A 114,449-nucleotide genomic window follows, 5' to 3' on the forward strand; every position below is an offset into this window, starting at 1 on the left:
CACCATACAAATGTGATCCCCAGGGCCTAAAAGGTTTTGCACCCCTGTTCTAAATTATTCTTTCTCTTTGAACCAGGCTTGGACTGAACAGCTCTTCAAATAGAGGGCACCTTCAAACAGAAGGCTGACCTCTGTAAAATAGGGCACATGCCCACCCTCCAAAATTCCTTGGAACTGAGTCACCTTTATGCTCCTGAAGGGTCAATATGATTTACAAGCTACTGTCCTGTCAGAGTTTATCTAGACCTTTGAATGTGAAAGGTAAAACTGGGCCTTCCATGACCTTGGTCCCCTGCACCCTGGTATTTCTGTCACTCTTTCTCTCTCCACTCACCACCTGCAGAAATGTTTGACATCATTTCTTGAAAACACTGAATAAAATTCTTTTATTCTTCTATAGGTAGGCCTCTAGAAATTTAGCAGAACTCCCCTTTATACTCATGCACCCTCCGCCACATGCAAACCCACACCCACACTTGCTTCCCTTCCGCCTTCTACTATTAAATCCATGGTAAGGTTTTTTTTTAAAAAAAAAACCATCCTTCCTAATCTTGCAACTATAGAATATTCCATTTCCATCTTTATTATTATACCAGCAGTGATTTGCTTTTTATGCTTTAATGTAATTCAAACCCTTTAACATCCTTGGAAGAAGGAGACTTCTAATTTCTGTAAAGGGCTTTGCGCCCACCATTGAACTCACCCTGGAACTCACAATGAGACTGATTTAATATCAACTCAAACAATGCTTTAGTGGATCAGTATTTTTATCTGCATATTGCAGCTATGGGACTGAGGCTGAGAGAGGTTCATCTAAGGCCACCAAGTGGATTCATGCCTGAAGCAAGGTGATGAACTAGGGGTCATAGCTCAGTTCAGATGTGATGCAAAGCAGGAACCTTTCATCATGCGTCCATGTTTCAGCTGAAGCCCAGAGATGCATGGATCTCAAAATGTAGGAAGAATGAGCATCTTGACAGATACGCATGTCCAGGCTTTCGGTGACAGGACAAAGCATGCTGAGAAGAAGCATGAATCATTTTTTTCCTGCACTCCTTTTTCATGTCTGAAACTACTCCCAGTCTCTTAGGCACTACGCTACATGTGTCAGAAGTAGCTCATATTCTAGTATATGGACCAGGATGAAAATGCTTAAACCTGGGCAAAAAAGAAGTGGTGCATAGATCCAAAGACTTGGATCCAAATCTTGATAAGGCCAATGTGTCACAGGTGAATGAATGGATCTGAGCCATTTTCATTTTCTTTCAGTTCATGATACAAAGATGTACACCTGCATGGTTATTCTTTTTTGTGTCCAACAACTCATTTGCAGGCGAAAGGGGGGAAATAACGAGACAAGACAACTGTATATGGTATTAAATTCAGGCCACATTTATTGAAGATCTGCAAAGGGAAATTGGGTGGGCCCTACTCTACACCAGCCACAAGCTAGGCATTATATCGGGTGAAGCATTCTTTGTCTGACGAGTGGCGTCAAATGATCACCACACCCAGGCCATACCCCTTCTGGGGAGGGTAGGCCGACCCATGCCATTCATCCCCTGGGCCGCATGACACCAGATGGAGTGATGAGAGTCGGCCTTATCCCCCCACTGGGGCCACGTGACCCTCAGCGGAAGGCCTCAGGTATCACCTGTCACCAAACAACATTGCCACAGAAGAATCACCATCCCTTTCCTCTAAGCCTGCCTGCCCCTACCAGCCTAAGCCAAATGTGACCAAATTAACCCAAAGAATATTATAATTCCTAAGACACTCTCTCCCCACTTACAGGGTGAAGCAGGTGAAAAGAAAGACACATAGCCCAAGCCAATCAGACTATGAGCCAAAAATTCCTACTTGGCCCCCAAAAGGGCGACCAGGCAAAACTCACACTACTTGCAGGGAGAGAGGGAGGGAGCCACGCTTCCAAGAATCTGGACGGCTGGCCGCAGCTGCCCTATATAAGTGCAGCTGCCCAGCCCAGTGGTGCCAAACACGTCCCACTGGGGAGTGAGCACGTCTCTTCTCCCCCCGCCCGCAACTACATCCCTGCAGCTAGTTCCAGGACATGGTGGGAGGGCATTTTGCTTAATTACTCAAAGCAGCATCAGATAGACAGTTACGGCATCACAATCCACTCCCTGCCTCCCACAATGCAGTATTGACAATTGTTCAAAGAAATGTTCAACTCAAGGACTTGTTTCCTTTCATTTCTAGTAAGATACTTACCTTCTCTTGCCAGTCAAAACCAGCCTGGTAGCCAAAGTTCCATAGACAGAGTTGGATTCCGTGTTGGAGGTAGCCATGGGGACTGCAGGGGGAATTGGCAAAGAATCGATGCCTTCCCTTCTTCCAGCAAGACGTCTCTACTGGATCCTGGGTCCCTCTGCGAATGAAAGAAGCCCATCTGCTCACAGGAGCGCAAGTCTGGATCCAGCCCATAGAGAAATGACAAACTAAGGTGTAGTCAATGCACATATTCTTGAAGACCCAATTCAAATGTGACAATTCTGCATGGAAAGTTATTACCAGGTGAAGACCTTATTATTCTCCCAATATTTTAACAGTCTATAAATTAATTTTAACTTTGCTGTTTACAATTTGTATTTAAAATTTGTATTTTTGCATTGCTGCTGTTTTTATCTTGGTTGTGCTTTTATATTGTATTTTATATTATGGTTTTATACTAGTGTTTTGTTTTGAATTGTCTTAAATTTGTAAACTGCCCAGAGAGCTTTGGCTATCAGGTGGTATAGAAATGCAATAAATAAATAAATAAATAAATAAATAAAGTGATTCCCATGGCTGCTGCCTTTTTAAAAGGGTGCTTACTACATGCACTGACCCACACAGATTCAAGTTAGCATACCAGGGGCATGTCTGCCTGGGCCACATATCACTGGGCATACTAATATTTTTGGGCTACCCTTTTACACTCGCTCTTTTCAACCAGACTGCAGGCACAAGATCCCCCGTGTGTGCAAGTGCTTTCCATGCGGCCTCTTCACAATAAAAATCACAGCATGCTACAGGCCAGAGGTAGACGACCTTTGGGGCCCATGGGCCCACTGGGATATTTGAGAAATTGTCCTGGGCACAACCATAAAATGGCTGCCAGGGATGGGCATGGCTAGTCACAAAAGACAAGTAACCTGCCAGAGGCATTCATGGGAAATTAAAATGGCAGCAGGTAGAAGCTCCCAGTTCAGTCTGACGTAATCCCAGATTCAGGTAAGAAAATATAAATATATTTTTAAATAAAAATTGGGGGGATTGGGCTGCCTTGGTGGGAACCAAAGAAAGGGACTGAAGGCATACTGGAGCCTGCGAGCACCGTGTTGCCTAGCCTTGTTAACTGGAATTCTCTCTTTTTAAAGTCACTTAATTTCAAGGTGTCCACTATAAGAGCAAGTCCCTCTTTTTTCCTGACCTCATCTTCAACTAAGCCAAGTCCTCAATTCGGGCTGGGCCAGAGACGGAGAGATGAAAAAAGCTTCATTCTGTACCAACTGGATCCCTGACCTCTCTCATTAGCAAGGAGAAGGAAATCGTTCCTTATTTACTGAACCAGTAAGCAAGCTAGGACCTGGCAATGCATTTATCCACTTTTCCACAATGGTAGAGGGACAGGTGGCAGCATCGATGCTACCAGCGCACCCCTTGTTGGGGGTGGGGGTGGGGGTAGAAGGTACCTCGCTGGAAATGGAGACGAGAGTTAGCTCCCATTAGAGGTGCCACCTGGCCAGTTTTAAACTGCTCCGGTGTTTCGAAATCATCCTGCGTGTCAACAAATGGGCAATTTAGTATGTGCATATATGCAAATTAATCAACACAAACATGATCAAAGCCTTTTCCCCTTCTGGAAGAGCTGCCAGTTCTGCCGCCTGCGTCTCGGCGGCATTCATGTGCAGTGCCACCTTCTTACCTCTTGGCCACAAAAGCCTAGTAAGTTAGCCGTTGGAGATACAATGTGTTGGCAAACAAGAGAAATGGCACGACTGATGATAATATTAACAAGCAGCCGTCAGGAGATTCATGCATACATCTAGCCTAGTTTGCAGCTACACCACACATTTGCTGCATATAAATTTCCGACTCAGTGTTGGCAGTCTGCAATAGTCCAGATCTTTGAGAACCAAGCCCCTTATCTGTATGCAGCCTGCTTTTGTTCCAAGTCTTTCTTCATGTTCTCCCTCTCTTCTTAATTAACAGAAAACAGTTATGAATATTAAAGGAGAAATTAACAACAGTGTAAATAATTTCTGGGTGTTTGTAGATTCCATATTTAGTTTTTAATTAACCCCCACTGGTTTCAAAAGAAAGTTTGAGAGACAGATATCCGTTTAAAATTCCCCTTGTACGTGTGTGTGTGTGTGTGTGTGTGTGTGTGTGTGTGTGTGTGTGTGTGTTTCCTCTCTCTATTTTTTAAGGTAACATTGAGAAATGGTATTTTGTTATTGAAGACACAAGTATTATTTGGGGACATTAATCATTCATCGCTTTGGCTGCAATTTCGGCCAACGCTTTTGTCCACTGTACAACCCACATTCTAATGGGTCTGAAAGAGGCGGCAGTGAGACCATTCCTGAAGAAAACTTCCCTGGACCTGGAAAATCTTAATAATTATAGGCCAGTGGCAAATGTTCCATTCCTGGGCAAGGTCTGTGAGCAGGTGGTTGATGGCCAGCTCCAGACACTCTTGGATGAGACCGATTATCTGGATCCATTTTAGTCGGGTTTCAGGCCTGGTCTTGGCACAGAAACAGCCTTGGTCACCCTGTATAAAGACATGTCAGGAGAAAGACAGGGTGAGTGTGACTCTGTTAATTCTCCTTGATTTCTCAGCAGCTTTCGATACCATTGACCATGGTATCCTTCTGGGATGACTGTCTGAGTTGGGAGTGGGAAGTAATGCATTGTGGTGGTTCTGCTCCTACTTGGTGGGTCGGTTCTAGAAGGTGGTGCTTTGGGGACATTGATCAGTCCTGTGGATTCTCTAGTATGGGGTTCCACAGGGGTCAGTCTTGTCCCCCATTCTGTTCAACAGCTACATGAAACCATTGAGTGCGGCCATCCATAGTTTTGGAGTGTGATGTCATCTGTACACTGATGATACGCAGCTCTGTTTCTCCTTCTTGTCTTTATCAGGATTGGCTGTGGATGTGATGAACTGGTGGCTGGCTGCGACAATAGACTGGATGAGGGCTAATAAACTGAAACTCAATCCAGACAAGCCTGAGATGCTGCTGGTGGGTGATTCTTCTGGCCAGATGGTGGGTGTTCAACCTGTTCTGGATGGGGTTGCACTCCCCTGAAGAAGCAGGTTTGTAGCTTGGGAGTTCTCCTAGAACCATCTCTGTCAATGGAGGCTCAGGTGGCCTCAGTGGCATGGAGTGACTTTTACCAGCTTCAGTTGGTGGCCCAGCTACACCCCTATCTGGACAGGGATAACCTGGCTTCAGTTGTCTATGCTCTGGTAATCTCCAAGGTAGATTACTGCAATGCACACTATGTGGGGCTGCCTTTGAAGACGGTTCGGAAGCTGTAGCTTGTGCAAAATGCAGCAGCCAGATTGATAACAGGGACCAGAAGGTTCAAACGTATAAGACCGACTCTGGCCCGCTTGCATTGGCTGCCTGTACATTTCCGAGCCTGATTCAAGGTGCTGGCTCTAACCTATAAAGCTTTGCACGGTTCAGGACCACAATACCTGATGGAATGCCTTTTCCAACACGAACCTACACTATGTTCCAAGAGCAAGGAAAGGTGAAGTCCTTAACAAACAAACACGTAATACTAAACAAAAAGTTAAGGATATATATACAGAGACCAAATTGCCAATATCCGCTGGATAATGGAGAAAGCCAGGGAGTTCCAGAAAAACATCTATTTCTGTTTTATCAACTATTCTAAAGCCTTTTACTGTGTGGATCATAACAAACTGTGGCAAGTTCTTGGTGGTATGGGGATACCAAGTCATCTTGTCTGCCTCCTGAGGAATCTGTATAACGAACAAGTAGCAACGGTAAGAACAAACCACGGAACAACGGACTGGTTTAAGATTGGGAAAGGAGTACGGCAGGGCTGTATACTCTCACCTTACCTATTCAACTTGTATGCAGAACACATCATGCGACGTGCTGGGCTTGACGAATCCAAGGCTGGAGTTAAAATTGCAGGAAGAAACATTAACAACCTCAGATATGCAGATGACACCACTTTGATGGCTGAAAGCGAGGAGGAGCTGAGGAGCCTTATAACAAAGGTGAAAGAAGAAAGTGCAAAAGCTGGGTTGCAGTTAAACCTCAAAAAAACCAAGATTATGGCAACTAGCTTGATTGATAACTGGCAAATAGAGGGAGAAAACGTGGAGGCAGTGACAGACTTTGTATTTCCGGGCGCAAAGATTACTGCAGACGCTGACTGCAGCCAGGAAATCAGAAGACGTTTACTTCTTGGGAGGAGAGCAATGACAAATCTTGATAAAATAGTAAAGAGCAGAGACACCACACTGACAACAAAGGTCCGCATAGTTAAAGCAATGGTATTCCCCGCAGTAACCTATGGCTGCGAGAGCTGGACCATAAGGAAAGCTGAGCAAAGGAAGATAGATGCTTTTGAACTGTGGTGTTGGAGGAAAATTCTGAGAGTGCCGTGGACTGCAAGAAGATCAAACCAGTCCATACTCCAGGAAATAAAGCCAGACTGCTCACTTGAGGGAATGGTATTAAAGGCAAAACTGAAGTACTTTGGCCACATAAGGAGAAGACAGGATACCCTGGAGAAGAGGCTGATGCTCGGGAAAGTGGAAGGCAAAAGGAAGAGGGGCCGACTAAGGGCAAGATGGATGGATGATATTCTGGAGGTGACAGACTTGACCTTGGGGGAGCTGGGGGTGGTGACAGCCGACAGAAAGCTCTGGCGTGGGCTGGTCCATGAAGTCACAAAGAGTCGGAAGCAACTGAACGAATAAACAACAAGAACAGTAGTATTTAATGTACAAAAATAAAGTTAAGATTAACAATAGTGTTGCATGTTTCTGCTAGACATTTGTTTTTGTGCAATATGCTATTGCACTTTTAATGCAACACTATTGTTAATCTTAACTTTATTCTTGTACATTAAATACTATTGTTCTACTGTATATATATCCTACACTATGTTCAACATCTAAGGCCCTTCCCTGGTGCCTACTCCGATGGAAGCTTGGAGGATGGCAACAAGGGAAAGGGCCTTCTCGGTGGTGCCTCCCCCCATTATGGAATGATCTACCCAACGAGGCCTTTCTGGCGCCAACATTGCTATCTTTTCAGTGCCAGGTTAAACCTTTTCTCTTTTCCCTGGCATTTAGCAATACGTGACGGCCTTCATTGATCCAGGATCTGCTTTTATAGTTGTTTATAATTATTTTTAGATACATGTTTCTGTGTATGTTGTACGGTTTTACTATTTTAAATTTTGTATATTGTTTTGAATTGTTTTAATCTTATGTAAGCCGCCCAGAGAGCTTTTGCTATGGGGTGGAATAATAATAATAATAATAATAATAATAATAATAATAATAATATGCAATTTCACATCCCACCCACCCCAAAAGGTACCTATCATCACTTTTATTTAAATAAGTTAATTTGGATCTCTTTTCCAAAAATCTGGCTGGAAAGAAGACACATTAGAGCAAAATTTCACTTATGGCAGCAGTAAATTGCCCACTACTTTATCACATTGATAGCACTTTCTCTTAGGGCAGTAGGGTCTCTAGGCAGTTTTGTAAAGGGTCCCCAGGCAAGAGGACCCTGCAGCATTCCTCCCAAGCAAGAAATATTCTCCTCCCATAGCAAGGGCACACCATTCATTCACTGCCATCACCCTTCCTCTGTCTTTCCTGCTGATCTCCGATAGCTAGGAGAGCAGTAAGGACGATGGCTAGTTTTATGGACCCATCCAACATTCATGGGCCCTAGATACTTGCCCGATTTTTCCATATATTGACACCACTCAGTTACTAAACCTTCCTTCTGTTGAGGGCTGCACTTCCTCATTGATCACCTGTCGGGGCTGCACATTAGCAGTGGATGGGGCTGAAGCCAGGACTGGGCCAGGCCAGAGCAAAAGTAGGTGGGTCACCTCTTCTCTCTTTCTCCCAACCCCTCCCAACCTCCATCCCTCTTCCTTTCCGCCCAACAGCTTGCCAGGGAAGGAACACATCATTCTTGCCTTGATCACATGTGGAGGGCTTTTGAGATTAGGCTGAGGAGAACTACACAAAATTAGGTTGAGGGCCACAAGATGCCCACCACTGTACTAAAGAAAAGAAGGTGAACTAACACTCTGTCCAGGAAATGATGGGATGAGTCCAACTTACATGCAATGATGTGTGAGCTGCATCCTCATGGTATGGTCCCACACTGCCACAGGATGCATGTGTCAAAGGATCATATGAGTGAAACTAATAACATAGTCACGTCTTATATACATCAGCTGGTGGGAGGGTGATGTTTGTGTGGGAAGAGACCACATCATTGGCCCCATCTACATGGTTCCTCCACATACACATTATGGGGTGGGTGGGGCGGGGGGGTTGCACTACTGGGGAGTGGAACTACTTGGGAATTTACACCCAAAGACAAAAGTAACACAAGAACCCATCCTCAGGGCCAAAGTATACAAATTGCTAATCACATCACTTCAACAGCACAAACAATTTAACAAGTGTACAAGTGGTGCATGGAAAGGGAGGTTAACCCTTTCCTCCTCACTGCAGTTTGGATGATAAATCCCCCCTCCCACACATGCACACACCTGCCAAGCTCCTATTTGGAGGGAAGCTGCCATTGGACCCACACAGGATAATACGTTCCTGTATTATTTCTATTTGAGAACGTTTTTCTCCCATTTGTGAATGCAGACCAGGGCAGGATCTACACGACTGCTTTAAAATGGTTTATGTGTAGTGACAACTGTTGGGGCCCAGGACCCGCTCCATGTACAGTTTTCAACCTGTTTTCAAAGCATCTTATCCTGCTTGGTGTAGATCTGGCCCTAGTGCTTGAAATGAATTTCTCCCATTTCGTGGAATGCATGTGAGGTCCACTCAAGAAGGATCAATGGATATTATGGGTTCTGCGAACCATGTGCCCATACATCTGTGGGAATTATGTATGTAGACTAACAACAGGATGTAGAAGTTCATCAGAAGCTGGCCTCAAAATGCTTGTGGAAATGCTTTTAGATTGTTCTTTCCTAAGTGCATGAAGGGTCGTGCTGCCTCTCCCCTGTGCTTAACACCCATTAGCGTTAATTTGAGTTATCCTTGTTCACAGAGAGGAGAACATAGCCTGGAGCTGCTAGCATAGCTTCTTGCCTTCACACTAACACAAAGTATTCCCTCTGCATTCCCACACAACCATTGCAAATGCATGTTCTGGGGAAACATACTGTGTACCACAGCTGTGCTCATTCCTGTTAATGCAACACCTCTCCCCCCCCCTCTCAACCCACCCCCATTCTTTAAAAGGATTGTTTGCGGAAGGGGGGTCCCCTCACCTTCACAATTCAGGACAAGACTAATCTGTTTCAGATAAGCCTATTGATATACAAGACAACAGGGTGAAATTATCCATCATTTCTTACCACAGCTATTACAACAGAGCGTTGTATTTATTAAATGTAACACGTAAAATACAGACTAGCACCCCTATTAGGAAAGTAATTCGAGTTTATTGAAATCATTATTTTATAAATATCCTTCAGGCATTTATTTTCATAAAGATGAGGGTGAGCTCTTTCCCTTGCTCTGCCCTTTTCCTTAGCTGAAGGAGTTGGGCCGGTGTGTGTGTGTGTGTGTGTGTGTGTGTGTGTGTGTGTGTGTGTTTGATCGTAACACAATACACTGCAACATCAGCACTGAATTAAATACTGATTGATAAGAGAAAATCCATAGTCAGTCTCGTAAGGCAATCAGATGGCTGCAACTGAACTAGTGCTGGTGACCCAATCACGTGAGATGATGATGATCGCTCATATCATAGGGTGGTTTTTTTGTTTTTTTTGTTTTGAATCTCAAGGCTTTGGTTGGAAGGTAAACCTTCCTGACTCCAGAGAGATACAACAGAGGCGCTACAATAAAACCCATAAACTGTCTGTTTTAAAACCAGCCCTGAAGATCTCCTTTTCTGCTTTTAGTTAGAGCTGCTGGGTTGGACTTTAAATTCTTGCTGCTGTACTCCTAGTAGTAGTAGTAGTAGTAGTAGTAGTATTTGTTGGGCTGGACCAGAATTTGCTTTATACTCTCATCTCACACTATCGCCCCGCTCGTGCTCTCCGCTCCTCTGATGCCATGCTTCTCGCCTGCCCTAGGACCTCCACTTCCCTTACTCGGCTTCGTCCTTTTTCTTCTGCTGCCCCTTACGCCTGGAACGCTCTTCCAGAACACTTGAGAACTACAAACTCAATCACTGCTTTTAAAACTCAGCTAAAAACTTTTCTTTTCCCTATAGCCTTCAAATATTGAGTTTGTTCTGACTCTATACTGTTAGCTTCTCCCTACCCGGTGCCTGTTTACACTTCCCTGTGCCTGTTTGCATTCTCCTTCCCTCTTTATTGTTTACTACAACTTATTAGATTGTAAGCCTATGCGGCAGGGTCTTGCTATTTACTGTGTTATCTGTACAGCACCATGTACATTGATGGTGCTATATAAATTAATAATAATAATAATAATAATAATAATAATAATAATTTAATATTTTAAATTGTTTGTGTGCTGCCTTGAGGGCTTTTGTCCTGAAAGGCGGCATAGAAATGCCCTGAAAGGTGGTTCTGTTGTGCATATGAAAGGCAGTCATTCAGCAGACAGGTTAATCTAGAAAGGGATGTTGTAATTAATTTCCTACCCCGAAAGAAGGAAATTTGAAAAGCACTTTCTTAGAGATCTCACACACAGTTTATGAGTTGCTGTATAGCCCAGATAACCACCACTCCAAAGTGACTCACAATTTCCAACTGGTTGTCCGCTGTGTGACTAGAATGCCAGACTAGAAGGACCCTTGGTCTGATGCAGCATGGCTCTTCTTCGCTTCTTCTGTCCTTTGTGGCTCTGTGATTGCCATCTTCTTCTTTGCAGTGGGAGGGTTAACATCCTAGTTCTGCTGCCTCTTCCATCCAAAACTGTTTGAGGGGAGGGGCATAACTCAGTCCCTTACCTCTCCAGTTACAAAAGCAGGGCTGGTAAGAATCTCCACTAGCCCACAACAGTACACGCCTGACACCCTTATCCACTGCTAGCTCATGGGTGATGGTGTTTGTAGATGGTTTAAGATGATCTCACAGTCCTGTGTTTCAGTGTTTTCTCTCCCTGCAAGGCTAGTTAATATTTTTTATATTATTATTTATTAAATGTATATCCCACCTTTGCACCAAAATGGCGCTCAAGGCAGCTGACAACAATAAAATTGGGATTAATATACATTTTTATTAAGTCATAAGATTAAAAACAAATTACAAACACGGGCAGAATCCAACACTGACCACCCAGGCTGATTCTGTTCTGCAAGCAACGCCCAGCATTTGCAGAACTGAGGTTTAGCGTTTCTGGAGGCAACCTGAAACAACCAGAAGCACTTATTTCTGGAATGGAGCAGACCAGAAGGGGGTCGCATAATGCAGCTCCGCCCCCTGCCCTGTTCCAGAATTGAGATTTTGGGGCTTGACCCCAGAAGTGCTAAATCTCTGTTGTGCTTCTGCAACAGCAGAGGTGGAGCTGGCCATATGTGAGATCAAAGTGGCAGTGGGCCGCATGCACAGATGGGCAGCACTGCATACTATCCACAACTAAAAAAGGAAACAAACAGCACCGAAACCAATAAAATCCCTTCAGCAGCAGACTAGTTCTTTTATATGCTGTACATATTGTCCAATTTTCCATTTTTCCATGTTATTTTAAGGAAAAGCTTGAAAACATGAAGCCAAAAAGCTGCTATTCCAGCTGCTCCTCATCCTAAAATCCTGCCCGACTGCTGGCTTTAAAAATGTGATTTTGGTCGTTACGAGTGCATTATATTTTTTGCAGCAAATACATATACATTGTGAATGTCCATGCAATATGTGGGCCTTCTGCCTGAGGGAACAACTCACTTTAAATTCTACATCACTTGCTATTTTAAGCTACTTTGCATTCAGAATATTTGTAATTGCACTGAAAAAAACGTTCATTTTAACATCAGATCAATTAGTATTTTCATTAGAGGAAAATTTAAGAACTAATTAAGAATGGGAAAGTGATCTACAGCCTCTAATTCAATATTAATGCACTTGATGGGCGATGCTGACGGCATGGGAAAGAATGCAGCTGTCCATATGCTCCCATCAGTAAGAGAGGGTATTTCTGTCACTTAATATAATTTCATGGATAAGAAGTGGCTCTTTTATTGCTCTTAATGAGCAGAGATCCCATCAAATTCAAAGGCACCAACACAGAGGGCATCCCTCCATCTCAAAGGATGAAAGACATTAGATGTGATAATGGAGATAAGAGCATTCAGAGCAATAGAGGAATCTAGATCTGCCTTATTACAGTTCAGTGCAGTTTCTTCACAGGGGGAGAATTACAGGCTGGGATTTTCAAAGGAGCCTAAGGGAGCTAGGTGTTTGACCCACAAGTCAAGGGAACAGGAATGTTTGAACATCCCTTCCTGATGGGGTAAATAGGGGGGGAAACTCTCTCTCTCTCTCTCTCTCTCTCTCTCTCTCTCTCTCTCTCTCTCTCTCTCTGTGTGTGTGTGTGTGTGTGTGTGTGTGTGTGTGTGTGTGTGTGTGTTGGCAAATGTCTTCTTAATTTTGAAATGTTCCAAGTGAAAGCCCCATTGCTACAACAATTGTCACAAAATCATTTCACATATAAAGGCTAAAAAGGAACTAAGGACCACCTAGCCTATCTGCTGCACAAGAAGCAACATTTCCCATGCTCAAAATGCTTGTGCTAACTGGAGATGTTCTGTAGGACAATGGACACTCAGAAAAACCTCAGAGTCTGAGGAGGTTTCTAAAGGAGCTATTTATAGCACGCTTGTGGCTGGCCACTCATAGATTTTCCCGGGTAGAGTTCATGATGTTGTTATCAGGCAGAATTAGAATGTAAGCCTATGCAGCAGGGTCTTGCTATTTATTGTTTTACTCTGTACAGCACCATGTACATTGATGGTGCTATATAAATAAATAAATAAATAAATAAATAATAATAACATCTCCCCTCCCCCACTTATCCCGCTGTTAGAAAACATAGGTAAAATCAGCTTTAAATGAATAAATCGGGCAAATGGCAAATCACGCACTGGGGGCGTTGTGCTACAATCCCACCACTAGACAGTGCTGTTTCATTGATTTGGATGGGAGTTCAATCTCAAGGCAAAGATAGGAAGTATCCCATTCAAACCACATGGCTGCCCATGTAATGAGCTGATTGTGATCTCGGGTTGAAAATGGAAGCAGAAAGCGGGGTAGGGGTGCTTTTAAAAATGTAGAGAAGCCTACCTCTCCTGTCCCAAATAAGACAAGCAAGAGAGAATCTGACTGCAAAGGCAAGATCATTTTTCCCCACCCAGATACCTGCCTCTCCCACCTACTTAGGCTCATCTGATGTGCTTGGTAAAGCAACAATGAAGCGATGGCTATCTAAGGATAGGGGAGAGCCATGCAGGTGATCCAGTAAGATACATCTTTATAACGGGTTGGATGATACTGTAATTTGCTTGGCAATAATACAATTATGGTGGGAAGCAGAAATAAGTCTTTCAAGTCAGTATGGTAGAAAAGATTCTACTGAACCTGACAGGAGTTGGGAATAATTAAAGATGATGACCAAGAGATTAAAAAGTGGGAATGGCTAGGTCAATAGATGAAGGTGTCAGGAAAAACACATGAAAAATAATTAAACTTCTCAGTGAATTTCTGCTCTACTGCATAGCTTAAATATTTCTCATTGTATCTGCCTTTCCCTTTTCCCTTCACCTGCTAGGGACGTTGTAGAACAGTGAGGTGCCAACCTCAGCTCGTAAAAATTACATGAAACCATTTTCTTTAAGTTGTGTTTGAACTTGTCTAACCATAAAGGTATTCTCTGAGCAAAGACACCTTGGGGGAAACATCTGAAAAGAGCAGGGAAAAAACCCTAAAGTTGAATTGTTGAACTAAAGATTATCTATGCTCTCCAAAGGTTTCATTAGAGAGGCTCCTATACAATGTGCCCAGAAGCTTATTTCCAAATATAGGACTGGAGAGAGTGTGGGTGTGGGTGGGGGTGCATCTAACAATTCTATCACGTGTATTTCTATACATGGCCATATTTCATATTTTCTTATAATCATTATTTGAAGTTTAACAGTTAACAGTTCAAGTGATCATAGTTCTAAACATGGACTGGTTGCCTAAAACAATGCAGGAGGCAACTACTTTTCAGTTCCTTTTCCGGATTAGTTGATCAAATGCTACTTGATCCTGATCACCCCCCAAATGTAATTTGCACGGTCAATGGCACCAACGTTGTTATCTTTTTGGCACCAGGTAAAGACTTTTCTCTTCTCCCAGGCATTCAACAGCATATGCTGAGGTTTTAACTGATCCAAGAATAGTTCTTTTAAATGGATATTGTTTTTTAAACTTTTGGTGGTTTTAAATTTTGTATATCTATTTTTAAAGTTCATTGTTTTTCACTTTTGTAAACTGCCCAGAGAGCTTCGGCTATGGGGTGGTATATAAATGTAATAAATAAATGACACAAACTGGGACTTCATTTTTCATCATCGGTGAAATATTCATAGCACGCAGACTTTCTAACCCACTCTATACAATGGAACGGTACACCTTACATAATATCTAACCACCTCTGCAATCCATATGATTGACATGGAAATTCCTATCCTTGGCTAGACTCCAACGAATGAAACACACACATGGGGAAGGTTCAGACATTCATTATCTTCCAGTAACAGCCTATAAGCAATGGAGATACAGAGTTTTAAGGAGGGTCATCACATTTATTATTATTGCATTTATATCCCGCCTTTTTTCCTCCAAGGAACCCAAGGCGGCATACATAATCCTCCTCCTCCTCTCCATTTTATCCTCACAACAACAACCCTGTGAGGTTGGTTGGGCTGAGAGTCTGTGATTGGCCCAAAGTCACCCAGTAGGTTTCCATGGCTGAGTGGGGACTAGAACTCGGATCTCCGGACTCCCAGTCCAACACTTTAGCCACCACACCACACTGGCTTTCACATGATCAGAGTGATGAGACAAGTGAAGAAATTTAGAATTTGAGTGTTGGATAGAGGTGAGGAGACTGAAGTCAGATTATATTCTGCGGCAAGGTAGTGTAGCAAAGTGGCCAAGCAACTGAACTGTAAACCAGACAGTCGCGAGCAGCACTTCTAATTGCACCTCTGCGATGAACTTACTGGGTGGCCTTAAGTAAGCTCTTGTCTCTCAGTTGCAGCCCCTGCCCACCCACCAGCGGCAGTAAGTGGATAATAACGCTGACCTTGTATCCTGTAACACATGTCAAGAATTTTTAACGCTCTGCAGCTGCTCTACAATTTCTAAGAATTATTTATTTTTAATGGAAAAGAAAATACAAAGAGTTACCTCAGGACTGGCCCTATACATAATTTGTGCTCTGTAGTATAGCTTCATTGCCATGGTATTATTTTTTGTTTCCTGATAAGCTAGCATGGTTTTTTTTTTCAAAATAACAATTACAGTTACGAATTTTTAGAACAATCATTATGCTGAAGTTCATGAAGCACCTGACCAACATTTGTGAACAAAACATAATAAGGTCATGTGGATTCCAAACAAGCTCGGCAAACCTCATACTACTCAATCATGTGGCATTGAGGGAATGTTGTTCAGTGTACCTAAAATGTACCTTCAAGGATACTTAAGAACTTTCTGTAGCAACAAATGCAAAAACATGAATGATGTGCAGAAACCAGGAGTGAAGGTTATGTGGGGAGCTGCACATGGAAATATTTGTACTGCATAATCTATATTTAACCCTGAGGAGGTGCCATTAAAAAGCAAACCTAAATTAATGTTGCCTGAGGCAAGATTAACTTGTAATGCGTAGGCATGGCAGATTGCTAATGGACTAGTTAACATGAAAAACCACCTTATGTAGCAAGATAGAAAACAGTTCCTATCATTCCGTTGTTAGAGAAGTTCCTAGGAGTTCTAATCCTAGAATAAGTACTTTTTAAGGAAGGAATTAAAAGGACCCCTTAAAATGGGCAAGCCAAGTTCTTACTGAAGCCTACTGTGAACACAGCTTGAAATACTTATCATGGGGAAAGTAAATATATGATTAAAATGTTTGAGCACAAGTCTCTCATGTGAAAAACATGGGTTGGATCCAGGATCTATCTTCTGATGATGGAAGGACTCTGCTCATGGAAGCTGCCATGGGTCAGAGACAGGGTGTAGATGTCCGCTTCTGTCAGCCCAGTGCCTTGCCCCTAAATCTGGATCCAACCCTATGGCTATAAGATTGTAGCTATGACTGAGCCAAAAAATTTCAGAAGACATTTTGTTTTTTCCTCTCCCACCCAAGAAAAATTCTCCAGCAATTGTATGTAGAAGCTGCCCTCCTCCACCTCGGATGATGTCCTGGAATAATCCATGGCATTATGGGGGAGGATGCACATGAAAAGAAAAAGTAGGGGGGAAATGAAAGAAGCTGAGTTGCTGCCACTAATGGGAAGCTCCACCCACCCCCACAAGACACTGCTGGAAAATTTCTTCTCCCTGGAGAAATTTGGTGAAAGAATCCAGTCAATTTCTCTTCCCACAAATAAAGAATTTCAAGAAACTACTAAAGTCACAGAAAAATGTGGTGGTGCCCATTTTACAAGTGACTCAGAGATATCTCACACTTTCTCAGGATTTGGAACCATGAGCTGCACCCTCATGAGCCAGTACACAATTTTGATCACCGACAGGAGCTAATGTCCCAGGACGAAGCAGCATGCCTCACTGAGGTCTTCAAAGCAAGCTAGATTTTTCCTTGCTGGGCTGGGTAGGAAGTCATTTTTAGGTTCTTTTTTCCCCTTGGGATTAGATCAGCAATGAGCCTTAGAGGTCAGCATTTAAAATAAAGCCATGAATGCGAATTAGCAGAAGATAGAAGAACGTCTAATCCCCTGCAATAATAATAATAATAATAATAATAATAATAATAATAATAATAATAATAATAATCCATGCACGGCAGCCACTTGTGATCCAAAGCACATGGAGGCTGCACTGTATGGCAAGTCATTCAAATGGTTTTGACCATGTAATTCTGCACATAAAAGGCATGTGGTACAGTTTTACCACCAGAGCTAAAAATTGTCCTGGCCCTGAACACAGCATGGATGGGAACTGCACCTTAGGAACTGCCTGGCAGTAATTCTGAGTTCTTCAGAGGAAACTCAGGCAGGTGGATATGTATCACCAACAAGCATCAATACCCTTACATTTGTGGTGTTGTGATACAAATAATTTTACTCCAGGTATTGTTAACTCATAGATGAAGCTAACCATCACATCCACAGTTATTTAAAAAAAGAAGAAGCATAACAGCGTAATCCTAAACATGTTTACTCAGATTTACTGTAAATCCCACTATGTTCAGTGGGGCTTACTCCACTGCCCACCCGCCCCCCTCAAAGTAAGTGCATGTAGGATTGTAATGTAAATTCAACTATTTACCTGAACACTTTTCTAAATGTTGAGATTGGCCCACAACAAAGTACATAAGATACAGCAGTGCTGTAATTAAAATATAATGTGAATCGAAGTAATATCAGTATCGCAGTGCTTTGTTTTATTTTCTCTTTTATTCATTGGGAATGGCCACAGCTCCTAAGAGAGGCTGAATACAAGTTAATTAAGACTGCTGTGGAGCAGATCCCATGGGAGATGCTCACATATGGTAAGATGCAATGTGCAATTTGCTATTTTCTGTCTTTTACTCCCAAAACACTGCTTTCTATTTAGAATTTGGATGGAATGATATTCCCTGCCATGTTTTTTAATGCAAGTCAAATTTGATATCTCTGTAATTCAAGGGTCTTTGAATTCACAAATGCTAAATACACAATGCTTTTAACATTGAAATAGACAACAATCAGACTTCAAGCCATTTTAGCAATAGCATTTCCAGCTATGCATTTATGTGTCACAAATTCATTATAAGGCATATGAGACAACACTAAAAATAAGCAAGGCTTTGATTCCGTAATTGTTAAAAGCATGTCAGCCTGGAAGGGTTGGGCTGGAAGGGATGGGCCTTTGGCCACTGTGTTACAGGGGCTTCCGTCCTTCCTGGAAGGGCAGTCTCAGGTGCTGGGAGACACCTGTTCGGTGCTTTGAACTACGCTGTCCCTTTGGGTTCTGTTTTGTCCCACACATTATTTAATACGTACATGAAACCATTGGGGATGTTCACCAGTATGCAAACGACACCCAACTCTATAGCCCTGTTCAGGCATTCTGAAAGCATATTGTATAAACATGTGAGGAGACGGAGCCCTCCAGTCCCTCCCTTCTCCTTTGTCCCTCTCATTGCCCTGTATGCATAAAGGGCGACTATCTGAAGTGGCGAGCCTCCCCTATCCGTGAGGGGTCCCCACGTAATCTGAACCCTGATTAGGCAGCATTTCAGATCACGTGGGGTGCTCCCACAGATTACATTCTCAAAGTAAATGCTGTGCTCCTGGACCATCTCAAACTTCTCATCTTTCTTTGAAATGTTTCAAATCAAGACAATTCCTGAAATGCTGCAATTTTGATTGATACTGAACAATGCTTGGCATAGGTGTAATGAATATGTAGCAAAAATTCAATATGGCACCTTCCAAAGATAATGGAAATGGGAAATAAACACTACAAAATGACCATGTCAAAGAAATAAGACATAAAGATATGTCCCTATCTACTGGCAAAGGCAGCTTAAAAGTCACCAAAACAGGACACTGATGTGCAATATTCCATACAAGTCCTAAAAGATAAAATGTTGGGCTTCTTAACAAGATCCAGCCAGCCAAGCTGAATTCCCTATTAAGGCGCAAGGCAAGGCAAAGAAACTAGGGCACAAGTCATAGTCTACACCTTGAATTGCTCCTAGAAATAAATAAATTTATTTGTTCTGGGGCTAGCTTAAAGTTAGCCCAGTGTACAGCACTTTAGAGAAGTCCAATCTCAGGGTTACAGGAACAAAGGATTTCTGGAGCCAGAGACATCAATTAGGCACCTTTAAGATGTACCAACATTCACTAAAAAGGTACGAAAGGGAAAGATTAAAGTCCTTTTGACGCTTTGAAAAGGCTCATCCTGACCTTTCTTTACTCTAGTTATATGGAAGCCCATTTTTCCCCCATCGATCATATCAAAGAGAAGCAACCCTTGTGCTACTGGGTTTGCTTTCTGTCCCTCACCTGCACATCTTTTCTTGTCTTTGATTGTGCAGCGCTATGTTCCACCTTTTTTCTTCAAAACAGCTCCACTTTTAAATGCCAAGAGCCCTCAACTACATCCTGGTGCATTCCCTACGTTAGGGGGAGATGGCTATAATTTACTTTGGGACTCATTTGTTCATATTTCTTTATTATCAGTAATTAGCAAACCAGGTATATATAAACATGCAGATTTAAAAAAAATATCAATAAACTCCAAGTTTAGGAGGCCTTGAGGTTTGCACACAGTGCCTTTCTGTTCCTTTAGCAGATTACAAGCATACAAATCAGCTGTGTTGTACTGTGTTGTTTCATAGCATCAACATGCAAGATAAATGCTTTCCTAGCCAACATTTTCATTAAGCTTCTGTTCTATTATATAGGAATCTGGAATATTTATTCAAAAACATTTTGCAAGGTATATACTATTTTCTAATGGAATTTTAACAGGCAAGGGGGAGCTAGTAGGGATATATTTACAAAAGGGCATATTTATATCGCAGACCCTCAAAACAAAACCCATCATGAAGGTCAAGGTATCATTTTAAGAGGGAAGGGCTAAAACTAGTTTTCGGAGCTGGTCTATTCGCTGGGGTGTTTTGCACATGTTTTTTTGTAACTAAGTTGTCCTTATTCAGTGCACAAATCACTCTGCATGGCTAATACAAAAGAATCGTTGCTACTGATAGGCAGGCCACTCTACCTTAATTCGTAATTAGACTGAGCTTTTCCAAACCTTTTAGGAGGACTTGGACTTTTTTAAGGTGTTCTCAAAAGCTTGGAAACTCCAGATGAGCTTCTCCTCCCTAATTAGCACTTGTTTATGTCCGTCCCCTGCCCTCCAGCCATCTCCCCACTTTCCTAAACTTATCAAGTTGCACCAGGATGGGGAAGGGGAGAAATCAGAAGCTGAGAAGGCTGGCAAAACTCAAATGGTCTTCTGTATATTTCTGACTGTAGAAACCCCAATAGCTCAGTCCCCACTGCTGACATAAACTGTAGGAATGTGGCTTTAGCAAGCCCTCTTGGCTGCCATTTCCGCTCCTTGCCAGAAACATCACTTTCCCATCACAACTTAATAAATTTGGGGAAGGAGGGAACCTTGGAAATGAGGGCTGGAGATGAACACGAATTCAAAGGTAGGTTAGCTTGTAACGACTCGTGAATTTTTAAACTGTGGAAATTCGTTTCAAACCTCCCCATTCTTCTGAAATTCATTGCCATCACTGTGACCAGTGTTCGCTGCATGGAGGTATTTATGGTATTAGTGCAGGAAACTCTGAGCGCCATCACACCTGCACATTTGCCCTGGTTTAACCTCAAATCATCCACCCTTGTTTCCATAGCGTGTGAAAGCCTGATCAACTTACACCTTTGTGCTTTTACCTTTCATTCATCTTTACACCTGTCCTCTCATGCACACAAGCATATCACTGTTTTTCCATTGAGATGTACATCCACACACACACCCCAGATCTCCTTTGTACCTTCCCCTACAGTTCATTGGTTGGTGATAGTTAGACACCGCGACCTCCCTACCTACATGGTTATTCGCTGTTGCCTAGGCTACGCCTGTTCCCCTCACCCCTGCCTGGAGGCTTTGGAGATGAACATACTAAAGTCAGATCCAGGCTTACCATTGAACAGAGAGAGACTTACTTCTGAGTAAACAGAAGTAAGACCTCAGAAGTAAGCATGGGGTTGCAGAGCACTTCTTTCCAGTTTGCTGTTTTAATTCTTAAAAAAGAAAACTTCTGAATGACCACACTATTAAAAATCAGTTCTATATGTGTTTACTCAAAAGTAAGTCTCTCTCTGTTCAATGGGGTTTACTCAAAGGCAAGCCTGCATGTGATTTTAGCATGACTGGGATGTAAATACAGTTGAAATCAATGGGATTAACTTTTGAGTAAGGGAACCAGCAGATCTGTAGTTTATGAACTTGAAGATGCACAGCTTTACATAATCAGAGCCATGGAAGATCAATCCTTCGATCTTGTATACTACCTGGAAAAGGGTTTAAGGGGGGATTTTAAAAATCATAAAAAAAACAAGGAATGACCCAATCTGATTCAAATTTGGCATTCTGAAAGCTCTCCTTAAGAGCTATCACTGTGCCAATTTTGATCTCTTTATCTTTAAAAATGAGGGCGTTGCTGGCAAGGAGGGTCTTTTAAGGTGAAACTACCTATTCAGGAGTAAAAACATAGAGTTTAATGGGACCTCTTCTTGCTCCAGGGGGACTGCTTATAACCCACATGCAAATTGAATCCATAGATTAATTGATTAATCAACTAAAACTCCTATCAGCTGCCACTGGAGGTTGCATAGTGTTCCCCTTGTCATGCACTTCCAAGCACACAAAAGACCACAGGTGCATGGGTGAGCTTATTCACAGTTGCAACCTGTTCATTTCAATGGGCTCAATGCCCTCCCCCTGTCCTTTGGACACTGAGCTGAGGAAAGGCAAGGATGGCTTGCTTCATGGGAGGGGGAACCCAGCTGCAATCCTGCACATGCTTACTTGGGAGTTAGCTGCATCAGAGCCTTGGATTGAGGGTGACTTGCAGCCCCCTTTTATTGAAAAGGATTGGGGAGAAGGCACAGTGGGGGAGGCAGAGGATCCCTGGCTGGGTCATACGCAAGGCAGGCTGCCTAAAGTGGGAAGAACTTGTCTAGCAGCACCCCCCACCCCAGTAGGAATGCATCTACTCCAAAGCAAGCATGACTCAGGCTGCAGCCCAACCCGAGCCATGTTTACTTGGAAGTAAAGGGCAGTTAACTGCCAAGCCGGAGTGTATCTCTCTCTCTCACTGGAGGCTTTTGGGCTGCAAGAGGTAGAGAAAGATGGATGGGGAGAGAGGGAAAGGGGAGGGGAGAGAAGCTGCACAACCAGCCCAGTCCAGCTTAACACTACCGCCTATTGAAAACACACCCACAGAACATCAGATTGAAAACAATGGATGAAAATACACATTGAAGTTTGAGCGATGTGCTTTCGCATTACTGGAAAAACTGGACTTTCCATGCGCCAAAAAACATCGCGGGGGAGGGGGAGAACCACAATCACAACAGGACATGGATGTCATCTGGGTCCTTTGCATACAACGCATGCCAACAGCAGGCTACAACGTGGTGTGATGGAGCCCTCTATGTCACAACCACCTTCATTTCTCTAGGATGGCTTCCTACACATCTGGTTTTGCAGTGGCAGAGCCTGAATATGGAAAGCTGCTATCCAGATACTCCATTATAATGCTCAAGTATCACAACTTGACTTCAGTTTGAAGTCCTAACTCCCCAGACTCCCTACTTGTTAAGGGATGAGTCCACCCTGATGGTTGTGAAGGAAGCCCTGACCTCACATTAGATATCAATCAGTGTATTGGAGGGCTTGATCCTGTAGGAAGAGCCCTGTGATGGAGGAGTCAAGAAGACATATATGTTTATTTTCTATTCCATTTTAATATAAAGCTCCCTGAAGCTGTCTCGAGTATGGTGACTTGTCTTCAAAGTGCCTTCATGCATGGCAATGTCATCCCCTACTAGTTCAACAACGTGTCAGATATTTTCCAGGAGATGGGGTACTGGAATTCCGATGTAGCTCAACATCCACATCAATTAGAATTGTACTTTTTCTGGCACGGTAACAACAGGACCTCACACTTCCATACCAAAAAGATGTGGAAGTTGGCCCCAAGTCCTCCAAAACTAGGCCCTGTTGATATGGCTAGGATTGGGCTACACAGGGAAAACAATGTCCAAAACATTGATAAAGGAGATTGTTATGATGTACTGGCTAAAAAATGAAATAATTCACATGTATTCCTATCAGTGATGGATAAGTCAGGATTCAGTCATTTACAAAAGAAAACAAAAATGAAAACCCAGAGGCAGCAGCTGAGAGATTGGTCATGTTGAGCATACTATAGATAACTCAATTAATCAAGAATGGCTGTTCCCTGGCTAGAAAAGTTTCCATGATTGTTGCTGCAATTTCTGTTTTCCTAAATGGGGGGGGGGGAATTAAGGAAGGGGGAAAAATGAGAACCGCATGTAGTTATATGTAATGAAAGCAGATATGGGAATTTTGTGGAGTTCACAAAAGCTGCGAACCTACTGTTGGTGACAGCTTCTCAGCACTTTATACAGTGGTGGCCTGTGGAGGCAGTTTGCTGGAAGGTGGTAGGCTTCTGCTAATTAGCAGTAACAAGAGGGGAAAGGAACCCGATGCTCTTACCATAGGGTGTCAGTGGAGACATCAAGGTTGCGTTGTTCAACATCATGCTACCACAGGTATGCAGTTGCTGAATGGCTGGCAATGGCCACCATGGGACACTGACATTATGACCTAAAAGTCAATGGTTCCGAAGTAGCAACCCCCTTGCCTCCATTGCCACCTTGCAAAGCCCTCTGAGGTAAGGGTTCCCTCCCCTTCCCAAATCAATGTCCAGAAGTAAATGCCGATTATATAGGTAAGATGCCTCCCACACTTCTGCAGGTTGTGTGCTATTGTCAGCTGAGACAATGATACCCAGAGAGAGTTAAAACAAATCAAAATTCTGCAACCATGTTAACATTTTCACATATATCTTGTTGCTACTCCGGAATGATACTGCACCCAGTTCTGAATTCAAAATGTGGCTTAACAGAACACAAATTCACTAACTACTGATGTATTACAATGTTAGGAAGCTGAGTAGAATGTACCAAATTTATATTGACTTTGGGGGGAGCGGGGGAGGGGACGACATCAATCGTCAGTCTAGTTTGGCATTTTCATGCAGCTCACTTATTGCAAAAGATTTGCATTCATACAAAGGAAGCAAGAAATATTCCAGTGGCCTCTTCTATACTCACACACGGACACCTAAAAACTTTGTAAAAGCTGCAGCTATTCCTTTAACTAGACCTAATAGCCATTAGTGAAATTATGGTGTATAACAAAGCTAATGCTTGTGCAAACTACTTGCGCTGTTCGCAGGCCCCCTTTTTACATCAGTAGAAAGGTTCTCTGTTGTATCTCTACATAACATTAATATTTGAAACATTCTTCAAGGTGATTGTATCTATCAAATTTTCATGTAGATAGGCTGAACAAATGAAATAGTATTGCATTTTTAAAGGATCAGACTGCTGTTGATTAAGGACTTGTCAGATCAGGCACTTTCCTTCAGTTTTCCCTGTGGTGCCACTGACTGGTAACTTTATATAAGCATTAGCATAGGCAAGCTGACATTACAATATGAAAGCACCCTAAGATTTACATACTTTTTAGGGGACAAATGTTCTAGGATATGTGGAATTTTATACACACACACACACCCTCTCCGCCACAGTGGCAGCCTGTAACACAGGTTAGGCTAAGAGTTGTGACACGCTCAAGATCACCCCAGTAAGCTTTGTAGCTAAATGGGAATTTGACCCTGGATTTCCCAGCTTCAGAACCAAGATTCTAGATACTGTAAAGCGATACCATATTGGGTAGTTAGGATAAGGGTGTTGGAGGCAGTGCAATGAACGGGGGCATCGAAAGCTTCATGATACCAAAGCAAAAGTTATGCAATCACAGTATAAATGAGTCTTCTTCCCACTTATGAGGGAAATTTACTGCTGCATTCCTTTTATATAAAGCTGTACAAAAGAAGAGAGGGCACAGTATATGTCAGACCAGCTCATGAAAAATTCCGTTTACAATAGCCAAGGACTTATTTGAACACAAAATAGAGCCACGCTTGACACGATGTAGTCAGTTTGCAGCTAAGCAAAGCACTGTGATCAGGTACGACTGACCTGAGGTTGACTAATGATGCCTCTGCAGCTCTAATAGAGCAAGTCCTGACATACCCTTCAAGCAACTGCCTCACTAAAAGGAAAGAACTAGCGGTGAGAGTTAATAGCCAACTAGGTCTGGTCTTTTAGGACAAAGGGGACCTATTGTGCTACTGTCAGGAGAATCAGAAAGCTGGATGGACTTTCTAAGAGACTCTGTCCGTTTCATATCAAACTAGAGAGACTGTCAGATACAGTATTTGGCACAGGACTTTGCTGAAAATAGCCTAAATGTATATGGGGAGAAATCTGTAATATCGACTAACTAGACTAAATATCGACTAAAAAAAAAATCCCAACAACATCTGAACATACAATTGTTATCAAATTAGGACTCTGCCAAATTCATATTAGTATCTTTTCACTGAATGAAATACTACATTCCAGCAATAAAGTACGTAATTTAAGATTGCATGTAAAATAAACACAAATTAAGCTATTGTGTTTCACACAGAGAGACAACCCTCCCATCACCCATTTCTATTTAGAAATAGTTCAGATGGATCATATTTATCTGGACATAACAAATTATTTATCAAGACATCTAAATAAAAACCAAAATGGTATTTTGAACAGCTGAAGTACCATCACAGGCACTTAAACGGCCTCGAGCAGTCTTTGCCAAGGCCTCTGAGTGACAGGGTGCACCAGTTATATGATTAGCAGGCACCCGGGGCCTAGAAACCACTGAGGAGCCTGCAGCTTGCACAGACTGGGCCCTCAGAATTGCCTTGCAGAATCATCTCAAAAGGGAAAGTCAGGAAGGGTAATAGCTGCACCATGCAAGCTTCATGCTCCATTGTGTCACTAGATATTTCTGCATAGGCACAGTGGGACTCAGGTTTGCTTGCAATAATGAGAAAAACTATACTAAACGTTCCACAAATTTTTAAACATTGCAAAAATATTTGACAGAACTCAACGTTATGAAAGTATCTAGATTGGACCACTATAGAAATATTTAGCCTAGTAGCCTGAATTATTCGTAGTGGAAAACATGTCAAGCATATGCCTTCAAACATAATCTAATGAAAGAATGTTAAACAAAAGAGAGCATTAGTGGTGTTTTTTTTTTAAAAAAAAAGTCATATTACACAAATGTTTAATTTTTCTTTCACAGCAAAATCCATCCTTCGTTTAAAAATGAATATTAACTAATATGCGAAAATGCTTTTCTAAGATCTCTTTATTTAAACTCATAAGGGTTTTAGCAGCAAAATGAACCTCAGCAATTTTCATAATACCTAAAAATATCTAAAATAATGCTCTAAACAAACTATAGTGACATAAAGTGTCAGAAACAAATTTCATTGACTGTAGTACATGAGTTATAATGCCTCCTAAAAGTTTATAAGCAATATCCTAGCAAATACGTACAAATGCAAAATGCACAGCTATTTAAAACAACACCTCACCTAGCTATGACATATTTTGGCTTCTTGTTTCCCCCCCCCCCCCCTCACAAATCTTTGTGACAATACTAAGCAATCTTAGGCAAGTAGACTCAAATAAACTAGTTGCTTGCCTGAATGATGCATGCTAGTTTACAATAAACAAAAGACAAATTTTTACACAATTTTGTGCTCAGAAAGTAATACTATCAGTGGATGCTCTCACATAGATTAGGAATTCACACTGCTTTAGAACTTTTAACAGTACTACTGTGAAGCAAGAGCGCTCTTGTTGATTACAGGTCTCAGAACAACAACAAAAAAGGTGTAAGATACATTGGTCCTTTTTATACAGCTGCCACATTTTGGCACCGGCAATAGCTACTTTGCAAGAGCTGCATTCTGAGTAGAACAGATCCCCCCTCCCTACAGTTTCTTTTTGGTTTTCTGTAGGCCACTAAGGGCAGCTGATTTGTGTGTACTTTTGCTTGACAAGCCTTGGTTCGAAGAAAAAGAAGACTTTTCTATTTCAATTTTCTTCTCTTGATTATCCAGGCTCCGTTTTGCAACTGACCCTGGAGACACCGACCCAATTCCACCACTCTGAATCTTAAAAACAAGAAGAAGAAAGAATTAACATGTGGACGTATTAACCGGAGGTGGGGAGGGAGGGAAAGTAGTGTGGTGGCGTACGTCCAAATGGAGGGCAAACTGGGGTGTATCTGTTCCCCCAACTGTATACTGTTTTTCCTGCTACTGTAGTGGTGAGAACTATGGTAATGCAAAGACCACAGCAAGGAAGGTTATCGAGAATGTTATTTCAACATGAAAACTTCTGCCCCATGAACTCAGAGTAGAGAATGTAAGAACATAAGAAATGTCATACTGGATCAGACCAAGGGTCCATCTCGTCCAGCACTCTGGTCACACAGTGGCCAACCAGCCATCGGCCAGGGACCCACAAGGTAGGACATGTTGCAACAGCACCCTCCCACCCATGTTCCCCAGCAACTGGGCACACAGGCTTACTGCCTCAAATACTGGAGACAGCACACAAGTGGTTGCCTCAGTTTCCTCCCAGGAGATCAATAGAGGGGAAATTATTTATCCTAGGACCAGTGTTGGCAAAAATTTTCCCCATGTTCAGGGCACATTAAGGGCCTTGAAGGGCTTTGGATCCTGTTGATCCAAGGCCATCTCCAAGCAACCAAAGCCATGCTCCTAATCTACCCCCTCTTCACTGGAGCTCTAGTGTCAGGCAGGGACTTGGAGGCGGGAACCAATGTTGAAGCACTCTCTCTGATCTTGGAAGGAGAGAGTCAATATTTCCTATAGCCCCCCTAGGATGCCCTCCCAGGGGCAAAGGATTATCATATAAATGTTTCAGAATACTTTTTTTATTCAGTCTGGTAGTATAAAGTTAGTTAAAACACTAGTAGCCCATCACATGTGAGTGCCCTAGGAGTGTGTGGAACCACCACTGGGTTCCCAGCTAGGCTCAGCACCTGAAGGTGTTGTTTGTGTCTCTCGTTCATCCCTCGTTCATTCAGGCATGCTCTACACTTTTTTCATCATTGGCACCAGGACATTTACAAATAGACCTACTATACAGAGGCACTGGCTCACATAAAAAATGCCTTCACATGATCCAAGCCTGGTGCTATGGCCAATGCCAACCCATGAAGTTTCTGAAGTGGTCACGTGGGGCCCACCACATGACTGAACTGTCCCTTCGATTAAGAAAAAGTGGCTGCTTTTACACTTATACTGCAAGTTGACTTGATAGATGAACTCTTCTTTCTAAATGTCCCATTTGGTAATGCATTGCTGTGACTTTTTTTCTTGTTAGCCTGAAAAAAGAACAAAAGGCCATCTAGTTTTAAGAAGAATTCAGAGTTAAAGAAACATGGAAAGAACTCTCTGCAATGTACAAATTTTGACTTTCTCTAACACAAATCTTGATATGACCAGTGCTGCTGTATGCTATTGTCTAGTGTGCCAATTTGTTTAATCTGACAAGTATAGGGTTAACTTGTACTTGTTTTGTTGGTGTGGAGGGTTTGCTGCTCCCACTCTCTGTTTCTGTTTCTATACTGCGATCCGAGTTGCCACTGTTGCTAACAGGGCTGTCTTGTCCTTCACAAATTTCTTCCTGTTGTGTAGTGGTTGGTGCTCCATTCAGTTCATCTTCAAGAATGCCTGCTTCTCCAGTCTCTGTGCTGCTGCTGCTGCTGTTATTCCACTCCTTCATCAGTTCAAGGACATTAAATGGCCTCTGAACAGTGTCTGTTTCACCCTAAACAATAATAATCAGTTTAAGTTTTTTTTTAAAAAAAAATATGAACAACCAAACAGAAGAATAGCTTACTTTTGTGTTGCAAGACTTCAGGAAGCCTGGACATCAGGAAAACTTCCTGACTGTTAAAGCAGTACGACAATGGAACCAGTTACCTAGGGAGGTTGTGGGCTCTCCCACAATAGAGGCATTCAAGAGGCAGCCGGACAACCATCTGTCAAGTATGCTTTAGGGTGGATTCCTGCATTGAGTGGGGGGTTGGACTCGATGGCCTTATAGGCCCCTTCCAACTCTACTATTCTATTATTCTATTTCTTTAATTCTCTCAAAATAAATTGTAAATCACCACAGCAGATTGCAAGTAGTCCAAAAAGAGAAAGCCTGCTCTCCTCTTAAAAAGAAGTCTACCTCCACCCCCATTGCAAACAACTCTGAGGAAGAATTTTACAGCTGGTATCATAGTGTGTCTTTTAATAACTTTCTACAGCATGTTTAGATATATATCTTATTTTAGGCCAGAACATATCAGAAACAGCTTTTGCCTCAAGAAAATCAACACCTCATTTAAAGGGTTACTAATGTAATTTTCAATATCTGGACAGTGCGATTAGCATTGTCCTCTCTAAACCCGATTCTTGAAATGGCAAGATGGAGTACTTTCCTATGACCACTTTAATTGGCTACATGGTGTCATGATATCAGTAGCTGACTACAGGATCCACAATGACTGGCAATAATTAGTCAGGAAAAAGACAACCCAAAGAGAGGCTTCATTTATTCATTCATTTATTTAAAACGTCGTCGTTATCATCATCATCATCATCATCATCATCTATTCAATTTATACTCAGCCTATATACAGAATACTAGGGTGACCATATGAAAAGGAGGACAGGGCTCCTGTATCTTTAACAGTTGTATTGAAAAGGAAATTTCCTCTTCATCACAACAGTTAAAGCTGAAGGTGCCCTGCCCTCTTTTAAATCTGGTCACTCTCGTATAGCTCCTGCAGCGTTAACTGTGGTGATGAAGAGGGAATTTCACCAGGTTCTCCATATATACAAATGACACCTGCTGAAATTCCCTTTTCTATGCAACTGTTAAAGATACAGGAGCCCTGTATTCCTTTACATATGGTCACCCTACACAATACCCTAGGCAGCAACCCAATTCTTCAGCAAAAGAAAGGCTCTCTGGCTTACAAAGATCAATAATAAGTCAGCCCCTACCTTTAGGATTACAATCTAAGAAGACACAACACTTGTGTGACCAGATACAAATGAGGGCAGGGCTCCTGCAGCTTTAACTGTTGTGATAAAGAGGGAATTTCACCAGGTGCTGCATGCATACAAATGACACCTGCTGAAATTCTCTTTTCTATACAACTGTTAAAGATACAGGATCCCTATCCTCCTTTCCATATGGTCACCCTACACAACACAAAAGGAAACTGGAGAGAGGTGCAGGAAGAAAAAAGGAAATCTGAGCATTACAAAAATCTGATCAGCAATCAAGCAACCATGTATTGGAGATAAAAATGATGGCGGGGAAAAGGAAACTCCCCTCCCAACAAAGCTTCTATTTTATGCAATAAATGTCTCAACATAAATATTTGATTTAGTCCAATTTAGGCTTATAAAGCCTTATAAAGGTACCAGTTGTGAACCTTTATAGGGCAACCCAATATTAAATAACAAGGCACTAGGCCACTTACCGTATTTCTTTGATTCTAAGACACACTTTTTCTCCCATATAAACATCTCTAAAAACAGGGTGCGCCTTAGAATCACGGGTGCGATTATTATTCTTAGAATCAAAGCTTTTTTTCTGTTGGTGGTACTGAAATTAGTGTGCGTCTTACAATCGATGGCGTCTTACAATCGAAGAAATACGGTATGTGGTTTGAAAGGCTGGTAGCAGACTTTACAGACACGGAAAAGGGATTAATTTCCACAATTTATGACACCTTATTGTGTACAGATATGGGTTCTATGAATGGAGACTGGAATATTGACATTAAAGAGGAGGAATGGTCTTCTCTTTGGATGCAATTCTTATATAAGTCCACATCAGCCATGTTTTGAAAAACATCGATAAAAAATAGCTCTTATATGTCCAGGAATAGCTCTTCTAAATATTGGCAGAGATGTGATCTGGTAGGGTCTTTCCTGCATATGTGGTAGAATTGTAAAAAGGTGACAGAAGTTTTGGGACCAAATCTTTTTGGAAATTTCAAACATAAGGGGAATAACTATAACCAAATTTCCAGAATTGGCACTTTTATACTTATTCCATGGGCAGTATAAAGACCAACTACATAAGAAAATGGTGGGATATCTTTTAATAGCAGCACAAGTGCTTATTGCCAGTTATTGGAAAGATTTACAAGGAATTTCAATAACTGTTATATCAAGGTATGGGAAGTAGTGCTAACAGAAAAATTGACTCAAAAGTTACGGATAGCAAAAGGATGAAAGAAAACAGGTGCTTTTGCTGCTGAGTGGGGACGTTAATTGCATATATGAATAAAGAGAATAATGCACATTTAGTCCCAAAAGCCGTCAGTAATATTTGGCTTACTTAAGATATAAACCTGCTTTAAATATGTCTATGTTTATATTTGCATTTGTAATATTCCCTTAAGATTTTTATTCATCTTTCATGATTATGTTTTGTACTAAACCTCCATATATTGTTTGAATGAATGTGGATTTTTTCTTCTTCTTTCCTTCCCCTCCCCCTTTATCCTTTTTCTTTTCTTCCTTTCTCTTCCCGTTTATTAGTTTTATTCTATATGATAGATTTGTTAGTCACTTTTATTGTATTTGATGTATATTATTAAACTTTTTTTTTAAAAAAAAAAGACGTTCTTGTCTTTATGTAATGTCTATGGATACATCCAGATATATATATATATAAGTCCGATTGAAATAAATGGGCCTTAACTATATCATTTATAACTGGATTCTGACCCAATTAATTTGCTTAAATTTTTCCACTGTTGTATAATTTAGTTCTGAAAGTCCAGAGGAGAGTGAAAATAATATTCTCCAAGGTATAACACATGCCTTTTTGGACACAACAGTTATCCTCCTGACTCAACCAGGGTTAAGACTACAAACATTAAAACTGCCTCATAGCTTGGTCTTTCCAGTGGCATATATAAACTTCTTTTAGGCTAGCACAGGAAAGCCATGAACATGTGATAGGTTGAGAGAAAGATTATTTTCCATGTTTGATCTGTTGTGAGGGGGAAATATCCCCCATGGTTGTTGGACCCAATAAATAATAACTGCAATGTGCAAAGTGATTTGTTGGGTCGAATGAATGCTGTATATTTTAAAGACATATTATAAACAACATGATGTAAGCAAGAAATGCTTTGTTCTTTAAAAAAAACAGAACAGATGTGTTTTTAAAAGTTTGCATCTATATGCAGATGAATCTTTTCCATTTAAAGAATTGTAACATGAAGCTTCACTCATACCATGGCAAGAGGAATTCAGGGTGGTCTAGCTAGATTTGTGCCTTCTTGCCCAACCACTAGATTATATTTCCTCTATTAACAATATATTTCCGCCTTTGCCTTCCTATGGTTTTAGTAGTAGGTATGTGTGTGTGTGCACATATGGGCATTGATTTTGAGTAGTGATGGTTGGGATGAGACAGGCATGCACAGAGAGAATTAGTTCTACATGAATCAGGATAATGTATTCCCAAGTCCTTTTGCATTTATAGAATAATTTTCAGATGTGGACTCCAATTTTGCAGGTGCAAATTTACATCTGTAATTAACTCTAGACAAAATGATGTTGCAGACATCCAAATAACTACCTTATTTGCAAGCTCATTCAGGTAATTAAATTTCTAAGTGCACCAAATCGCACCTACAAAATAAGAGACTGAGTTGTGGCCTCAGGAAAAAAAACCCTATGTTTTAAAGAGCTACAAATACTTAAATAGCACATGAAATGGGAGGGTGGTTGTGTTCTGACAGTTTTTAAGAAAGTGGAACCACTTAAGTTAATTGTCTGTATTGCCTCATTTGAACACCTGTTGAGTTTAATTGGCTAGCATCTGGTGCTAATTGTGGAGAAAGTGGAGGATTACTAATTGGTTGCCTTTTAGATTGTTTCATTTTCTTTTGTCTTTCCTTCAATCTTTTTCAGTTCAGATTTTAAGGGAATGCATGTCAGTAAGATTCAAAGCACAGAATGAAACAGTACGCCCCTCCATCATGTGGCACCCAGCATATGTTAGAAATGCATTTTCCACTTTGTGATCTCTACTAGACTCTCCTCTGAATGGCAATACTCCCACACCACAGCACCCAGAGGGAAATAAAGGTTTGTTGAAGAAGCTGTTCAAAAACTATAGTAACGGGAAAGAATCTCTCATGGTATTTTGCGTGTGATGAAAATATGTACATAGATTGGACCTAGTGGAACAGCTAAAGTAGTAATTGGTAAACAATTTGTGATTTACAGAACACAAATAACCATGGAAATAATGGAGAATACACCTCTGTGCTCAGTAAGGGCAAAGATCTGGTCAAGGAGAAGGCAGAAGAAAAAACAAGGTAGAAAAGAAGACTCAGTAGAAAATTAGAACGAAGCACAGTCATGAATGGTGGCAATACTCAAATATTCCATCAGGTCTGGAAACAACTGGTTGAAGCAAAATGTATATTTTTATAAACTAGCAGTTTATACATTATGAAGACAGAGGCCAGATCTACAACAAGCAGGATATTTCACTATGAAAGAGGTATGAAAGCAGTATATAAGAGGCAGGAGCCATGCTACTGCATTACTGCAGTATTGAAGTGCACTGACAACTGTTGGGGCCCATTGACACATACCATATACCGCCTTCATAGTGCTATATCCTGCTTGGTGTAGATCTGGCCAGAATCTCAGATTATGCATATGCAAAGTCACAGACACTGTGCCTCTTCGAGGCACTAGTAAAATGTGCATATTAGTTTCTCCAAATGCTTTTGTACATTAACCCTTGAGAGTCGGTCATCAAACATTCTAAGGACATATCCTTATATAAATTTGGTGTGATTCTTTTATTTTAGTTACAAACTTCAAGAAATCAAGAAGTACTTCTGTCAATCTGTGAGCACAAGGATATACATAATAACTGGACAAGCTTAAATTTGGGTACACTGTACAAACAAGAAACCAACCAAACAACGCCAAATACTTCCAGAAATTCTCTACCGATGAATGAAGAAAAAACAATACTGGTAGTGAAGGTTATCTACTTCTAACTCTGTTCCAAAGGATGACTAGTCACCAACAGAACCATAGATTTTTAATCTCCAATACTTTGCATACAATAGCTACTAGCAGCTTCTGTAAAAATTCTGCCCAAATGATTAATATTTCAATAACTTTCCATTGCCAAATTCTGTAAAACTTCTGTGATTGCAAACCACAATTCTGATGCATTAGCATTTCCAAGCTAGATTGTAGAGCAGCTTGATTATTATTGTGAAAATTATTAGTGAATGTATTCACTATTAATTACTATTGATTTTCTTAGCTACTATCATATTACACCAGTGGTTTGTGACTTGCAGTGACTTTCAGTCTATTTCTAGGCTCAGAGGAAGGGGAGAGGAAATTATGTAAGACCTGGAGCATACATTTCCCCCAATTCTGGAGGCTTGTCAGAGGAATGGGAATCCACCCACAGAATGCCCCCTTTTGTCTCTACCAACGTCAGGACTCTGATTTCAGAAAGGTAAGGGCAGCAGACATCAACGGTAAAGGTGGTTGTGAGATCAGGTCTCCTCCTCTGAGTTCAGACATCTCTCTCCACACTTGGAGGGGGAGATCCAAAATACCCTATAGCCCCTTGGACAATCTCCCAGGGACCAAAGAATTACAGCCAAAAGGAAAGGGAATAAATAGAAATGTGTCAAGTATGAAAAAAATAATCCAAAATACATGAAATGTTATTGAGACCAATGATTTTTGTGAAAATTATTATTTCCATGATTATCAATGAACCTCTAGAGTTCCCAAAACTTCAGCTATAATGAAAAAAGAAATATAAATGTTGTAGGTTACTTATAATGAAATAAAGATTTATTTGGTTTAAACTGCAGTCCTATTCACACTTACTTAGGCGTAAGTCTCATTAAACTTAATGGGGCTTACTTCTGTGTAGATATGTATAGAGTTGCACTGTAAAGCAGATACTGGGTATTTTAAGTCAATTGCTTTGGGGAGCAACCCTCCATGAACTCCATTTAAATTAAGTTTGCAGGAGTTCCCAGTGGATTGTGTCCTTGATTGTTTATTTAGAACGTACTGTGCCAGATTTTTTTAATGTCACATCTTGTTATGTGGAATGATGACTTGTGCCTTATAACATTTTGGTTCAGGTAACTACAGTCTCCTGAAGGGAGAGTTCAATGCCACATGCATCAACTCTTAAAGAGCATCATATATCATTTGGCATCAAGGGGTTAATTTTCTTACCCCAGTAGAATCCTCTACATGATAAACCACTTTCAATGCGACACATCTGGACAGTGTGAAATCTCCTAGGTTGTCAAGGCAGAAGTTTGAAGCCTGAACTACTGTTGGAACACCATAATCTTACAGTAGAGCAGGAGTTTGAAAACTTTCTTCTTTTGAGCACCACATTCCCTTGGAAGCCACATGCTGCTGGTGCTGGGCAGGGGAAGGACCAAAAGTGGGCAGGGCTACTCCCTTTATTCTTCCTCTTTGTCATTCCCTTTCTCTCACCCACCCCCCTCTTGCTCTTTCTGGTACAAGCTTTTCTCTCCCCCGCCCACTTCCTTTCCACCCAGCTGCCAGGGAAGGGAGAGATAGATTGGAGAGATTTTGAATTGAGTTCAAGAGCCAAATGAAATTAGTCTAAGGACTGCAGATTCTCCACACCTGTTTTCTTGGCATCTCTGAAAGTTAGATTCCAAAGGATATCTTAATAAACACAACATTTTATATATATTATAAATGAAGCCCTAACTTGCACTCCCTCAGAAAGTTCACATGTTTCTTACTGACGTGTTTCCCAATGGGAGGGTTCACATACCCTGTAAATAAGCCACCATGGGCTGGTTGTTTGCTTGCAGTGATTGGGCTTGCAGTGGCTTGTCTCATTCCCTCATTCCGCCTCAGTCCTCCCACTGGCTCTGACATGTATCCCAGGTGCCTTTGCAGCAGAATTTATTTCCTTGAACTATATCTCAGTTTTTGCCAATCTGGCCCTCCAGCTCTGTAGCTGTTCCCAACAACCCCCAATGAAGTCGTGCCGCCAGGTTAGAACAATACAACAAGCCCACTGAATCATCTGAAAGCTAATTGGGGGGGGGGGGGGGGTAATTTTACAAATACAGCAAAAGCTAAGAAAATGTTGAAGAAAGTAAGAGGAAAAACTTACCGTGATCCACTGGTAGTCAAGCAGTTCATTAGCAGTGATTCTGTGGGCAGGGTCTACTTTCAGAAGCAGCAGCAACACATTTTTGGCTATAAAGAGAGACACTCTTGTTACAAAGGTGCTTCAGACTTGCTGGCTCTTTGACATGGATATTGCATGCTATGAATGTAATTGGCATTACCCTAACACCTGATCTCAAGGATCCGTCATATTTCCAGAAGCCATAGCCTGAAAAGCTGCCAGGAATATGGCTCTGGAACTGCTCGAGAGTCACAAGAGCCATAGAATATGCTTGCTTCCTCCTTGATTACATTCAAAAAACAGTTGTTCCCTCTGACTGGGAGAAACATACACATGCCTGCCTGACTGCCATTCCATCACCCAGCCAATTAACCCATGAAGGTACCTCTGAATTGTCTCAATCCTGAAGTACCTCCCAGACAGATCAAGAGCTAACTAAGCACCCTTGATGGCACCTTTTATTTTAATATTGTGCTATGCCAATTAGTATTATACAGCTAGATGTCAAATAAATTTAGGAGGAGGAAACTCCCTGGGTCTTCCATTCAGTTGTCAGAACCAAACTGTGGTTCCCTTTGTTTCAATCCATCATGAGTACAGCCTCTGAACCATCTTAGTTCACATTGTTTCCAACCCTTTAACTGCCTTGAGGTTTGGGCAGCCAATGTTCTCTCTTTCTGCTTGGGCATCCGTCATCCTGGTGTCCCAGCTCTGAGAGTAACCTAGGATCCAATATTGCTCCTTGTGACTCTTTCCCAGCCCATTTCTCCATTCTATTTTGCTGCCTACACCATATTTCCAGGACCACAGTCTCCCATTTTCCTGTTTCATTTGTCCCAGATGGATGTGTTGCCTTGTATTCACATACAGAGAAAATTGCCCTATTGAGTCCGGAACCTGATTCCACACATATCACAACACATACTGCCAGCTCCATCCAGCCATTTTGGTAACTTGTAGGGGACTGCAACCTAGGCATGAGTTGTCCGTTCTCAGTCCAAAGGTGGAATTGTTTCACAGGGAGCATAAACACAATTTATCATTATTTTTTACATTTCTATACTGCCCAATAGCGGAAGTTCTAGGAAGCAGCTACTAAAAAGCCTCAAGATGAACACACAATCACTGAATTTTATTGGGAATTCTAAGTAGAAGCGCTCATTAGCAAAGGTCTCCATCTAAATCTATTTTTAACAAGAAAAATTGTGGAGGCTCCAAGGTCTCTAATAATGGCTTAGCCTCTGTTTGGTCTCCCCATCATCACCCATATAAACGCCTTTCTTTTAGATGTCTGTGGACTATATGATGCAGCCTGTTGTCAAGAAGACCAGTTAGGTTTATTACCCCATTTTTGAATTCACAACTAAAGCTGAAACCCAAGGGTAGTCTGTGCTCATTTTCCTAATTTCTGCCAACCAACCAGGAAGTGCAGTCCTTTGGATTCCCTTTGCCCTGAAGTCAGTGCTCTGCTTTCTTTCTTTTCCTTTCTTCCTAAATCTATCCATTTCCAATCGAGTTGTGCATCATTTTCACTAGCACTTGAGCTTCCTTGGTGGTATAACCTAACAATCCTCGTCTCTGTTATTTTCATAACAGCATGTTCCTCTCTTTATTTGGTAGGTGCTAATTTTCCCAGACTTTTGTCTTCCTCTATCTCGTCTACTAGAGATAGAACTAATATTTTTACAACTAATAATGTGCTAGGGGGTGAGTATACGGACCAAGCCATTTTTCTCTTCTGTAATGAATGTGTATGTTTATGTTTTGAGAACACAAATCTGTAAAAATAATGTCTATATTTTTGGACTTTGAATGAGCGTTTAAGCTAATTCCCTATTTTAGAAGCAGCTATTCCTCATTTTAGTAAGAGCATAGTGTATGAATCTGCTGTTTGCACATCACACCTCAATTTAGTCCCAAATGTGTTGGCCATTACATGATGATGATGATGATGATGACTGTTTACATCTCCTCCACCTCTGCCATATGTTTATATAGATCTGCCAAATTGAGGCTGACACTTCATGCATCTGATGAAGTGGACAGTATCCAAGAAAATTTATGCCAGAATAAATTTGTTAGTCTTTAAGATGCCAACAGATTCTACCCCTCTGGAAATTAAACTTATGAGACAACCTTCTTAAAATAGACTCAGGGTGTCTTAATAACTGAGATTAAAACATACAAAAATTCAAACAATTTAAAACAGCTAAAATCAATTAAAAATAAAACACCAAGACTTGATAAAACAATTAAATTAAGAAGACCTGTCATATGCCATCCAAGGCCTGGAAATAAAACCGTGACTTAGTGCTGAAAAGATGAGAAGGTTGGTGCCAGGTGGACCTCACTGGAGATAGCATTCCACAATCAGGGAGCCACCACCCAAAAGGCTCTCCCCTTGTTGCCATTCTCCAAACCTCCCTCAAAGGAGGCACTCTGAGAAGGGCCTCAGACGTTGATCCCAGTATATGGGTAAGTTCATATCAAGCGAGGCACTCCATCGGGTATTGCAGTCCTAAGGTGTGTAAGGCTTTATAAGTCAAAACCAGAACTTTGAATAGGGCTCAGAAACATACAGGCAGCGAGTGCCAGAATCAATGTTATACGTTCAGCTCTTCTGATCTCCACTTTCAAACTGGCAGTCACATGTTGCACAAGCTGCAGTTTCCCAACAGTCTTCAAAGGCAATCCTATGTAAAGTGCATTGCAGTAATTGGAGATTACTGCAGCATAGAGTACTGAAGCTAGGTTACCTACTGTCCAAATAGGGGCATAGCTGGGCCAACAGCCAAAGCTGGTAGAAGGCACTCTGTGCCACTGAAGCCACCTGAGCTTCAAATAACAATGATGACTCCAGGAGAATCCCAAAGCTAGGAACCTGCTACTTTAGGGGGTGCAACCCCATCCAGAACAGGACACGCATGTCACATGTCCAGGTGAATGGGGACATGCAGCCTAACTCACAAGCCTCATTTCTCTTAGCTGTAACAAACACATCTCTCAGTTGTCTCTGAGTGTTTTAATCCCACAGTGTATTTTACCTCTAATGCTATGAAGCTAATTCATAGCAACCATTTTGTGAATTTTCCTTAACATCAATTTTATAGTTATGAGAAAACACATTACTTAAAGTTACTAAAAAGGCCAAAATATTGCAATAATTTGCTGAATTTCTTCCTGGTACTATTGTTACTTTTTGCTGTTGTTGTATAATTGTCTACTTACCAGCCTCACTGACTAATTCCCAGTTTGAACGTTTAAAATGAAGTTCTCCTTTCTTTATAACTTCAAAAAGTTTTTCTTCGGAGCCTGCCATAAAAGGTGGCTCACCACATAATCTATTTTAGAAGAGGAAAAAAAGGAAGTCAGCTTTATATTCTGATTCTGAAAATATATCCCTGCTTTCATACTAACATCTTCGTGTGTAAGTTCTACCTTTCCGTTTTAGGGTTGGTTTTTTCACTGTGTTAAATTATTCTGCTTTTTAAGTTTAAATTAGCTTGTGCCTATGTGTGCTTCTTACTTGCCCACCCCCTTTCTCTTCTCCCCTCGTGCACTCAGCTTCTATCGTGCCTTTATTATACCATGGTTTATACCATTAAGCTATGGTTTAATTGCTATTTGCAAATCAGGATAAGAAACCATGGCTCATTCTCGGCTTGGTAAGCCATGGTTTATTGAACCAAGATTATGATGGGTGAACCAAGCTGGAGAACGCTCATATTGAAGATAATTCTCCTAGATGTGCTGCACTAGGCCCATGGAGGGAAAGAATCATATTGGTTCAAAAACAATGGCAGCAAGGCAAAATTATCTTGGGAGCAACTACATCAAGTCTCAGCCTCCTCCAGACAAGTTCTAGAAGAGTTTAGAGAGTGGAGGAACTCCGAGGATACAGTGATGCACAAAGTGATGCACAAATTCTGTAACTTTTGTAAATCAGAGAGAAAATGAGTTTCAGAGAATGGATTTTTAAAAAATGAGGAAAGCCTACCACTTAATAGGAACATAACAACTTAAGGCCAATCTAGTCCAGCATTCAGTCCCCTCAGTGGCCAACCAAATGCCTATGAAAAGCTGTAACAGGGAACTACCCATCATGGAGTGATATTTTTATTACATATACCTATGAAAATAATGATTATGTATTTGGTATCAGACTCAGACTTATGCTTTGTTTACATCTGAGGGTATATTCAGAATAATTTTAAAATAGTATGAAACATCCAGATGTAAATGAAACTGATTAGCAGTTTCATTTCTCTATCATTCTGAAAGACTCTTCATGTCCTTAATTACTTCAAGCCCACTCGGTTGACTGCCAGAAATATAGCCCTACTAAGGTCTGATCTAACCTGAGTCAGGAACATACCATGGGTGACCATGATAGGCAGATCAGAACCATCCCACAGTCCCTGCCTAATCTCTCTTCATCGGTCCCTTCCAGCTCCTGCCCAACCTTTCCTACTCCTCATCTTACTAAAGGCTGCCTCTTGGGATTCCCACATCTGTTCCAAATTGATTTGTGAACCAGTCTTTCTCCCAAATCGGCTTCAGTAATTTCAGTGTTCCCAACAAGCAATTAGGCTCTAGATTCTAACCCTAATGGGCAGTCTCCTGACAATTAAAAATCAGAAATTATACCATATTTATTTATATTTTAACAAAGAATTAAGGGCCTAAAGCAAGAATGAAGAATCAGTGGCCCTCCAGATGTTGTTGGACTTCAACTCCCATCACCCCCAATCAGTATAGCCAATGGTCAGGGATGACAGGTTCCGTCATCTGGTAGGCCACAGGTTCCCCACAACTGGTCTAAAAAATTTCAGTTTGTAACTTGAACAGATTACATGAAAGTCTCATATGAGGGAGGGGGGAAACAATGAACTGATCGCAAACAACAATTGAATAGAAAAATGAGGTCAGATTCACCAAATAAATTATTTGTTATTAATTCTAATTTTATGTCTGTTCTCAAAGCACAGAAGTAGCTTTTGAAAATGTTGTCACCTATGTTTGATGAATGCTGTCACTTTAAATCAGAATATAGAATCATTACTGTCAGACTTACTTAACTTTGTTCTTAATGGAAGGCCACAAGTAAGTATTTTAGCAATTTATTTTCAAATCACTTTACCTTAATATACATTTCAAAGACTTTTCTGTTGTCAGATATCTTTCTCTTTTTCTCAACTGCTCAACTATAGGAAATTTAAATTCACAGCGAATGCCTTGAATACATGGCCTTGCTGAATATTCTCCCATTTTCGGGCCAAAAATAATGAGCTAAAAATATTTCCTAAAAAATACTTTTTACTATTAAAATAGTCACCTTATCTGATCCTGTTTGGTACCACTGTTTCCCTTCTATCTGCTGGTGCAATAGCACCATTTTAAAGTGCCCATTACTGCTTCTCTCCACTTTCTGGATGGGTCACGTAAGTGATTCCAACCAATTGGAGATCATGTAGTGGTGGAGAGCCCTTTTTCTGTTGAGGGCTGCACACCCTCATGGGTCATGTGTTGGTCCTGGGCACAGCCAAAACTAGCAGTGGGGAGGGCTAGAACCAAAAGTGCAGGGTCAACCCTTTTTCTCTTTCTTTTTCGGCCAACTCCCTTTTCTCTCTCTCCCTTGTCCTTCTTGTACAATGGGATAGATTGCTCTTGCCAGAGTTCTGAGTTCAGCACATGCAAAGGAGTTTTGAAATTAAGCCGACAGCCATATGAAATTAGGCTATGGGGCACATTTGGCCCTAGGGCTGCACATTTCCCACCCCCTGAATATTGTCACAATGCTCCCTAACCAATCAGATTTGGCTATATTATTATGAAACTGAAGTTAAATGAAGTCAATTGAGAATGAAGGCAATCCTTCCTGAATATGTCACATAGATGATCTCACTCAATTGGGGACCAACACAGTAATTGGGGATGACATCACTACACTATGTAACAGCCAATCAAATTTAGCTAAATGATTATATCACTTGGAGGCAAACAAGAGCAACTGACAGGACGTAAGAGAGGACAATGTAAATGAATAAGAAAGCATTTAACAGGTGTTTTAAAAAATCATAGAAAGCAGGAAGCATTATTTTAACCCTGCTGAAAATTTCCTGAAAAACAGGGAGTATCCCCCCGCCCCCCAGCCCTTTTGGAAGCATGGCTGCTTTTCAGGATTCAGTGAAAATATTGACCAGAGATGGTAGCTTAGGCCAGTAGAACTTGTGATCTGCCAAGCCAAGCACAGTCCACTATGAGCTCAATAAAAACGTAATTGCTTGTTGTTTTACTGGTCGATGTTAAAACAGAAATGGAATACAAATTGCAGCTATGTTCCACTGAAAAGCACCATAGTGTCATTATCCTATTATACAAAGGCATCACATGAAATTCAACATACATGAAAAATGAATTTCTATCCATTCTTATGGCTTGAATTTACTAGGAAGGGTCAAGATCAAGTCTTTTGTGACAGATATACACTTGTTAAAAGAAGCATGCCATCTGCACTACTGCTAGAAGGTTAATGCAGAGGCATTAACAGCTACTACAAATATCACCTAGCAATGGCAACATTAAACGTCCACTTAGAAAGAATGGCTGAAAAGTCCATCTCACAATGCTAGGGTGGGCTGCTTATGAAAACTGTATGAAAATTAAAAGAATATTGTATACATCTTTTGAATATCACTTCCAAATATAATAAAAGGGGTGTGAACTGTATTCTATTAACTCTGGTTTTTGTTTTGTTTTTACTGTCAACTGGATGAGGTGCAATATAATGTAACATTGTTACAATACTATTGTGATTATAAAATGCTAATTTAAAATATTTATATGTTAATTAAAGTATAATGTCAAGAGTCCTGAGCTGTGACTACAATCAGCACAATTCACTGCTCTCTCTTTTACAAGGCCTGTGAATTGTGCAGATTGCAGAAACAGCATGGAATTCTTATTGGCCAATCAAGTGATTCAGTTACCCCAGCCCAATTTATAATACATTCAATCCCACTATATTGTGCAAATATGACTTCTTCAGTGGCAACATTAATACTGTAAAGTATGGCCATAAAACTGGGATTGCCTCAGCATTAAAAAGTTTGCAGAACACAGCATGTTCCACAAATTTAAAAAAAGAAAAAAAAGAAAGCAATAAAACTGTGCTGTGGCATTATGGTATGCAGAAAAACTATAACGGATGAGTTGGAGGAACAATGGTTGGGGGAATAGCTCATCCCCCACCACATCAGCTTAGGTGGGAGGACGCTTGTTCGGATAATGCATGTTCTTCCTCTTTTCAGCTGTTCGCACTTGGACAGAGCAGAGATGGCCCTGCTGTTGTTGCTAATTCACCTTTTATCAGAGCTTCCTAGGAAGAACCTAGCTTCAGAGGAAGTAGAGGGTGAGGGCCATACTCCCAGGCCCCTCTGATATTTGGCTCAAGTTTGGCACTCTTTCCCAAGAATAGCTGGTGAGAGGATGAGGCTGCATTCCACTAGGCAGGTCATCACCTATTGGGATGTCATCTCTCACCTTCTCCATCCAGTTTCAACCCAGAGGAGCACCCTAAGCCAAGTACAAGCTTCGGAAAAACAAAGTTGTGTTCCACCAGATCCTTTTCTCCACGTCAAAGAAGCTCAATTTGTCACAATTTGTCCTTCTGCTTGCTGAATTGAAAAGTATCACTAACCAAAAAAATATTATAAAAAGCTGATGCAGGGTATTTTTTTAACTGATGTCTGAATCATCTGCATGCAAGATTACTGCCTTTTTCATTTGTTTAATTAAAATACTTGCTACCTCTTATACACAAACAACTGTATAAAGCAGTAAATTATTGGTAATATAAAACACAAATATTTGTCAATATACTGGACAAATCTAGATTTAGTCGTACTTAGAAATTATCCACTGAAAACAATGGGACTTTATTCCATTGGTCTTAATGGATCTACTCTAATTATGGCTAAGTGTGAATCCAACCCAGTATATCAAAGTGTATAGTACAATGAGCTGACAGAATAAGCAAACGCTTTGAGCAATGACATCAATGGAAAATGGTTTCTACTACTGTCATGTTTAAGTCACCATTGATAATATATTTCCATAAGACCTTATTTTCCACCAAGGAAAAGTTTTCAAGAATATTTTGACCCATCACACTAGCTAGACATATACATTCTAAAGCTGTGATCCCAAGAACACTTACTTGAGCGTGTCTAGCGTTGAGATGTAATTTTATTGGGGGGGGGGAATCATTCCTGTTTTGAAGAGTCAAGGAAGACAATCTAAGCAATGAAAACTCCAGCTAGCCAGTAGCTATACCAAGCGTTAACTTTCAATTAAAAAATAATAATGCACAGTTACTTCCTTTAGGAGATTTTTTTTTCATTTTATATAAATGTTACAAGCTACTTACAGCATATACATAATGACACCTATGCTCCAAACATCACACTGTTGGCTATAGTCATGTGCACTTATCACTTCTGGGGCTGCCAACCAAGCAGAAAAAATAATATTAATAATACAAAAAAAAAACTTTTAAATGCTTAAAACAAAGCATGTGCTGATGAGAATTACTTTATTCCTCCCCGAAGCAAAAAGAAAAGCAGCAGATGTTGAGATTAATAATGTACAGCCCTTAACAATTCATGCTGATGTGTCCTCACTTTGATCATTTAGGAATGATGACATTGTGACTAACTAATTGTGTTATTGGTGTGTTTATTTTTCTAGCTGTAAATTGTGAAAACATTGCTCATAAAATTCTGATTGCAAATCCTTCATGACACCACATAACACATTTCCATTTCGAAAACAAGTGTAGTGCATAAGGTTATGTACTGGATTTAATTAAAGATAGAAGGGCTTCTGTAAGTATCCATCTTAGACAAACCCTAAAAAGTACATCTATTTAAAATAAATAAATAAGCTCTCAGAAAAGAAAAAATGGCTTTAAAATTACTCACCGATCACTTTTTTGTTAAGATGAGATATGCATGAGCCTTTCACCTGAATGCACAGCCCCTTCCCTCCTCCCTTTATATGAGCCACAATTAAACCAGGAAGTCTCCATTGGCTTGGCCCTGCTACACCCAAGGAATGCAGGTTCTAGAGCAGCCAAAATGGATTAATATGGATGCCTACTGTGCAAAAATCCAAGGCCTTAGCTAGACCTAAGGATTATCCCAGGCAAATGGAGGGGCCATCCCTGCCTGCTCCCAGGATCCCCTGTGTGTCATTTGGATGCACAGGGATGATCCCGGGACAATCCCGGGATATAGGCCTGGTCTAGCCATGGCCCAAATCTATGTAAGCCGCTCGGAGTTTTGCTGTATCTCAATTGTCAGCTGAAGATAGACCCTTGCAGAGTGGTTGATAATGGTTTCTTGGGCCTAGCAGGACCAAACCAACGGAGACTTTCTGGTTTAACGGCAGCTCATGCAATGGGACGAGCACAGGGGCTATGTGTGTACAGGGGAAAGGCTCACACATATCTGGCTCAATGATAACTCAAATGCAATCACTGAATATTTATGTCACCTCATTTATAACAATGGCTTTGGGATTAAGTTAGCTATGCCTAATCTGCTGCCCTGTGGTACTGCAGGTCAGGAGTTTGTTCAAGATTTCAGTCTCCATTTGTCCACTTTGGCTGCAAAAGAAATTTCCCCCAGGAAGAAGGGAAAGGTAACTGTAGGATGACCATATGAAAAGGAGGACAGGGCTCATGTATCTTTAACAGTTGTATTGAAAAGGAAATTTCAGCAGGTGTCATTTGTATATATGGGGAACCTGGTGAAATTTCCTCTTCATTACAACAGTTGAAGCTGCAGGTGCCCTGCCCTCTTTTAAATCTGGTGACTCTAGTATAGCTCCTGCACCTTTAACTGTTGTGATGAAGAGAGAATTTCACCAGGTTATCTATATATACAAATGACACCTGCTGAAATTTCCTTTTCAATACAACTGTTAAAGATACAGGAGCCCTGTCCTCCTTTTCATATGGTCACCCTACTGCTCTTTGCATTGATACTTCATCCTACTTGGGCACTAGAGCAAATTAACATTAATTGTCTTAGCAGGTGTTATATTATTGCCTTGACTGCTAAATCTTTTCTTTAGCATGTTAGAGCTAACAGAAACCTTCCTTTCAGTAGATTCAGCTCTTGCCTGGAAGTTATTAAGCAACTGCTAAGATACCATAAAACCTAATTTTGAAATGCTATTATAATATCACAGTTCTTTCCCAGCTATGAGCCATCAATCAATCTTTGTTTTAAACCATGGGCCATAACTAGACAGGAAATATGATGTACAGTATCAAATATAGGTCAACAACACAGCTTAAAATACAGAATGAAAAAAGCCAATTATGGATAGGATTATTACAAAATATTGAATTTTAGAGCAGAACATTTCCATATCAACAAATTGCACTCAGCTTCGCAAAGCCCTCTCTAATTTTTCTACCCATCAATGCAAAGATACCTTTTTATATATATATAATATACTTGCCCTGGTTGTTATATAATAATTCTTTAGTTATGTCGTTCTGAGATCTTATTCTAGCTAGAAGGTAAGGAATAGAGTGGGCAATAGAACAGATAATGGACTGAGTGTTGTATGTAGCAAAAATGCAGAGTATCTGTTCATATGAGAGTTTAGTATATCTATTTTCAAGGACCATAGTAAGCATGGCCTGGAACTAGCATGTTGTAAATGTTCAGTGCAATGTATAGCTTGTCAGATCACAGAAGTAGCTTTGCATTCCATTCTCAATTTGATAAAATGCAGCCAAGAGGAAAATAAAGATGCCTGAATTACTGCCACATCCTGCTGCCTAATCAAATCTTCAATTCTAGTTTCTGAATTGAACTGTAGTAAAAAAAAAAAAAACCAATATAAACAACCCAGATTCTTACTGTTTTTTTTAATATTTACATCACAATCTAATGCATGTTTACTCTGAGGATAATGAGTGCTGCTTCTATGGGACGTACTCCCTAATAAGTGAGTTTAGGATTGCAGCCTAAATGCACCAAGAATTTCTAGAAGGAGATATCTTTGACTGTTCAAAAATACATTTTTTGACAAGTGTGAAAGCCACACTTTCTTCACAGTGTAAACCAAGAATTAATAGTAGATTGATTAATTCTAGCAACAATAATAGGCTTCATTCCACCCTCTGTGCCAAAGAAAGGTGCTAATGTACAAGGAGGAAGTACCAAAAGTATTCTTAGAAAACGGCATTGTATGATTTTAATTAGGAGCAAATTTCAGCCTCAAATAAAAGGACTTTTGCCTGAAATATTTTTATGGCTTAATACATTGTTTCCTCTCCCTTAAACAAAAGTAGGAGGGTCTCCAAAGTTAGTTCAATATGCAGTCTATTGACTAAGAGGTGAGCAGGAGATGAGCAGTGTTCTGGAAATGGGGCCCAAGATATCTGAAAGACATTGGCTGAAATCATAAGCACACTTATTAAGACAGAGGCCTTAGCTAGACCAGGCGAAATCCCGGGGCAAACACTGGGATTGTCCCTGTGCATCCACATGATACACAGGGGATCCCGGGATCAGGGAGGGATGATCCCTCCCTTGCACTGGAATCTCGCCCTCCCCTTTGGGCCTGCTTTTTCCGCGGTCCTGGGCTAAGCCCAAGACCGCAGAACGTGTGGCCCGTTGCCGCAGAGCTGCGCCCATCAAGGGTAGGGTGAGGGGAGCGAGGAAATTAAGTTATTTTTTTAAAAAAAAAACAACCTACCTTTAGCGCACGAGCAGTCGTGCGCTCCGTCTTCTTTTAAAAAAATGGTGGGCGCAACACCTCTCTTCCTGAGGTCATTGCGCCTCACGTGTAAATGGAGGAGGGAACTCTCATTAATCACAACGCAACATCTTCCCTCCTCCGTCGCGGACTATGAGGTAAGTCTAGCTAAGGCCTAAGTCTCAATGAAATCAAATGGGACTTCTTTCTGAATTAATATGCTTAAGATTGGGCTATTAATCAATATTAAGGTTGCCCAGCATCCATTTATGACAAAGGGATTTATTTCCAAATGCCACAACTTTCTCTTCTACCTGTGTAGGGCCGCGTTGTCCATATAACAGCAATACTGAGATTCTCTGTTCTAAAAAGACCTTGGAAAGTGCCATTAACTATACAATTCAGTAGATATAATTATTCATACTGAGATTGAATAGAAGGGGTGCTGGCTGCCAGCCTTGGCAAATACCTTGCTAAATTGGATTAAGATTCGTCAGTTCTCCTTTCAAATCCACCCTCACCATCAAATGTCCTAATAAGTCAAAGACTATGCTCCTCCATATCAGTATGGAATAATTTCAGCAAAGAACAATCCTGATTAACTGAATCAAAGGCTGCAGAAAAATCTACGGAAATGAGATTTATGTGTTTTGGGGTATATGCCATCCTACATGAGCAAAATCCACTTGCACAAGGAGTCTTTCCTGTCCCCCTCTGCAGCCCCCTGGACTCCCCCTTCCCAGAAGCATTTCTTGAGGACTTAGAAAAAGACTAGGAGATTATTAATTATTATTATTATTTACATTTATATACCGCCCCACAGCCGAAGCTCTCTGAGCGGTTTACAAAAGTTAAAAACAGTGGACATTAAAAAGACTAAGAGATGTCTCTAGAGGCTGCAGTGGAAGGGAGGAATTGTCCAAAATCAGGCAGAGGCAGCTTGTGTAACTGAGACATTGCTGTCGCAAGCTGTCTCTTCCCAATTCTGGTTGATCCCTCAGTTCCACTGTAGCTCCCCTTACTACATGTCAGACCTTTCCTGAGGGTCCCCCTACCCTCAGGAGAGGCTTTTGGGGAGCACACAGGGCTGCAGAGGGAAGAAGGGATGGGAAAGCACTCCTGCACAAGCAGACCTCAGCTTGCATAGCACTGGATACAACCCTTTCAGTTCGGCAGTCTATTTAGAAATAAAGTAGTTGGATGTGAAGCACTCTGTGATTATTCTCACTGCGCTAAAACCGTCTTGCTTTTCAGCCAGTGATTCACTATACTCAAACTAGTTTTCCAATTTGTTTAACTAATAGCACTAGTATAGTGGGTCCTCTCCAGGAATATTTTCCTGATTTAAGTGCGGTAAGGTTAGGATTGAGAAGATGGTTGAATCTTCTCGCTATGCAAAATAAACTAATTAGTAGCTGACTGAAGCTTTAAGAAGCTCTCCATTGGCACTGATATTTTACAACTGTGCAAAGTTGAATTTTTTGAAAGGTACAAAATACTGAGGAATTGGTAAGCAACAGGCAAAACTAGGAGATTATCTGGGCATGTGTATTACACACATACATACACACAACTAAATAAATGGACACTAGCTATTCACTGACTGTGAGCTACAAATAAAATGTAATTCATTCAAATGCCATTCCTTCATGTGATGAGACTGAATGAGAGTACTATGATATGAAGCAATGAACTTACCCATGTAGATAGGAGTCCCACAGGTGGACTGGAACATGCTTTCACTTCCTCCCATCTTTTGTACAGCTAAACCAAAATCAGTCACCTACAGGAAACAGAACTCAACTGCCTTGAAAATTCCCTGATGATATGTAGCTGCAGCTCTTTTATTCATCTTAAGAGTTCATTGTTCTTAGCAAAACCACTTGAGTGAGAGCTAAAAGAATTTGATTAGATTTCTCAAATGATCACATGTAGAACAGTGCACCTTAAGCAGAGAAAGCTCTACACCAATCCTCCTATAAATATTCAGAGACTACTTTCAAACAACTTTAATCCTTACTTTGCAAATTGCACTAGCATTTAAACACACATGAAGTGAGAATGTTATTCATAAGATTCAAGTTAAGCGTACGCTGCTATAAGGTTTGCATCAAAACTCATAAATACACAAACCAAATATTTCAATTATGTTTTCATTATGTTTATTATGAGATCCTTGGGGTTAGAAAAATGGGGCAAAGTAAATGCTGTTTGGGAAGCAAGAGGGATAGAAGCCAAAGAAGACAAACTGGAAAAATCAAGAAATAAAGCAGTAGCTGTGTGCTTGAGACATATTCATACTAAAGATGTGAAGGCCCAGAAAAAAACCAGAAAATTTGGAGGGTGGGAATTGGTGTTTTCCAGGGGGTTTTCCTGAGGAAGTTTTTGTTTCGTTTTTCCAAACATTATGAAACATTTTCTTTTAGAATTTAGGACAAAGTATTTATATACTGTTACCCAGCCTTTACCCACACACCCCAAAAAAGATTTCTAAAAACTGTCTAATAAGAACAAACAGACTTTATAGAAAAACTAGAGATGTAAAATATCTGGAAATAATGAAGCCGTGGGGGGAAATGTCTTTTAATCCTTTCTGTAAGATTCCCAGCATGGTTATTTCTTTCATTCCTTATTAAAATTCTGATCTAAAGTATATTTTACTGATAGACATTTATGTTCAGTTTCCCGACGTGAATAGAGTCACCATTGTGCATTCTTGACAGTAAATGTGCATTCTTGACAGTTTCAGTTCTATAGAGTCTTGTGTTTCTGATGCTGTGGCAGTCATTTTATCTAGTTCTAATTTAATCAGACAATAATGACAACTTTACTAACAGGGTTTAGTTTTAAAAGTTTTAAAAGATAATGATAATTATATGAGCGGACATAAATTTATACATAAAATAATTTAAAGAAAAGAAAGAATGCTTTATGTTCCTAAAGCAGGCCTACCCAACCTGGTGCCCTACGGATGTGTTCAACTACAGTGCCCAGCATTTATGACCATTGGCCATGCTCCCCGAGGTTGATAGGAACTGAAGTCCAAAAACATCTGGAGGGCACCAAGTAGGGGAAGGTTTTCTTAAAGCAACAAAGTGGCTTTTGATCTGTAAAGAGCACTTAAAGAAAAAAAAGTATTGCTTATTTTTCTATTTTTCTGACAATTTGTTTTGTTCCAAAAACCCTCAGGAAAAAAAGTGTTGTTTTTTCCATGGCCTCAAAATTTCTGGAAATTTTATATCTCTCACTCTCCGTATTTGGAAGCTCAGTGTGAGAGCAAGAAACAGGGAAGGAGGTGTGAGGGTGGGACAGAGTTTTCCTTAGGGTGGCTGGATGTGTGGGATTTCAAGGGCTGCCATCACATTATCCACTTGAGGTACACCTGGTATTAGACATACAGCATGAGGTGGCCAGTGGATGGTCTTCCTTGGTTTTCTCTTTTTTTTTACTTGAGTCCAAGGCAAGCCTCACCACTGCTGTATAGCATGACCATATGGAAAGGAGGACAGGGCTCCTGTATCTTTAACAGTTGTATAGAAAAAGGAATTTCACCATGTACTGCATATATATGCAGCACATGGTGAAATTCCCTCTTCATCACAGCAGTTAAAGCTGCAGGAGCTATGCTAGAGTGACCAGATACAAAGAAAGCAGGGCTCCTGCAGCTTTAACTGTTGTGATGAAGAGGGCATTTCACCAGGTGCTGCATGCCTACAAATGACACCTGCTGAAATTCTCTTTCCTATACAACTGTTAAAAATACAGGAGCCCTGTCGTCCTTTCCATATGGTCACCCTACTGCTGCACCATTAAGTGAAACTTCAAATGCCTCTGGGGAATGATGGCATTTCCATTCCAGGTACAGGAAAAAGCATTGGTTGCCCTATGCAGAGTTCTGTCTCCACAGACAGGGCACTCTTGTGTGAGGGGAGAGAGTGAAGTAGAGGGAAAAACAGGTGTGCCCAGTTTACTACCTCCTCCCACTTTTTCTTGCTCTCCAGATGCCTGGCTTTCTAGCCTGTGCCCCTCTTCTCAAGGCAGCAAACAGTGCATACTCCACTCCTGTACATGGCAGGAGTCACCTGGGCCCATTATTTCCTGCCCAACCTAGAGATGTCGGGGATCAAACCTGGGGCCTTCTACATGAAAAAACTACAGCCCCATTCATGAAGAATACTAGTTGAGTAAAATACATTTTATCATAGTATGCTGCCTTATTTACCACAGATTATACCTCAGCACTTCAGTTCTGTGTCAGCATGCACATTATAAAATCCTCACAGCCATTTTGTAATGGCTATAAAATGCTAAGTAAGGACGATGTAATATATAATTTAGCAAGCATCAAGGGCCAATTATTTCCATACAAATAAATGAATGTAAGTTCTTGATACATTTAATGCGTTTAAGGTAGTAAATACTTATAATATCCAAAGTCCACAAAGTAGAAAGTAGTTGATATGTAAAACATGGTATGTTTTTCAAAATTACTCAAATGTTTAAATTAAATTGTCACTATACATAAGTCATGCTAATTATGGCTCCCTCAGCTTACGGTTGCTAATGGCTTGAAACTATATCCTAAAAGGCGTAAGAAGAAGAATAAGGTGTAGTTTTAAAAACATTTCTTTTTAAAATTATGTATAAGTATACTATTCTTCATTCAACAGGAAGTTTCACCAATAGCACTTGACTCCTACATACTTGTGAATTGTTCCTATGTCAGCCCCTTTCTTTTTGGCTTGATTACACCATTAAACCTCAGTTTAAAAGCTGCTAATAGTAATTTACTAGGAAACTTGACTTTTGATACCTGGATCTAAAAACATACAGAAGCAAAAATAAAGTGTTGAAATAAAGCGTTGCAAATTCTGGGCTTACCTTTATATTTAATTTCATTTCATTTTGTTCATCAATGTCACTGCTTTTAACTAAAATGTTTTCCAATTTCAAATCTCTATGAACAATATCTGTCAAGATGGAGAACAAAAAGCAAAAGTGTTATTTATCAATTGCGTTGAAAATATTCTGACAGAAATGTTTTAAACCCTTTTGATTGAGTAATTTATGAGCCCCACTTTCAGTGCCTTTTATCCTACATTAATATAAGCAGACTCTGTATTCTTTCTTTAACAGAAAAGGTTTTGTCTGTACATTCCAAATCAGGATCAAACTAGATCCATTCTTCTAATGAAATGGAAAAAAAAGAGAAATCTGCATAGATTTTATGACACTAAATATGATTTGTCACATGATTTACTTTAAAAGCCCCAATTTGTAAAATTAGTATACTAAATGAAAATATTCAACTCATTTCCTGTGTTCAGAAGGACAAAGAGTAAGGATTAACAAAAAGAGAGTTGAGCAAATCTTTCTCGTTTTGTTCCATGCCATGTTTACACTTATGCTCAGGTTCACAGTTGTGCCCCTACAGTTCCGCTCTGCTGTCTTCCACCACCTCATGATTTTTCTTTTTTTATATATAAAAACAAAATCTCTCACAATAGTATTTAGGGCATCATCAGACAAGCTTTTTATCGCACACTCGCTACTGCCCACTTATTTATTTATTTATTTAGTTATTACATTTCTATACCGCCCAATAGCCAGAGCTCTCTGGGCGGCTCACTTACAGATGTTTGCGCATCCTTTACACAGCATGGTCCATCTCTTGCGCACCTTCTGCTCAAAATACAGCCCTTTTAATCCTCCCGACAGCCACAGCTTCCACTCACTCACTCACTTACTTAACCATGGTTAGCCTTAACCACAGTTAATATTGATACAAGTGAACTGCTAACTACAATTAGCACCAATCCGAAATGTCACAATAGAGGAAAATGGATGCAATTTGATGTTTCCTAAATTAATTTTGTCACATTATGTGTAAAATATTAAGCTTCTACTTAAGATGAATGAAAACGTTTTTGGAAACTGTGGCAGAGATCCAAACAACCACTTAGGTCCACATAAGGGATTTCTTGTTTTGTTTTTGTTTTCCAGTAGCAGTTCTTTGCACTGCACTAGAGGTAAATGAAGCCCTGGTATTTGGGGGAAGGTGAAACAGAGGGCCTGCTTCTGGATGGAAGGGTTCAGAGGCCAACTGTATAGGTAAACCTTGCTGAACAGTCTTTCAGATCAGGGCCTATCTCTATAACAGTCTTCCCCAACCTGGTGCCCTCTGATTTATTGAACTTCAACCTCCATCTGTCCCAGCCCACATGGCCGATGATCAGGAATGCTGGAAGTCATAGTCCAAAGCATCCATATAGTCCAAACCATAGGGAAAGCTGATCTACAACAATGACAAGGTGGCAAAGAGTATTCCAGATTATTTAAAGTATTCAACTTCTGCTTCCTTTCTCTAATGGAATGAGCTTTTCCTTACTTCCTGAAATAATTTAAAACTGTAGTGAACTAAAGGAGGAGGAGGAGGAGGAGGAGGTGGTTTTAAAAATACAGAAAAAATGTTTAATTGTAAAACAAAAAGGACTATCACATTTTAAAAAAAAGAATGTTGGCTTTCAGTTAACAGGGCCACAATATACATTATAGATACAAAAATGGTGAGTATAATTAAATACAATAGGGAATTAACTTTACCTTTCCTGTGAAGATACGCTATTGCTGATGCAAGACTCTGAATTATGTGCCGAGTCTCATTCTCTGTAAATTGTCTTTTTCTGAGAAGAATTTCTTTAAGTTCTCCATCCTCGCATAACTCCATTACAAGGTACATGCGCTAAAATTAATAAAAAATAATGTATATTTTATTTTTATTAAGTATTAATATTTTTAACTTAAAATGCCTGGAATTTGAAGAACATTTAGAGGAGTGGGGTGGGGGTAGAATGCAAAAATTGCAAACATTACTTTTTGCAAAGGCTAAATAATAAATTGATCATAGATCTTCATGTTTTTGATAGGTCAGCAGTCACCCTCTTTAACAGAAATGTTACACCAATATTGAAAAAGTTAAAATGTGAAGTACAATTTATACAGGTTATGAGTGGTTCTTCAAAAGGCAAAGACTAATTTCAAATGAAATTACACCCTAATTCTAAAAAAAGAACATCCAATCTAGGAGGATTCTTATTACTATGTGAGCTCCAAAACATAGTTACCCCACCTTCAGTATCTTCCTCGTCCCTGCAATCTATTCATTTGGGGAAATGGACTGGGTCCTTACACTGAAATGAATGAGGACACCGGCAGAAGTTCAATCTCCATGTTAGCATCTGAGCATACAGAGCAGTGATGAGCAATTTGTGGCCCTCTAGATGTTTTGGCCTACAACTCTCATCAGCCAATGCTGAAGGATGATGGGAGTGGTAGTCCAAAATAACTGGAGGGCCACAAGTTGCCCACCCCAATATAGAGAACTCTGAACTGGGGAGCCAATGTGGGAGTTCCACTGAAATGAGTGGATATTTCTTTCAAATATCTAATTACTGTTCCGAGAGACCTCAAATTGTACATGAAACACCTACATGTGTGAGGTCTTCCCATTCACTCCAATACTGGGGATACTACTAAAGTTAATAAGGAACCCCAGGCACACAGAGGTCCTGCATACAGAAGCAAATGCTGATTCGTGGCCAGTGAATTTAATAATGGTATAACACTCAACCAGGCAGTATGTGCAGAAAGCTTATAATACTTCTATTTCATTTCTAGAATATACATGCTGGTCCTATTCCCGGAAAACATCTCAAGAAAAATATATAAATATAAATGCTGCAAAAATAATAAATCCCATGAGACAGATATAATACCAAGGAAAATGGGATGGCACCATGGCCACAGCTAGACCTAAGGTTTATCCTGAGATCATCCAGGGTTTGCCCCTGCCTGAGCACTGGATCCCCTGTGTGTCACCTAGATGAACAGGTTTGACCCCTGGACGATCCAGGGATAAACCTTAGGTCTAGCTATGGCCCATATGACAGGTAAGGTTTTTATCCCAGCATTGGCTATATCGGTCTCAGAGGACCACTTTGGGGGGGGTGTCCAGTACCCCTCACACCCTATAAAGCCCCATCTCTGCTTTATAGGAATTCATCAGCAACCCATCTGCCATCATCACATCTTATTTGAAATGCATTGTGGGAGTTACATTTAAGAAATCTTACTTTTGGTGTCTCAAATACTTCTTCAAGATGTATTATATGCTCATGGTTTACTCTTTTTAGGATGCTCACTTCCCGTTCAAGTAGTTTTACAGCAGAACTCCCAGCCTTAAACAGTAAGAGAAATACATTTCTTACCCATTCGAGTATCAATTACACAGTTTCTTGTTAAATAGGTTCTTTTAAAGAATACCTCAGCTCCTTGAAAGTCAGGTTCCATAGCCTCAATCCTATTGAATGCTACACAGACTCAGACCAGGAGCAGTGCAGTCAAGCACTTGTTGTTTACCCCCTATGCCACCGGGATCATTGGCTGGAGAAAGGAACTGCAGGCAGTTTCATACAGAATGCTAGCACCACTGCCCAGAATCCTCCAGACAAAGGAGCCTACAGAGCCAAACTCATCCCCCTGCATTCCACAAACCTTCCTCAACCTCAGCAAGTTGTTGAGGGACGCCAGTGTGTCATCCCTCTGCGTTTCCAGACAGCCCGGCCACCTGCCTGTTCCAGATAATTGCCAGTACTCCACACATGATAATATGCTATTTACATCCTGTAGAAATACTGTATTTTTATAGTTTGTTAACAGTAGCTTAAGGTTTTGGTTCATTATTATTCTTACCTGCTCAAACATGCATCCACAGGCAGAGGATTGCCATAGAGCCTTTTCCCACCCTTGCATGCACACTTGGCCTGCATCTACCAACTCCATTGCTGTTCTAGAATTGGTAACATGGACCTTACTTGAACAGAGATAGCCTAGCTACAGTTAACCATGCTCTGGTAACTTCTCATCGGGATTACTGCAACGCATTATACAAAGGGCAGCCTTTGAAAACAGTCTTGAAACATCAACTGGTTGAATATGGAGCAGAAAGAACGTTAATGGGGACTAGTGGATAAGAACCTATTATGCCAGTGCTTTGTGATCTGCAAGGGCTTGCAGTGTGTTTCTGGGACCAATTCAAGGTGCTGGTATTAAATTTCAAAGCCCTAAACAGCTTGAGGTCAGGTTACCTGAAGGACCGTCACCTCCCATATATACCTGATTGGACCCTAAGATCATCCTCAGAGACCCTCCGTCAGGTTCCCCCACCAAATGAAGTGAGGTGGGTGGCTACTAAGGAGAGGGTGTCTTCAGTTGTGGCAGCTATTATGGAAATAGCTGTCCCCAGAAAGGTTCTTGTGGTGCCTACATTGTGGTCTTTTGGATGCCAGGTGAAGACCTTTTTATTTTCCAAGGCTTTTTAAGTTATTCAGTTTCTATTGTTTGGAAGATTTGTAAATCTTTACACTGCTGGCGTTTTTTACTCTAGTTATATGCTGTAGTTTTAAGACTTCTAAAAGTTTTATATTATGTTTTATCATATTGCTGTATGTTATGGTTTAACTGTTCTGAACAGCCCCAAGAGCCTTGGCAATTGGGCTGTATAGAAATGTAAAAAACTAAAAAAATACAAATTAAAAAGGCAAGGAGAAGCCTTCCATTACAAGAGCTCAGAAACAGCATGTCAGAAGGTATGTATCACCTGCTGGCTAAGCTTACTGTTTTCGTCTCCCATGCCTAATCCTCTGCACCCTGCCATTCTGCATATTACTTGATAAAAATTAAACATGCTCTAGTCTTAGGCCCTCCAAGGAACTATCTGGCTGGGAATGGATTCTGCTTATTCCCTTAATGGAATGCCCCCCCCTCCCCAAATGATACCTGGAAAGGAAAAGTAGCAGGGTCCATCTTCCCTCTAGACAGCAACTCTTACTCCTTTCAGCATTTCAATTTAAGATGAAATGTGACATTCAGAAGTGGAGACACTACCATGGTTTTATTGTAATAATTAAACCCAGAAATGTGGATAAAACAGGGCTAGAATTCTAGGAAACTTTTCTCCAAGGAGTCCTCACTGGGACAGTGCAAGAGAAAATCTTGAAAGTCCTATGTTTTCTCCTATCCCTTTCCCCTGTTGCCATTAGGCTCTGTTTCTACAATGCCTCAGTCTCAAGGTGTACAAAGTTAAGGACAGGTGTATTCCATTTAGTATCTCCTATCTTCCCTACCCCACCCTAAAAAAATGGTCAATTAGCTCAATTGGAACTCTTTTCACTTCCTCTTTCTGATTTTTGCTAAATTTTATTCTGTCTTTTAATCAGGCCCTCAGCAAAGCCTTAGCATCAAAGATAAACTCCAGCCCTCTTAGGCCTTAGCTAGATGAGGGGTTATCCCGGGCTGATACCCAGGATCCAGATGACACACAGGGGATCCCAAGCTCAGGCAGGGATCAACCTTCCCTTGCCCCAGGATAATGGGCACCACTTTGGGCCCCGTTTTTCCTGCGGTCTCGGGCTGAGCCCAAGACTGCGAGCGTGTGGCCCGTTGAAGCGGCTTCTCTCCGGCTTCACGCAATTACTCGCGCATAGCCGGGAGCTGCGCACGGGGCGCAGCACTCCACAGGAGCACTGCACCCATCCGGGCTAAGGTGGGGGGAGAGGGAAATATATATATATATATATATATTTAAACCTGGAGTGCTCCTGCGCTGCTGGCCCTTTAAAACTTAAAAAAAAAATGGCAGATGCAACGGCTCTCCTCCAGAGCTCGTCGCACCTCGCGTGTGAACGAGGGCGAAATCCTGTGATAGTTGCATCTCCCCTCCTCTAGCCCGGATTTACAGGTAGGTCTAGCTAAGGCCTTGGTGAACTGATAGCGAGTCTTTCCTTCCCCACGCTTCTACTCAGCACGACCAACCCCCATACCCCTGAACATCTTCTGCTGTCTCTAAATCTCTCCACCTTTTCTAGCAATCTTTGATCTATTTGCACCCTAACACTTGCTCTCAACTTCCCTACCCATGTCGCTTCAGAAACAAATTGCCACCCAAAAACCCTCTAATTGGATTTCAATCACGTCCATCTCCCTGATGCCTCCCTATTTATTTATTTTATTATTTATTTGTTATTTATTTAGAATATTTATATACCGCTCCCCATTGAAAAATTTCGGAGCGGTGTACAAGATAAAATGAAAATAAAAACAGAATAAAACAGTTAAATCAAAATTTAAAAGAAGCAAAAACAGAAATTCAAGGCTGCATATTAAGGAAAGGCTTCTTGGAATAAAGATGTTTTCAGGAGGTGCTGAAAGGAGTACAAGGTTGGAGAAATGTTAAGAACCATGCAGAGCACGTTTGCTTCTCTCTCTCTTCTAAGCCACTTTCACATATACGTGCAAAGACTTATCAATGTCCATGATATTTTTAAACTTTTAAGTGCTTAAATAAACCATTAAACTTTATGTTTTAATTTGACTCAATAGTTCTTATTATTTCTTTGAAAACCCTCAACTCCATTCCCACTGGTACTTGTTGACTCAATGTTTTTAAAATCCCTTACATGTACTTGTGTCAAACATGTGAATGCACACAGGCATATCAACCATTACACAGAGAACTAGGCGGCTGCATGAAATGTGAGATCTGTACATGTCTTCCTTTGCTCAGTCAGGACATGCCAGCAATCAGAGCAGACACATTGGATGGAGAAATGGGAGGCTCCCCATAATGTTCTAGTCAAAACGTGGATCTTGTCTCTAGAAGTGAAGAGCAACGTAACTTTTGTTGGAAGGAGACAAAAAAAATTAAAGTGAGGAAAGTTAGAAGGGCTGAAAGGAGAGCCCTGTTTTTTAAACTTGTGCCTGCCTAACTTCTGGGTCAAACTGTCCCTATGTTTGTGCAAGTGGGAATTAAATAGCGAGTGAGCAGCATTGGGGCTACTATGCTATTCATTTTTCCTATGTGATTTATTATTTATATTAACTTCTATTAATATTTTCATTTTCTATTTTTTATATTAAAAAAGAGCTTAAGTGAAGGATAAGGACTCACACATATAATTGAAATCTCAACAATTACTGTTGTATAAAGGTGGTTCATTCTGACAGAGTATATATCAACCCCAGCTAAGAGAGTGTTTTTCCCTTCCACTTTTTGGAAGATAGGTTATTCAGGGTGCTGATAAAATTCTGTTCAGTAGTTACCATAATTCATGACAGCTGAAAAACAAAAACTCTTAATCCATTACAAATGATGCCTACCTTTTCCCGGTTCACTTTCTTGATTGCCCACTTTATGCCTGTCTCTTTGTGTGTTGCTTCAATCACCACACCAAAGCTGCCTTGTCCTAATTTCCTTCCAAAAGAATAAATTTCCTGCAGAAATAGATGATGATGATGATGATGATGAAGAAGAAGAAGAAGAAGAAGAAGAAGAAGAGAAGAAAAAGAAGAAGAAGTTGTTTATGATTAGAAAGTGGGGTTTTGTTACACAAGATTATTCAAGAAATTAAATTAGTACTCAAATATTTATTGGGGAAAGGAGATAAAATATGTATCATGCAAATTTCAATTAACAATCAAACTCTTATTTCTGAGGAAGTAAATATTCAGTTTTGTTTCAAACATGTTTTACTTATAATCTCAACCAGAAATATGCTTTACGCGTTAAGAAAAAGCATTGCCTAGAAACAGGCTATGGGAGGGGCAGGTAAGAATGAAAGAATGAAAAAATATAATTAGAATTCCTCTTCCACAAACCTAAAGCACTCCTTTTACAGTCTCAGCAAAAGCAGTTTCACCTCCTCTTCCAGTTCCATACCTCTTGTACCACATGTAGATTTTTTAGATGTAATCTAGTCCAGTTCATATTCCTCTAATACTATTTTTGCTACCAGTGTAGTTTTTTGCTTTTAAATTGCTATAAACCCATCTGAACTTCTTCACTCACTTCTAGATCCATATATAAATGGACTGTGCCCACCTCAATGCCCTGCCATTTTTAGTCCAGAAATATTCACCAAGATGCTTTATATCTTTGGCCGCAGGCAATATGGGATGTGACACTGTAACATGTAGCGTAACCTTTCTGATGGAAATAGAAATGCAAAAAGGAATATTATAAGATACTATCAACAATAAATGTTAGTCTTTAGGACAACAACAGCATTGACCCTTCACAAAAGATTTCATTTGCCAGAGAAAGATAATCTAGCAGAGAAACCTGGACAAATCACAAAGGTCAATAAGTGGGATCTCCTGAAATCATTAATATCGATCCTTCCAATAGTTCTAATCTAATCAAAGGGTTAGCCAGAGAGAGCCCTGAGATTGTAAATGGATTTTCCAGGGAGCACTGCACACTAATCCGAATGCCTCACTTTTGTTAAGCAATTACTTCTTTTGGGGAACACCTGGAAACTTCCCATGAAGGATCCTAATAAAGATATTGCCAATACGGTAGCTTTTAGATTCTTTCTATAGGACCAACACATTTGCCTCTATAGTTACAAACCTGAATTGCTGCTCCATCCTCTATTCGTGTGTGAGGAACTTTGAATTCTGAAGTACAGACACGAATGCCTGAGGTAATAAGCATTTTTCTGTGACAGTCTGTTAGGTCTGACTTTGACATCTTTAGGAACATAAAAAGAGAAGCATGAAATTAAAATACAAGCCATTGTTTTAAAAGCCTATACAATGTTTTACATACCTTCAAGCACATGAAGTAAGTTATATGTAAGTTATTACAAGAAAACAAGAAAATATATGAAGTGGGACGAGAACTTGAAAAGGTGAACTTAATAGATTTCAAAACAACAGTTGAAATATATCTTAAAGGCTAAATAAGGAGAAACATCTAGAGACACTTTATATGAAAATTTGGATCCACACACACACACACCACCACATCTAATACTTTTGATCAATTTCAGTCAGGAAGTCCAAATTAATTCATGTTGCATCGTATTTTTTGTGTTCTACATCAGTTGCTGAAATTAACATGGTGAAAATGAGTAGTTGTATTTTTCTTTCTGGAAAATACTGCCCAAAAGGCATCCCAATTATAGAACCTGAGTTCTGCAATATGCCTTCCAGTAAGTCCCTTTCTTCCCTGTTTTCTGTAACAGAATAAGTATGTTTATAAGGCAGCAGACAATTATCCCATGCACCAGCAAGTGACAGAGTGAAAGAGGAGAACTGTCAAAGCCATCCTGAATAGCATCATCCTGCACTGGTGCAAAAAGTCTTAAATTCAATGTGAATGCGCTTGGAAAGACCTCACCCTGAGATCCTGGAGAAACTGTTGTAGTCACAGTAGACCTTACTGGGCTAGATGAACAAATGATCTGATTCAATTCAATGCAAGCTCAGATATCCATATGCATTGTTTCAATTGATTCTCAATGCACCTAAACAAGCCTTTTAAAACTAAAGGCTGAGGAAATCAAGCAAAGAGACTATAAGTACAAATGTATTTACAACAGAGCTTGACCTGAAACATTACAGTTTGGGGGCAGCCTCAATAAAAAGCAATGTTTCTTATCAATTAGAGCAATTGTTAAGAGTTTTAAAAACATTTCTAAGGGATTCTAGTAATAATATAAACAAAAACGTAAAGAGCATAATGTAACCATAGCAAAAATACTTCTTTTTTGTGTGTATGACCCAACATGTTCCCACCAGTTTCTGTAGTAAAACAAGAACTACAGGAGCAGATGTATTGGCTACTAAGCCAATATGACATAGTGTAAATAATTGCAATTATGTTAATTAATTAAGGCTGCTACCCTATACCCACTTACCTGGGAGTAAGCCCTATGGAATACGACTTATTTCTGAGAAGACATGTGTAAGATTGCACTGTAAGTATTAAATTAATGTCATAGCTGATGTCTAGAAAATAGACAAATATGTGTATAACTAAGGCCTAATCTACACAAAACAGGATGTTGCACTATGAAAGCAGTATGTAAGAGGCAGGAGCCACACCAAGCAGGATATAGCGGTATGAAAGTAGTGTGAAAGCGGTATATGGTATGTGTCAATGGGCCGCAACAGTTGTCAGTGCACTTCAATACCGCTATAAAGCAGTAGTGTGGCTCCTGCCTTTTATATACCTCTTTCATAGTGCAATATCCTGCTTGGTGTAGATTAGGCATGAGAGAACAAGAGGATGTCAAAATTATGTGTACTAATATGATATGATTCCTACACTAACGGAATTGAAATTAAGGAAATGGGTTTCATAGAGACAATTACAATTTTAATATAATTTACATCTTTTTTTCAAAAGCAGATCATGATATATTCCTTATATACTGATGGCCATCTGAGATGTCAAATTCACTATCATTGATAGTAAATGAAGTGATTTTTTGAGATAATACCGTATGAATGCAAGAGGATAATTCTTGGTGAATGCCTCTAGCTTTGCTTGTCAGGTGTAAGTCAGTCATGGTATTATCTGAAATTCAAAAATGGATTATCTGCAGTTATATTAAGTTTGCATACCTCTTTTTAAGACTGCTACTTTAAGAAGACTAATTTACATGAATGTAATGAATTATGAGCTATCATCTGAAACTTCTGTTTTAAGTGCTTTCCCATTACATTCATTCAAAATGTGCATTTTTTTATTTTTGCAACAAAAGCTTTTAAAGATTCCTTCTCTACAAGTTTAGAGTATACAGTACTAAATACGATATTATGATATGAGATAAAAGTGTTCCAAAATAAATGCATTAGGTAGTGCTGGACTGAAACAAAAGGACCTTGTACATTTGTTTTCTAGAAAGACAAAAGTAAAATAATGTATTTATTTAAAACATTTGTATGTTTTTATCCAATATATTCTAGGATGGCAAAGAGCAAATATGATTAATAATTTATATCATAATGCTAAGAGTTGTAGGACGTCTTCTGAATAAACATGCATAGGATTGTGCTCTTAACCTGGTTTCAAAAGGAATGCAATGTAGGCACCAGGCACAACTCTTTAAGGAAGGCATTCCATAATTGAGGCACCATTAGTGAAAAAAGCCTCACCTTCCTTGTTATATAACACACTGAAGTAAGACACTCTGGTTGTAATCTGCCCAGAGTACATTAGTACAATAGCCTGCCCTCAGAACAAATGTACAAGTAGCACTTTGGTAAGTCTTGTCTTCTGGGACCTCTTACAGCCCAGGACACCAGGTTCAAACATCCGGCAGGAGCTCTCTCTCGACTCCTGCAACTGGAGATGCAAGGACAAAGCACCCTACACAGATAAGCAAGGGGCGAGAGAACCTATGCCCCAAAGTATGCTGCCAATGTCTTCATGCCTTCTCCCCTCTCCTTTTGCAATATATAAACTCTCTTCTCAATCTCTGCAGTTTTTGATACCATTGACCCCATGGTATCTTCCTGAATCATCTTCATGATTTGGGAGTCGGGAGCATCTTTTTACGGTGGTTCAACTCTTATTTACAGCTTCATTTCCAGAGAATAACACTGGGTAACCTCAGCCCTCTGGCAGTTGAATTGTGGGGTGCCACAGGGCACTATTTTGTCCTCAAAGTTGTTTAACTTTCATTTTACACCATTGGAAGCAGTCATTATGAGATTTGGGGTGCTCAGTGGGGCACCTAGCTATATACATGTTACAGCTTTGTTAAAAGAACTGCACTGGCTGCCTATTAGCTACCAAACCGTGTTGTTGTTGATATACAATGCCCTAAATAACTTGGGACCAGGATGCCTAGCAGACCACTTATTCCTATATTCACTCAGTGAACTGTTGAGATCTTGAGAGGAGGCCGCATGGGTCATTCCATGGCCAACAGACTGTTGCCATGTAACATCACAAAAATGATCCTTCTCAGGAATTGCACCCATTCTCAGAAACACCCTGCTACGCACAGTTCAAAAGACAGAAACTGTGGTGAGTTTCAAACACCTTGTGAACATTTATTTGTTTACATAGTCTTTCCCTGTCTTGTGATTGACTATGGCACTGCACTGTTTTACTGTTTATTGTTCTCATTGTAACTTAATAGTTTATTATTTTTATATTGTTTTTATATTGCATGATATAGATATTATATACGTATCACTGTGGTTTTATAGTATTTTATGTGTAAATTGCTTAGAAATTTTATTATATTAAGCCGAATAATAATAATAATAATAATAATATAAAAGAGGATGTGTCTGTCTGTTTGCCTGTCTGTCTGTCGGAGCCATAGCTCCATGACCTTGAAACACAGACACCTGAAATTTGACATGTTTATTAACTTGCCGCTATCTCCTGCCGTGTGCAGGAGAAGCAGTGCGATCAAAACAGCCCAGTGAATGGGCCACGTGCACATTGTTTACTTCGTCTTTCTTCTCCCTTGAGAATGAGGAAGTCATCAGGACAAACGCACAGGAGGAAAAGCGACGATAAAGAAACACAATTTTCCCCAGTGCGATGATGCATTATGTGACTTGAGGCTCGCAGTAACATATTCGGTCACTAGGTGGCAAACTTCCATAACCAGCACATAGCTTTGCAGTTTATAGTTTCAGGCTGGGGCAGGGGGAGGGGGGAGCCATATAACTCTGTCTCTCAGACAATCTCTGAAGGGAATGGAGTAAGCAGACCCCTCCCTCAGGGGCATAAAGGATACCACCACAGCACATACTGTACTTAGGGGTGCCAGCAGCTGTGGCTTCATCAGACTGGGTGGGCCAAAGGTGCCCAACATTGACAGCTGCAGAGTTGAAGGCTACCATGAATCCCACTAGGGGTATTTAAATAAATGAAATGAAAACTGTCTTAGCTATACTGTATTGGAGAAAGAAACCTCTCCCTCTCTCCCCACCTCCAAGAGACACAAAGCTAAGTATGCACCCATACATGCAGGTAAGCTCTCTCATAGTGAAGGCTCAGCATTCCACTCCAACCATTGCTATCACTATCCACACATTCATTGATACCACTGGCAAGAGCACTGTCACTACTCACGCAAAGTTCCAGTGAATCTCCCTACACCGAAAGAACTCTACAGTGAATTTCCCTACAGCCTCAGTCACTACATTAGCGTTTCCCAAACTGTGCCCTCCAGATGTTTTAGACTACAACTGCCATCATCCCTGACCACTGTCCATGCTGACTTGGGCTGATGAGAGTTGTAGTCCAAAACATCTGGAGGGCACCAAATTGGGAAAAGTTACACTACCCAACCAGAAGGAGGGAGCGAGGGAGACTGAGGCAAGACCACTGTAAAAGCATTCAGATAGTACTACCCTTTCTCCATCACTACCTCATAAACCACTCCAGTGCATTCCAAGTCCAGAGACCCTATATTTACGTCCTGACAATTACTTTGTCTTTCCTTTTTCTTTTCTTTTCAAAGGCAGGTCTTTCAACAGGTGCTGCAAAAAACAGGATTTCCACTACAGACCACAGGAAAAATCAGAGAACAAGGCAATCCCACACATATTCAGCCATCGCTAGCAGTGACCAGAGCTCTTCCAGCTGTACTTCTGTAGAGTTGCTAATCTACTTGTTCCAGGCAGGCTCCCATACCTCTACAAATTCCATGACAAGTAGCAATGTAAGAAGAGAAAGTCGGAAGATAGAGCCATGGTGAACACACCACCTCCTACTCTGCTGTCTTGCTAGGGTAAAAGGTTGGCAACCCCATGTATCTCTGATGCTGTTCAATCAAAGCTTTCACTTTGTCACAGCTGCTGTTCCTTTGTTACTGGGAGTTAGCAGAAAGGAATCCCTTCCAGCTACTCTAGGTCAATCTCACTTCAAAATGGGACTTTGACTAGGAAGGGACCAATTATTTTTCTGCTAATAGGGCTCTAGGTCAGAAAGCCCTCCATTCTCTGCCCACTCAGGCTCGAACGAGAGCAAGGGGGCAGCTCCTCAGAACTCACAAGTGGAGCAGTTACTGCTGCCCTGCTAAATGAGGCAATCAGTTGGCGGGCGGGGAGGAATAATGCCTACTTGGCAAATAACTAGCAGGACTGGCCAGTTAAGCGAAACAGCATGTGGAGGTGGAGTGGTCGCATGGGTTCCCAGGTAGAGAGGGGGCCGAAAGACTACCTCGCCCATGTAGGAGGCAGGTGATTGACCCATGTAACACTCTCTCTGATAGACTGGCTCAACACGCCATCAGATGTGCCTGTGTGGACTCTTACCAGCCCTATCTGGTAGGAGGTCACATCTAGGACTGGAAAGACTACTGCTATTCACAAGATAGGGCTCTTTATGCTATGTTGTCCTGGCACATATGGCTGGGCATTATGTCCCATGACGTATCTGTCTCCTGTCTGTTTCTGTGGCAGAGTGGGTAAGGAGCTGAGTGTGCAGTGTAGGTCTGAGTCCTGACAGCTCCCTCTCTTTCACCTCTGACGTGACTGTTGCTGGCTAGGTATCCACAAGGCAGAAACTAATTTGAATATATATCTTGGAGAAGAAAAGAGAATAAAATCTCTTATTTTAGTCTGCTTACGTCTCCTATAGGAGATGTTTGTTTCTTTGATGTGCCTTCTTTAGATCCTGAACATTCTTTTCCTGAGGCTGAAGCAATCGGTGAATCTGAGGTCTCTACTACAAGTCCTCCAGAGCACTCAGGGACCTTTTTGCAATGGGGACAAAAAAATACAACATCGCTAGGTTGAAATGATGCAGAGCACTGGGTGCATTTTACAGTCTTCTTTTCCTGACTGAGATCAGCCATCTGTTTGGTCGTGTAGGTCCTGCTGTGCAAATTAAAGAGTAGCACAAAGATTGGCACCTCTGTGTCCACTGTTGAAGGAAGCAGAACAAAAAGCTGAGAAAAGGAATTGGAAGGTCACACTTAGCGGACTGGTGGCATAAAAATGTGTTTTGACTGTCAATGGCTGTCAAGCAACAACAGTATTGTAACAACAGTATTGTAATACAGACCTTTGATACAGCAACTTTATAGAATCAAAGGTGAAAATATGTGACTGTAAAATGTGTGAAAAGCTAACTAGCATGATCACAAAAAGACAGGTTGCTTACCTGTAACTAGTTCTTCAAGTGGTCATCTGTGCATTCACACACATGGGCTCTGTGCCTGTATGGAGACCATGTTCAGGAAACTTCTACAGCTAGAAATAGGCGTTTTAGGCAGGAACCCCATCCCCACCGCTTACTGTGCATATCCCAACGATTCCCACGTTTACCTCAGTCCTTGTAGTCCTCTCAGTACCAAAGGGAAAAGGAAGAAACCTTCACTCTCAGCATCAAGAACATAATGTTGACACCAAAGAGGGGACAGTTGTGTGAATGCACAGATGATCACTCGAGAACTACAGTTACAGGTAAGCAACCTGTCTTTCTTCGTGGTCTCTGTGCATCATACATATGGGCGATTAGCAAGCTCACTTACCGAAGGAGGGTAGGTGTCTCAAACTAAAATTGATGGCAGTACTGCTCTTCCAAAAGACGCATCTGTTCTGGACTGAACACCCAATCGGTAATGTCACACAAATGTTCCTGGTGTAGACCATGTAGCCGCCTTGCATACATCTGGGACAGCAAGCCCTTTGTCAAAAACACAGACGAAGCCACCACTCTCGTTGAGTGTGCCTTCACCAGTGCTGAGAGTTCCAATCCTACCATTTGATAAGCTAATTGGATAGTCTTTACTACCCATTTCGATAACCGCTGTGGAGAGATTGGCTGCCCTTTATGATCCTCATAGCAAACGAAAAGTTGTGGCGATTTTCCATAAGGTTCTGATTTGTCCATATAAAAAGCTAGAGCTCTTCTCACATCCAAAGTATGGAGAGTCTGATCTAACTGCGTTGTCAGGGACGGAAAGAATGCAAGCAATACTATGTCCTGATTCAAATGAAATGGAGGAACCACTTTGGGCAAAACCGCTATATCTGGCCTGAGTATTACCTTATCTCTATGGAAGGCCAAATATGGACGATCCACCCGAAGGGCATGCGATTCACTGGCTCGTCTAGCCAACATGATTGCCACTAAAAAGGCCACCTTCCAGGTGAGTAACTGCAACAAAGTTGTAGCCATAGGCTCAAAAGCCTTTGAAAAAAGGGCTTTAAGTACAACCGAACTACTCCATGTTGGTATAATAGGTCGAACTGCTAGTGCGAGATTACTTCATCCATTTAAAAACTGCTTAACTATAGGATGTGAAAACAAGGAAAAACCATCAACTGTAAAGAAAAAAGAGGATACAGCTGCTACTTTAAGTCCCTTATTGGAAAGTCCTTGTGTTGAAGGCAGTTGACTCCATCGAGAAACAGTAGGAGGTACACGGAATTGTTCATCATCTCCTCCGTGCAGTCTCGATACCGCAGCTGATGGAGGCTGCCTACTATCATGATAATGGGGCCAACTGTAGTCATAATCACATCTGTCCATGTCCCTACAATAATAGGTTGAAGATGGGTAACCCCCATCACGATGCATATCCCATCTACGTGGGGATTGAGAACGCTTTCTAGGACAGTAATAACACTAGGTATAACCTCTCGCTGTCAAAGATGAAAACATCAAATCAAGTGAACAGCCACGACAATCACGACTATACATTCTCTAACTACCAGAAGAGGTGAGACCTCTCTGATATCCCCTTCACTGATGGACACCAACTGTCTTTGATCCTCTCGAGACAAACTCTGAATTGGTGATGTCAGTAAAGGAGGCACTGGTGGTATGGCTGATTGTGCCATAAGCCCTCGATGCCAAGGCGCCGGTACAGTACCGATGGAGATCTCCTCCTGTACACCGACACTGACGGACAATGGTCCTGGTGTGGGTAATGCAGCCTGAGGCGCCGTATCAACTCCGCACACCTCTGTAATAACAAGTGACTGAGCCTGTGGCATTTTTGGTGCTTTATTCAATATTTTTTTTCTTTTTCAGCTCATTTAAAGTGCTCGACATCGTACCTTCTCGGTTATCCAGACTTTAACATCTTTCGCCAAAGAATGGCTTTCAATCTGTCCGATCAATGTCTCCTTGTTTGTTTAGAAAAAGCCTGACAATAGCCACAGGCCTCCACGATATGTCCCTCTCCTAAACAGAGGAGACAAAGATTATGCCCATCAGACAGTGGTAGTTTACTACCACAGTCCGTGCATTTTCTAAATGGAGCACGTAAGGCCATATGCTCCAAACGAAGAAATTGAGAAAAACGCAACACCAAAAGAATGAAGACAAACAGAAATATAGAGAAGTAAGAATAAAAAGATAAAGAAAGAACACCTATCTGAAGAGAAAAAATCGAGTAAACACTGAGAAGCTTCCCTCATGATACTACCACTATGGCAGTTGAAGAGAGACTGAGGTAAATGTGGGAACCGTTGGGACATGCGCAGTGAGCAGTGCGGGTGGGGTTCCCGCCTAAAACGCCTATTTCTAGCTGTAGAAATGGTCTACAGCCCATGTATGTGATGCATAGAGACCACGAAGAAGAATTATGGAATTTTTCCACATATAAAAATATAAACAACTAAGACAAGGAATGCTTGCAAAGTAACACATTTATAAATTAACACTTATTTAAATTAATTTTTCCTGAAATAAGATACAATGGGGAAGAAGTAAAAATTTTGTCCTTGATTATTATTATTATTATTAAAAAAGTTATTCGAGGAACAATCCTATGGCCCTTAGACAGTGACTGGGAGGCATAGGATACTTCAGATTCCTGAATCAGGGCCAGAGACAGTGCTCTGGCCTCCCTCTCCCACTGGCTGCTTCTACAACCTCGCAAACAGGAGTTCATAGAGGAGTGAAAAGGGCATGCTAGTGGGTAGGAGGGCAGGAGACTGGGGATGTGGGGATACGAGCTATACCCAGCTGTCCTCAGCCTGCTTCCCTACCCCTCCTCGAAGCCTCCACTAGATGGGTGAAAATGCCCATCTAGCTAAAATGCAGAGCGGGAGGCACAACGCAGCTCCCACTCTCAATTGCACACCCATAAGCCTCTAGTCCGATAGGATTGTGCACTAAAAAGGTGAAACTACAAGAGATGCAGAACTACCATTGCCCTGCGTCTCTTTGCTCATTGTAATATCTAATATAAACAATGCATGATATGATGTCATCATGCTGTGCGTCTCCCCACCTCTGCCTCACATAATTGGCTGGTGGGGCTGGGGGAGAAATGCACAGTGTAATGATGTCATGTTGTTTGTAATAGACATTACAAAGAACAGAAAGCAAAGAGGCGCTTCCATATAAAAGACATTTATAAAAAAACCATCCAGTTTGCCACCAAAATTAGTAACATTTCAATTTTCTGGACTTGCGCCCACATCTCTGTTGAGAGGTTCTTTTGCCTTATTTACTGCTTAATCCTACAGCCATTCTATTTTTTTCTGTACAACAAGAAACCCAAAATTCAATCATAAAAATAATATACACCAACTGGTTGATAAAGTCTGTTTAAATCATCAAGAGAAAATTCTGCCTAGAAAATTTGGGAAGAAGGGGGTAAGTTGAAATCATGTGTTCTTTCTTTTTTTTCCCTTTGTATTTATTTTGTGTCATTTTTAATATAAAAAATAAAGCTATACTAAAGCTAGAAATCATAACCAACATTTACATATACAAACCTAAGTATCTCATATAAATTCATAGAACAATATACATTACAGATTACTTAATGGGAGAATTAAGCACATGCTTGAATGTCTTCTACTGAAATATCTCTAAAACTCTGCTCTTAAACAATGAACCCAAACGTCACTCAAAATTAAGACGTCAGGACAACACAATCTGATTCCAAAAACTTCGTTCTACTAAATAATTTGTTTTGGGGGTGGAGGGATGACTCAATCAATCCCTTTTTTTTTCTTAGACATTTGTAAAATCATAAATTAGCTCTTAAAGGTTGTTTGCAAAGAAATCAATACATGCTCTCATTTAATACTAAAGTAGCAGCACCAGAAACAATTTCTATAAAACATAGACAATTGTGTGGATTTGCATTATCATTATAACACCTCATCCCACCCCGTGTAGAAATGAATGCTAGAAGAGACCAAAATGGGTACAGTGTGGTCCACAAACACAGCCAAGAAAAATGGCTTAAACGACCCTGTTCAGACAACATGTTAAGCCATGGTGGTTAAGCATTCCGAGCTAAACATTATGAGTTAGTGTGATGTGTGAATGAATGTAGCATGTCGTGTGAATCCTAACCATGGTGGCTACATAACCACGGTTAAAACACACTCACAAATCATTTGCTGCAAAGGGGTTAGCAGCCTAACCATGGCTTAATGTGTTGTCTGAACAGGCCCATTGTGTCATTTACCTAAATCTAGATAAGAATAAAGAATTATTGATCTTGATGCTTTCAGATTATAAAAGTGAAAAATATTATTGCACTTTTATGATCTAATACCAGAAGGAATGCTTGTTAAGTACAACCTAAAACACACACACAAAATATCTTACCTCATAAAGGGAGGGCCGTGATGAAATGGGTAATACTGTCATGGAAGGGAGTAGAAGCAACACTGGATAGAGAGAAATCACTGAACTCCAAAACTACAGACTAGATTCAATCATCCTACTCTTCATGAACTATCTAAAAAGACAAAAACAATCACAAGAAATAAAAAACAGAATGCTACAGAAGTAAATGTGTATTTGACTAGGTTGTATGGATTGATAGAACATGGAGTCTTGGACAGAAAGTTGAAGTAGATATTTAGTTGCTTACCTGTAACTGTACTTCTTTGAGTGGTGTATGGGTTATGTACCTACGCAGAACAGTCATTCAGGACATTCTAGAGGTAAGCTGAGTTTTAGGCACGCGTGGCTCCAGCCTGCCTCTCAGTTCCAAGTCCACCATGGTGGAGAAATAAAGAGGGCAAGGCATCAAAGCAGGGAGGAGGATGGGTTGTGTGAATTCAAAGATGGCCACTCAACAAACTACAGTTACAATTAAGCAAGCTGTCCTTCTTCCTTATGGTTTCTGTGACTCACACAAATGAGTGATGAAAAGAAAAGACTTACCGGTGGAGGGAGATGTCATACCAGAATCGAAGAAAGGACCACTCTGCCAAATGTGGTATGATCGCAAGCTCTGATATCCAGGCAGTAATGTTTGATGAATGTAGGCTGCTGAACCCAGGTCACTGCATTAAACAGTGAGGGAGCAAAATATCTCTGAGGAAAGCAGCAGAGGATGCCATAGCTCTAGTTGAGTGAGCTCTTACATGTAGTGTGGTCGGGAGGTGTGCAAATTGATAGGCAGGAACCACCCATTTGGCAGTGTTGGAACAGCATTGGTTGGCCCTTCCTGGAACCTGAGTGGCAAATAAAAAGACAGATTTCCAAAAGGGAGCTGTCCTTTGGATGCAGAAAGAAAACACCCTTCTGACGTCTAGAAAATGAAACTTGATCTCCATCAGGGAGGGAGGTTAAGGAGGAAAGTTGGCAGTAGAATACCCTAAGTTAGGTGGAATTGTGAGCCACCATATGGAAGAAAGGAGCAGTCCAGTCATACCACTACTTTGTCCCTATGAAAAGTAAAGAATGTAAGGCAAACAATTTGCTCACCCTTTGTGCTGAGGTAATGGCAATGAGGAAAAACACTTTCATTGTGAGAAACCTAAGGTCTGCCATGGCCATAGGTTCAAAAGGTTTGCCCGTTAACTGCACCAGTACTACTGACAGATTCCAGGCCAGGACTGGAGGGGAGGCCGGTGGATAAAGGGGAAGCTGGTGGATCAAGGTTAGCAAGTCCTTTAAGGAACCATTTAATGTGAGGTTGTGAGAAGAAAGAAAAACCTTCAATATTGTCAGGATTAGCCGATATGGCTGCTAAGTAAAGTCTGATGGAGGAAAGTGCTAAGCCTTTGGATTTCAAAGAAAGTAGAAAATCCAAGATTGTCAGTAAACAACAGGATTTGGGGTCCTGCTGTGTTGGAGCAAAAAATTTCAGAAAGGCCTTCTACTTGGCAGCATATGACGCTTGGGTGGAAGGTTTGTGTGAAGCAGCCATTACTTCCAGGTCTTCATCGGAGAACCTGTGAGGTTGTCTATTTTCCATGCAGTGAAATGTAGATTTTCCAGGTTCAGGTGCCTGATCTTCCCATTGTGAGGAGATCCCGGAGGCGAGAGAGGCAGAGAAAGGTGTGTTTGTGCAGGAGGAGAAGCATTACAAATCACATTTGCCTCAGCCACCATGGCATTATTAAGATGGAACGAGTCCCATTGCCCTGTATCTTGTTCACCACCCATGTCATTAGAGGGAGGACGGAACACATAAGTTAGAATGTCCCCCCCAATGAAGAAGGAAAGTATCCTCCAAAGTATTCAAGTCTTGTCCAGCTGTGCTGCTGAAAGGGTGGCATTTCCTAATTAGAACTGTAGCAAAGAGGTCGATAACTAAGCTGCCCCAGATGTTAAAAAGTTTCCATGTGATTACCAGGGAGAGTTCTCGGTTATGAGGAGACCTGTTGAGTGAGTCAGCAAGAAGACTGGACATTCCTGCAAGATGTATAGCAATGGGGACAAAGCAATGACATACGCACTAGTCTCAGAAACTGAGAGCGAGTCAAAGAAGGGGAAGGGATGTCATCCCACCCTGTTTGTTTGTGTATTAGACAATGGTGGTATTGTCCATTGCAATCTGGATGGATCGCTCTCTGATGCTGGGTTCAAATGCCTGCAGGACTTTGGCAACAGCAAGAAGCTCAAGTTGGTTGATATGCAGGGTTCTCTCCTGATGAGACCAAAGTCCTTTGATTGGGAATGAGCTGCAGTGAGCTCCCCACTTGTGAAGGGATGCATTCGTAGCGATTTTTAAAGACAGGCTGGGAATCCTGAAGTTGAGGTGTAAAGAATGTTGGACTGAATCAGGAAGAGACAAGGCACGAGTCCAAGGGTCTATTTCTAGGTTGAAGACTCATAGGAAAAATAACTGTAGTGGTCTTATACAGTGGCATGCTAGTGGCATTACTGAGGTGGTGGAGGACATGACCCCAACAAGTTATTGGATGCTGGTTGCTTGACACTGACCAGTAGCTTGGAATTCCAATGTGAGGCGCTATAATGTGTACCTCTTCCAGTAGATAGGTGCAGGCTTGAATGGAATCAAGAAGTGCCCTTAGAAACTGTCAAGTTAGAAATGGGATGAAACAGGATCTTTCTTTGTTGACCAGCAGTGCAAGAGATGGAAGAAGCGAGAGGGAAATATCCTTAAGCAGTGGTGAGAGGGGGCTACAAAGAAAGTCTATGTACTAAATGAAAGGACAATAATGACTTGAAGCTTCAGCTGAGCTGCCACTAGTGCCATACATTTTGTAAAATCTCTTGGCACTGCGGCCAAGCTGAAAGGCCCTTGCTATAGAATGGGAGGCCTTCTACTCTTGATTTGGCTTCTTGATGAAGTTCTGAAATATGGAGCCAGTTTATGCCATCTCAGAGGGATAGTGGTTGCTGCAGCCTTTGAGCAATTCACCATGTGCTGGGTTGTGTTGATCTGCTGGCCTGCTAGCCTGTGGGCTTAGGTTTGGAACATCACTGCCAAGTTCTTAGAATCTTCCAGGAGATGATCAAAGAAGGTTGCTCCATTTTCCCATAACAATTGTTGGTAGGCTGCCATGTATGCCTCATAGTTTACTATGCAGAGTGCTAGGGCTGCCGCCTCACTGAGCCTAGTTTTCTTCCCTCTCCATGATATTGCATGTTGGGAGAAACTGAGCCAGGGCCAGAGCTGGTTTCTTGTAGATGGAGGTTGAGCATGCAGAGGCCAATTCAACATGGCTGTCTCTGCTGCCTAGAAAGCTTGCTCCCACAAGAGGGCATGGAGTTGTGCTGTTCTGTTTCTCCTGGCCTGATTCATGAAGGCCTAGCAGTAGAGTGCATAAATTCACCCTGTGCACCTCTCCAAGGCAAAAAAGGCAGCTGGAGTGTCCACTGATCAATGGTATTTTCCCACCACACTTTTTGAAGAAGGCCTTGAAGACCATGCATGCCTAAGTGGCAGGAAGAAAAGAAAGAAAACCTCAGAGGAAATAGGAAAGTAAGAGAAAAAAGACAGAGAGAAAAGAAAGGAATTCTATTTAGCATCCCAGGAGAGGACAAAATGATTTTTAGAGATTTTTTAGCCGTGAGACAAGAGAACATTCCAAATGCTGCTAGTCGCTGTAGTGGATGAAAGGAACTGAGAGGCAGGCGGGAGTTACACCTGGAACGTGGACGGAGATGGTGGGCAGGGCTTCCACCTAAATCTCTGTTCAGCTCTAGAATGTTCTGAATGACAGTTCTGTGCAAGCACATAACCCATACGTATGAGACATCGAGACTACAAAGAATCCCTTAGTAGAATGTTGAATAATCAATTTACGCCATTGTTTGTCAGATTTATATAATTTCAAACCCCTTCAAAACCTTAGCTCTTCAATGTTCCCTACACTTCTCACTGGCTATAGCCACCCAGCTCATACACTTTCTAAAGAGCTTCTTCTCCATCCATTAAATTCATACGTCTTTTGCTGCCTCTCCTATCCTCTGAGCACACGTAAACACACTTACCTGGATCCTAAGATAAGTGAATAAAACAAAATTCAAGCAAGAAAAAATGTCCTGTCTCCTCTGCACTCCTGCAACTGCCTGCATCCCCAAAAAGCCTCTCTGGAGGGTCAGGCGTTGCCTTTTACAATATGGGATGGAGTGTGGGGAGGTGAGAATCACCCAAAGTCATGTGTAAGCATGAGAGGGCAGAATTTTGTGCACCTCTCCCAACAGCCTTCCTCAACCTATACCAAACTATTTGGGGGGGGGGGAGATGGGGACAGAAGACTCCTAAGACTTGCTGGGGTGTGTGCAAGTGGCTGCAGAGGGGAAAAAGTGACAGGAAATGTCCATTCCATGAAATTCCTAGCATTCACATATCTTAGGAACCAAGCTACTGCAATTGTCTAGACTGAGATAACTGGGACCTTAGCACTCAAGAACTTATTCAACCTATTCCTTTTGGACATTCCAACAAGGGACACTATACACATCTTGAGAAAGAGCCTTGGGTATGTATAGACTTGTGATCAGTAACAAATACAAACTCGTTTGTACCTCTCTTCTCATATCTGCACAGGTGTCCCACACACCGCTGTTGGGGAAAACACCAATTTAAACATGAACATAATAGTGCTGCACCTAATTTTTGCCATCTAACATTTTTCAAGCAGAAAGAGTGCAAATTGGTGTGTTCCATAACAGGGATGAGTTTCTTCTTCCCTGTCCCCACAAATACATTTGTGCTCTTTTGAGTTAACCTGTGGGAGGGCAGGTTGCTCTCCTTTCATATCATGGTAACAGTAGTGCTGACTGGAGATGGGGACCTATAAGGTGTGCCTACAGTTTCAGTTGTAAGGACAAAACAAATAGTTTCAATTTGCGAGATTCCACATTTTAATATCATCTGTCTGTTTAAAGTTTTGTACATTATGTCCCAGCTAAGTCAAAGCACAAGTGTTCTATAACCATGCTTTCCTTTACAACTAGTTGTATCGACTTTAGTATGGAGCCGAACTACTCATGAGGTCTGTTTTTGGCGCAGTATACAGTTCTTGCTCTCAAACTACAGCTGGGAGAATGGAATGCTCCTTAACTATAAAGAAGTTGGCCATCCCTGACATATTTTACATCAGTGAGTTTAATGGTCAACCATGCAAAGTGAGAGTGTTTTATCTACCTCATGGATACCAAGGAATAATTAACCTAAAGAATCTCCAATATGCTCTTTGTGTTAGCCAACCATATCAAATATGCCATCTCCTACTCTCATTTTATGCACAATGAGCCAAAGTATATTTTAAAGCATCCCTAAAATACAAAGAAGAACAAAGCAACACAACAAAGCCTTCTGTAAGCAAAATAAAAAGATCTAGAAAATCTTTACAGCTTAAAGTCTGCCCTTTGAGCTTTGACAGAATGCTGCAGATACTTAAGGATGTAATCCTATGTATGCATGTTTAGACAGAAATAAGTTCTACAAACAACGCCCTGAATTTCCCACCCAACCATGCTGGCTGGGGAACGCTGAGCATTATTTTCAGGACTTTTTTCTGTCTGAACATGCGTAGGATTGCAACCTAAGTATTGAGATAATTTATGAGTTTCTAAAGCCAATAGTTGCATTGCTAATAAAATGGTTCAAAAATACTATGCAATTATAGCCAAACCTTTCATCTCAGCTAACAAAAGCAAAACATTTTGTTTATTCTCTATTTCTAAGAGTACATTAATAAGCAATAAGTACAGCTAGCTTTGGATTCTCACCTAAGTTTTTTGTGATGTGTCAAATTTAAATTTGACGCAAGTTTTAGATTTAGAAGTATTTTAGGAATGCAACCACAGGCCAAAACCAGTCATTGTCTTATGGAAATAGATTACAGTTATTCAACCACATTATATATGTGAAATGTGCATCTCAAACTAAAATGCGCCCATGCTACTATTTTATTTTATTACATTGCCAAAATATTTCAGCTCACTGACTTATAATAGTCACTCTGAAGTTTTCTTCTAAAAAAAACAAAAATAAATTCTGTACCATGGCAATACAGATTCTGTAAGAAAGCCCAGAAAATTTGTTGGATGACACAATGTGGAATTGTGTGTACTTCTCTGATCTTAAGAGTGCAATCCTAACCCCACTCCCCAAATGTTGATGGCTAGAAGGGATTAGGATGGCACACTGGTGCCTCTCCAGCAAAGAGAAGTACTACTGGACGATGCACTGCCATGACACAGACCCCCCACTGCACCTGGACAAGCAATAGCTGGCAGAAAGTCCTGAAATGGAGGTGTCTACGAGGGGGGGGAGGAGCCCACTTTGATCCACTGGATCCAAACCACTCTGTTCCCTGGCTCAGGCCCTACCCAGGACCATCAGCTATGCCACCATGAAGCTGACATAGCAAAACACACTCACATACACACCTGCCACCCTGGCTGACTTGAGCCGGTAAGTCTTGGAATATAATGATGGATTTGCCATGCCACTCCTCCCTGCAGCTCCTTTGGACTGCTCTGCCCATTACCAAGTTCGCTGCAGATAGTTTACTAAGTTGCAGTGGGATTTGGAGATTTAGGCTGACACTGGGATGATGCAAATGGGGCGAGTGGGAGAGAGAAGGGTAATGGAATGCTGGAGGTGTCAAGAGAAGTGGGAGCAACTTAAGTGGAAAGCATCTCTTGGCAGGGAAACATATGAGGAGATCTGGGGCAGGCAGGAAAGCCTGAGCGTGATTTACAAATCTTTAGTCTAATGATCCAATCAACTGTTTTCAAGATTAACAATTATTATGAGTAACAAATCAAAAATTTGTTTGAGCTTCCCAGTGTTAGCATAAATATTGTTTTGATAATTATCCTTTGAGCCAACTCCCTCCCTGCGAAAATAACGTTTTTCATGTGTTACTGATTTAAAATATTTGGGAAAGACACATTAACAAATGTCAATATTAACAGGAAAATACCTTTAACAGGCTAAAATAGGAAAATACACTTCTAGTATGGCAGCAAGTTCATAGTGCAGTACTGAGGTACAAAGTATAATGGAGAAAAACTGAAAAAGTAAAGCTGGTTGTTTATTTAAGCACTGAAATGACCTTGAATACTTATCACAAAAATGGAAGCAAATACCAGACAATTTTAGCAACTGGTCGGAGGAAAACACTATTTGAATAAATAGTTTCCATGAAAAGAAAATTCAGCCATGTATTTTCTTTTGCCTACTGACATTCCAATACCTTACTGTGGATCATATTTTTCTTAAGTGAATACAATTCTGATTTTATATGATATAAATTCTGGAGTAATTCCAATGAAGCCAATGCTGTTACTCTAAGTTTAAGAATTCTGGCTCAGTGTGATTAAAATCAATAGAGCGCATCATTTGATGATACCACTTCTCAAGAAAAGGCAATAAGCCTCAGGCATGCTATTATTTGATTACACAATTTCATTGACAGGTTGAAAGGCTTAAAAGGCAACTGAGAAATGTGGAAGATTTCGTTTTCACAGGAAAAGGATTCATTTCCTCATTTGAAAGGACATCACCATGTCATTTCCTCAAAGCCAAAAAACCCCTGTCCTTTGTTATAAGAAGCTTGACAAGAAACTTCCTTTTCTATATCTTCTAACCACAAAACAGCAGATTTCTGGCCATTAATAGTTGGATTTTTTTCAACAATGCACAGTAGCATTTGAAAATATTAATGGTTATTTTTGCTCTGATAATTGTCGTGTGTGCATTTTTGTAGAAATCAATATTTTGAAATCCAGTTTTTCCTCCACCCCTCCATCCTCCATCCTCCTCAGGTCCATTTAGTTATCATAGCTTGGATTCAGACTTCATGTTCCACATACAGAAGAGCTCCATCAGTCCACAAAAAGCAAGTGATCCAGCAGAAGAATCCCACTAGTGGAAACAGGGAAGTCTGTAAATCTAGAAATAATAACTACAGTTGAAACAGAAATACAATATATCTCACTATAGTGCAAAAGATAAACCAGGTGAGTTGCATGCCTGCTCAGTCTGCTGTCCAGGTGCTAACTGTTGATGAGCAACTTCAAGGCTCCTGCTCTCCCATCTTAGGGTTCTTTGACTTTAAACAAAACTTGGGCTGGACACCTCTTCACTGACGGACACCTTCAAACTGAGGACTATCTTCTGCAAGATCTCCAAAATAGAGGATTGTCCTCTGTAAAGTAGGATACCTGGCCACCAGTAAAAGTCACCTCACCCTTCCAGAGGAAGGAGTGTTCCCCCAAATAAAACTCTGATCATAAGATGTTCCTGTTGGCGGGAGAGAAGTCTGGATCCAGCCCAGTGTTACTGTTGGAGTCCTCCAAGAGGTATGGTCTACGTATAACATTCAATACAATTGTCAACACCTTGAATTCTCAGAATAAGGCAAGATTTAAATCAAAGAAAATGAATAATTTTGTTTCTCTTGGGATGACTGATGACAAAACAAGAATATATTAACAAGGGAATTTTCAAGCTGCCATTACAAAAGTTAAAAATAGTGATCATTAAAAAGTATACAAAATTTAAAACAATCAAAATATAAAAACAATGGTATAAAACAACAGTATCCATTTAATTAATAACAGTTCTGGGGTCCATTAAAAAATTTTTTTAGCATATGTTGTTAAATGCCCATAACATGCATAAAATGAGGAAGGCACTAGATCCTACAAAATCCTACTTCCAAAAAAAGGCTGTGTCTAATCTGAGCAAAGATAAGGAATTCATTTTAAAAACATAGACACTCCCTTAGTATCAGGGCTACCCTGCCAGACAGTATGATGATTAAGCTCTAAGGCCTCCTGCATTAAACTGTCACACCCACAACTCTAGAAATCCCCATCTAGGCTAGCAAACTACTGCTTCCATAAAAACAAGACTGGCCTGTTTTAAAGAGTTAGTACAGTCGAGTCTAACAGCAGAGAGCTGAGTTGGAAAGACACATCTTCCCCACTGAGAAGGAATGATTTGCAGCCTGACTCTTGCTGTGATAACATTACAGACTGAAGGCCCTTTGCCTATGTACTGCGTTAGCGCACAACTCAGATCTTACTCACTTCCTAGAACTTGTGTTTGTCCCAGATCCTATTTCCCACTCCATTCTGAACACCTAGTACCTGATCCCTTGACCTGACTGATTTTGAACCTGAAACAAACCCTTTCATTATTGCCTTCTTGTTCTGAACAAATTCATGATTGAGCCACTGGTATTTGCCAGCCATGAGACATTATCTTCCACTAAAACTGTAGCTTAATGCTAATTGTTCATCTTTTTTTGACCTCTGCCTACTTCTGATTGCAGACTGACTAATTAATCACTTACTCAATTTGAGACTGACACATTCTAGTAGGTGTGCTACATTATATCATAGTGGATTGTGAGTACTGTAGGTGTTGCAGTGATGCAAGTATTGTCTTCTATGGCTTTGCAGCAGGTACAGTAAGTGCTTGTTGCACAGTATGTGTTGCATCTTCGCCCATATCATCCCGACCACAGTTCAAAGTCAGCAACAGAGGGCCTTCTCATTTGCCCACTTGTGAGGGGTGTTAAGGGGGCAGGAAAACAAGAGAGGGCCTTTTCTGCAGTAGCTGCACACCTCTGGAACAAGTTGCCATCGTGGGTCTGCCAGGCCCTATCATTGCAGATTTTAAAGAAGGCCCTGAAGACTTACTTGTTTGCTCTAGCCTTCCCCTGATTCTGTTTCATCAGACTGGGTTGTAGTTGCAACTGTATTGTAGGTTGATGCTGTATACTTGAAATATTTGTTTTTATTACTCCATGGTGTTTTTTTTATTATATTAATTTTGTTTTTGTATGTTGCTCCTGCCCTGAACAGTGGTCTAGAAATATTTTAAATAAATAAATAATAAAACTGTGTTCATTTGTGAGTAAAAGATATATGTAGGTGCATGTAATGGCAGCATGGGATGTACAAGGAGGATGTGTGGCGGTAGTATGGTGTTTGTGTGACAGCTTTTATATTTTGATGAATATTCTTCTATCCAGAATATTCAATAATGTTCCATGACATCACAGCAGTTCAGCCTATTGTTACTGGGAGCGTCACCACTACCATCACAAAATTATTGAGTACATTAAATAAGGATAATGTTCATGTACCATTTTTTCTAAGCATTACTCTTCTATGAGGAATAAATGCCTTTAAAATGAATGTTAACATTGTAGAGAAGTATTATGGCAAGTGATTCAAAAATACGTATACAGATTACATAAAAAAGCTAAGAAATTTTCAAAAGGCTGGCTCAGATGTGATCTACAGGGGCCGTTTCTACACCTGCCTTTTTTCCAGGGATCATCCCAGGATCATCCCTGTGCATGCAAATAACACACAGGGGATCCCAGGAGCAGGCAGGGACGATCCGTCCATTTTCCTGGGATAATCCTTAGGTGTAGAAAGGGCCAGGGATTCAAATCATTATCAGAGGTACAGTGGAAGCAAGAGCTCGAGACCAAACTGTTAGGCAGGCAATTCCCACTGACAAGCTAAAGCTTACTGCACTTGTCTTTCCAAACATTTGTCTTTCCAGATGTTTGTCCTTCACAATCTCCTATTGACAAGAAGGGATGCAAGAGGGATGGAACTCCTACATTCCACTGCTGCATTAAAGACAATTTCAAACATAATCACCATGCTCAAAATCTGGGCCTTTTGATAAGTATGGCATGATAAGCTACACACCTAAAGCTTGTTGCCTCCTCATAAGAATCTTGAGCTAAATGACTCTCTCTTACACACACACATACTTTAAAGATAGGTCACAGACACTGTCTGCACATAAATGAAATTTTAAGAGTCTGTATGGGTATCCTTAGGTACATATACAATGTAAACCTCTGGGGCTGCATTCATGTATCAAGTACATACACAATATCTAAGAACCCCCAGAGAAATTATGCTGTTTGGCATCCAATTCTGTTTAAAGAAACTTTTTTTAGAGTTTAGGCATCCTATATATATTGCCTTGGTGGCATATTCTGCATATGAACAGGTGCAGTTTTTGCCTTTCTTCTATGGCTTAAAAAAAACACCAAGGCAACAGATGACCTCAAGCAACAGGAAATACTGGGGTGGCAAATATGCTTTATCACAGGGAGAACTAACCCAACACTACATTGTCATAATAATCAAACCCAATCTTGTCTAGTTCAAAAAGTTGCATGGGGTTTTACAGCACAATCCTATGTATTTTTACTCAGAAATATGTCCCACTGTATTTAATGGGCCTTAAGCTCTTGCAAATGGGTTTAGCACTGCAGCCCAAGGTTGCTTGCTTCCCAATGAGACTTTATCCAGCCATTGCCCTGCCTCATTCACCAAATTTTAGAAGGAATCCAGACGATGTTGTCTTCCACTCATAACCCTCCTGTATTTTCTTCTGCCTTTTTCTTTACTATGGAACAGTTGAAGAACGCCTTCTGATTGGTAGCGCTAAGAGCCCTCTGGCTAGAAGCACCCCCAATCTACAATATGGGGAAAACACACTTTTTAGGGGGAAAAGACGACAAACACACCATTAAGTGCCATTATAGATAGTAGCAAAGATCCAGAATCTTTCCATTGTGACAGCCTACTTCAGTGCACTTAATAAAAACAGAACGTATTAGCTGCAAGATCAGCCTATAGTGAAAAGCAAATAAACTCTTACACCCAGCAGGAGGATTACATAAATGCTAAGGTTTATTTAAATGGTGTAATTACTTCCTAGTGATACCCTACATACAAATTAAATGTTAAGTAATGATAAACCACTGGGGCCAAACTAGATGTGCCACCATTAATGCAATTAGCAATTGCCTGAATGGCTTTTTAAAAGTAAACTACAGCCCTCACCTCACCCCCTGGGAAGTGGGGAGATCAGGACTCTGGTGTGGAGGGTAGGAAGGCTTTAATCCTTTGCCCCCTGCTATAGTCCTGGTCCAGATCGAACCCTTGCGCCTGTTATATGCACTGGAAAAAAGGCTCTCATTTGTTCCCTACCCACTATATCAGGGTCCTGATCCAGATCCTGCATTTACTTTAGCTGTCAGTTAACTCTGTTTTCATTTTCTACAGAAAGACAACTGGATTGTCCTCATTCACTTCATTTCCCTTTGTTTTTAGGAAGCAACATATAAAGCAAATGAGACTGTCAGGAACTGTGAGCACCCTCTTTCTATGGGTGTGGGGCATTTTATTCATTGGGCTGGATGAAAATCAATTTCAAAACCTAACAAACAGCATCATTCACTTTGAACTATACAGTATTTTGTTCCCATTGAACAGCAAAAGAAATATTGTATACACCTTGCATTCTAATAAAATTGATTAAAAATCTTACCTGATTTACTCACATTTGATTGGTCACACAAAAGCAGCAATATAACTTCACAATGCTCCCATTACCTATATTTTAAAAAGGAATTAATTAATATTTTACTTCCCATTTATACTTACTGCTCCAAAATTGTAAGTAAACCAAGAAAATATGCTTAAGAACAAACACCAAACTTATACAATGATAAAGTACCAGAGTAGTACAAGTCTCACCAAGCTGTTAGTGACTGGCAACCGAAACTTTATAATCAGTGGGGCACATCTGGAAAGGGGTGGGAACCTTAAGCAAAGACCCAAGGGGAGCAAGCGCAAATTAATATTTGATTACATGTGGAAGCATCCCATTGCCAAGGACAACAAGGGCCAGGTCTGTACAAGTAAAAGTAATTATTTAACTGCTAACTAATGCTTCAGAATGCATGTATATGCATTCTGCTCAGGACAAAAACTCAGGACAAATTCTTTCATCTCATATAAGCGGAAAAAATTGTCCTGCATTTTTAACAACATAGCAAAAAGTCAGTAATGCTAACTATCTACCAGTGAGAAAAATAAAGCAAATAAGCCATCTTCAGGTGCAAACACAATGCATTTTTTTTAAGGCTGCAATTTTATACACACTCAAATGGGCATAAATCCCATTGAACCCAACGGGGCATACTTCTGAGTAGACATCTGTTGGATTGCACTGTTAGAACTTCACTGAGCTTTCCTTAGAAAAATCCTCTTTTCATTCTAACAGTTCTCAGAAAATTATTATTTCTCCATCTGGCAATCAATTTTCGTGATAGATTTGGCCCTATCTCTGTGATAAATATTAGTGAAAGTGGCTATAAAATATTGCATGGTTCATACATGATTCCTGCCCATCTTACTAAAATTAATAGCAATGAATATAATTCTTGTTGATGTTCCCAGTCTAATGCCTTTTCTACATTTTGCCGACTTGTCCAAAAATAGTGTTTTTCTGGGAAAAGATATTCTATACTATTGGAACACATTATTGTGTGTGCAATACTAGTATATCCCCTATTTGTTTTGCTGACTTAAAGTGCATCTCTTTCGCATGCTTGCATCAATTTTATGGATATGAAATATGGGCTTAAGTTTATAAATCACTTGCTTTGGTATATGCTTTTATAAATAGTCCATTTTTATCATTTGTTTCATTTGTAATTTCCAGTATTTAAAATTTTGTAATTATTGAAATTAAAGTATTTAGTAATTTTCCAAAGATGTCTCCCACTTTATCTCTTTACCACTTGGCTGTGGCTTATCACAGTTCTATAACCTTCTTAGTACATATCTGTTCCATTTAATTGCTACTCCAAATTTGAATACCACCAGTTAGTTCAGTCATTGATGTTACATTCACTGGACTTTTCCTTTACCAATTTCACTCTTCCATATCACTCAAGCATGTTAGTTATCTTTATAGCAACAAAATACATAAGATCATGTGCTTCACCTACCACTTCAGATAAAGCCTACCCAATTTCCCAATGACAACACTCACTATTCTTTACATGTTTTCTTTCAAGTCATTAGCAAATTTATTCTTTGTACTCTGGCAGATAATTCAGAGAGCTCCTTATGCTACAATTTACCTTGAAAACAGAATAGTATCAATACACTCTCTCAACAGTTGATTGAAGAGGCTTTGGCTTCAACAACTGAACAGGTTAACAGTCATCTTTGTTGGTGAGGGTATAAGCAATCAGGAGATTATCTTCACATGTGGAGGCATTGTGCTAAAATAGATATTCTGCAGGTGTGTTATAACCTATAAACCACATTAAAAGAATCACTACTAGGATACTTGAAAGACAGTTTTCCACAGTCCTACAGGAAGCTCATTGAGAACCTCTTGGTGACAACAAAACGATAGTAGTCAAACTTTGGAGAAACATTTGCTTTCGCTTTATCATTGATTCAGGAAAGTTTGGGAGATAGAACAGATGTTTTAAAAAATCAAGCTATACTAAAGCCTATCAAAACAAACTAAAATGCAGCAATTTTGTAACAGGATGGAAATATCTTACAAAATTTTGGAATCTACATTAACGAGAGATAGGGAGGCACCATATTTGTATCTGCTTTGTAGTTGGTTTCATATAAGTGCTTTTGGAATTTCAGTGTTGTAATTACAACAAAAAATAAAAAATCATTTTGGTAGATGGAAAAAAACCTTCCTTGGCTGCCCAAGAAGTACTCCTCTACAACATCCCACTATACTGTGCAGCCAACCACAAAATATTATCACTACATCATAAGAAAGGCAATTACAAATCTTCAATTAATGTCATGGGTAAAGTCAACAGCAGGTAAATTAACGGTGCTCTTCCACATTATACATTTTATGTCTAAAAGCAGCCTGAATCTGTATATGTATATTTATATCTATATATGTATACACAATGTGTGTAGATCTGTAAGATTAGAGAGAGAGAGAGATGCCAGCATACATATAATTAAAATTTCATTTTCATGCAATTGCATTTCTGTTTAGATCTCTTACATATTACTGAAGTGTAAGGTTGTGTGGTTTTAGTTTTCAAGAAATAATTGCATGAAAGATGGTCACAAATTATTAACATTTTATACTTTAGCACGGCTGCTCACCGTCAGTTGTTGCCAATTTTTGTTCACTTTATATTGCGTTGGATATTAACTCAAAGATGGTATTACATATACTAATGAAAGGACAAAGGCTTCTTATCTACACCCTCTGTGCAGGACTATTAAAGCCATCTTTTGTATCATGCCTTAGTAATAAAATGCTATTTTATGGTGTTTTCGCTCTATCTGTTGAGGTAAGATAATGGAACAGCTATTGTCCAGGTAGATTTTCATTTCATCTGGTACCTAGCAGAAGATACAAATCCCCACCTTTACATATCTTGAACCTGCTGTTCTTAAGTCATAGGTAGAGTCATAAAGCACTCCAGTGCACAGGGGATATTAATGAAAGAAAGAAAAATCTGTTATATAAAAAAACATTGTTACTGTTGCATGATTTGCAAAAATATTTTCTCAGGGTGCAATCCTATGCAATGCCCATAAGTCTCCAAATTCAGAGGTTTATGGGCATCCTATGCAGAGTGGGAAGACTGGCGGAGACAATCTTTGCCTCCATGATTCCACCCATTCCGCATTTTGGCTAAACAGGCTTTTGCACCCATCTAGCTGGGGCACAAGGGAAGGGAATGAATCATAGAATAGCGAAGTTGGAAGGGGCCTATAAGGCCATCGGGTCCAACCCCCTGCTCAATGCAGGAGCTATACTGTGACCAGATTTAAAAGAGGGAAGGCACATGCAGCTTTAACTGTTGTGATGAAGAGGAAATTTCACCAGGTTCTCTTTATATACAAATGACACCTGCTGAAATTCCCTTTTCAATACAACTGTTAAAGATACAGGAGCCCTGTCCTCCTTTTTATATGGTCACCCTACTGGAGGTAACACATAACTATCCAGACTAGTAGCCACTGATATCTTCTCCTCCAGGAATTGATCTAATCCCTTTTAAAGCCAACCAAATTGTTGGTCATCACTACAAATACCATAGTTTAATCACTGTGTAAAGAAGTATAGTTAAACTATGGAATTCACGATTTCTTTTATTGGGGTCTATAAACACTGTATTCTTTTCCATGAGCTTTGTCTTGTGTAAGCTGAACTGCTGCAATAAACAATTCCGCTGTATTTGGTGTTCTGTGCTGGGTGGCTAGCATGTGTCAGAAAGTCAGGCCTGATATGTGACCTTCATACCAGTTCTCAGCCTACAAAGAGAGGTCTCACATGGGAGCTGGAAATGATTGGATTGAAGGCAAAGCCTGGAAAGACCTTTGCCTGATTCAATGCCTGCATCAAGTAACTCAGTCTTTGTTTTGGAACTTTATTTATTTATTACATTTATGTCCTGCCTTTTTTCCTCCAAGGAACCCAAGGTGGCATACATAATCATAGAATCATAGAATAGTAGAGTTGGAAGCGTCCTGTAAGGCCATCCAGTCCAACCCCCTCCTCCTCTTCTCCATTTTATCCTCACAAAAATAACCCTGTTGGGCTGAGAGTCTGTGACTGGCCCAAAGTCACAGTGCACTTCCATGGCTGAGTGGGGACTAGAACCCAGATCTTCCAATTCCCAGTCAAACACTCCAGCCATTACACCACCCTGGCTCTTTTTTGCTGGTTTCACTACTAAAAATCTTCTTTGCCTTGAATATAGTCAGTTTCCTCTCCCCTGAGAGCCTCCTATTTGCAGGATCCACCTGTCTCCCCAATAAACAAGGTTATCCCCCTCCCATCTTTGACATATGGAGTCAAAGTTGTGCTGATGCCTTTGAATCATGATTCCTTGGAGTACTACATTTCTTGGAGTATCTAGTCCCATAGTTACCTAACTGGACCCAAACATTCTCTGAAGCCCTCCTCCAGAAGCCCTGGCCAAATAAAGTGAGGTGGGTGTCTAAAAGAGAAACTGCCTTTTCAGTGGTGGCATACTACATTATGATCTTTTCAGCACAAGATGAAAACCTTTTTAATTTCCCCCAACATTTTAGGAACTGTTTAAGTGCTTTTATATCTTCGCACTGTTTTATCTCTACTGCTGGTTTTATTTTTTATTTTAGTTTATTATTTGCTGCTGCAGGTTTTATCATACACTTATCTGACCAATTTATTGCTATCCTATATTTTATTTTATTTTATTTTTAATTTATACACTGCCTACAGAACTTCTGTTCTTGTGAAGTCTAAAAATGCAATCAATTAATCAACCTTTAATAAAGGTTAAAATACAATGGGAGCACATGCGTCTTTGAATTTCTGGTCTGCTTAAGCCCTAGAGCATGACTAGAGGGGAACTGTTGGGCCTAAATTGACCTGGAAAGTTTAAAAGTTTCATTTTAATAAAGCATTATGTGTACCCCTAAGAAAAATTAAACACAGCAGAAGACAAAATTCTTTAAATCTGAAGCTGTCGGTGGGAGAAGACATGGAGGCTGTGAACATAAGCTGGGGAAGCTGAGGATTTCATGAGCAATCTTATATCCCATCTTATTTCCTGAAGAAGCCCACCCTGGACCCGATAGTATTAGGCAACTACTGCCCAGTTGCTAACACCCCTTTTTTAGGGAAGGTACTTGAGAGGGTTGTGGCGGAGCAACTGCAGGCACTCTTGGAGGATACTGATTATCTAGATCCATTCCAGTCTGGGTTCCGATCTGGTTACGGGACTGAATCAGCCTTGGTCGCCCTGATGGATGACCTTTATCGAGAGAGGGACAGGGGGAATGCAACCCTGTTAATCCTGCTCAATCTCTCGGCGGCTTTTGATACCATCGACCATGGTATCCTCCTGGATCGACTCTGTGGGATGGGCATCGGAGGCACTGTTTTACAGTGGTTCCGGTCCTACCTACGGGGTCGTTTTCAGAGTGTAGCATTGGGTGATCAGTCCTCGGCCTCTTGGCAATTGAGCTATGGAGTGCCGCAGGGCACCATCTTGTCACCAATGTTATTTAACATCTATATGAAGCCATTGGGAGCGGTCATTAGAGGATTTGGAGCTAAATGCCATCAATACGCTGATGACACGCAGCTCTATCTCCCCGTGACAACTGAATCAGGTGAGGCTGTGCTGGTCCTGGACCAGTGCCTAGACTCAGTAATGGGCTGGATGAGGGCCAATAAACTGAGACTGAATCCTGGCAAGACAGAAGCCCTGTGGGTGACTGGTTCCCGAGTCCAGGAGACAGGCTCATTGCCTGTTCTGGATGGGGTTGCACTGCCTCTGAAAGAACAGGTTCGTAGTTTGGGGGTACTCTTAGACCCATTTCTGTCATTGGAGGCTCAAGTAGCTGCCACGGCTCGGAGTGCCTTTTACCATCTTCGGTTGGTTCGCCAACTACGGCCTCTCCTGGACAGGGATAGCTTGACCACAGTGGTACAGGCATTGGTAACCTCAAGATTGGATTACTGCAACGCGTCAGGCAGGCGCCAACCTTGTACTCCTTTCGGCGCCTCCTGAAAACATCTTTATTCCAAGAAGCCTTTCTTTAACATGCAGCCTTGGATTACTGTTACTGCTTCTTTTAAATTTTGTTTTAACTGTTTTTATTCTGTTTTTATTTTCATTTTACCTTGTACACCGCTCCAAAATTTTTCAATGGGGAGCGGTATATAAATATTCTAAAATAAATAAATAAATAAATTTCCAGAAAGGAAACTGAAGGTAGCATATACAGAGAAGATCAACAATACATAAAATAATAACATCCAACTTCTTACTCATATAGCAGTCTTAAAAAACGAAATAACAACAATAACAATTTCTAGGAGCAGAGCTCAATTAACTTGAGCCCAAGGGTTATTAAAGTTGTTTAATCAAATATCTTCCTATAGAATCAAGTTTTACATACCATCAAAAAGAGTACAAAGATGGATCTCTGTTGGTAAAACACTTCAGAACCACAGAAAAGGGCCTAGACCTTGTTGCTGCCCTCCATTCAGCCATGAAGCTCACTGGGTGACTTTGGAGCATTCACTGACTCTAAGCCTAGCCCACCACATAAGAGTTGTTGTGAGGATAAAAATGGAGGTGAGGAGGATCATGTATGCCACCTTAGGCTTCTTGGAAGAAAGGAGGGATATAAATGTTGCAAATAAGTAATTAAGTTGCAGCAGGCCTTTGTGCACAAAAAAATTACCTGGAAAAGAAACACTTTCTGTCACCTTAAAAATTAACTGGTTATTGCAACATGGTAAGAGTTAAGAGTGTTGTGGCACCTTATTATCACATAAGCTTTTGTGGCCATTGTCCACTTCATCAGATACATCTGATGAAGTGGACAGTGTCCACAAAAGCTTATGCCAGTATAAATATGTTTGTCTTTAAGGTGCCACAATATTCTTTGTCAGTTCTACTGCAACATAAGTGGAAATTACTGTGATGTATGTTTTTGTGTGCAAGAGCAAATTTCATCAGATGCATCATGCGCTGGATACAAATACATACACAGATATGAATGGATTTGAAGGCAGAAGATAAATTACATCACTCCATCAGGGTAACTAACTAAAATTAAAAGAAATATTCAGGTCCAGCCCACCATGGCTTATTTAAGTCACTGGGGGTTGCAGCACGTGCCACCTACCCTTTTGTATATTCAAGTCACAGCAGGAGGTCATGTTTTGCGAACCTGGCGAAGGGTTAAACAACCCTCACATAAGCCACCCTTGCTGGGTTCACATGACAGGGTTAAACAACCCTTGTATAATCCTGAAATAGCCCATGGGTTATGCATGCAGCACATTCACCATGGTTTAAATAAACCACGGTGGGCTGAGTCATAGAATCATAGAATAGCAGAGTTGGAAGGGTCCTACAAGGCCATCGAGTCCAACCCCCTGCTCAATGCAGGAATCCACCCTAAAGCATCCCTGACAGCGTCTATCATGCAAACCAGCCCATTGTGTCAGATAATGAGGTGAATATTTTTCTAGGGGAATAAGTGAAAGAAAACAGCCCATTCAATGCATGTGTATATAAATCATGTGTATGTACATCATGCATATATCCAGTATGAAAAAAATATTTGTATTCCGCCAGGCTATTCTCTCCACAAAGGGAAATAAATCAGAGCTATTATCTTTGTATTTTTATCTGGAATGAAGAATATATGCTGACTTTTTTATCCTCTGAACTTGGACAAAATTATTTATCATTTACAAGTCTGTTATATGATAAGACATAACCTCCAATAAAATGTCATTCAAATTCCAGGGGTGATCTAGTATATACAACATTGCTAAAAGTAGAAAGGAAACACTGAAAAGTACAGACCTGATAGGTGTTTTGTTATTATTTTCAAGTTAATGTGAGAGCTTCTTATGAAAAGGGGAGATGTAATAAAGATCCAGTGCTAAAGCAGAAACCACAATTGACTAGTTTAACTATCCAAAAAAGTTTAAAGCCTGAAATCAAAACTGCTGCTATAGTCTAAAGTACATTTTAAAAACCTGAAAAAGATACTTAAAAAAAATATTCATTTATTTATTGCATTTTTATACCGCCCAGTAGCCGAAGTTCTCTATTGAAAATATTGAAACAAATAACTTTCAATATTTTACATGCAAAAGTATCTAAGACAGACCAACAGGTCTGTGTTTTTATTAATGTAGACATCTAATCCTGTAGTTATTTATTTTTTCCACAAGGTGGCACCTTCGTACTATATTTGCTTGTTACAGTCACATTCAATTAACCTTTCTTTTCAAGATATTATATTCCTTGTTAGTGGTAAAACATATTCCTAGAATCAAAGAACAATTGAGCTGGAAGAGGCATGTAAGGCCATCGAGTCCAACCCCAAGCTCAATGAAGGAATCCACTTTAAAGCGTTCCTGGCAGGTAGCTGTCCAGGTATTCTTGTGGTTTACACTTCAGAGTCACCAAGGGCTTTCTTTTTTTAAAAAAAAAAAAATCTGAATTAAACGTTTCTCGTCTGTAGCAATCGTCACTGAAATATGTATACACTGCACATGTTTTAACTACACTGTTCTCTCCAAACCACTAAGAAATCACCTTGTCCATCATAGAAGCTGGGAGGTACACATTAGAAGGCAAAAAGTTTATTATCCCCTTCTGGTTCTACTTTTGAGTAAATTTCAATAAAGCTCTTCATCTTGGGTAAATTTCTTCAGGGAAGAATAGCAGTATACTATTTGAATCTCATTAATATCCATTCAACTAACTGACCTTTGTCCTTTTTGTAAAGTGCTTTCTAGCACAAATCCATGTCACATCCCACTCCGCTCCAAGGTCTTCACTTGTGTCACAGCTGACAAAAAACACATTGCCGTTTTCAAGTGGCAACTGGGATTTTTTAAAATCTCAGTTACATAGGCTTGCATCAATAAAGTAAGTTCTATGTTGGATGAAAGCAATTAAAGATAGCCTGAGTCTTCTCCTAACCCAGCCATGTCTCCCAAACCCTTATCTACCAATGTTTGAGATACTATTGCCATGACAAAGTAACCATGATAGATATTACCAATATCCTAGTATTATTATGAGTTGGGGGGGGGGGGGCTCTGAGTGACCTGTCAGGGGTCCCTCATACCTCAGTGGCTATGATTCAGAGATTTAGGATCCCTTCCAAATATGTAATCCTTGACTCTAAGATTTCTGCAGGTACAGCTGTCAGTGTATGTAGTTTATTTTATTTATTTATTTATTTATTTATTTATTTATTTATTTACAATATTTATATACTGCTCCCCATTCAAAATTTCAGAGCGGTGTACCAGATAAAATAAAATAATAACAGAATAAAAACACATTAAAATAGATTTTTAAAAGAAGCAAAATGCGAAGTGAACTGTGGCTGTTCATCAAGGGAAGCCTTCCTGGAATGAGGCACTGAAAAGAATACAAAGTTGGCCCCTGCCTGACCATCAGAGGCAGGGAATTCCATAGGAGGGGGACTACCACGCTAAAGACTCTTCCCCTGGTGGACTCCAATCAGAGGATGGGTCTATGTGGAACCACCAGGAACATGCCCTCAGATAACCTCAGTGACCAGGCAGGTTAATTGGGGGGAAGGCGCTTTCCCAGGTAATCTGGTCCCAAATTGATTAAGGCTTTGTACACTAGTACAAGAACCTTAAACCTAGCCCGGTAGTGAATAGGCAGTCAGTGCAGTTCCCTCAGCAAAGGAATTACATGCTGGAAAGGAGCAGCTCTGGACAGCAGCCGAGCTGCAGCATTCTGCACTAGTTCCAGCTTCCAGAGGAACTTTAAGGGCAGCCCCCACACAGAGCACAGAGCACATCCAGTCTTGAGGTTATCAATGCCTGTACCACCATGGTCAAGCTATTCCTGTCCAGGAGAGGCCATAGCTGATGAACCAGCTGAAGCTGGTAAAAGTTTGAGGCAATACCTCTTAAAGACAGGGATGCACAACTTACTTGCAGGCCAAAATATCTGGAGTGTCACAGCTAGAGTGTCACATCCATCACCATTGGTTATGCTGACCGCAGCTGATGGGAGCTGTATGTCAAAACATCTGGTGGGCTGCAAGTTGCCCCTTCTATAAGACCAGCCGTAGCTCAGTGGTAGAGCACATGCTTTGCATGTACAAGGCCCCAGGTTCAATCCCTGGCATCTCTAGGTAGGGCTGAAAAAGGCTTGCTTGAAACATTGGAGCCTTTTCCCAGTCAGTGGCCACATTAGTGGGCAAGATGGACCAGTGGTCTGACTCGTTATAAGGCAGCCTCCTATGACAGCCAGTAACATTCTGGTGATGTTTTCAATGGGAGCTAGGATGGCCTAAGAAGGCATAGGTGATAGCCAGAGATATCTTTCTTCCTCCACCAGACAAGGAAAGGGGGAAATTGAGGTTTCTGTGTGTAGCAGGAAGGCAGTTTGTGCTGGAACTGGATCTGAAGAAGAGGCAGAGAGCTGACTTTGCGATATCTGTTTGTTATACTGCACCAATCTTTGTGCCCTGATAGTTTGCTCCTTCAGTAGCTCATAAGATCCTCCAGAAACTCATTAAGTAATCCCACCTCCATACAGCGTGAACACAACAAATTATTTATTCAGATTAAGGCATTAAAATAATAAACAAAAGAATATAAGGAAGGGGCAGCACACAATTGGTAGAAATATTAACAGCAAAAGTTAGCCAACGACCTAAATATTCTGACTAACAAACTTGTAAAAATCTTGTCTAGAGTCCCACGGTTAAATGGAAACCACAAAAGCGCACATAACAAAGCAGTTTGCCATGGTCATGTTTACTGCAGGCTTTGGTTGGTTGCTAGGAGCACTACTTTCAATGGGATTTTTCCATTCTTGGCTTCCTCAAGTACTTGTTGTAACACTCCCCTACTAAAAATGCTTTTAGACTGCCCTGTGGTGTACTCAAATGTTATAGAGAGACCACTTGTGTATAAAGCCAGTGTACTGTATCTCTGTTTACATTATAGATGCAAATCACTTGAGAAATTTTGTATCAGCTGCACTGGTTCCTGGTGTGTTTCCAGGACCAAATCAAAGCACTGGTTTTGACCGTTAAAGCCTTAAGTGCTTTAATCCAGTGCACAAGCTTTTTCATGTTGGACACTGCATGGAGTGTTGGGTGACCTATTGTAGATGCATAACGAAAGGAAGCATGTCCCGAGCCATGAGATTTGTCACTTCATCCTGTGACAAACATGATCTAGCAATTCAAAATCATTTCATATCACCATCCTTATTTTTCATTCATTCACTTTTATCTATTTATTTTCCATTGCTTTCCTTTCTCCCAGCTACACTGTTCCTGGTTTCCCTTATTTTCCTATTTAATTTATTCCCTTTACTTCAATGGCTTTCTGGTTTACACTGATTTTCATTTTCCTCAAATATCCCTGTCCACCCCCACTATCTCTTCCAATGCTTTGTTTTTACACTTATTTCTGAAAAAGTGCATTCCTGCCACTCTATCAGCAGCGGCAGTAAGAGGGCAGAAGTCACACAGCCCTCTGAGAGCAGCTGCCAGAGAGTCCCCTAGAAGATGCTGGCTTCTGCACTCAGAAGACAGGCCCTCTGAGAGCAGCTGCTAGAGTGACTCCTTGGAATTGGGTAGTGGCTCTGGGCGCAATAGGAGTGGTGGTGGCGTGATTGGCAGGGGGAGCTGGTGCCACCAGGACTGGGCCAAAGTCAGCAGCAGGATCAGCAGGGGCCATGGCAGGAGGAGTGATCGGCAGTGAGGGGGGTTCATGGCAGTCAGCAGAAAAACTTGGGGCCCCATGACGCCTGTGGGTTGTGCACCCCTGGCTTACATTCTTGTAAATCTGTCTCTGTGTTAGGATAAGTTCCATAGTCCCTACTGCCCACCCCACCATTAAGACCTGTAGAGATAGGACCTTTTTAGCAGTGGCTCCTACCCTGTGGAACGCCCTCCCAAGAGATTTATGGCTGGCTCCATCTGTTTATTTGTTTTTAAAGAGGTTTTTTAAAAAACTTATTTGCTTGCTCTGGCTTTTAATTTAAATGGTATTTTTGTATTATACATGCTGCTTTTATTACTGGTTTATTATTAAATTGTTTAGATTTAATTTATGATTTTATGAATTTCTTGCATTGATATAGAATTGTATGTTTTCTATTGCTAGCCAACTTGGGAAGACCGTAGCCTTCAAAGGCAGCTAAGAAATACATTAAAAATATAACTAATAAATAAAACAGAAGAAACTCAGATCATATCTATGATTTGCAGCCAGTCCAACATGAAGATACCATTACACAAAGATTTCTCCTGTTCAGAATATTTTCCGAGTTATTAGTCAGATATTATTAGTTATTTAAACCCCTCTGTCCACACTTAGAACAAAGATAACTTTCAAGTCTTCTTTTTTTATATAAAAACTGCAATATCTTGCTAAGCTTGAGTTAGATGTCATACAAATGTAATTATTTCTTACATTTTCTCTTTCTATGTCTTAAGTAGCCATTTTTTAGGAATAGGAACAAAACCTCACTATTAAAGCCAATCTACCAACATACATTCTTTATTATGTAAGAATCTTGTGAGCCATGAAGCCTTCAAAAATAATATTCCTTCCTTCTAACATGAAGCAATTATGTATGGTTATACAATGAATATTCATAAACAGTAATTTTATCGGCTGCTTCCCACCTTCAGAGACGAATCCAAGAAGTTTCACCATACTGGCACTTAATACATGCTTTAAAAATGTTTAATGGATGTCATACTGAAAAAAATACAAGCAATAGTAGAGATGCTCCAGAACATTAATTGCAATATATTGGCATCTCTTAGTGCTTTAGATAACACACATGTATTGGACAACTCCTTGCTTCAGTAACAACTTCATCCTGTGTATGTTTATTCAAAAGTAAATCCCACTTAATTCAATGGGGACTACATCCTAGTATGCATGCACAGGGTTGCAATTTAAAACCGCATTACATTTTCTACTAGTAATGAAATATTATACATCTATTTAAACATTTTCAGTGAAATCTAGTGTATATTTGCTGTACAAGAACACGGATAGCCAACCATTTTTGGCAAATATGCCATAAGTCACGTCCAAATCTTCTAGAAGAATAATTTCATGCTGACTGGGCAATGCTGGGAGTTCTAAGGCCTATTTCTGTCTAAATATGCATAAGATTGTGCTCTTAGTCAGCTTTTCTGCTAATGCTATGAACCATATGTTATTATGCCAATGTTTCACTGAAGATGCATTTGACTTTACTATAATTTGTCTGGCTGCCATCATTATCCCTTAATTTGAACCTTTACTCCATGAGGTGGAAGCGCTCTTCTCCATCCTATCTTGCAGAAACTATCTATTTCCTCCATCCCTTCCTAAATTTTAATTCCATGTGTTATAGCAAATAGAGGGGTTTATAAATGTCTGATTTAAAACACCTCTATTTCACAGTCAGCTATGAACATTCCCAGAGAGACTGAATATGACAATCTATTGAAAATTAGATAACATAATTAAGTTGTAATTCAGAAGCAATGAGAAAATGAGTAATAATCTTAGTTTATTGCCCTTGTGCCTTATGGCCCAGTAGCCATAAGATGAGTTTTGTTTCAACAACTCAGAAGGGATTTAGGAATTAGAGTTATATAATTTAATACTTTCCTAGAATAAGGATGATCTAATCTAATTTAATAACGGGGTTGATAATCCTGCCAGAAATCATATAATGAAGGAAACAAGAGGCAAACTTATGCCTTTAATGGGCAGTAAGCTCTGCTGGAGACAGATCACAGTGTGCTGTTTTATAACAAATGACTATTTTTTCAGAAGTTTAATCTACAACTATCAAAACTAATACCTACCACCAACACAGAGAATGCCTACATTGCAATTTCATTAGATTAATAAGAGCACATATTAATTAGATTAATATGACCACAAATATGCAAACAAAATTACACATGAACAACAGTAAAGGGAACTATAGAAATTTCTACCACAATTTTTCGACCACAAAACAAGTCCTAGGATTTACAGATATATATATCCTATTTGAAAACACTATTTTAAGTGTTAATTCCATATTAAAATAAGCATATATATTAAAGAAAGCTGTAAATATATTTCAGAATCAATTAAAAATCTAATATTAATGAATTTGTCCTAACCTTGTTTTGAGATATATTGCCAATTACCTTTTAAAATCTTTTTATATTTTTTAAAAAGCTGCTCTTTGTACTTATTTTTGTACAAAGCAGTCAGATAAAAATAACTAGATGGTTCAATGTAAATGTGGAATAGCCTGACAGACAAAATGGAACCCTACAAAACCCCATATTCTAAAAGGGTTGAGCAGTAGTCTCCCAGCCACCTTTATAAAATTGTCTCTCCTGTAGGAATAGAACCACTGCAATGGAAAACCTCCAATCTTCAACCTGGTTGGCCTATTCAAAACAGGCACTCAAGGCAGCTAACAAAAACAAAATACAGATTAAAATAAAATTGTGGTTAAAACAGCACCCAACCAGTTAAACCCCCTTCAACAGTGGACCAGTTTATAAGTCAAAGGTCTGCCTGAGTAAAAGGTTCACTAACGCTCCAGAGCAGTTTTGGGGTGAGTGCAGAGAGCAGGAGGAGGAGGAGGAGGAGGAGGAGGAGGAATTCAAGCCACCAGTGATGTCCCTTCTGTTGGCAGAAGGACACTGATACAACTCAGTTATTATTTCAATGATGTTATTGCAACAAGAGTGCATTTAGTATTGCAGCTCCATTAATATAATGTAGCAATTGCTGAGTCCAAGAATTCCAGTGAATGGAGACCCCAAACCTGGCTTACATAAATAATAAAACCTTTTCATTTTCACAAGCCAAATCTTTTCTTAACCTTGTACCTTAAGATGTGCAGACAGATGTAGCCCACAAGGGGGAGTATGCACATAAGAATGCAAACATAATTGACAAATATATGGGAATCTCATGATAACTAAAGAAATTTAGGTTGGACTTTAGGAAGAAAACTTTTGAAATCTAAAGGTGTATTTACACACAAGAGAGTTAAAGCAGCTCATGTTTCAACTGGGTTTGACATGCAAATGTAAAATCTACATGTCATTCCAAATGTTTATTCTCTGCTTTCTCTTCCACATGAACACAATCATAAAAAGAATGCATGAGGCTCTCAATTAGTTTGTCACCTATGAAAATACTCTAAGGCTGCAGTCCTCAGCTAAATTACATGGTGAACTGAACTCTGTAGAACTGCACTGCACAAGTGGTGGAATACTTTCGTGATTCAGCCACTTTTGCATCAGCTACAGAGACCTTATTCTAGCTCAAAATGTATGGCAATTAAAAAAAGTAAGTCAAGGTTCAAAAGTGAAGCGATACTTTATAAAGAACTGTGAGTGTGTGACAGAGAGGTTTTTGTGGCCATATGACACCATGAATGTTTAATGTAGGAAACCAGACAGATCTGAAATTAGATCTTTCCTAACAATTATGTACGCAATAGAGAGGATAAGAGGCCTGGAAATATCCCAGACTACTGGCTGGCTGAAAGGCTCATTTGATGCTCGTACCAAAGCATCTGATTTTGTTTTCCACCCAAGCTTGGAAGGACAAGGTAATGGAGGTCTTTATTCATTTGGCAGGCATCATAGCAGACTCTGGAAGGACCACACAGGAAGAAAATCAGGAACTTGAGATGCCACTTACAATTCCATTTTTAACTCAAGGACTTTAGAGAGTGATTTTGGTGAAATTTGACAGGTATCATTAACCAAACTCTTAAAAAGTAACCCAACTTGCCTCAATGAAGAAAAAAGGCAGAGATAAATTTGAGACAGGACTAAGCCCCAAAACCTGTTTCCTTTGTCAAAGGAATCTGAAAAAAAAAACCATAAAAGAGAGAACACTTCTGAGCATGTGGCAGTGTGTTTTTGATACAGTCAACAACACCCCTGCAAAGTTTTTCTGGCAGAACTCTTTTCTTGCAACTGTAGCAGATGGAAATCTAAAGCTGAACTTTTTCTGTCATTACAACTCCTGCACTAGCTGAATTTCTGCCTACTACATATGGCAAAGCTAAATAAACACAAATCTGACATCAGAAATAGCAACATTCAGAAACCAGTTGGAGAAATTCTAACCTCTCCGGCCACTCTGTTACTGATCTTAAAGTGGCCATTCTTGAACATGGGAACTTCAACCAAAGACTCCAGAACTGCTAAATTACAACTTATTAAGAAGTTCAATTCAATCACTGTGGCCTGAATCATGGTAACAGTTCTATTCCACCAGTGTTAGCTTACTAATGCCAGGATGTCTGTGTTATCATCATCACTGCTTTGTGAATGCTCACTGTAAAGATGTTACATATGTTTGCAGTGCTTCTGTACATGTCTACAAATAGTAACCCTCACTGAGTTTAAAGGGGCTTAATCCCAGGTAAGCATGTATATAATTTCAACTTTAGGCTGCACATTTTATTGAACCCAACAGGACATACTTCAGAGTAGCCCTGTATAGGATTGTACTATAAAGCTTTAACAGAACTGCTACCGTCTGTACTTTTTGTATTTCATTTCTCTCTAGCCCCATTGCTTACGGGTATCTTTTATTTCTCCTACAACACATGCATAGTTTATATGCCAACTTAGGAGAACACTTCCCACGTCTTGTGAAGAGGGGAGCCCACCAAAGCCTACGCTGTCATGAATTTGTGAGTCTTTAAATGCTACAAATCTCTTTGCTGTTTTTGCTGCAACAGACTAGCATGGCTGTTCTTATGGAAAATGCTAAAATTAACAGAATATCCGAGTAAGTGACCTGGGTCACACACATTAGGATGGCACTGACCCAGATGGAAGCTGACTGATAAAATACGCGCAGACACGCGGGTCAGGTCGTCCACACAGCGCTGAGCAGCACCCCCGAATGGGCTCAGGACAAAAGCTCCAACCTGTGCGGCAGAGATGCTGCGTTTCCCTCCCTCATCGGGGACCGGCTGCTCTGGGCGCCCCAAGGCAAGCCGGCATCCTCCTCGCCGTCGTCATGGCAACCCGACAACTTGCAGCCTCTGCCTCTCTCGCCCGAGCGGCAGCGACTCGCTCGCTCTCTAAGGCTCCGAAGTTCGCCCGCTCTCGGCGCTTCGCCTCCCCCACCCCCGTAACACTCGCAGCTCACCCCCGCCGTCGCCTTTCCCGTGGCGGCTTCTTCCCGCGCTCGACGGCGCCTTCGCACTTGCAGAAACTTTTCACCGCAGTCAACCAGCCTGGGCACCGCAGACGGTACAGGGGCCGCGCGGGGACAAAGTAACGCAGAGCGCGGAAACGTTCCTCGACTCTGCCGTTCCCCCACCCCACCCCCTCCGCCTCCCCCGGGGTGGGGCTGGTCAGCGCCTGAGGAGGAGCAACTCTCCCCTCACCCACCTAGGAGCGCTTTCCTGCTGAGCTCCGCGGTGATGAAAGGGTTGGAGTTACCTCAGTTGACCGGCTTTCCCAACCCTAATCTATCTGTCGGAGCGGCCGCCCATTATTCTTGAAGACAGGGACGCTGCTCACACACTCACACACACACACCCTTGGTTTCTCTTACATGGAATCTCCGCGCATTGTGTTGAGGAGGCTAAAGAACCAGGCCGTGGAGGCTGGTGACTCCGATGTTCAGTGGGGCGGTGCATTCGCTCCAGGTTTCAGTCAGAACTATCAAGGAGCTATCCAAGGTGGTGCGTTTTGCATAGCTCCTTGGGAGTCCTGACTGAAACCCAGAGCGGATTCACCACCCCACTGAACATCGGAGTCACCTGTCGAACCAGGAGTTCCATCATCGGCATTCAGTCACACAGAATTCCCACAAAGGCACCTGCAGTTTCCCCCATAGCATGTACAGTTCTGGCATTTTCGGCTTCCAATAAGTTTCAAGGGCCTTGCAAGCATGTAAAGTCTTGGGCTGCAACCCTGTGTACAATTAGGGGTTGAAGTAAGTCAACAGGACTTCAGCAGGGCTGCTATGTGCAAGTTTGTCTTTTGTAAGCCAGTCCATGCCATTTTGCTTTCTACATCAGAAAATCCATATTGCACCCCCAGTAGCATTTTTGTTTGTTTTGTTTGCAAAGCTCTCACACATTTCAGTGGTACTTGTACAGGAGAATGTGACAGATTATTGGATCTCATAAATCAGGTCTATCGCCCAGTCTGACAACTGAAGTGTATTAAATGCCCACTTAAAGCTCACCACCTTGTTATGGCCTTGAAAAACTGGCCTCCCACTTCTTCCTTTCCCCTCTAATCCAGCACCAGTAGTTCAATATCCCACTTAGACAATGGGGGATCAAGGAAGATAGCCTGCCTATGTGAAAATAGCTATGCTGCTCTTTGTAATTGTTTAAATAAGTTTGGATGATGCACATGTGTGTGCACATCCTGTCAGGTTTTTCTGTAATCCTTGTGTCTAAAAGAAGTATACTGCCACTAAAGACTGAGAGCTAAATTCAAATGTGCAGAAACAACACATGATACCGTCCTTTGTGGAGCGTATCAGGTCAGAGTGCAAGTGAGGGATCACATTTTAATGCTATCCCATTTAAAATAACACACAACCTTTCCTGCATAATTGGAATGTGCATATGTCATGGGATGGCTCATCTTCTTGATGTGCTGCTTTACATGTTCTGAAGAGAAGCATTCAGATACAAAATTTAAAGTCAATGCAAGATGTCCCAGGAAAGTGGTAATAATTAGCATAGAAATGAGTGTGTGTGTGTGCATGAGCACACCTCTTTAAGAGCGTCTCCACATTTAGCAAAAATCCTGCAGCCTTACCAGGCCTTTGTCTTCCAGAGTCTATGCGGGTTTAAGGATATACGCACTCCCTCACCCCCCTCCCTTTTTGTCATTTCCTTCCCACATTTTTCAGTTATTCTACCAGCAGATGGCGCTGTTTTATTATGCGATTTCTATTACAGCATTTTCCGGGGGGTTATAAAATGGCGGATTCTTGCTTGAAAACAGCGGGAGAGGCATCAGAGGTTGACGATGTCATGAAAAGGACCCACAAACTTCCATGCATGCAATAAATCACTCACGTGGAGAAACTCTCAGTCTGTCTATGCCACCAATGCAGGCTGGTAGCTCCAGTGTTAGTGAATTCGCACTGGGTTTCATTCAGAACCAGTCGGAACTCTAACAAAGCTATCCAAGGTGCTGAAGCCTTTGCCTAAAATAGGTTCAGCACCTTGGATAGCACCTTTAGAGTTCCAACTGAAACCCAGAGCAGATTAAATACCCCACTGACATTGGAGCCCCCAGCCCCTATTACGTGCCACCTGTACTAATTCTGCTTGTTCTTGTCTGCCCTACAGAGATTGCCAAAGTCTTTGTGTGGCTGTTCATGTCAGGGATTGTGAATCATTATGCCTGGCACTGAGAAACCATCCATCTGTCCAAGAGCAGCCAGGAATGTATCTATGCTTGCAGCACGCAAATGGTATTTATTTACTAACATGAAATAGCACTACTATAAACACTGAACAATGGGTTGGGGTGTGGTGACCTTCCAAGGTCCACACTATTGTGAGCCACTTTTGCAGGTTAAATAATCTATATTTACCTTAGATTAATGGAATGTTCAAGATAATTCTAATAGGAATTTAACTATAATTTTTAAACACCTCATGTTTACTAGTGCTAGCCATAGTAACAGCAGTGATTATGTAGTAATCTTTAACTATTTAGGCTACAACCTTATACACACTTACTGAGAATAAATCTGTTGAACTCAGTGAAACTTACTTGTGAGTAACATGTATAGAATTGCTCTGTTAAGATATATGAAAATACCCAAATACTTTCTCATGGTAATGCAGCACTATCAACTATAGTTATATAAGGCATTCTTTCCTGATTGTGTTCTTCTATTTAAATAGTGAATCATGCTGTTTACAATATGTTATTGAAAGAGGCTTTGAAAGCTTTTCTCCAAAAATCTAATACTGAAATAATTTTCTGTATTCATAAAAAGGGTGGCAGAGCAGGTTTTAAACTAAACCCTGGGGGAAAGCCAACTGGAGCTGGGAAGCATCCATTTCAGGTTAAATCATCCCAAAGGGATGAAGATGAAAATGTTTTGATTGGCTAAATGTAGAAGTGGGGGAATAGACTGTGAGTACATGGTAGAACATGATAACCAATCAAAGAGGCCTAAGTGCCATAGCAAAAGATGTACATGACAGAGGTACATATGGAGAGGTGTTTTTATGAAAATGCTAGAAGCCTCCAAGCTAAAATGGGACAGTTGGAGTGCTTGGTTTTAAAGGAGAACCTAGACATAGTGGGCATTACAGAAACTTGGTGGAACGGAGAGAACCAACAGGATACGGTCATCTCTGGATATAAACTCTACAAGAAGTACAGGGAAAGGCATACTGGAGAAGCTGTTGTTCTGTTGGCATAGTGTTAAGGAGACTAGAACACCTAAAAGGGGTAGACTCTTCCACAGAAGCACTGTGGGTAACAATACTAGACTCCAAAACTAATTTAGTGCTAGGATTGTGCTATAATCTCCCAGACCAGAATGCTCAGGGTAACCTTGAGAGAGAAAACAAAATCAGGGAGGCCTCCAGATAAGGAAGTGTTGTAATAATGGGTGACTTTAATTAGCCCCACATTGACTAGATAAATGCATATTCCACTCATGACAAAGATGTTAAATTTCTTAAACAACTGTGCCCTAGAAGAGTTGGTCATGGAACCAACCAGAGGGGAGGCAACCCTGGATTTAATCCTAAATGTTGTCGCCCAGGACCCTAGTACGAGATGTAAATGTTGTTGAACCAATTGGTTACAGTGACCAAGTGCTATCAGATTCGATATATATTTGTGGGAAATTGTCCAGGAAATCCAACACAGTCACATTTTACTTCAAAAGAGGAAACTTCTCCAAAATGAGGGAACTAGTAAAAAGGAAGTTGAAAAGGAGAATCAATGTAACAATATATTTTTAAAAGGAATCCATGCGGAACTGGGAAATTACAGGCCGGTTAGCTTAATGTCTGTTTCAGGTAAATTGGTTGAAATTATTATTATTATTATTATTATTATTATTATTATTATTATTATTTATTTATTTATATAGCACCATCAATGTACATGGTGCTGTACAGAGTAAAACAGTAAATAGCAAGACCCTGCCGCATAGGCTTACAATCTAATAAAATCATAGTAAAACAATAAGGAGGGGAAGAGAATGCAAACAGGTACAGGGTAGGGTAAGCAGGCACAGGGTAGGGAAAAACTAACAGTAGAAAGTAACAGTAGAAGTCTGCACAACATCAAGTTTTAAAAGCTTTAGGAAAAAGAAAAGTTTTTAGTTGAGCTTTAAAAGCTGCGTTTGAACTTGTAGTTCTCAAATGTTCTGGAAGAGTGTTCCAGGCGTAAGGGGCAGCAGACGAAAATGGACGAAGCCGAGCAAGGGAAGTAGAGGCCCTTGGGCAGGCGAGAAACATGGCATCAGAGGAGCGAAGAGCACGAGCGGGGCAGTAGTGTGAGATGAGAGAGGAGAGATAGGAAGGAGCTAGACCGTGAAAAGCTTTGAAGGTTAACAGGAGAAGTTTATATTGGATTCTGAAGTGAATTGGAAGCCAATGAAGAGATTTCAGAAGCGGAGTAACATGGTCGGAGCGGCGAGCTAAGAAGATGATCTTTGCGGCAGAGTGGTGAACAGAAACCAACGGACTGATGTGAGAAGAAGGAAGGCCAGAGAGAAGAAGGTTGCAGTAGTCCAACCGTGAAATAACCAGTGCATGAACAAGAGTCTTGGCAGAAGAGACAGACAAAAATGATCGAATCCTGGCAATATTATACAGGAAAAATCGACAAGATTTAGCTACTGCCTCAATATGAGGAATAAAGGAGAGCGAGGAGTCGAAGATAAAGCCAAGGCTACGAGCTTCCTTGACCGGAGTAAGCGTAACATCATTGACAGTAAGAGAGAATGAGAGATGAGGAGAAGGTTTAGGAGGAAAAACAAGCAATTCAGTCTTTGCCATGTTAAGCTTCAAGCGACGATGAAGCAGCCAAGCTGAGATATCTGAAAGACATGCCGAGATACGATCGTGAACATCAGGAGAAAGTTCCGGAGATGACAGATATAGTTGTGTATCATCGGCGTACAGATGATATTGGAGGCCATGAGATTGAATAAGCTTGCCCAAGGGCAACATGTATAAGGAAAACAACAACGGGCCAAGCACCGAGCCTTGCGGAACCCCTACTGAAAGGGGAAAGGAGGAAGACGAGCTGCCATTAGTCAACATGCTGAAAGAGCGACCCGCTAGATAGGAGGCAAACCAGTTATAGACAGAGCCACAAAATCCAAGGTCATGAAGGGAATCTAAGAGAAGATCATGATCAACCGTGTCAAAGGCTGCAGTTAGATCAAGGAGAATAAGAACGGAATAATGGCCTTTAGACTTGGCAATAAGGAGATCATTGGTGATCTTAGTAAGGGCTGTTTCGGTGGAATGCAGAGGACGGAATCCAGATTGAAATGGATCCAAAGCAGAGTTACTAGAAAGAAAGTCAAGACAACGAGAGTAGACCGCACGCTCCAGGATCTTTGAAACAAACGGCAACAAAGAGACAGGTCGGTAGTTAGACAGAGATAGCCTATCAAGAGTAGGTTTCTTGAGAATGGGAGAGACTGTAGCATGTTTAAAAGCAGAAGGAAATGAACCAGAGGACAGAGAAAGATTAATAATATGTAGCAAGGAAGGGAGGATAGCAGGAATAAGATTAATAAAGACGCGAGAAGGAATCGGATCACGAGAACAAGTGGAAGGCTTCGAAGAGCGCAGTATTGTAGACAGTTCATCCGCAGAGACCGAAGGAAACGCAGAGAAATTTGCAGGAGGAGCTGGCAGATGAGGAACAGGAACTGGAAGAGGAGCAGAGCTGGCCAGATCAGAGCGGATAGTTTGGATTTTAGCATTGAAAAAAGAGGCAAAGTTATTAGCAGACAGAGAGGCGGGGAGAGATGGCGGATTAGGCTTCAGAAGAGAATTGAAGGACGCAAAGAGCCGCTGAGGATGCCTAGCATTTGACTGGATCAGCGTTGAGTAGTACTGCTGTTTGGCCAGTGAGATGGCAGAAGAGAAAGAGGAGAGTACAAATTTGTAATGGACAAAGTCTGCCCGGTCCCTGGTCTTACGCCAAAGGCGTTCAGCTGCCCGGGAACAAGAGCGAAGGTAGCGGAGGGAAGAGGTGAGCCACGGTTGGGGTTGAGAAGGGCGAACTATCCGAGTTGTAGATGGAGCAAGATTATCAAGAGTTGAAGATAAGGAGGAATTAAAGAAGGAGACAGCTGAGTCCAAGGAGACAGCCGAACAGACAGAAGGAAGGGAGGAGGCTAGAGACTGGGAAAAAGCCTCATAATTGATAGATTGCAAGTCACGACAAGAGCGAGAAGCGGGACGTGAAGGAGGAGGATTATGAGTAATATTGAAAGAAACTAGGTGATGATCTGACAGCGGAAAGTGAGCAGTAGAAAAGTCCAACACAGAGCAATTCCGAGTGAGAACAAGATCCAGACAGTGTCCAAGGGAATGTGTGGGTGCATCAGACCAAAGCTTAAGATCATAAGAGGAAGATAATGAGCGAAATCGTAGAGCTGCAGCATCTTGAGGGTCATCCACATGAATATTGAAATCACCCAGGATAAGAGTAGGACAGTTGTCAGAGAGGAAAAAGGACAGCCACGAATCAAAATCAGAGATAAATTTTGAGGATGAGCCTGGGGGGCGGTACAGAACTGCAACCCGCAGTCGCAGTGGAGCGAAGAGCCTCACCACATGTACCTCAAAGGAGGAGAAGCAATGTGAAGGAGGAATGGAAAGAGGCTGGAACTGGCACAAACTAGATAATAAAAGACCCACACCACCACCCCGACCCTCTGGGCGACTAGTGTGAGAGAAAGAGAGTCCTCCAAGAGAGAGGGCAGCAGAGATGGCAGTATCATGGGCAGGAAGCCAGGTTTCAGTAAGAGCAAGGAGGTGGAGAGACCTAGAAAAAGCATTATTAAAGATAAGATTAGTAACCATATAGAAGAAAAAGCCCTGCTGAAAGAGAATCAATATGGCTTCCACAAAGGTAAGTCCTGTCTCAGTATTCTTTAAGAGATCTTTGAGTGTGTCAATAAATATGTAGACAGTGGACATTGTTTACTTGGACTTCCAAAAGGTTTTTGGCAAAGTCCCTCACCAAAGACTCCTGCACAAATTTAGCAGTCATGGAATAAAATGAGAGGTCCTCTTATGGATCAGTAATGGGTTGAAGAATGGAAAGCAGAGAATAAGAATAAAAGGTAATTTCTCCTAATGGAGAGGAGTAAATAGTGGGATCCCACAGGAATCTGTATTGGGACCAAATGATCTGGAATTAGGAGCAAACAGTGAAGAGGCCACATTTGCTGATGAGACCAAATTATTTAGGGTTAAGAGTGATGAGGAAAATTCATTCAGCTTCTCTGTAATCTCCATGTCCTCTTCCAGTACTCCTTTAACTCCATTACCATCCAAAGGTTAAAACAAAATGGGATTGTAAGGGAGCTCCAAAAGGATCTCTCCAAACTAAGAGAATGGGGATCCAAATGGCAAATGCAATTAATTTAAGCATGTGTAAATTAATGTACACTGGGGCAAAAAATCCCAACTTCAAGTAAAACTAATGGGATTTGAGATAGCAATGATGAACCGAGAAAGAGATCTTGGGGTTGTGGTGAACAGCTCAATGAAAATGTCAACCCAGTGTGCAGCTGCTATAAAAAAATGGCAAATTCCATGTTAGGCATTATTAGAAAAGGAATTGAGAATAAAACTGCCAGTATCATACTGCCTTTATACAAATCTATACTGAAAACACAGTTAAAATACTGTGTAGAGTTCTGGTCTTCACACATAAAAAAACCCACGATATTGTAGAGCTGGAAAAAGTGCTGAAAGGGGCTATTAAAATTATCAAGGGACTGAAGCATTTCCCCTATGAGGGAAATTACAACAGCTAGGTTGTTTAGCTTGGAAAAACAGAAGCTAAAGGGAGACATAACAGAGGTGTACAAAACTATAAATGGTGTGGAGAATGTGGGTAGGGAGACATTTTTCTCCCTCTCTCAAAATAGTAGAACCCAAGGTCATCCCATGAAGCTGATTGGTGGGAGATTCAGGACATAAGGAGTGGTTGTGGTGATGTTAGGAATTATCTGCTCCAGCCTCCACTCTGAAGACTTTTCAGGATGCAGGACATACATGGAATTCCCAGGCTGTAGCTAAACCTCCCAGGATTGTCCTGGGGTCAAACCTGTTCATCTAAGTGCCACACAGGGCATCCAGTGCTCAGGCAGGGATGAACCCGGGATGATCCTGGGATAAACCTTAGGTCTAGCTACGGCCCCAGTGTGATGCTGAGACTGTTCCAGTTTTGTTTTGTTTTTTATCTGGCTAGGTGAATACTCTCTGGTGAGTTTTAAAAAGCTGTAGCTGCCCACTCCTCTATTAGTCTGTTTCACAATGCAATTATATGTTGTCATGAGTTTATTTAACTTTGTGCACTGTGAAGTTTTATCTGAATCACTAACATTTGTTTTTATAACTATGATTCCCCATTTGAGAAGTAATAAAACCGCTGGGTGCATCATCTCATAGCAACACTTGCTTCTATTTACTCTTGGCAGAAAAGAATAGGCACCTTTGAGACTCAGAGCTTTCACAATGCAGCTAAAAGTGCAGGCTTTCAGTTTTCGACATTGCACTGAGAAAAGTGTGAAATATCCCAGCAAATATGGATGCAGCTATGTTAATCATATTTGGCCCCCAGTTTCAAATGAAATATACCTTATTACATACAGGTACTACTGCAGTTTTCTACAGTATTTATTTTATTTATCTGTTTGTTTGTTTCAATAATTATACTTCACCTTTCTATGATAAAATCAAACTAATTGTGGCATACAATGCAAATATAAATCACACAAGATTAAAAACAGTACCAACAATAAAACAAAATAAACAAAAGCAGCATCTTTAAAAAAACACCTCAGCAACAGCAGTAGCACTAAATGCAGTTGTATCCAATGTTAGTTTAATTCAAGTCCCATTCCTTTCAATGGGTCTGCTTTAATTAGGAGTAACACTAGATAGAATCCCATAAAAGCCCAACAAAATAAAACAAACCCCATTCAAAAGCAGGCAAAGAGAGGGCCAGGCAGACATCTGCTGGGAGACTATTGCATAGTTTTGGTGCCACAACTGATCTCATCTCCAGCAGCTGCACTTCTCTTGTTGAAGGGACACAGCCTTTCTACACGAGGCTGTTAATCCACTGTATCTACTTTTGATTTTGTCACAGAAGTAAGATCTGAGCACTACAGGAAGAGCTTTCCTTTCCTGCTTTTCCACTACATAACCTCTAGGTGGCACTATGATGTGGTAGAAAATAGCACAAATACACAAGAAGAAATTGTACTTTCTTTTGCTTTCACAATTAAATGCCACATTTCCCCTGTTCTAAATAAAAACAACTCACCTGTAGCATTGGTTAGACAATTAAGCAAACCTGGAGGGTCGCAACATCAACTAAAGAACCCATAAACAGCTGTGATTAGTAAATGATGAGAGCATGATAAACGCCTCATGCGGAAAAGCCACAGTAGACAGCCTCAGAAACTGAGCACAAATCTTGAACAGGTTTGTGTGGGAGGAGGCAATTCCTGAGAGAAATCATTATGGTAAACACTTCTGAAGTTTTGAGTGTGATAAGTTATTATGTGTGTCTTGGGGGCTGTCTATATGCAACCAAAGCCCTGCAATAGCTGTGAATCTGCGCTGTGTCAGTTATATGACGCAGCCAGATTTGCAGCCACTTGACTTACCCTGACTTTTCAGGGGGGCGAGGTCAGTACAGCTCTTCCATGTCTGACCTCACTCCAGAGATGATCGGGGCAGGGCGTCCTGGCAGAAGGCGACCGGCAATTGGTCACCTTCCACAAAGAAGGGGGGGCAGCTCCGGTACCTGGATGACCGCCAGAAACCCTGCGCTCCTTCCTTGCCATCAGGATTATCTGATGCCACCCCAGGTAAGTAAAACTGCAAGGTTTGGGGGGAAGGTGGTGCCAACTCGGTGCTTTGAAGACAGCCCCCTCATGCATAGAAGAATGGTTTCTGTAACTCTAATAGTAAATGTTTACATGACCAGGATAGTTTAATATTAAAATTTGTTCATTGTAGTTGTGAGCATTTTGCTTTCATGAGATGGTTTAATTATTTCACATTTGGTGATAGATTCCCTACTTCCAAAGTAATTGCTGCCACTTGTCGAAGCTGGAAATAACTAATAATAATAATAATAATAATAATAATAATAATGATGATGATGATGATGATGATGATGATGTGGGGGGACACCTGTGCTGCTCCACTAATCAGTTGGTTTTGGTCATAATCTAGAAGGGCCTTCTTAGAAATTAGAATAAATTATCTCTCATTTATATACACACTTAAAAAGCTTACAATTAAAAAAGGGTGGTTCTCAAATTTATTTGTTGGTTAGTCTAACCAGGTTGATGCAGGCATTGGAATACTTCCAAATTACTGATCAAATGCACTTAGAAACAATCATCACTGCAGATAAAAAAAACTGCTGAATAACTATACAAACATTGCACTTCGCTTCCAATGAACTGTGTCTATGACCACACATGACCCAGCACGCCCTTCAGGACAACCTAGAAGCTTCAGTTGCTGCAGAGCACAACAGGCTGTCTCATAAAAGGGAGAAGTCTGAACAGGTGAGCTGCCAAAAGCATAGTTCCAGGTGATCAAGTATCTGTGTTGGATTATTGATGTACTTACCTGGAAGAAGGTCCCGTTGAACTTAGTGGAGCTTACTGAGGATACAATGGTTGATGGTATCAAAAGCCACAGAGAGACCAAGAGGAGCAAGTTTGTACTCCTCCTATGTCTCTCTTGAAAGAGGACATCCAGCAGGGCAACCAAAACAAATTCAGTACCAAAACCAAACTCTTATAGTTGATAGGTGGACCATTTTAGTTTTTTTTCCATCTTTGCAATATATGTAGGGCATCATCAGACAAGCGTTTTATCGCACACTCACTACTGCCCGCTTACGGATGTTCACGTGTCCTTGAGACGACAATGTCAGCCGCCCGCTCTTTCCATCGCAAAAGTCTTTTTTAAAAAAATTGAATGTGTGTGCAGGAAAAGCGGTGTGATATAAATGGCCCCTGAATGGGCCATGAGGTCGTTGCTGCTTCCTCTTTCCCTCCCCGTCACTATTGTGGGACAGCAGCAGGAGGCCGTAGCAGTGGTAGGGAAACGCAAAAATCCTCCAGTCTGATTATGCTTGTAGAGAGCAAAGGTGGGTAAAGAATCACCTTTTCAAGTCAGCAGGAACCACCCCCTCTCTCCATGTGGCATCAATCACTTCCTGGATCCACCCAGTCAACCCGAGTCATATGGTAACCTTAGGTTAAGGTCAAAATGATGTTGGGGTCAAGGTCAATATGAGTGACTTTATCCTGAAAGTGCATTGCAAACTTGTCACAACAGGTTTCTGAGGATTCCAATATATCCTTTCCTGGGTCTAGATGAAATACCTCTTTACCACCTTGACAACCTCTCCCAGGTAGTTACTTGAGGGTGCAAAGGTGGAGATTTATTCATCACCATCTCCATCAAAAGGAAACCATGATAATGTGCTCGTACTTGTGTCCAGTCATGGTCACTGTAAGACTTGCGCCATCTGCATTCTAGTTGTTATCCTACCTGCTTCATTGCCCACAATTCTCTGGTGAACCAGGGAGCTAGCTGGGCTCTACAACACAGGAGAGGGCATTGCAGAGTGATCGTGTCAATGGCTCTCATCTTCTCACTGGCCCAAAGCAAGTCTAGGGCTTTGGCAGGAATGCCAGCCATCTCAGTTGATCTGCACCCACACTGCATCATTTTGAAAATCCACGGTGTAAATAAAACACTGTATAATTTAGGTGCCCTCAATTATTTTAATGAAAGACTGCTCCTAAAGAGACTGCTATATGGCCCAGGGCTTGCAAAGTCTTGTGTGACACCAGAGCAACTGAGATTGTGATATCAGAGCACATCAGCCAGTGGTATCGAGGGAGGCTGGGCAAAAAGACAAGAGTGCATAACTTGTCATTATTCACAGCCTAATGTATCAAAAGGCCCTTAGCAAATTATGTATGGAATGTTAGCCAAGAACATTGGCAGGGAAAGAACTTAGCTTAACAGTTTACATTCTTTTTTCAGTGACTGGTTTATTATACAATAGGAAAAGAGACA

General features: G+C 40.7%; 1 protein-coding gene across 2 annotated transcripts; it reads right to left on the reverse strand.

The window, feature by feature from the left end:
- Positions 1–27,041: 27,041 nt before the first annotated feature.
- STK33 (serine/threonine kinase 33) lies at positions 27,042–86,847 on the reverse strand. 2 transcript variants are annotated; one of them, XM_063118762.1, is made up of 15 exons: positions 86,676–86,847; positions 85,073–85,137; positions 72,637–72,769; positions 61,702–61,821; positions 60,450–60,563; positions 56,366–56,470; positions 54,837–54,975; positions 53,115–53,203; positions 49,932–50,016; positions 44,884–44,959; positions 39,684–39,796; positions 36,438–36,523; positions 28,755–29,012; positions 28,477–28,566; positions 27,042–27,325 (listed from the first exon to the last, which is right to left on the reverse strand). In XM_063118762.1, the coding sequence occupies exons 3-15, from the start codon at positions 72,676–72,678 to the stop codon at positions 27,143–27,145; spliced, it is 1,500 nt and encodes a 499-aa protein (XP_062974832.1). In that variant the 5' UTR covers positions 72,679–72,769; positions 85,073–85,137; positions 86,676–86,847; the 3' UTR covers positions 27,042–27,142. The 2 variants fall into 2 exon arrangements, with proteins under 2 accessions (XP_062974832.1, XP_062974833.1); XM_063118763.1 differs by lacking the exon at positions 72,637–72,769.
- Positions 86,848–114,449: the final 27,602 nt, after the last annotated feature.

The sequence above is a fragment of the Elgaria multicarinata genome, chromosome 2 (assembly GCF_023053635.1).
Source record: "Elgaria multicarinata webbii isolate HBS135686 ecotype San Diego chromosome 2, rElgMul1.1.pri, whole genome shotgun sequence".
In the NCBI taxonomy this organism is placed as follows: Eukaryota; Metazoa; Chordata; class Lepidosauria; order Squamata; family Anguidae; genus Elgaria; species Elgaria multicarinata.

What these genes read in the sequence shown, in the direction of transcription:
- STK33 (XM_063118762.1), bottom strand. Translation starts at nt 72,678, where the DNA reads ATGACAGTATTACCCATTTCATCACGGCCCTCCCTTTATGAG. An exon ending in AGAAAGTGAACCGGGAAAAG is followed by an intron (nt 56,471 to 60,449) that starts GTAGGCATCATT and finishes TTACTGTTTAAG; the next exon opens with GCTGGGAGTTCTGCTGTAAA. An exon ending in GGAATTAGTCAGTGAGGCTG is followed by an intron (nt 36,524 to 39,683) that starts GTAAGTAGACAA and finishes CTCTCTTTATAG; the next exon opens with CCAAAAATGTGTTGCTGCTG.